The 144,179-nt window shown below is 45.9% G+C and overlaps 1 protein-coding gene and 1 non-coding gene across 2 annotated transcripts; one reads left to right on the top strand and one right to left on the bottom strand.

Moving 5' to 3' along the window:
- Window positions 1-43,377: 43,377 nt before the first annotated feature.
- On the bottom strand, window positions 43,378-137,052 carry LOC135378794 (uncharacterized). The gene is made up of 19 exons (XM_064611887.1): window positions 136,980-137,052; window positions 135,882-135,923; window positions 128,507-128,548; window positions 123,348-123,389; window positions 121,223-121,264; window positions 116,909-116,962; window positions 109,422-109,434; window positions 106,042-106,127; window positions 105,776-105,874; window positions 87,413-87,564; window positions 82,434-82,496; window positions 76,662-76,813; window positions 76,309-76,349; window positions 73,742-73,856; window positions 70,686-70,754; window positions 63,141-63,264; window positions 55,036-55,140; window positions 53,232-53,270; window positions 43,378-43,753 (listed from the first exon to the last, which is right to left on the bottom strand). The coding sequence occupies exons 1-19, from the start codon at window positions 137,005-137,007 to the stop codon at window positions 43,634-43,636; spliced, it is 1,428 nt and encodes a 475-aa protein (XP_064467957.1). The 5' UTR covers window positions 137,008-137,052; the 3' UTR covers window positions 43,378-43,633.
- On the top strand, window positions 112,547-112,619 carry Trnat-ggu (transfer RNA threonine (anticodon GGU)). The gene has a single exon. It is a non-coding gene; the product is annotated as a tRNA-Thr (tRNA).
- Window positions 137,053-144,179: the final 7,127 nt, after the last annotated feature.

Genomic DNA, 144,179 nt, shown 5'->3' with positions numbered 1-144,179 from the left:
TGGTGGACGCTCAGTGTCAGCCACACCCTTTAGTCTGTACATTTTGCACTGCAGTGTTAGTTCACTGCGCAATCCTTTTCTGCGTTCAGAAACGACTTTCATGTCCGCAAGTGCACAACAATGGGTGATGGTTTCCGAGCGCCTTGAAGCTACTGAACAGGTGCATTAGTGACAGACAGACGTAACTAAAGCCCAAAATACTGACATGTAACTAAAGCACTTGTAGAGGGGCGCATCCTGCATACTCTACCAAAAAAAGACGCCGTAAGCCGCTTTCTCCTTTCTTGTTTCCACCGGAGGCTCAGCGACTGCTCTATGGTGTCTTCCTGTAATGCGGCATGCTCCTCCTCTGAGAGCTCAAGCAATTTTTTGTAGTCGATGCATGCCGTCGCGAAGGACGTTGGCTCCATGTCTGGTCTTTGCGCTTGTTCCCCATAGTCAGCAATTCGGCGCTCGGGCTTCTTACGCAGGGCTGGAAGGCTGGCCTTCTTCGCTTTGGTGTTGAGACGGCGCTTGGCCCTTGCCTCTTCACGTGCTCACGTGCACTACAACGTTTTTGAAGGCTCAAAGTGTACTTCCCTGGCTTTGTTTGACACATCTCCTTGTGCACACGATGATGCAAACCTTCACGTGAGTTCACTGTTACGGCTGCGGCAAATGCGCGTGTTTGGTAAGACCGCCTCTGACAGAAGTTGATCCGCTTTCCCCCAACAAACTTCGCGATAACGGAATTGAAGTGCTCGGCGGCGTTATTGTCAACATTCATCAAGCTGCGAGCATTGCCTGCAACACGACTTAGTGTGATCTCAGTGACTTAGTGACTCAGTGACTAAGTGACTTAGTGACTCAGTGTGATCTCAGTGATCTCCAGTGTGATCTCAGTGCGCAACCCTGTTCTGCACTCATGAATTATTAGCGAGTTTTAGTATACCGTTGGTAACGTCGCCGGTAAGTTACCGTGCCCACCGGAACCAATGACAGCGTGCGTGATACAGAATCTTAGCTGTTGATAGAGTGCGGTAGACGCGGTAACCTACGGGGCTCCCGGTAGCGGTATACTAAAACTCGCTATTTCCATATCTCAAACAGCCAGAAGCTTTCGTGCCTGTCCGCAATGGTTTTGCTTCAAGTGTTTCCTTTATACGATGGCTGACTGGTGCTCTGAATTTTTTCTTGCATTCCTGTTTTTAATACACAATTTCCAATGAAGTGAGGCTGAACGCGATCGTCCCGGCGTTATATGGGGGAATGACATGCCACGTTCATGCCCTCCCCCGCCCCTCCCCCCGAGAAAATAAACATCGATGAATGAACAGCTCATGTATAGTATAGTCCGTTCACGTATTTGCGGCAGGGCTAAGCTGCGTGTGCTCGTGCTCCTGCGTCACAGTCAACGTCGGCTTCGTCGTCCACCTGCACGTGCAGCGGTATAGCATTTCCAGCGCTCAAATTGTTGTGCCTTGTGACGATACCCTCCATGAGAGATCGCAGCACTGCGCTGCCCATTCTGAAGCGGCGTACTCCACGGATGACCATACCTGACAAAAACTCGTGTGCCGAGTCAACGGCTTAACATAGATGAAATCTTTTTGTTGGTATTGGTTCTTGATATGTTTTTCTAGTGCGTGATCGAGCCAGATTTTCGATTTTGGGCGGCTCTATTTTGTAAGCGAGCGGAATCTCGAAATATAGCTTTTCCCAAGCCTTTCGACGACGATATAAAAATTTCTGAGTCTAAAACGCAAAATCTGCTTCGATCAGGCACTAGATCTAAGCATCCTCTTCCATTTAAAAGCAGTTGCACGGAGATCAACCGAATTTTCGCGGCGCTACGGGAGTTGAAAAATGTATGGGGATTCCCATAGAGCGTGGGTGGTGATGCACCGCCTTAACCTTTTGGATATCGCTGGTCTGTCTGGACTGAAGACGTCAAGATATTACAAGTTGATCCGTCTGCTTATTCGTCAGGGCTGTTGGCCACACGCACATGACGTTTTCATCAATCCAAGATGCAGGTGTTGCATCGCAAGTGACGCGTATCCTGATCCAGACAGAACGCAACTGAATTCACGAGCTCTATCGAACAAAATACACGTGCCTCTTCGTTGGCATCTTCGTCTTCTACGGTACACCACACACTCCCCTTCTTAGGAAGATGCTTATGGGACGTATCGTTCAGGAGGGCGTCTGTTGCACTGCGAACAGCGTGGGGGTGGACGGGACGGGTCCGAGCCGTGCTGGTCATAACTAATATGTACATCCGTTACGGCTGACGCAGGTAGCTGCTGTGAGGCGGTGGCTAAAAGCCGTGTTGCATTCCACGTCCTGCCACCTGCGGTCTTGAAACTAGCCAGCCCAGTCTGTCGTTGGATCTCCGTTGGCGGCTTTTGGATAGTTCCCCGGGAGCTTAATCCAAAGTCAAAAATAAAGTTGTTGTTGTTTAATCCTGACAAAGTCTCCGGAAAGAAAAGGGGGGGGGGCCTTTGACCTTCTTGTTGCTGTCGAATCGCGCCTTAGACTTTAGTTGATAAGCGATGACACGTTTTCTCAAGTTGGCCATTTCCTGTACGATGTCGCCATCCAATGTGGGAAATCCAACTACATCCAGTTCGGCAGGAGAAAGCTGAGTGGCTGAATGAGGCGTGCTACGGTAAACACTGAGAAATTGTGCGAGGTCTCGATGAACGTTGCCATGCGAAACGATGATGGCTTGAATGTAATCCTTCAGAACTCGGTTGAATCGCTCAACCTGTCCGTAAGCCTGGGGATGGTAGATAGACGAACGGCGATGTTCAATACCCCTCGACTGCAAAAACATTTTGAAAGCGCGGGCCTCAAATTGTGGCCCATGGTCAGAAACGAACACCTCAGGGTATCCCTCTCTAGCGAATAGGCCCGTAAGGAAGTCGATGATGGAGTCCGAAGTAACTGTCGACGTGAGGCGGTCTTCCGGCCACTTACTGTAGTAGTCCACCACAGAAACGATATTCGACAGGAAGCGTGTTGAAAGGGCCAATGATGTCGATCCTGATCTGGTCCATCGGGAAACTTAACCGGTTAAAGAGGAGCAGGATGCGTGATTGCTGTCTTGTCAGTGCTTTGGCAGACAATACATGACCGTACATGACGTTCTACGTTCTTGTCCGAGCCAACCGGAATTCCTGGCTTGGTACGGACCATGCCAGGGTGAGACTCGTGACTCAGTTCTATTACGTGCTTCCGTAAGGATGTTGGCGGTACAATCTTGTCTCCTCTCATGAGTAATCCTTGCACAGAGGGTAGCTCATCGTGGACCAGTGCGTACGGCGCCATGTCTTTATCCTCCTTCACATTGGTTGGCCAAGACGTGTCGACAAAACTGAGGACCCTCGTCAGAGTGAGGTCTTCTCGCGTGCTAACTTGCAGCTGAGAAATAGTTAGGGGACCCAGCTGTTGCTGTATGAGGCCATACTAGTTCGCCTTCATCTTCTTCAGACGAACTGCTCTTCTGTGACCTTCTAGAGGTAGCCGTGAAAGGGTGTCGGCGTTGCTGCGTTTCTCGGCGTTAGCAACCTCGTAGCAGCGGCCTCTCGCAGCGTGTAGGGTAATATTCAAAGCCTGTAAGATGTCCATGCCAATGATGGCCGTACCAGCTTTTGTTACGTAGAAGGAGCACGGAGCAGAACGACTGCCGAACGTAACGGGGGCGTCGAACACGCCCTTAATCGGAATGGCAGTCCGGGTGTAACTGAACAGTGTGGTGTCCGCTGGTCGCAGTGGGTACCCCAACAAATGCTGCTCGTAGAGCTGAGACGGTAAAAGGGAAACAGAAGAACCGGTATCTGCAAGGAGTCGCAGAGGTACACCATGCACTTGGATTTCGCAGAACACGGATTTCTCCGTAGGAGCGACGATCAGGACTGAACTGTCCACGCAGTGGACACGCTAGGTATCCGTAGGGGATCCTTGGCACACAGATGCAAAGTGTCCTTTCTTGCAATATTTCCTGCACACCTTGTTCCGAGCCGGAGAAGAAGGACTATTTGCCAAGTGCCTTGACGAACCACAGCGGAAGCACTTGCTTCCAACGCTTAAATTTGCTCTCTTCTGTTGCCTCATGGCGGCGACTTCGCCGGAGTTTGAAGCACCACTGTTCAGCATAGCAGGCTCTCGTAGCGCCTGCTCCACTGGCTTGGCGATAAGCAATGCAGAATTTAACGTAAGCTCCGGTTCTACTTGAAGGCAGTCTCGAATTTCCTTTCTTGACGTTTTCTCGACTAGCTGATCGCAAAAATTAATTACTTCTGTCGTTTATAGTGATTTCTATATTTCAATTAAAATAATGATTAAAAACAAACAAATCATTCAAATTTCCACATGAAAGAGTACTTCCATCCGTTGTCCGTCACGCATAACCCATTTCCAAATGGGACTGCCGTCCCGAATGGGGGAACGGTGTGTCGCCACGCCATCTATCGGTTTGTCCATCGAGGAACTTGTCTTTTGGGTGTGGTCTCCCCTGATTCATAGTGGGCGTTGCGAAGGAGCAGTGCTTCAGATCCTTGTTTGTGTTGCTGTGTAGTAAAGACGTGTTGGAAGTGCGCCTTGTGTTCTGTTTAACTGCAGCTGTGTCTTTTGTTTTTTCGGCGCGTTGTAGTGGCATCATGTACCAACACGTCCATATTTCTACGTTGTCCAAGTTCATTTCTAGTGCACAGGGCTTCCTTTTTCTCCAGGATCCCGGAGCACTCATTGCGCAAGCGGCCTTAGCAAGGTGTCAAGCAAGGACTATGTCGTTTTGTGTTCGCCACAAAGTAGTGTCATTGAACGTTCGCGCCCTGTTTGGGGGTCTGGTTCCGGCTACGGTCATGTTGTGAGAATCTGCAATATTGTAACATCGGAGTTGTACTGGCAAGCGAGATTTTTTGACAGATGCTTGGGTGTACTGGCTAATGAAAAGGCGGGACCGAGCGGTGGTCAGGGGCTGCTGAGGGAGTTCAAGGTGTCCCGGCACGTATTGACGGAGGCTATGTGGGATGTTCAGCTCGGACCGCTTAGGATGCGAGTTCCTCGAGTCGAAGGAAAATGTCCTGGAAACGTTCGTTCGTTTGGTGCCATCAAGATTCCCGACGTAGTGCAAGGTATACTTTGTAAAGGGCCGAAGTTCGCTGTCCAACCAAAACAGAATCCACCACAAGCGCTGGCGATGGCTTGCCGGATGGCTAACAGAGCATTGGATTCTGAACAGCCCAGGCTTATCTCTGAAGGGGTGGATGTGATTGCCAGGAGAGTAGATGCGAAAGAGAAGGTCGAGCTGAAAAAGGTGACAGATTTCCTGGAAGAGAGTGACGCTACCGCAGTGGTGTCGGACAAGGAAGGAGGGTTTGCCGTACTGCCCCGCAGCCTGTTCGAAGAGAAGGCGAATGCAGCGGTGGGCGGAGTGTTCCATCCCCATGCTGAGGTGGTGTTGTCAAAAGTGACGGAGAAGGCAGTGAGGGCATGCAAAGAGGTAGAGCTGAAGGGGCTTGCAGCGGGTATTGCGAAAGCCCGGAAGGACTGTCTTGACCTCATGTTCACTATCAAGACCCACAAGCCAGAGATTCCATTGCGTGTTATAGTATCTGAGCGGGGGTCTTGGCAGAAGTTGTTGAGCCTGTTCCTTCAGCGACACTTGAAATTGCTCAGCGTGGTGGACCCCGTTTTGGTGAGAAGCTCTACGGAGGTGGTAGACTGCCTGGGTGAGCTTCATGATCGACGAGTAAAGGGGTTTTCATTGGACATCAGGGACCTGAGGGAGTTCAAGGTGTCCCGGCACGTATTGACGGAGGCTATGTGGGATGTTCAGCTCGGACCGCTTAGGATGCGAGTTCCTCGAGTCGAAGGAAAATGTCCTGGAAACGTTCGTTCGTTTGGTGCCATCAAGATTCCCGACGTAGTGCAAGGTATACTTTGTAAAGGGCCGAAGTTCGCTGTCCAACCAAAACAGAATCCACCACAAGCGCTGGCGATGGCTTGCCGGATGGCTAACAGAGCATTGGATTCTGAACAGCCCAGGCTTATCTCTGAAGGGGTGGATGTGATTGCCAGGAGAGTAGATGCGAAAGAGAAGGTCGAGCTGAAAAAGGTGACAGATTTTCTGGAAGAGAGTGACGCTACCGCAGTGGTGTCGGACAAGGAAGGAGGGTTTGCCGTACTGCCCCGCAGCCTGTTCGAAGAGAAGGCGAATGCAGCGGTGGGCGGAGTGTTCCATCCCCATGCTGAGGTGGTGGTGTCAAAAGTGAGGGAGAAGGCAGTGAGGGCATGCAAAGAGGTAGAGCTGAAGGGGCTTGCAGCGGGTATTGCGAAAGCCCGGAAGGACTGTCTTGACCTCATGTTCACTATCAAGACCCACAAGCCAGAGATTCCATTGCGTGTTATAGTATCTGAGCGGGGGTCTTGGCAGAAGTTGTTGAGCCTGTTCCTTCAGCGACACTTGAAATTGCTCAGCGTGGTGGACCCCGTTTTGGTGAGAAGCTCTACGGAGGTGGTAGACTGCCTGGGTGAGCTTCATGATCGACGAGTAAAGGGGTTTTCATTGGACATCAGGGACCTTTATTATTCGTTGCCTCATGATGAACTGTTGGGGGCAGTTTCGGCCTCTATTGAGCAGTATTGAGTGGTGAGGTTTCAAAATGTAATGGGGGTTCCTGTGTCAAGTGTTTTGGAGCTATTAATTGTGCACCTTGAGTCGACTTATGTGAAGTGGGACGGGGTCTCTTACATGGCGAAGAAAGGTGTGTGTATTGGGTCATGCATTGCGCCCCTCCTGAGTGATATTGTTCTGAGTGCGGTTGATTGTAGGATGGCTGTGTGCTTGGCCGGTTCTAGCGTACTGAGAGTGTTTCGGTATGTCGACGATTTCTTTGTGGTACTTCCTTTTTTATGTGAGAACGTAGAAAGAGACGTTGTAGACATGGTTTCCCGGGTGAAGGATTGTTTTGGTGGTTTTGAAATCACTCATGAAGTTCCGGACAATCAGAAGGTCAGGTTTCTGGATCTAAGCATAGAGTTTCATCCGGACCGCGCATGTTGGAATTATAGTCCTCGCAGTAAAAAGGCGCTGTTGGCGTACGATTCAGCGCATTCAAAGATTGTAAAACGGGGGATCGCCAAGTTGTGCTTGCTTAGCTCTTTGAATAAGTCATGTGTGCATTGTGTTGATAGTAGTTTCAGGAACCAGGTGTTTCGGTTAAGGTATGCAGGGTTCCCCTGCGGTGTTCTCTCATCGGTTGCAGGTACGATTTTTAGTGGCTTGAGCGGGAAGAGAGTAGCGGTAGAACGAGCGGGAACACGTCCCGTGGGAATTCCGTATATTCATACTGTGTCACACAGGCTTAAGAAGGTGTTTTCGAGGACAAGTGTCAATGTACTATTTTCGGCCCCGAAAAGGTTACGGAAAGTGGCGGGGCTTCAGCCTCGTTCTAAGGGTAGCACCTCGAAGTGTGAAGTCAGGCATAGGCGGCAGTTCATAACGTGTCTATCTGGTGTTGTTTATAAGGTTCCATCATCGTGCGGTAGGTACAATGTAGGGCAAACCAGTTGGTGTGTCAATCATAGGTTGAGGGAACACTGTAATAATGTTAATAATAAGAGGGAGGGATGGCTGGCCCAACATTGTAACACGTGTGGATGCCAGGCGGGTTTTTCGGAGACGAAATGTATTGGGAGACACAATGACACATTAACCAGGGAGATAATGGAGGCTGCTGAGATAAGCAGAATGGGGGAACGGTGTGTTGCCACGCCGTCTATCGGTTTGTCAATCAAGGAACCTGCCTTTTGGGGGTGGTCTCGCCTGATTCATAGTGGACGTTGCGAAGGAGCAGTCCGTCGGATCCTTGTTTGTGTTTCTGTGTAGTAAAGACGTGTGGGAGGTGCGCCTTGTGTTCTGTTTAACTTCAAGTATGTCTTTTGCTTTCTCAGCGTGTTGTAGTGGCAGCTAGAAGACAACGGAGTGGTTGTTACGGATAAACATTTGCATGTACCTCTCGCCGCTGTCATATTCGATACACCTTCAATGCGTTTTGTTAAATATACAAAGGGACATGCTGGCTTTGACAGCTGTGACAGATGCACCCAGCGGGGAGAATATGCTGAAGGACGGTTATTCTTTCGTTCCGTTGAACAGCTTATTCTGAGAACGGACACTTCCTTCAGGCATCATCATGGAAGATCACCATTTTGTAGCCTAAAAATTGATATGCTTTGCGGGTTTCCAATGGACTATATGCATTGCGTTTGCTTGGGAGTGGTTCGACGGCTCCTCTCAAATTGGACGAAGAAAACTTCCAACTTCCAACAAGAATTGGGATTCGACAGAAGCAGGCTATCGACGAGTTCCTTGTTAACTGCACATTGCTTTCAGAGTTTAAGCGACAGCCACGAAGCACTGAAGGAATCAGCTTCTGGAAAGCTACCGAATTTCGTTCATTCGTTCTGTATACTGGACCAGCTGCCTTAAGAAGGCCTTGCCCATGAGGCAGTATCATCATTTCCTGTTACTCCACGTGGCAGCAACAATCCTTGTGTCTCCAGAAATGTATGTCACCTGAAACAAATGTGCCTCACAGCTACTTAAGCGTTTCGTTCAAGAATACGGGGACATTTAAGGCATTAACAACACTGTGTACAACGTCCACTCCCTGTACCATTCTGTCTGAAGAATGTAAGAACCACGGCCCACTGGATCGTTTCCCTGCTTTCCCGTATGAAAATTACTTAGGCAACCTAAAGTCCCTCATTCGAGCCCCTTCCAGTCCACTGGCTCAAATCAGCCGGAGGTTGCCTGAGCGTTCTGCTGCAAGCCTAAATGATTCGTGGAAAAATTATGGGCTATCATCCGTGCAAGCTGCTTCTGACATCAACTCTTCGTGTCTGATGTCAGACAACTGTATCGCGGCGGTATCCGAGATAAATTACAGTGCAGCTGTTGGGTACCTGTATGGAGATCTGCACGACAAGTACAAATACCCATTGCCATCGTCACAGTTGAAAATTTATAAATCCAGTGGGTCACCGTCACGGATCACAAGGGCATGGCCACGAGAAGCGCTAGCGGCCAAGTGTGTGAAATTGCAGTATGGAACAAGCGTCATTCTCCTTCCCTTACGGCATTATGAAATGTACGTAATCAGCAGTTTGCTGGGCACAATCATTTAGTTTCTATTGTTCATTTAGTTATTTTGTGTGTTGCTTAGTATTTTGGTTGCAAGTGGTTAGTTTACTTTCCACAGACGTACTTCTGTCGCGTGACATCTGTCCGAGAACAAGGTTGTTTACATCCGTACCTGGAAGGGATTGCCACTGTATGTGATTATATTTGCTACGTAGGTTTGCCGACTCACCACGATGACGCGTGCATTTTGAATAATGAGAAAGCTAAGGAACACGCGCGGAGAACATTGTTTCTCTTTGTCCTCACTCCTGGGATATAGAGCGTGTCTGAGGGCCACGTCGATCATACACAGACACACACACACACACACAAACACACACACACGAAAGAGAGAGAGAATGGGAGTCACGTGGAGTAGTTCTCCCTTCCTCTTCTCTGTCCTCTCGCTCTCTCAGCTACTTGTCTTCGTCGTGACGCTTTTGAATGTGAAATATGTGCACAAGGTTATTTTTCTTTCTCCAGCCTTACCAGAGAGAATCATGTGGTCTCTGACGGAATGCCACCGATCCCCTCGTTGGCTACTGTGGCAGCATGTCAAACTTTCCAGGCAAGATTTTTTTGTGTTTTTTTATATAAATATTTCAGATAATCGTCACTTTTTGGAGGTAGGGTGCTAAACAATGAAGTTGCAAGGATTAAGCACCTCAAAAAGCTTTACTAACAAGCTTTCACGCAGCGTCTGCGTCGGTACTTAATGAGGTATCATTCCTGAACAGAGTAAAGCAACAGATTATATTATATTCGATAGGCTATGAATAACAAATTAAATGGCATAAAGCTCAATCTTATCTATTTTGTCGATCGTTCGGAAAGTGGCAGTGAAGATGGTGCTTTTGGCGCTGCTAGGTAACGCGCTTCTAGGTGTTTTATTTTATTTTTCTTCTCATGTGCCTCTTGTAACGTGCTTGCAGTTGACAAATAACTGGTGCACGCGGGAACACATACAGAGCACACGATCAAGAGTCTCGTTACCATAAGTAGGACTACGACTTCCTTCCCTGTCTGGCGGTTACATAACATGCTTCCTTTGGTGATTGGTTCTGTCTTCGCGTGCATGAGGCTCGCACACCTATGCAGAAATGTTGAATTTTCACAACTAGTGCAATGCGGTGTTTCATTAAGTAGATACGTAGTGATATATGGGTGCATCTCCTTCTTCTTCTGTTTTTTCTTGGCAAGGTCTAGCGATAGTTGAACAAAAAAGAAAATCTCAGGGACACAGTTAACGGGTTTTGTGAATACAGTTTGTCTGTAAGGGTTCAAAACCATTAAAGGAACCAGGGAAGGATAACGGAAGTATTTTGGTTTTCCGTTTCCATTTTCGATACTGCTATATTTTCGTTTCCGTTATCCGTTTCTGATACCGGCCTTTCAATTTCGTTTCTGTTACGTTTCCGTTACTGTTTCCGGTAATGGAAGGGTTGTTACAGAGCTGCGGCATGACAGCCTGTCCGGCTGTATCAGCGCCTTGTTTTGCCCAAGTGCTGCTTCGGTGTCACGCGTACACAGTACGCAACTCATTCTACGTCGTTGGGATGCGAACGTCTTGCAAGGTAAAAAAAAGATAAAAGTACGCACATGTCTTCAGTCACTCGGAGTCCAGCAACTCAAGACGGGGGTAACCTTCATCCAATGTCACATTCTTAAGTGGACACTATCAGTAGTAAATAATACTGCCATGGACACGGTAAAATTAAAAAAAGAAAAATACAAAATAAGTAACAAAATCGTAGTGCCTCCTCCTGGTGCTATGGTGGAATATGGTGTTGAAGTCGTGAGTTGTGAGGGCTAGGACGAGGTAAGCGACGGAGGCACCCTCGAGATCCAGTATTGCGCGCTCTCGTGTAGTATTTCGTGCATTACAGGGAATGGAGTCATCAAAACGAAAAAAAAAAAATGAAAAGTCACTCAAATGTCATTGCACAACAGGAATAGCCATTACCCGAATTCAATACCGCACGATAAATTCGTTTCCGTTTCTGTTTCCGGTAGTGGAGGACTGTGGTATCCGTTTCCGTTTCCGTTATCATTACCATCTCCAATTTCGGTAATATACCGTTTCTGTTTCCGTTACCATTACCGTTACCCTTCCCCGAAAGGAACTGTAAAGTGAAATTTGCCCCTCCCCCCCTGTTTCTGTATGCGACCTGGTAGTGTTTGCCTGTGTGATGCCTCACACAGAACCTAAGCACTCAAAGCGCGTTAATTATTACACAGCATAAATTACACAAATTAAATCGGACTGTAGGTTGCGCCCCGCAACAGCTAAAAAATGATGATGGGGTCTCCCGTCACGTGATACCTAAGTACTACACAATTAACTTATGACCGCCTACTAATCTCCAATAAACACTACTTTTAGAATCACAAGAATTACCGGGACAATTCTTCAAAATATCGAAGAAACAGTACCCCAAAATACTGTCAGCGCGGTCAGCGCCCTCTGTTTGCTCTACTTCCAACCATATCGCACGGCCTTGCAAGGTTTGTGTACGCAAAAATGTTCATTTCCTGCCGAAATGGAACAGAGCTTCACCTGACAGCGATGCCAGGTATCTACTGTAATGTTCGGGGATACGCCAAGTGTGCTCTTTCGACAAGGGACGTTGTGTACCACAAGATTCCAACGGGAAATGCGCGGAATCGAAAGTTGTTGCAAGCACTTGGTCAAGACATTCGAGAGCCACGCCGTATTTGCTCAACCCATTTCTCTGACGAGTCGTACGAAATGGTAGCAGCGGACGGTCGAAAACTTCTCAAACGGACCACAGCCCGGACACAAGTGTTTCTCCTTGTGACGTCTGACGATGCGAACACCAGTGCACACGAGGTATGTACTTATCAATACACAGGAATAGTAGATATATGTGGTTGACTGCAAATTCAAATCGATTTTTGTGATGCCTACGCTGCGTAATGTACCAAACGCAATATTCCCCTCCCCTGGGTAGCCCCGAGCTCTGGCAGGAGAATATAAGTGTCAAATAAATTATGTGCTATAGATACTGTATTCTTCATGTATATCAGCGACACAGGCTTCCATCCTGACTGACAAGAATGTGCACAAACGCATGATTTGCCGTCAACGCATCTCAACATTTATCCAGTGATCAATTCAACACCTATTGTCCATACACCCTCATGCTCACAGGTGGGTCAGTAGTATAGCAGTTATGAAAGTTAGTTCAAAGCAACGGACCCCCAGGCCCTTAGCAACGGCCAGGCTCGTCTGGGACGCATATCGTGTGCGGAGGGTTGTCAGCGTGCTTACCGGTGGGCGGCGCGTGGCCGGAGGGCTGCGTGCGCGCTTACCATCGTCGATTTTTCGGCCTGGGCCAACTTATTTCGTCATTTTTCCATCTGTGCCCACTTCAATCGCAAATTTTCTCCTGCTGCAACAGGTGTGTAGTAGGCGGTTTACATGCATAGACATGCAAAGGATAGCCATACACAAAAGTGCAAGTGAAAATATATTTATTAAAGTCATTTGTGTCGGGAATTATGTTATACCCCTGTCAGACGGGCGCACGTACCGCCTTAACCCCGGTTATGGCCGTAAGTGCATACTGTCATTAACTCCTTGCCAGACGGTCAGCAATACACTGTTAGAAGAAAAGGTATAGAAGAGGTATAACGAAGGTATAAACCGGGACTAAACTATCATATTTATACCTCATCACCAACGTGTATACCCCATTTAAACCATGTTGGAGGTATAAATCGCGGAGGCTATACCTTCAACGCCAGTTGAGGGTATAATAAGGTATTTATCTCTTGCGTTTATACCTTCAGTATCTTGTATCCTTTAGATATGAACCTGTGGTACCACAGTAATTTGTGGTGGAGACAGTACATCATCTCAGCTAAACAGTAATTTAATTATCAATACAATTTAGTCACAATACAGTTGCATCGTAATTTATAGGGGGAACGGTTTATAGCTGCGTGCTATTTGTTTCTGAAATGACCAAATCTACGCGTCCTCACTCATATAGTTGCTTGCCTGGCGAAGGTGCCCCATACTTTGCGAAGCCACGATGTACTATACCAGTATCTGTTCGCCACCAAATCCTCCCACGTTGCTTCTTGCGTTGCGAGTAATCTGCACGAGCTATCGTCTACGTTTTACACCTGCACTTTGTGAATATAAGTTTGTGGGTACGTTTGTGTGCGTACGTGTCCAGGCATTTTCTTTCTCTCTTTCCTTATTGAGATAGTTGTTGTCATCAAAGCACTTGTCGCTCAATATTATTTTGTTCTAATTTTGTTACGAGCTGGATCAGGGAAGTGCCACCCTTATACAGGGTGTCCCACCGAAAAAGAACCAGGGGCTAAAACAAGAACGGAGTGCTAGACACAAATGGAACCAACTGTACGTGTTTGGCAGTTGTGTGGTCTATCCAAAAATATTTTTTCATCGCCCCTTGTTAATTAATTAGCGGTACTTAATTTTCAAACTTTTTAATTATAAAAGCTACGAAGTTGTTCCAATGAGAACATCTGATCTCTTCGGTCACCTGATACCAAAGCCGTTTTCAGCACAAAAATCCGTTCGATAGATCGTCCGCAAAAAAATCGTGAAGGAACACCATTTTTTTCTTGGTTTTGTTCATTGCGCATTCTCGAACACGCGTATTTCCTTCATCCCCAATGTGAGAGAGTGAAAGAGCACAGTGCCGCCTCATGCGTTGAAGTTGAGTTTTAACTTGCGGAAACAAAACAAAAACAAGTGTATCGGGTGACTCTATCGCAAGTGCCCTTATCTTGGGTTGCATTTTCTGTTTTCTTTTAATCTTTTTCCATTACGCAAGAGACGATAGTGGGCTCCTTCATCGTCTCGTTTTGGGGGTGAAGAAAAAACGCGTCTCTAGAGATGCGCAATGAACAAAATAAAGAAAAAAAAAGGTGTTCCTTCACGAATTTTTGTGAACGATCTATCGAAGGGATTTTTGTTCTGAAAACGGCTTTGGTATCAGGCGACCGAAGAGATCAGATGTTCTCATTGAAACAACTTCGTAGCTTTTATAATTGAAAATTAATTATCGCTAATTAATTAACAAGGAGCGATGAAAAAAATAATTTTGGATAGACCACACAACTGCCAAACACGTACAGTTGGTTCCATTTGTGTCCAGCACTCCGTTTTTTTAGCCCGTGGTCCATTTTCGGTGGGACACCCTGTATACGCTGAAAAAAATATAATATTCAAATTTTTCAAGATTACACCTCGGGTTCGAAAACCGAATTCCCACACGAATACCCACACGGGGATATATGTTTATACCATGAGGTGAAACAATATACCTTGAGGGAGGTGCAAAGTTACTATACCTCGGAGGAGGTATAGCGTATATACCTCGAATGGTACGCGCCCTGGGAAAAGCCGCTTATACCCTAAAAAGTATATTTCTTTCTATCAGTGTACGGCCTCTGCGACAGTACTGAGATGGCAGGTGTTTCATGTACTCTCAGTGTGAAAAACATGTGACTTCACTACATTACATTCAACGTTCGCAGATGTGTTTATCGATGTGGACATCATTCGCAAAATGCCTTCACGGATACCGTCTGGCAGCTTCCCAGAGTTGAAGGCCCTATCGATTTCTTAATGCCGTAACCCTAAAGGCCGTATATGTGCCCGTCTGACAGAGGTATTATTACTCTGTGTGAAGGAGAACCCAGCCAAAGAAACCTGAAGCAGGAGAAACATAATACGATACACGTAACAAAGGTTATACTTGTTACAGGTATGATGCAATAGCATTGAAGGGGTATCACACATCATACACAATATTTTTTATTAATGGTAATCATGCAAGTTTTCGTTTAAGCAAAACTGAAATGGGAGGGCCGAAGTGTTGGGCGTGCCTTTATCGTTGTACGTTTTCACCCTGGGACGACTTCTTTGGCGATTTTTCCGCCTGGACCGACTTCTCTCGCCATTTTTTTTCCGCGCACGGTGGGTGGTGCGCGGGTGAGTGCTTACCAGCTGACTGAAGGGCTGGGCGCGCTCTTATCGTTGTGAATTTTTCATCCTGTGCCGACTTCTTTGGCGATTTTCCGTCTGGGCCGACTTCATTCACTTTCATCGACTACATTCAGTTTTTTTTTCGATACAACAGCCGCGTGGTTTACATGTAAGTAGGGACATGCGCACCGGCAACCCTACCAAGCGACGATGTTATCACACCTGGGCCGACTGCACTCACTTTTTTTTTCAGGTGGCGCGTGAGCGGTTTACATGCAAGTATGGACACGCGGGTAACGGTCTGTCCGAGTGTCTACCAGCGGGCCGGAGGGCTGCGCGTGCCCTTATCGTTCTGTATTTTTCACCTGGGCAGACTTCGTTCGTAATTTTTTCAGGTGGCGCGTGAGTGGTTTACATGCAAGTAGGGACATGCACACTCTCGTCCCATACCAGCGATGATACCGTCACACATGAGCCGACTTCTTTGGCAATTTTTCGGCCTGGGCTGACTTCTTTCATATATATATATATTTTTTTTTCTGTACAACAGCGGTGCGGTAGGCGGTTTACACGCAAGTAGGGGCATGCACACTGACAACACCTGGGCCGAATTCATTCACATTTTTCCTCACTGGGCGGACTACATTCGTATTTTTTTCCGCTACAATAGGTGCGCGGTGGGCGGTTGACATGCAAGTATACTGATGCAATGGATAGCCATACACAAAAGTACAAGATGAAATATATTTATTAAAGCCAAATAGTGGCAGGAATTATGTTGTGACTCTGCGTGAAGGAGAAAAACTAAAAAAAAACAGCAGAAGGAACGCAATACACATAATAAAGAATATGGGAAGCGAAGTTGAATATTCCAACACGACACAATTGATCAATTTCTTATGACGTGAATAGCACACACGCAAGGAAATAACGGGGAGCACAATCAACAGCTAATAGAGACCCAAACCAATGCATCATCCAAATAGGAGATACGCACAGGAAAATAATTGAAAAACAATCTATCAAAACGAGAAACACGACGAGTACAGAGAAATACTCTAAACGGCGAATCTGCGAACGTGTAAACATACTCATGCAGGAAAATAATATCGAAACAAACTATCAAACAAGAAACGTTACAAAATTAATAAATTGAAATAGAAATAATCTATCTCTTGAACTATCATAAAATCATTCTTGCGACCTAATCTAGTCGAACAATATGCAATTTTCATCCCACTCAGGCACTATAAACATTACCTTTACGGAGATATCCAACACGCAGTAAAACCAAGCCAGCTATATTTGCTACTTGAGTCCGGTGTGGGAACTATCTGTCTCCCTCTATACAGCACAAGGCGGAGAAACCGCACATCCTTTGTCAATCTATGGGGTGGGGACTCTCTCTCTCTCTCTCTTTCAGGTTCTTTCATCTAAAGGGGAATATTCTTAGGACTGGTGCACAGACGCGAAATTTTTTATGAGTCGACTATCGCAAATAGATGTTAGTATTATTCAATTCTTAAGATTGAAGAACACAATAAGAATACTATGAAAACGAACAGAAGCAAGCAAAAACGTCTACGAACAAACATCATTATCACTGCGAACTCCTTTTAGACAAACATTATCTAAGCAAGCGAGAAATATCCATGGCGGAAACAATACTCAGTCAAAACGAGAAACGTTGCATTTAATGTATTTCAGATCAGACACAACTATCATGCATACATTATTCTCAACTCACAAAATATCAATCTCGTGAACATCTGAAGCAAAGAGAGAAAGTCAAGTTTATTCAGTGATAGAATGAATACTACTCAAAACAGAGAAAAAAATTTAATTACATCATTTTTATGAGAACTTTGCAACAGTAATTTCTACACACAGAAGCCACAAACAAACGACTCATCTGAAATGCAAATTAATCTAAAAACTTTCTATAGCGGAAATCAACGCACACAGCTCAAAAATACATTTACATCTAGTAGAATATTTCTTATTAATATCAATCGAGTGATCATCTGAAACAAAGTCAAAACAATAATTAATTTAGGCGAACATTTTCCTTACCACGCAGCGCAAATACATCACAGAAACACGTCTTTTTCATTCAGGATCCACTAGTGGATTCGAAGTGAGAGAGGGAAGCCGCTAGCCATATAGTTCCCTTACACTTTCGTTAAGGTTACGCACGCAGGGAGTATTGGAATTCTACAATGGTCTTGATAACCAATGCATAGTTGAAAACCATAAACTCGCTCCTGCAAGTCAAGTTAGGGAGGACTCTATAGCATAGTCTTGTACGTAGAATCATTGAAAGCACACGTTTTTTCTTACTCATCACATCTTTTTGCATAACTTTCACAGCGGGATATTAATTGCATTCTAAGTCTGAAAACATAATACATTTTTTAATAAATAAAATGAGTACCGATACGGTTTAATTAAGTGTGGAGGGACACTAGAAATCAGAACAATGAAGTTTCAACGAAGAGATGGATGGATTTTGTACTCCTTAATATAGGTCATGGGAGGACATGATAAAAAGCTGCTTCGAAAAAGAAGAGCAACGAAATGATTCTATTATCAGAGCATTTCAATACGTCTTATATATGGTCGTATTCAGAGATATGGTACAAATTGCGGAATTGAAGGTGCAAGAACTTGTATGCCGAATCTACAATCGTTATAAAAATATTTACACCTCAACAACGAGATTGATTGATGGTGGAGTTTTTGAGGTTTGCTAACAAAGAGTTGAAATACAATAGACCAGATGTATTTGTAATCGTTGCAATGGGCATTGCATTAATCAAGAAAGCAATCACAACAAATTATCATATACAAGCAGTCTATATCGCGCGATTCATTACGGATTTGTTGAAATTACACCTAACGGTTGAAATGGAAAATACATAAAAAATCTTATCACGTGATATGTTTCACTAGAGCGTCTACACATTTATTCTCTTCTACCAGGTCTTACAATGATGTCGAATGAACAGAACTTCAATATTGTCGTGCAAGGTCCGATGTATCATCACTTATTGAAAATCAACAAACATATCAATGGCGGTGGACCACCGGACGATTTTCATCTAAAACTCTCTTGTACGCCATTTAAGAATATTCTTACAAAGAAAGGAAACATCAATAAGAGACTGTTGCAAGTTCATCGCAACAAAGTGAAAGTTGCTGAAGGAATACAAACATGGCGACAACGTATCGCCTATGTTAATCAACGCTTGATTCAAGCGCCCAATAATCAGAATAAACTATTTGATGTCTTCGGAATTCATCAATCAAGACAACAAACGAAAGATTCAGAGTTTGGAATAGAACTGTAATTTATCGAAATAAAGAAGTGTATAACTGAAACAATAAGTGTAATGTTCATCATCAATGTAATGGATTCTACACATCGCAACCAAAACAGCTTATTAGTATATGACTAGATTGAAGATTGATAAGGAGACGTTTATTCCAGACTACGTACAATGATCCTCGAATGAAATCAGCGCTGGAAATCAAAGAGATTTTACACGACCACACTCTATACAACCCCGACATCCGAAGGATAGCATTGTAGAAGAAAAATCGCTTATTCAAATTTAGAGGCATGTTGCATCAATCTTATCAAGCTTATTTTTCATTTAAATTGCACAGTGTATATACTTCTCAAACAATTGAACAGTTCACAATATTAGTTGAAAGGAACCTATTATGAAATGACGCGATGCAAGTGATGGAAAAGCATGACGTGCAGGCGGAGTCTAATTCTAATCATTGAAACACACGGCACACAATTGCAATCAGATTTTGGGAGAATCGAATGACACAACTGTGACATCAGTAATGTTTAGCCACTATACAATGAGCACTATGCATAAACACAATGGAAGTTATGTAAATATAATAAGTAAATATTCCTTTTGCAAACTTAATCAAAGCAACACACATAAACATATATCCAATTCAGAAAATGTACCTGATGTTTTCATTAACCATACCGAAAAACTCTCGGTCTATTCATAATGTCATAACACATGAGGCATTACAACTGGAAAAAGCATAGTTTAATTTTAGAAGTTTTCAGCTCATAATGAGACAAAACGCAAACTCCAAACCAAATATTATTTTCTTGTTCAAATATTCAAAGTCAAAACTGTACACTCTTTCTTACACGATTTTTTTAAAGATATTAATTAAAAAGCTCTCTATATAGTGGCACATTGTATACAATATATTTGTTTGAGCATTAATTGCTAAAATTTCTCAGATCACATTCCGGAGCAGTGGACACTATCACACATCAGGAAGTGTTTAAACCAGCGGCATGGCCGAGTGGGTTAAGGCGCCTCGCTCATTGGTGCTGTGCTGACTGGGAGGTGGCAGGTTCAAATCCTACCACAGACTGTGCTGTCTGAGGTTTTCCCTGGGTTTTCCGAAGACTTTCCAGACGAATGTCGGCACAGATCCTCCTGAAGTCGGCCCCGGACGCATACTGACCCCCCTGTCCCCCACTCCTTCCTGCTATCCTCACTCCAGCTTTCCACGTCTGTACGCCGCTCATAGCCACAGTTGCTTCGCGGCGCTCACACGAAAGTAAAAAAAAAGTAAGTGTTTAAGAAAGTTTGAACGGGTACCGCAATTTACGAACTGAGTTGTCGAAAGTGTAATTTCGCAATACGCAAGCTTTAGCTAGCTGACATTGACACGCGAAGGTTTTAAGAACTCTTTCACGATGACAGAGAATTTAATCGAATGGATTGATATTTTTTATTATTATTATAGCTTTATTAGCTTGTCCATAAACAGCGCAATGGCCTTCTAATATGGTACAATGGTTAGTACAAAACAGTGGAACATGAATTAGTGAAATATTGTACAATCAAAAACGTCAATGTCACAAATTTCATTATTATAAAGACGCTGCACACGGGTCAGAGGACTTAGTGAGCTAAATCTCGACACGACACCTGCGGGAAGTTCTCATTTGTGCATGAAAACTAATTGATTCGATCAAACACTGGCTATCGAAAATGGCATGAACGCATTTGCACAAAAATATAATGTCTCGAATTTTGCGTCTCGCAACCAACGTTTCTAAATTGCAATGACTCAGTATTCTGTTATACTCTAAAAATATCGTCTTCCGAGGTATCTATCAAAGTAAATTCTGATATATCGGCGTTGCACATTTTCTATGGTCGATGCCAAAACATTTCCAATACAATTCCATACAAGAGAGCAGTACTCTAGCTTTGGCAAGACTAAATAACGATATAATCTGATGAGACAATGAGAATCGCTGAATCCACGCGAGACCCTTGAAATGAATCCCAGCACAGAGTAAGATGTGCTAATACGAGGGCGTTCAAGTCAAACCGGGACTTTCTGTCTCCTGAGTGTACAAATGGCTCGCGCTACTTCTTTTTCGTCATTTTCACACGCGACAGGCCTCCGCGTTCACCACGTGGTTGTCCAAAGTTTGTGCAAAAGAGAAGACACGTGCTGGACAAGATGGCCGACAACGAGATGGGCGCGCACATCGAACAGCGAATTGTCATGAAGCTTCTCGTGAATGAAGGCGTAAAGTCATCTGAAACTCACAGAAGACTTCATGCTCAGTATGGCCACAATACACTTAGCCGCAGCAAAGCGTTTGAGTGGTGCAAACGGTTACGCGGTGGCCGTACATCAGTGGAGGACGATCCCGGCCGGGGCGGCTCAGAGCCCACTGTCAGAGTTCCTGAGAATATCCAACTTGTGGAGCGCCTAACCCTCAAGGACCGACGGATAACATGTATCGAACTGGCTCAAAAGACGGACCTTTCTGTGGTAACGTTGAACACTATCATTCATGAATACTTCCAGTTTCGGAAAGCCGGGCCATCACCAAAGGAGTCCTCCTCCTACAGGACAATGCACGCCCGCATACCGCGCATCTCACGACACGCACCTTACAGGAACTTGGCTGGGAGTTGCTGCCACATTCCCCTTACAGTCCAGACCTCGGCCCCAGCGATTTCCATCTCTTCGGGCCACTGAAGGCGTTCGTTGGAGGCCGCCACTTCAGCTGCGACGACGAGGTCACGAATGCGGTCCGATCATTGCTGCTACGCGTCGGTAAGGATTTCTACGCTGCTGGCATCCAAGCCCTCGTGAAACGCTGGGACAAGTGCATTAGTGCAGCTGGAGATTACGTTGAAAAATAAAACTAATTTCTCGCCTGTAAGTTCATTTTAATTTTGCGAAAAATAAAAAGTCCCTGTTTGACTTGAACGCCCCTCGTAATATAGTTCATGTTCTACAAATTTCAACTTACTGTCTACGAAAACACCCAGGTCGCGAGTTACAAGTGATCTCTTCAAATGGGTATCCCCCAGCATATACGAGATATCAACGGAAGAACGTTTCCTGGTAAAAGACATTGCACATGTTTTCGATGCGTTTAAAATTACTCCGTTTTGTCCACACTATAATTTTACCTTGTTAATTCTATAGATAGCAAGCAACATTTTATGCACGGCGCCTTGCAGACAGTGTGAGCAGTCGTGCAAAATATCGACGCAAAAACCTAGATGCAGCAAGGAATTACATAAATATGGTTCACACTCAGTTTTCTTGTGTTACGAAGTTGCAAGAGGTAGTAAGCAACTAAGTTATAGCATACGGAATGATATCTGAAGAACTTTCATACTCACTAAACTTTTGCAGTGATGCGCGCGTCCAAGTTTGACTCTCAACCGCTTTTTCAGCAGACGACAGCACCTAGTTTCTGATTGGTTGATTTGAACCAGAAATCAACAGAACAGTTGAAAGGAATGCTGTTTCGAGGCATACTTACAATGTAATTGTTTATGTAACCAAAATTATATGTCCCGTTTACACTATATTTCAACTTCCTTTCTGGTACTAAGTGCGTTCGCAGCAGGTCTGTAGCCAAGAGTGACTTGACCGCGTGGCGGATCGCACAACGAGAGCGCAACGGAAGACGTCTTCAGGCGACTTCAGGTGACTGCTGACGTCTTCAGATGGCTCCAAATGTCTTCGGGTGGCTTCAGGTGACCTCAGACGTCTTCAGGCGACTTGAGGAGGCACCTGACCTTTTTGGGTGGCTTCATTAGCTTTAGGTGACTTCACATTTTCAGAGGACTTCAAGTAACTTCAGGTGGACACAGACTTTCTCAGATCACTACACGAAGCCCCAGACGTTTTCAGGCAGCTTCAAGTGACTCCAGACACGTTCGTGCGACTCCAGCTGTGACTTCAAGTAACTTTAGGTGACCCGTGACATCTTCAGGTGACTTTAGGAGACTTTAGGCGACTTCAGGTGACAGCAGATGCCTTCAGGTGATTTCAAGTGACTCCAGGTGACTTGAGATGTTTTCAGTTGACTTCAAATGGCTCCAGATGTCTTCAGGTAACTTCAGATGACTGCCGACGTCTTCAGATGACTCCAGGTGTCTTGAAGTGACCGCGAGTGACTTCAGAAGACTTCAGACGTCTTTCGAACACTTGTGATGGCTCCGCACGTCCTCGATGACTTCAACAGGCTTCAGACGTCTTCGGGTGACTTTAGGTGACACTGGATGTCTTCAGGTAACTTCAGGTGACTACTGTCGTGTCTTGATGACTCCAGGTGTCTTCGGGTGACTTCATGTGATTTCAGATGACTTCAGACATCTTCAGGCGACTTCAGTTGGCTCCTGATGTCTTCAGGTGACTTCAAGAGACTTCAGAAGTCTTCATGTGGCTGCAGGTGACTCCAGACGTCTTCAGGTGACCTCAGGTGACTGCTGACGTCTTAAGATGGCTCCAAGTGTCTTCAAGTGGCTTCAGGTGACCTCAGACATCTTCTGTCGACTGGAGCTGGCACCAGATCTCTTCAGGCGACTTTATTACATTTAGGTGATGCTTCACATTTTCAGGTGACTTCAAGTGACTTCAGGTGGACAGTCTTCCTCAAGTGACTGCAGGTAGCTCCAGACGTTTTCAGACAGTTTCAGGTTACTCCAGGCACGTTTGGGCGACTCCAGCTGTGACTTCAAGTAACTTTAGGTGAACCCTAACATCTTCAGGTGGCTTTAGGGGACTTCAGGTAACAGCATATACTTGGAGGTAATTTCAAATTACTTCAGGTGACCTGATACGTTTTTAGTCGACTTCAAATGGCTCCAGACGTCTTTTAGTGACTTCAGATGTCTACCGACGTCTTCAAATTATTCCACGCGTGTTGAAGTCACCGCGAGTCACTTCAGGTGATCTCAGACGTCTTTGAAACACTCGTGATGGCTTGAGACGTCGTCAGATGACTTCAACAGGTTTCAGACATATTCGGGTGACTTTCAGCGACTTCCGGTGACAGCAGATGCCTTCAGATGATTTCAAATGACTTCAGGTGACCTGAGACGTTTTCAGTCGACTTCGAATGGCTCAAGACGCCTTCAAGTGCCTTCAGATGACTGCCGACGTCTTCAGATGACTCCAGGTGTCTTGAAGTGACCCCGAGTGACTTCAGGGGAGCTCAGACGTCTTTCGAACACGTGTGGTGGCTACAGACGTCCTCAGATGACTGCAACAGGCTTCAGACATCTTCGGGTGACTTCAGGTGACACTGGATGTCTTGAGGTAACTTCAGGTGACTACCGTCGTCTCAAGCTTTCTATAGATGCCTTAGGGTAACTTCAAGTGATTTCAGATGACGTCAGACGTACTTCAGGCGACTTCAGTTGCCTCCAGTTGTCTTCAGGTGGCTTCAGGAGACTTCAGACGTCTTCATGTGGCTGCAGGTGACTCCAGACGTCCCCAGATGACTCCAGATGTCTTCTGGTGACTTCAAGTGATTTCAGATGACTTCAGGCGACTTCAGTTGGATCCAGATATCTTCAGGTGACTTCAAGAGACTTCAGACGTCTTTATGTGGCTGCGGGTGACTCCAGACGTCTTCAGGTGACTTCAGGTGACGCCTGACGTGTTCAGATGGCTCCAAGTGCCTTCGGGTTGCTTCAGGCGACTGGAGCTGGCACCTGAGCTCTTCAGCCCACAGAACCATTAACCGCCCATCAACATCCAGCGAACATCGGGTTGTGGATGCTGGGTACGTCTCACGAACGTACACATTTGCTCCCGGCTACGTTTTAACTACGCCCGTACTACCGTGCTAATCAAGTGAAAATTATGCGAAATGGGCGTCGTAGGACCGCCGATGCGGATCTTCGAGGAACCTGTGGAGGATCTGCATTTGTGCCCCATAAGTATCGCGCGCCTATGGAAATATCATAATTTTAATCTTGAGATAAACACAATAACGCAAGTGTGTAGCCAAAATACTCTTTTTCTATGTGGACTTTATTTACATGTGCATTGGTACGTGCCTGCCAGCACATAAGCAGTACAAATAATGAAAGAACTCGACAAGGTGCCATATCCAGATCATTCCCGTTCATGCAGATCGTGATCACAATGTCGCCACGTTATGTAAACATGAAAAAAAATCCACATTACTCGCCGTATGATTAGTTGGCATTGACGACAATGTATCATCACGCTCCTTCACGCCTTTTGAATGGCTACCAGTCACTTTATATTGTTCCTTTCTGTGTCTACCGACCTCTGGAATTCACTGGCCCAGTTCTGCCGCCGAGGCACACTGTTAAAAAAGACAGACATAATACAGGCATATTCAGTCTCTGCCTATGGCACATACGCAGCGTTTGGCCATACTTCCCGTTTGCCTAGCATTCTGATCTGTTACGTGTAAGACAGTAAATAATTCCAGGACTGCTCATAGAGAATCATCCCACACTCTCTGGGAGACGCTGAGACGGATACAGCAATGAATGGCCGATGCGGAACAGTATAGCAGTTTATGCCTGAAAGAACACAGTGAGTGGACCACAAAATTAAAGTACCACACATGTGTTAATATGCCTATATTACAAGCTCAGCTAGAATCGACTGCATTTTTTACCACTAGCCAGGGAGCTAAAGCGACTTGAAGAACAAAGGAGTCTAAAACACTCTAACAAACAAAGGCACCACGGCCGTTTAGCCCCATGGCCCCCGACGGAGAATTCGTTGCCTACAAGGCATTTGCACCTAACTCTTCACAAAATTCAAGCTATAGTGGTGCTGTTCGCGTTGAAAATTACCGTATTATTCCAAGCCATTGTAGACGCCACCATGTTTCTCCAGCCTCTCGAGCGGAGTTTGAAATCATCCGCACAACGGAAAATAGCATCACGTGACTCTCTCTTCTGCGCATTGCGAAAAAACACGCCTTCTGCGCAGATTTCCCCTTTGGCGGCGACGCAGTCAGACGACAGAGCGGGAGAGAAGAACGAGGCGGTGGCTGAAGAACGAAAAGGGGTGCTCAAGCGGCATTTTGTGGACACAGTGCGGATGGGGTGCGCACGGTGTCCACAGGCTGATATATGTGGGACGTCTGGACGTCGTTTTCAAGTAACTTTAGGTGACCCCTGACATCTTCAGGTGGCTTTAGGCGACTTTGTAGCGGCGCTTCCAGCCGCCGGACGAAGAAGCCGACGAGACAGCAGCGCCAACTGGCGCGAACTTAACATTCTGGCTCGCAGCTTCTCATCCTCACGGACGTTCAGTCCAGTCCAGCCTTTGGACAACAAACTGCTGTCCCCAAACTTAGAATCCACTCTCATTCCTACACTGGTGACCCGTCCAATGGACAGCAGCAGCCATGCAGCCAGCAGTAGCAAATGACAACAACGGGGCTCCTAGTCAACCGGCTGCCCCGCCTCCTCCCGCAGCCGTAAGCTCCGTCGCCGTTCGCCTTCCGTCGTTCTGGCACAGGAACGCATCGTTATGGTTCTTCCAAGCGGAGACCCAGTTTCAGCTGTCTCGCATTTCTCAGCAGCTTACCATGTATCGTCACATCGTCGCTGCCCTTACTCCACAGATTGCGATGGAAGTGGCAGACGGTCTTTACGCCCCACCGCCTCGCGATCAGTACTCCCATCTCAAGATCGGCATCCTGAATCGCACCACGCTAACTGAGCGGAAACGGCTGCAATAGCTGCTTAACACCGAAGAGCTACGCGACTGCCGCCCATCCCAGCTGTTACGTTCCATGGAAGCTTTGCTCGGGGACCGCGCCCCCACTTTCGACGCACAGCTTCTTCGCGAGCTCTTCATGAAGGGCCTTCCATCTCAGGTCCAAATGATTCTGGCTGCCGCGCCAGGCCTGCCGCTTGCCAACCTCGCAGAACAGACTGAAAAAATATGGAAGTCGTTGGCCTCGGTGTCGCTACAGTCACGCAGCCATCCCCAGATCTTTCGGCCCCCCGACGTCAAGGCCCCGCCTGTGCAGCGCAAGACGATGTCCACGCACGTCTGGACACTCTCCCTGCCGACGTCTCCCACCTGCTGGCACACCGACCGCTAACCCTTGCCTTGCTTGCAAGATTTCACCGTCGACTTGCACGGCGCTACCTACAGGTGACTCCAGACGTCTTCAGGTGACTTCAAGTGACTGCTGACGTCTTCAGATGGCTCAAAATGCCTTCGGGTGGCTTCAGATGACCTCAGACGTCTTCATGCGACAGGAGGTGGCACCTGACCTCTTCAGGTGACTTCATTACCTTTAGGTGACTATTCAATACAAACCAACCTTCATTGATGCGATGATGCTGACGACCAATAGAATCGTCTAAATAATAAATTAATACAGAACAAAAAGCATCAACTGCGGCGAGTATGGAGTACCATTGAGTTACCATAAGCGAGGAAGTAGAACATCTCAATGAAAAACCAAACGGTAATCAGTGTGGTTCATATATGTACGCGGTGCATTATTGAACTATTCCATACAAACAAACCTTCATTCATGCGATGATACTGACGACCAATAGAATCGTCTAAATAATGAATTAATACAGAACAAAAAGCGTCGACTACGGCGAGTATGGGTACGATTGAATTACCATGAGCGAGGAAGAACATCTCAATGAAAAACCAAACGATAATCAGTGTGGTTCATGTATGTACGAAGTGCATTATTGAACCATTCAATACAAACCAACCTTCATTCGAGCGATGATGCTGACGACCAATATAATCGTCTAAATAATGAAACGATACAGAACAAAAAGCGCCGACCGCGGCAAGTATGTAGTACCATTGACTTACCATAAGCGAGGAAGTACAACATCTCAATGAAAAACCAAACGGTCTTCAGTGTGGTTCATATATGCATGCGGTGCATTATTGAACCATTCAATGTTATCCAATCTTCATTCGTGCGATGATGCTGACGACCAATAGAATCGTCTAAATAATGAATTAATACAGAACAAAAAGCGTCGACTGCGGCGAGTATGGGGTCCCATTTAGTTACCATAGGCGAGGAGGAACAACATCTCAATGAAAAACCAGGCGGTTTTCAGTGTGGTCCATATATGCATGCGGTGCATTGTTGAACCATCCAATGCGAACCAATCTTCATTCGTGCGGTGATGCTGACGACCAACAGAATCGTCTAAATAATAAATTAATACAGAACAAAAAGCTTCGACTGCGGCGAGTATACAGTACCACTGAGTTACCATAAGCGACGAAGTAGAACATTTCAATGAAAAATCAAACGGTAATCAGTGTGGTTCATATATATATACGCGGTGAATTGTTGAACCATTCAATGCAAACCAATCTTCATTTGTGCGATGATGCTGACGACCAAGAGAATCGTCTAAATAATGAATTAATACAGAACAAAAAGCGTCGACTGCAGCGAGTATGGAGTACCATTGAGTTACCATAAGCGAGGAAGAACATCTCAATGAAAAACCAAACGGTAATCAGTGTAGTTCATGTATGTACGCGGTGCATTATTGAACCATTCAATACAAACCAATCTTCATTCGTGTGATGATGCTGACGACCAATAGAATTGCCTAAATAATGAAATGATACAGAACAAAAAGCGCCGACTGCGGCGAGTATGTAGTACAATAGACTTACCATAAACGAGAAAGTAGAACATCTCAATGAAAAACCAAACGATCTTCGGTGTGGTTCATATATGCGTGCGGTGCATTATTGAACTATCCAATGTAAACCAATCTTCATTCGTGCGGTGATGCTGACGACCAACAGAATCGTATAAATAATAAAGTAATACAGAACAAAAAGCTTCGACTGCGGCGAGTATACAGTACCACTGAGTTACCATAAGCGAGGAAGAAGAACATCTCAATGAAAAACCAAGCGGTCTTCAATGTGGTTCATATATGCATGCGGTGCATTATTGAACCATCCAATGCAAACCAATCTTCATTCGTGCGATGATGCTGACGACCAACAGAATCGTCTAAATAATGAATTAATACAGAACAAAAGCGGCGACTGCGGCGGGTATGTAGTACTATTGACTTACCATAAACGAGAAAGTAGAGCTTCTCAATGAAAAACCAAGCGGTCTTCAATGTGGTTCATATATGTACGCGGTGCATTATTGAACCATCCAATGCAAACCAATGTTCATTCGTGCGATGAGTATGCCGACCAAGAGAATCGTCTAAATAATGCATTACTACAGAACAAAAGGCGTCGACTGCGGCGAGTATGGAGTACCATTGAGTTACCATATGCGAGGAAGTAGAACATCTCAATGAAAAACCAAGCGGTCTTCAATGTGGTCCATATATGCATGCGGCGCATTGTCGAACCATCCAATGCAAAACAATCTTCATTCGTGCGATGATGCTGACGACCAGCAGAATCGTCTAAATAACGAATTAATACAGAAGAAAAAGCTTCGACTGTGGCGGGTATGCGGAACCATTGAGTTACCATAAGCGAGGGAGAAGAACATCTCAATGAAAAACGAAACAGTAATCAGTGTGGTTCATATATGTACGCGGTGCATTATTGAACTATTCAATACAAACCAACCTTCATTCATGTGATGATGCTGACGACCAAAAGAATCGTCTAAATAATGAATTAATACAAAACAAAAAGCGTCGACTGCAGCGAGTATGGAGTACCATTGAGTTACGATAAGCGAGGAAGTAGAACATCTCAATGAAAAACCAGACGGTCTTCTGTATTGTTCATATATACATGTGGTGCATTATTGAACCATCCAATGTAATGCAATCTTCATTCGTGCGATGATGCCGACGACCAATAGAATCGCCTAAATAATGAAATGCTACAGAACAAAAAGTGCCGACTGCGCCGAGTACGTAGTACCATAGACTTACCATAAACGAGAAAGTAGAACATCTCAATAAAAAAACAGGCGGTCTTCAATGTGGTCCATATATGCATGCGGTGCATTGTTGAACCATCCAATGCAAACCAATCTTCATTCGTGCGGTGATGCTGACGACCAACAGAATCGTCTAAATAATGAATTAATACAGAGCAAAAAGCTTCGACTGCGGCGAGTATGCGGTACCATTGACTTACCATTAGCGAGGAAGTAGAACATATCAATGAAAAACCAAACGGTTATCAGTGTGGTTCAGATCTGTACGCGGTGCATTATTGAACCATTGAATACAAACCAACCTTCATTCGAGCGATGATGCTGACGACCAATAGAATCGTCTAAATAATGAAACGATACAGAACAAAAAGCGGCGACCGCGGCGAGTATGTAGTACCATTGACTTACCATAAGCGAAGAAGTAGAACATCTCAATGAAAAACCAAACGGTCTTCAGTGTGGTTCAGATATGCATGCGGTGTATTATTGAACCATCCAATGTCATCCAATCTTCATTTATGCGATGATGCTGACGACCAGCAGAATCGTCTAAATAATGAATTAATACAGAACCAAAAGCTTCGACTGCGGCGAGTATGCAGTACCATTGAGTTACCATAAGCGAGCAAGAACATCTCAATGAAAAATGAAGGGGTAATCAGTGTGGTTCATGTATGTACGCGGTGCATTATTGAACTATCCAATCCAAACCCACCTTCATTCATGCGATGATGCTGACGAGAAATAGAATCGTCTAAATTATGAATTAATACAGAACAAAAAGCGTCGACTGCGGCGAGTATGGAGTACCATTGAGTTACCATATGCGAGGAAGTAGAACATCTCAATGAAAAACCAAACGGTCTTCAGTGTGGTCCATATGTGCATGCGGCACATTGTTGAACCATCCAATGTCATCCAATCTTCATTCGTGCGATGATGCTGACGACCAGCAGAATCGTCTAAATAATGAATTAATAAAGAACCAAAAGCTTCGACTGCGGCGAGTACGTAGTACCATAGACTTACCATAAACGAGAAAATAGAACATCTCAATGAAAAACCAGGTGGTCTTCAATGTGGTCCATATATGCATGCGGTGCATTGTTGAACCATCCAATGCAAACCAATCTTCATTCGTGCGATGATGCTGACGACCAACAGAATCGTCTAAATAATGGATTAATACAGAACAAAAAGCTTCGACTGCGGCGAGCATGCAGTACCATTGACTTAGCATAAACGAGGAAGTAGAACATCTCAATGAAACAGCAAACGGTAATCAGTGTGGTTCATATATGCATGCGGTGCATTATTGAACTATCCAATGTAAACCAATCTTCGTTGGTGCGATGATGCTGACGACCAACAGAATCGTCTAAATAACAAATTGATACAGAAGAAAAAGCGCATACTGCGGCCAGTATGTAGTACAATTGAGTTACCATAATCGAGGAAGTACAACATATCAATGAAAAACCCAACGGTCTTCAGTGTGGTTCATATATCCACGCGGTGCATTATTGAACCATTCAATGCAAACCAATCTTCATTTGTGCGATGATGCTGACGACCAATAGAATGGCCTAAATAATGAAATGATACAGAACAAAAAGCGCCGACTGCGGCGAGTATGTAGTACCATAGACTTACCATAAACGAGAAAGTAGAACATCTCAATGAAAAACCAAACGGTCTTCGGTGTGGTTCATATATGCATGCGGTGCATTATTGAATCATCCAATGTAAACCAATGTTCATTCGTGCGATGAGTCTGCCGACCAAGAGAATCGTCTAAATAAAGAATTAATACAGAAAAAAGCGGCGACTGCGGCGATTATGCAGTACCATGGACTTACCATAAACGAGAAAGTAAAACATCTCAATGAAAAACCAAGCGGTCTTCAATGTTGTCCATATATGCATGCGGCGCATTGTCGAACCATCCAATGCAAAACAATCTTCATTCGTGCGATGATGCTGACGACCAGCAGAATCGTCTAAATAACGAATTAATACAGAAGAAAAAGCTTCGACTGTGGCGAGTATGCAGAACCATTGAGTTACCATAAGCGAGGAAGAAGAACATCTCAATGAAAAACGAAACGGTAATCAGTGTGGTTCATATATGTACGCGGTGCATTATTGAACTATCCAATACAAACCCACCTTCATTCATGCGATGATGCTGACAAGAAATAGAATCGTCTAAATTATGAATTAATACAGAACAAAAAGCGTCGACTGCGGCGAGTATGGAGTACCATTGAGTTACCATAAGCAAGGAAGAAGAACATCTCAATGAAAAACGAAACGGTAATCAGTGTGGTTCATATATGTACGCCGTGCAATACCGAACTATCCAATAGAAACCCACCTTCATTCATGCGATGATGCTGACAAGAAATAGAATCGTCTAAATGATGAATTAATACAGAACAAAAAGCGTCGACTGCGGCGAGTATGGAGTACCATTGAGTTACCATAAACAAGGAAGTAGAACATCTCAATGAAAAACCAAATGGTAATCAGTGTGCTTCATGCGGTGCATTACTGAACTATTCAATACAAACCAACCTTCATTCATGCGATGATGCTGACGACCAAAAGAATCGTCTAAATAATGAATTAATACAAAACAAAAAGCGTCGACTGCAGCGAGTATGGAGTACCATTGAGTTACAATAAGCGAGGAAGTAGAACATCTCAATGAAAAACCAAACGGTCTTCTGTATTGTTCATATATACATGTGGTGCATTATTGAACCATCCAATGTAATGCAATCTTCATTCGTGCGATGATGCCGACGACCAATAGAATCGCCTAAATAATGAAATGCTACAGAACAAAAAGTGCCGACTGCGCCGAGTACGTAGTACCATAGATTTACCATAAACGAGGAAGTAGAACATCGCAATGAAACAGCAAACGGTAATCAGTGTGGTTCATATATGCATGCGGTGCATTATTGAACTATCCAATGTAAACCAATCTTCGTTGGTGCGATGATGCTGACGACCAATAGAATCGCCTAAATAATGAAATGCTACAGAACAAAAAGCGCCGACTGCGGCGAGTATGCCGTACCACAGACTTACCATAAACGAGAAAGTAGAACATCTCAATGAAAAAGCAAACGGTAATCAGTGTGGTTCATATACAGTCAAACCTCGCTTTACGAACACCCCTCGTTTCTCAGAAAATCGTTCGTAAATCGAGGTATTCGTAAATCGAGGTCCGAGGAGTGCAGTACACAAATACCTCACAAAAACACGGGAAATTGATTTGAATAAGTTTTATTTTTGAAAATACTGCGTAATTGTGCTTTGCACCATACCTTCTGCAGGGTCTATCCTGTTTAGAAGAGATGACAGAAGTATGACACTTGACTCATTTACCCGGTCCTCAAAGTACCGTATGGCGCGCGGATGAGACTGTTTCCAACGGCAAATATTACGTTTGTCACCGACTGTCAGGACTGAACGCCTTCTCTTGGAACGGCAAGATGTTTCCATCTCGGAGACCTGGTCCAAACTCACAACCGTTCGGCTGTAAACGCCCGAATTATTCTTTCAGGAAATGATTACTCATGTTTGTGGAACGTAGCGACGTTGGGACATTGTATGTTTGACCTTGGCAGCATGTACTGAGGAACTTTCATTGTCCTTCGGTCCATTGGCCTGTCCTCTGTACGTTCATAACTCCCGTTCGTATATCGAGGTAGGAATGGCTTGGCTGCTTTGGGTCCGTTCCCTCATAATCCGTTCATAGTTCGGATATCGAGGGTTCGTAAAACGAGGTCAAAATACACGGAAAAAGTTTGGTTCCCTGTGGAGCCGTTCGTAAGTTGAGGGAATTCGTATATCGAGGGTTCATAAAACGAGGTCCGACTGTATGCATGCGGTGCATTATTGAACTATCCAATGTAAACCAATCTTCATTCGTGCGATGATGCTGACGACCAACAGCATCGACTAAATAATGAATTAATACAGAACAAAAAGCTTCGACTGCGGCGAGTATGCAGTACCATTGAGTTACCATTAGCGAGGAAGTAGAACATATCAATGAAAACCCAAACGGTTGTCAGTGTGGTTCAGATCTGTACGCGGTGCATTATTGAACCATTCAATACAAACCAACCTTCATTCGAGCGATGATGCTGACGACCAATAGAATCGTATAAATAATGAAACGATACAGAACAAAAAGCGGCGACCGCGGCGAGTATGTAGTACCATTGACTTACCATAAGCGAGGAAGTAGAACATCTCAATGAAAAACCAAACGGTCTTCAGTGTGGTTCATATATGCATGCGGTGTATTATTGAACCATCCAATGTCATCCAATCTTCATTTATGCGATGATGCTGACGACCAGCAGAATCGTCTAAATAATGAATTAATACAGAACCAAAAGCTTCGACTGCGGCGAGTATGCAGTACCATTGAGTTACCATAAGCGAGGAAGAACATCTCAATGAAAAATGAAGCGGTAATCAGTGTGGTTCATGTATGTACGCGGTGCATTATTGAACTATCCAATACAAACCAACCTTCATTCATGCGATGATGCTGACGAGAAATAGAATCGCCTAAATAATGAAATGCTACAGAACAAAAAGTGCCGACTGTGCCGAGTACGTAGTACCATAGACTTACCATAAACGAGAAAATAGAACATCTCAATGAAAAACCAGGTGGTCTTCAGTGTGGTACATATATGCATGCGGTGCATTGTTGAACCATCCAATGCAAACCAATGTTCATTCGTGCGATGATGCTGACGACCAACAGAATCATCTAAATAATGAATTAATACAGAACAAAAAGCTTCGACTGCGGCGAGCATGCAGTACCATTGACTTAGCATAAACGAGGAAGTAGAACATCTCAATGAAACAGCAAACGGTAATCAGTGTGGTTCATATATGCATGCGGTGCATTATTGAACTATCCAATGTAAACCAATCTTCGTTGGTGCGATGATGCTGACGACCAATAGAATCGCCTAAATAATGAAATGCTACAGAACAAAAAGCGCCGAGTGCGGCGAGTATGCCGTACCACAGACTTACCATAAACGAGAAAGTAGAACATCTCATTGAAAAACCACACGGTCTTCAGTGTGGTTCATATATGCATGCGGTGCATTATTGAACTATCCAATGTATACCAATCTTCATTCGTGCGATGATGCTGACGACCAACAGAATCGTCTAAATAACAAATTGATACAGAAGAAAAAGCGCATACTGCGGCCAGTATGCAGTACAATTGAGTTACCATAAACGAGGAAGTACAACATATCAATGAAAAACCCAACGGTCTTCAGTGTGGTTCATATATCCACGCGGTGCATTAATGAACCATCCAATACAAACCAAAAGAAGTGACAGGGCGCTGACAAGCTGGTGCATGATGAGAGAGGCGGAACCCGAGACGGGGAAGGAGAGAGACGACTTCGAGAATTCTTGTTGTGTCGTCTCTCTCCTTCCCCGTCTCGGGTTCCGCCTCTCTCATAATACAAACCAATCTTCGTTCATCCCTTATAATGTATTTTTCCTTTCTGCAGACTTCTAGTGGACTTCTTGTTTCCTGTCTTGTCAGTGTGTTGACTTTGACTTCTTGTTGATCAAGTCAACAGGAATTGCTATTGACATCATTTTGACAATCTCTTGAACTACCTTATGTGTACCTCTGTGGACAAGGTATATAGACGTCGTTGTTGACAGTTTGTGGACTTTCTATGCGCCTATGTAGCAAGTACTTATTTCAACCGTTTTTCTTTTCTACATAGATTCGGACAGTAATGTCCATAGAGGTCGACCTCAAGGGAGTACCGAGCATCGCATAGGCAAGGGGTGGGGGTATATGTATATAGAGGCATACTTGTGGCTCTATTCATTGGGAGACAAGCTGTATGGGTAATATCAGGAATTTCTGGGTGTGTTGCAAAAAACCATGTGGGGTGTACACCATTCCTGGGATGTGGAGAGGTCCGTGCTATCGACTCTCTAAACAAAGCGGTATTTGGATCTGAACTTATAATTTAATGTAGTAGCTCGAACGCCACTTTGCCACCTTTTAGCTATATATTAAAACACTAAATACATTTTCGATTGGGTTTGAGAAGACGGTTCCTCGTATTATTTATACTTCAGTTCAGTACACAATATATTTCCAACTTATACGACCACATGAGGATCAGGCGCATGCGACAGGTTTGCTGCACATTTTGATTCTACGCCTCCGTGCCTCGCCCTCGCCTCATCACGAAGGAGTCATCGCCATTAGCATCACCGGAATGTCGTGGGAACGGTTGCAGCATGTTTCAACTGTCTCAGGCTCTCAGCGTTCGCTCATCAATTACAGAACAAAGGAGGATATGACTTTACGTCGTAAGAGGTGTGTGATAGAAGTGTGTCATCAAGCTTCACTTATATTCGTACGACGACTGTTATGCTGTAGATTTTTGTTGTTCGTTTCGAGCAGCGGCTGCGGTCTTGCGTCTGGTCAGGTAAGTGTACAAGTATGAGTTCGTGGCCGGTGTTGGTTCTGCTAATTTCATTCTCGTTTTTGCAGGCCATGGAAAAACAAAGGAGGTTATGATCTTGCGTCGTAAGGGGTTAGCTGTGTGATATAAGTGTGTGATTAAGCTTCACTTGTACTCATACCATGACTGTTGTGCTGTAGGGTTTTGTATGTTTCAAGCGTCGGCTGCAGTTCTGCGTCCTGTCAGGTAAGTGTACAATTATCAGTTCGTGGCCGTGTTGATTGTGAACCAAATTTGTTGTTGCTATGACCATTTTACTCGGTTTTACTCACTTGCGTTTGAACATTACTAATTTGCGATTGAACGCCCTATTCAGACACACTTCTCTCCAGCGCTTCAGAGACGTCGCTTTCGCCGAAATTCAGTGAATTTCGAGGTCCACCGATATCGTGGGTCACCAGAAGAACTCAGGCCGCAACCGGTCATTGACTGTCTATTGTGCGACGCGACACTGTGTGGCATAAAGCATGCGTACGTGTGGAATACTTCGCTACTGTGTGCGCGGGATGTTTTGTATGATTGTGTCGACACTGGATACCACTTGCAAGGTATGCATTTTTTGAATAAAATAGGTACATATATACCTATATAGTTTTGCAGTACTCCATTTCGTATATTTTACGCGTGTTGCGATTGAGTGAACAATACAACGGAGAAATTCAACTTCGCTCAAGGCACAGAAATTCCACAAAAAGTCTTCACATCATGCGGGGATGGTGCTAATCGGGCTTCAGTAAGTCATGTATCTTCCTCGATTAAGAAGAATATACCGAGTGCCTCACGTAACGGACGCAAAGCCTTTTAAAAAAGAACGAAGGTAGTTTCGTGGGTGACGCCGCGAGTCATTGACAGCCGAGTCACAACAAAGTCAACCAAGAAATTGAGATCACATCACAAGACTTACACATGAAGGTCACACGAAATTTGTGTAAAGTATATGGAGAGTCTACAGAAAGACCTGTTACCTTCCTGTGAATAATTGTCAACAAGACAAGTTCCATAAGTCAACATAAAATCAAAATGTGAGGTAAACACAAGGCTAATAGAAAGTCTACGGAATGTCTGTGCTCTCTGTTGACGAATTTCTGTAGAACGGAAACAAAAGGTCAACAGCCATTTTTGTAAGGGATGTGATGATACTGACGGCCATAATATCGTCTAAATAATGAATCAATACACAAGAAAAAGCGCCGACTGCGGCCAGTATGTAGTACCATTGAGTTATCACAAACGAGGAAGTAGAATATATCAATGAAAAACCAAACGGTCTTCATTGTGGTTGATATATGCACGCAGTGCATTAATGAACCATCCAAACCAATCTACATTCATGCGATGATGCAGACGACCAACGGTATCGTCTAAATAACGAATTAATACAGAAGACAAGATGGCGTATGTGTAGGCAGGCTGGTGGAAGAACTCAATTATATAAAAAGCCTGAGTCCGGGCACACAGAGGGACGACACGAAGACACGACTCAAAAACTCTCGTTTCTTGTTCTAGCAGCCTATGAGCCTTCTTGCTCTATGAGCCTTCACGTGAATACATAACCTGCGGCGATACATTCAGTTGTGGGAAATGATATCATCGAACCATCGTAGCTCGTGCTCTTTCTGCAGGGGAATATATAGCCCCCTCAGGGTTCCTGGGGGTGCTGCCCCCGTAGCCACACCCAACTTTGCAAATGAAGAATGAACTACTATAAAACAGCTAATGCTCAACTTAATAATTAGGGCCCGGCATTTTAGGCATTTGCCTAAAAATACTTGACTTCTCAGGGTTGCTTGCCTTTTTCTCGACTGAATAGAATTGTAGCCCCTTCCTTTTGAACATTTTTATATGCAATAACAGCGGCGAGTTCGGCTTTAAGGCTCGTGCTGCATTTTCTGCGTGTTTGCACCTTTTGTCCTTTCTTTTGTTTGTTTGATTTTCTTCAGTATTTTGGTTTTCTAGATGTGATTCATGTATATTTCATTGAAGTACTTGGCCTCTCTTGGAGTTTCCATAGCTTTGAGGGCAGAATACTAACAATCGTATTCACTATCGCATGGTTCTAGGCCGCCTCGGCATTCGTGATAAGTAGACAAAGCCTTATGGTGCCGTAACCTTTTTTCCTGGGTGGAGCATTCTGAAGCATCAACAAAGTCAAAGAGTGTATTAGATTGACAGGCCTGTTTTTATATTGTCTTCCCTATTTTGCTGTTTTTGAGGGCCTAATTGCCTGCCTATTTCCATCGTTTTTAGTGCCTAAATTTTCAGGTCCTACTAATAATACGACAACCCCGATAAGGAGCGAAGGAAGAACAATAAACCCTATCGTCGACGTTACAAAGTACTCATTCCTGTAACTTATTCTATTTCCCGCATTACTGGTCAAAACAATACTTGCTTACTGGATACTGCGTACTTCAAACGTTCACGTAAAATGTGAATAGGTGGCCAACCCTATGCTTATATCATCAGAGATCCCTGTGAGGTCTACCCAGGATGCACACCAGCCCGCCGTCTACCATTCCTTCCCGAAGTCCTCTCTCCATCCGTCCACTTTTGCCCGCCGCTAGTGGCCAGAAGGTCGTCCAAAGCAGCCAAAAGCTACAAGATCGTCCCAATGACAACATGTTGTCCCTTCGGTCACCTGATGCCGTTACCGTTCTCCGAACAAAAACCCGTTCGATTGACCCCCCCACAAAAAAATCGTGAAATAACACGATTTCTTCCTTATTTTGTTTATTGCGCATCTTCGGAGACGCTTCTTTCCTTCACTCACAATCTGAGAGGGTGAAGGAGCACAGTGCCGCCTGATACGTCGAATATGAGCTCGAAGTTGCGAAAAAAAAATAAATGTATCGAGCGACGCTATCCGAACAGCCCTTATCTTGGGTTGCATTTTCTTTTTTCTTTTATTCTTTTTCCAGGACGCGAGATGCACTAGTGTGCTCTTACAGCCTATCATATTAGGGGTGAAGGAAAGACGCGTCTCCGAAGATGCGCAATGAACAATATCATCCTAGGTCGGGCTAGGAGCTTGCTAGGTGATGTATCTAATTTTTAAGAGTGTACCCCACTAGTTCACAGCATTCGCGGCGTATTCGTTATCATCTATGATAAGAGCACGTAATCTCACCTACGGAACGACAGAACCGCCAGTGCTGTTTACCATCGCTTTGAGAACGAATACAAAAGCGTCTCTTGTGGCTGTTCCTAATCTTCTGTCGCCCCCGTGCGTGAGCCAGGCGGATGAACACGAAATTGACAGCCGGATAGCCGATACAAAGAGCGCATTCGTGCGCTGCTACGCGCAAGAAATATGTAAACCGAAACCAATTAATTACTCGGAAAAATCACTAAGTGTCGATGCGTTTTTCTTCTTGAAATACTTTTCGCTGAAGGTCCCTATGCGTGCAACAGAAGCTCCGCAAGTGTGCGAAATAAAAGGCTACAAATTGGCATGTTTATTTAATTAGTGAGCGTATGCAAATTGGCCGCTCACTACTCAGTTCACGGCCGATGTCCCGAGGATTTTTACGAAAGAGACATTTCTTCGATGGCGCCGCCTGTTCACGAATTATTCGGCCGGGGGATTTTCGTGAAACACCCTGCATATGTATACACGTGTCCTCTCTGTCTCTCTGTCTGTCTCTGTCGTGCCGTGTCAGTTTCTCTGCGTGCAGCCATAGAAGCCATCTTAATCTGTTTTTTTTTGCATTTCAAACACGTCTAGTGTCATTTACTTGTTTCTTTAATGCCATTTTTCCCCTCATTATAATTCACTGGCTTGCACTGTGGCATTGAGGAGTGCTCAGTCACCTTCCCAGGTGTATATCGCTCGCTGAGCGACCCCTGGTTTGCCAAATCTGAACGATGCGCAGCTACCCAGAGCTGACGAGTCGCAAACACGGCGAAACACGTGTCCTCTGGTGCTGCCGCATCGTTCCATGAGTATCTGTTTCTCTGCGTGCAGCCATAGAAACCATCTTAACCTGTAATTTTGAATTTCAATGTGCGATACCAGTAAAAAATAGCTTCGACATTTAGTGATTTTTTCGAATAATTAACTGGTTTCGGTTACAAATTTCTTGCGTGGAGCAGCGCAGGAATGCGTTCTTTCGCAAAACCATCCTTCGCTGAAATTCGGGTTCATCCGCTTGCATTGGTGGCGGAAAAGCCGCAAGATAAGGAACAGCCGCGAGCGAGGGTTTGATATGGCTTCTTGTTTTCTACTAAACTCATAAGCAGCATTGCGGTCTTGTCATTGGATGGGCCATATACAGTGCGCCCTGATCGCCTTAATTCACGAGAAACTTCTGGACAATTCGCTGTTCGATGTGTGTGTTCACCTCGTTGGCGGCCATCTTGTCCAGCACGTGTCTTCTGATCTGCAGAAACTTTGGCGTGTGAAAATGAAAATGAAAGAAGTAGCGCGAGTCATTTATACACTCAGGAGACAGAGAGTGCCGATTTGACTTGAACACCCCTCGTATTTCTTTACTGGTTTGGCACTGTCTCAGGGTGACTCCTGCTACGGCTCAGGTACCAAGACCCGGAGAAGTAAAACAAAAAGTCAGGATGTTTATTCAATGAACGAGCAACATGTAACAATAACATGTAAATGAAAAACTGAGGGGCCAGTTTGTGGCCGGCGCATCATGGATGGTAAAAGAAAAAACGTTTCCCGATAGGTGGCGCAGGTTTCAAATTAGTCAGCCGGATGATTTTTCGTGTATATACATATACACCAGCAAGAAACCCAGAGTACGCATTGATTGAGAGTCAATACGCCAAGGAATTCCTCGCTTACGTATTGCTTGGTTGCGTCATCGAATTCATCTGACAGCTCATGCTTCATTTTGAGTGGGAGGCTAGCAATACTATCTAATTCAGAAAAGGTCGCATAACAAGAAATAGATACGAGTAGTACCTGTTTCCTCTCCTGAACAACTTGCGAGAGAATTTCTCGGGGTTAGTTCGCCTGGCAAGTTTTTTTTCTGAATCGTTTGTGTTTCTCTGCACTTGCTTTTGAAACTGCCTCGCTCGTTGTCACAACGTCGCCACAACACAACTGTCGTCACAACACAAACACTTCATCTACGGGGCAAGTTATTCAAGTTTCTATGACGTACTCTTTACAGTCCTCACGCTGTCGCAACTCCCCGTCAGTACGCTGAAAACCTTCCTATTCGTTTCCGATATCTGAGAATGACACGTCAGTAACCGCGATTAAATAAGAAACACGGGAAGAAGTAAAACAAAAGGAAAAAAAAAACAGGGACAATGGACAAAGCAAAGAGGCCACGTAACGCACACACGTAACACAACTCTGCTGAACCGCGTTGAACAGACTCTGCGATCAGTGTTGCTGGACTGTCCAGCAAAAAACGTAACTTCGAAAGCTTTGCAGCGAACATACCGTATAAATACCCTGATCAAATTCCTTTACTTCAGTCTTGTGCTTTCTTCATGGCTCTGAACACGATCCGCAGTTCATAAAGAAGGGCAGGCACAATAACGTAACTCACAAAGCTCTCGCATTGAGTGCGCGGCTATAGAACGATGACAAAGTAACTTGTGCGCCGTACCATTTATAACGGTTGCTTTGCAAACGACAACAAACAAAGGAATAAAAATGTGGAACTGGTTTCGAAGTTACAACCTCCCTATAAAGGGTACAAGGCGTTTCTTTAGGAATCAATCCAAGTCTAATCGTCGTAACATATAAATGTTACGACGATTAGACTTGGATTGATTCCTAAAGAAACGCCTAGATCTAGTGCCCCTACAATGTCAACTAATCAGGTGTTTTTAACGTCAAAAGAGACATATCGCACGCGTAACCTGTACGCTGTGTAACCCCTCCACTGTGCTGTCGTTTATCGGAGGGTGAGTGCATTTGTGTTGTGGCCAGTGCCAACCTAACACTAAGACTGTCCCATCTTTTTTCTTGCTCGTGCCCACGCCCTCTCGTCTTCCTCGTTAGCACCTTACATATTACATCAGAGATATGATTTTCTTCCTCGTTGCTTTATTCAGTGAATCTGGGCTACGAGTTGTCTTCGAACTCATGAGGTGGAGACTATAGCTTGTTGGCACTATTTGAGAATCACACCTGTGATAGGAAGCACGCGCTGCAAACTGTGCTTTTCGAGGGTAATGGCGACGAGCACCACGCATTCCATGTTGCCGAGATTAAGTAGCATATTGTCATGTCAAAATCGGCGTTTAATCTGGTTTTCTCCAAATTATTTTCACTCAAATAATCGATATGGATTTTTTTTATCTTGATCGAAAGTGTCTGTACTAACGGGGCACCACTGCTTTGTTAGATGTCACTGCCTCTTGTTTCGGCGGAAGAATTGTGCATTTCTCAACCGATCTTACCCAGTCAGAAGCAACAAGCGTGGAGGAGTGCTTTACACGTTCCCTTCCCTTTCGTCACTCCTTCGTGCGTTGGGTGCCAAAAGAAGTGTCGCATGGTAAGCAAACAACGCTTTCCCGCCAGCCGGTTGAGACTGCCTTGCCATAACCTACTTGGTCTGGCATCAACGCTCAGGAACACTCTTCAAACTTTCATTAATTCCTTCTCCGCTTGATATCGCATCTTTATTCCAGGAGAACTGGATGATATACAGCAAATACTACGCTACGTTTCCACAACTAAGAGTAAAAGGTTGTTTCCAACATCATTGATTTAAATATTTATAATCCTGTTCGTTGTGCGGCTGGCCCTGAATGTCCAGATGAGATGTTCTTCCCTCTAATGCTGCACAATGTGATGACTTAGGCCCTGCACGCAAACATTCGCCTTGGCTTCTGTGGCCTAAGCTGATCTACCTTACATTGCCTAAGCGAACCTAACGATGCAGTTATATACAACTGAGAAGTGATATTGCGTGGTGCTAACTATGCGGCATCCCACTATACTCCATTTATTATGCTTAATGTGCTCATGTTATATGTGTTCTGTCATTCGCAATAACATTAAGGAAGTAATCCCTTGTCACACAGGCTTCGTGACTTTGTGAGATGCTTTTTCTTGACGAAGTCGCCTTCTTCATTCTTTTCTCCAAATACCGGAAATCCACATGGCGTTCTACTCTTCTCCAGCTTTCACTGGAAGCCATAACACCCTTTGTACTTTGACGACACACTTGAGCACGTCCCTGGTATGGACACTACTGCCACCAGGAGCAATCAATCACAAATGTGTATTTGTGCGAGAATGGGTCGATTATCACGGCATTTTCGTTCTTTCTGTCTGGCTTTGTTGCTATGACTAGCTGTCCTGAAAGTTGCCAGACCAAAAATCATGAATACTGAACACTTGGCTAACCATATTCCAAAGCATTCAAAGAACCTGCATTTAGAAAAAAGGCTTTGAAAACACTCATAGAGAGAGCCGTAGGAGACCGTATAACAATGAGCCTTGTTCTCAATTGTGTCCCACTTTACACTGTATCACATGTAGCACAATTCCAACAATTATCAGGCATAAGTGGAGATGTAGTATCAATATGTTAAGGAGTCACTCATTCAATCACACGTCTGAGTCACAATTATGACGCAATGCCGTGAAGGCTGAGTCTGTTATCGAGTCACTTGGCTGCACCAAAGCAATATAGAGGACACCTCAGTGTAGCAATTGTAGCCCACGTCACGTCGCCTCAAGGATATTTTTCACAAGCGTGGTCTTCGTCGTAGTAAGTGTCTGGTTGATGCCAGTTGCTACGGGACAGTGCTTTTATCTCGCCGTATTTCTTTCCACATGTCCCAGCGAAGCACAGCTATGGGAATAAGAGAAAAAAGACACATCATATCCAGAACTTAGAACTGCTCTGTCCGGGTCTAGATCAAGATCCAAAACAGGATCATTCGCGATGACTCTGCAACCTCTGGACATATTTTAGTGTTAGCTGAGACGTGAGAGTGAAATCGTTGATACGCGCACGTGAATTGTGCCTTTTTCTTCGTGGCGCAAATAAATTTCAGTATTACAAAAATAGAACCGGGCATGAAGAAATATGAGGTGGCCGCAACATCTGGCAGTAACAAGGTCAGCGCATCGCAGAGCAGTCTCTGAACACAATATGCAGCTGCACCGTATATGTACTCTGAAGGTGAAACATGTTATACGTCTTTGTTTCATACCACGTTACGATAATGGTGACTTTCCTCAAGGCAAACTTACGGGGATATAACGTACATGCCTTGGGATTTGGGCTAGAAGAATACATGGGTGCAACACACACAGTAGCCACTCTCAACTAATAGATTTCATTTTCATCATGACTTCCACTTCCATTTGTTAACAAGTGGGAGCATCTGCGTATACGCAAAAAGGAGATTCCGCTGGTGAGCAAAAGCACACCACTTTGCCGCATGGCTTTAACAACGACAGAAAACACCCAGTGACTCCATGATCGTGCAATATTTGCACAGCAGCGCCGGCGCATCGCTATGGCGTCACACAGTGAAGTGAGTCTACATTAACACATAATCCTAGGAAATGCTGGAAATTGATGTCTGAGGTACGATCAGAGTAGAAACTAACATACGCAGCCTCAAGTGCCTAAGAACATTGAACGATGAAGAAGGAAGCAATTGAAAAGGTTATCCAGCTGTAGGACTCGAGTCCACATCTTCTGGATTGCCTGTCCAGAGCTCTATCAACTGAGCTAAGTGAACACGCCACCCCGTGACTTTCCAGGTTGCGTCATCTGAAGCGGTAAACCACATCCAATGAGTCATTCATTCCACTTTAACTCTTACATGATTTCTCACTCACACACACATTCATACGACTCCTCCTTCATTCATTCTTCTTAGGCACTTGCGTCTTTGAGTGTTTGTCCTTTCTTCTCTATTCTTACCTCAGAACATCAACAGCTTGCGCTGTCCCGTTGTATGAATGTGCGTGTGAACGAGAAAACATGTAAGGGTTAAAGTGGGATGAGTTACTGGGTGGATGTGGTTTACCCCTTCAGGTGACGCATCCTTGCAATGCCTGTTAGCTTAGCTTGGTAGAGGTCTGGACCGGGAATCCAGAGATGATGGTCCTACAGCTGGGGTCCTATTCCCGTCAAGAGCAATCGTCCTCGATTACTACGCGTCCGCGTGGGCACCGCCTCACGCTCCGCACACGTTGCTAGGGGTGACTACGTAAACGTCCGCGTTTCGTTTCTTCACCGCTGCTACTGGCCGATAGATGGTTACTGACAGGAAAGTGCTAATACCCCAGTGACCAATGTGCTCACGGCGCGCTACTTCTCTGGTTCTCCCATTCGTCTCCTGAGATTTGTTCATGTGTTAAATTGCTTAACTGTGTACTTTCTGTCTGGAATTAACTTTACAAACCAACAAGAACAATAGAATGTGTCCTTGAATTGGTTACAGGAAGCAGTCTGTGACAGGAGCCGGTGGCTCGACCAATAGGAATGGTTTGGGATTGTTTTCCGTTTCTTCTCAATGTCCAAGGCATCAGCCGCATGAGCTCATTAACATTAGAAACGTCATTTTGACGTCGCTTGACACGTGTTAGACAACTTTGCGCGGTTAAAACCGATTGAACGCGTAAAGCATGATTAATCCTGACACATCGAAATAATGGACACGATGGTAGCAGGGTTCACAACGACGAAGAAATTTGGTAGTTCTTGTTTGTTTTCAGGTTTTGCAGGCGTATATCTGTATAATCTGTTTTTAGTTAAATTTATGATACTGATGGGTATTTCATAGTCGAGAACACAAGCGCCACCTAGTAAACATTTAGTATAATCCGTTGCGTGCCATTATGTCAACAATCTTATGCTCTTGCAGAACTATCACATAATCCCAGCAAAAGCACATCGCAGACGCGTGTTTAAAAATGCATGGTTCCGGTTCCGGATCTGTCACAGCACGGCGTTCTCATCAGGCGGTTCGTGGACGGTTCCAAGCTACGGTAACCTAATTAGATAGTTTAGGCCTTTAACATTGGTAGACACCACGTGACATTAATTTCTGTTACGCACGCCTTCTTCACTTGACAAGCAATGTCAGGAGAATTAAAGTGTACAAATATTCAAGTTCCTGAGGAATTAGCACAACTGATCACTGGCGGACGCATTGTTGATCCGATTCCTTTATCAGGGTGCCTGCCAGGATATCCCTGAAAGCACGATCTTTACGACTTTTCAATGAGACTTTTGTGGAGTCGATGGAATCTTTGAAGATCGTACTTCCTGGGGATTCTGGAAGCTGCCCTGATAAAATAATCAGGTCAACAATGCGTCGGTCAGCCATCCATTGTGTTAATTCGTCAGGAACCTGAATATTTACAGTAACGAAATTAAAGTAGACCAAAGCCAGGAGACATGTTCACAACGAATATATTACACTGCGTTACATAACAAAATGAAAAAATACAAAAGAATAACCGGCAGCGTGCCACTCATGACAAATATTTGTAAACCCAACAAAGCAAATGTGTAACGACGACGTGCTTCATGGTTTACCAGACTATACTGGTTTCTCGCATTTGGTAGGACTGTATGTGTGTTTGTACACGGTTCTACGTGTAACGTGAGATACAATTTGTTATAAAAAATACTTGTCTGAACATTATGAGATCAGCACTTTTTATCTTGGGCGAGATTTTGCTATAATTTGTGAGCACTTTCATGAAATCTAATTCGTGAAAATCTTTAATTTTTGCAGTTGCACTGGAAGATTTGACAAGTCAGGTTCACTTTCTTTTTTTTTCTTTTTTGAGAGAAGCAGAAAGCGTATGCAGGAGTTACCCGAATAGGGCACAAAATACATTCACTACTTCAATGCTAATAGCCGGAGAAAAAATGCGAAAGCCGTCCTATCGAAGAGCGCAAATTGTCAGTCAAGCTCAGACGTCAAGATAATCCAAGTTGCGTCGGACGGAAAACGGTCACCGAACTTAACTGTTTCCTTCTCTCTCTTTTTTCAGATAACTTTGCATAGGAAAAGCGTTGCTGTTATCAGAACAAGTTTGGAATAGGAAAAGTGATAGAGCAGGTACAGCTCCCGTCAACCTTAATAATAACGCTGGAAAAAACTATGGTATTGTTCCCGAGCGCGATTACAGCAACCCACGGGGCCATGAGGACATCTTAATTGAGCAAAATTATTCTGTTAATTTATCGCGATCCTTTTGTTCACTTAACATTACCACATTGCCCCAAGATGGCTGCTATCGCCCTGGGAAATGAGATCGATTTTTTCACTGAAATTATTATGGTTGACGGAGCTGTACATGGCCTCCTTGCGTCGTGTCTTTGGCTGACATCAGCGCGGCCGCGAAATTACGTGATACGCAGATGCTAGAAATTGTTTTGGCCGAACATTTGGAGGATCAGGTGTCGCTCATCTTATCGACGAACGCTGTATTTATAATGACAGAGCATATCGTGTAGCAGTGTTTAAAGTGGGCGCGGTTCTACGATATTGTGCGTAGAGGCAATTCATAGACCATACAGTTGCTTTGTGCTCCGTTCAAGAACCTTATTACGTGATCAAAATCATCAAATCTCTCCTAAAGAAGCACATAAATGTAGGCTTCTTTAGTCTTATTCAGATATCGATGTTTCTGTAAGGTCATTAAGTGCACCTATGATATCGTCTCACACATTTATGTGCTGCACGCCTTCCGCTTTTTTGAGGCACCCTGTCGACTCTTCACCTGGCTCCAAGACTCATTACGGATCGAACTGTCGCTGTCTGTCCATCCAAGGCCGAAGCCCTAAGCATCATGTTGATCAGCGTGTACCTCAAGGAAAGATTCTGAGTCCGACACTCTTTATTGGGGTATTGAGGAGTCTGCACTGGATATTCCGCGCAAACTAGCATTCTCTGTCTATGCAGATAACGTTGCCGTTTGGACAGTAGGCAGGTCACGACTAGCCATTCAGCGCCGCTCGCAGCTGGCTTTAAATAATGCCCATATGTACTTCACGCAACTTGGGATGGACCTTTCGCCCTTTCATACGCAAACTATGACAAATTTTCCTCTTTCGATTGGTGCCAAGAAGCTTGAGCCTGTATGTTTCCATCGTTTCACTGGTGTGGTCATGAACTCGGACCTGCGCTAGCCTCGCCTCGTTAGGCATGACTCCCTGTAGTTCATCGTTTTTCTGGCTCAAGATGGTGCTGTGATCAACGCTCCCTTCTAACACTTCACACTGATTTGATGAGAGCAGTTGTGCTTTACAGACTTCCAATAGCACAGGATTTCTACAACATCATTATATACACTTCGGACCCTGTTTGCTCGAAGCCTTCGTCACTGCCTTGGTGTTCCAAGAATAGCTGAAAGACGGCATGTCCTGGCAGAAGCTGGTGAACTCACGGTTGAGGTTCTACGTGAACGTGCGACAGCATCCCACGTCACCCGCTCCTCATAAAACTTCGACACCGCCCTGAAAGCGACATACGTCCAGGAGCTCAGAGGACACGCCAGTCTTACTGACTTCGTAGCTCAGGACGTAACACCACCGGAAGCCCCCTGGTGTCAGCCAGTGCCAGCGACTTTCATACGTCTTCCGAACCTTCTAGAACGAAGAGATCAGGTTCCCCCTCAAGTCATTCGAGCCCATTTTGATGCTTTTCTAGATGAGAACACTCTACGCCCGCAGTGGCATATACAGGTCGCGGATTTAGAAATGTTGAGTCCGCCACTGCATTCGTCATACCACACGAAGGCGTATAGTGCAAGGGCGACGCCTTTCGCATCAAACCTCATCCACAGCTGCGGTAATTTATGCCATACTTTTCTTTCAGCAGCACATCGTTGATTGACCTGCGGGAATGGCTTGTGTGTGCGTTGCAAGTTGTTGAAAATTCTGGCATCCGAAACTCATCCGCACCGTTGCTGACGGATGTGTGACGAAGCCGGGCACAGGCTGCTTCTCCAGTGGGTTCTAGTGTATTGTGGTGTCGTGGGAAATGAGCAGGCCGACAGCGCCGCAGAAGCATCTCTGTCGCATCAGAAGTGGACGAGTATTGCGCTGGTGAGAGGAGACCGCCGTTCCATACTTCGACGCCTTGTGACTACCCTGGCGTCCCGGCAACGGACGACTGACCCCCCCCCCCCCCATCTTTGTTGCGATGATCGGACGCTCGCATGACGCATGTCACTAAACACCTCTCGTCAAGGTGATGCACTAATTCATCGAATGCTACTCGATGTTTACAGCTCAGTGGGGTTGCCGCCTGAGACAACTTGATTCTCTCACACTCTAATAAAAACAGGAGTTTCCATCTAGGGACTAAATGCATTGCCACAAAAATAGTTCCTCTCGGGAGTAAATGGACGGGAGCAAATGAATGTCACAGGGTGGAGACTGCATTTCACGCGCTGTTGTAAGGGTCCCGTAATTCGTGTGCATGCATGAAAATACTTTGAAGCAAGCCGTCAACCGTGATATATCGAGTTATATAAAATCTTGCGTCATACATAGGGTACAATTTGCGAAGAAAGATGCGCTGTTTCTTACTCAGTGTGACTGGGAAATTGCTGTATCCGTTGGTTGAGTCAGACAGCCTTATGGCATCAAATTGCACAAGGGCAGACACTTACGTAGACTGTTGCATTCAGGAGACCATTCGCGATGTTCAGTGTCAATTTGCAGTCCTGGGGAGTAAATGTCGGCACTAAATGTCGGGTTAGGGGACTAAAATGGGGAGTAATTGCAATCTAGGGGAGTAGAAGCTGCAATTACTCCCTGTTTTACTCATTTTTTCTTAGGGTGCAGATGCTGTCACTGGAGTGTTGTAGAAGATCTAGAGCACATTCTTCTTCATTGCCCACGCAGCCAGCCTTCCCGAACCACACTCTTCGGGTCTCCTAACAAGCAGGACTCTCGCCAGCTCTCTCTCTCTCTCTCTCTCAAACTGGTCCCTGGCCGAGTCCAGCAAACAACGCTGTGCTCTCCAAGCTCTTTACACATTTTTGGACACCACAGGACTTGGAACCTTATTCCGAAGGGGCTTGTCATGCCATTTTCCACATCATGCATCATCGCCGGGAATGGGGTAGATTACTGCCCCTGGGGATGAACTCCCGACTCATCATGTGACAATAATGTTATTGTATAACAATGCTGTTTTCAAACGTCTTGCATCGCCCAATGTGTGAATAGTATCTGAATTATCTACAGAAAGGTCAAGAAGTAAAAAGTATATATTGGGTAAAGTAGCTTAGCAACTTCAAGTTCAATTTCATTACCTGTAATTTTGTTAGTAACTTAGTTACATTTCTTGCACTATAACTTATCTGGCAGCGAGTTCTCTTTGCCGAGTAACTTCACCTTTTCTGTTCCATATAGGCTGTTTTGAGCAAATATTTGTCAAGTAGTTATTACATATGCAGGGCAGATCACAGTATACTTTCTATATGACACCCATTCTTAATCAGTGATGATAATGTGATGCTATAAGGCACCCCTTTAGCTGATGTCTATGACGCAATAACGTGTTTTATAAAATGGCATATTGTTTTCACTGTTAAAGATCGCGCATATTAACACTCGCATGGGGAAATGAAGCATCTGCAAGTATGATTTGCTTGCATCTGGAGAAAGCGTTGACAGAAGATACGGACTGCTGATAACGGACCAATGCAAACCATATGGCGGTCCACCGTCGGGAGCCGACCCTGGGCCGACGTTGGGCCGTCGCCCTATGCTGCCTGGAGATTAGTATAAGTTTTCTGTTGGCATTCTCTCTCTCCATTTTATTATCAGGCGACATTTGTTTTGAGCAGTCTTTTTTTTTTGCATCGGGGATTTCCGTCACATTAATTCGAGGTACACCGCTTTCAATGAGGTTAGCTACTATAGTTTCGCTTCCCACGCGACGGACGCTGATGTGTCTTGCAGAAGTAAACGAACATGTTTCTAGAGAGAACGAATTTTGCATCTGTGCGGCTTACAGGGGAATCATTCTAGAAAGCTTATAGGTGCAAAGAAAAATCACCTTAACCAGGAATGAGGCCGCAACTTTTTCATGTCATGTCAGTAAGGAATGCTGATAACATCCTTCAATGGGACAGATGTATTTCTTTTGAGAGGAAAGCACGCCTTAGCAACGAAATGAATATTTGGAAGCGAAAAACCGGCTGAAATAAGTATGTCTATTTGGAAGGTGAGGATGCTGCGGCACGAGTGGGAACAGGACCAACTTCATAGGGGGGTTTTCAACAAAATTTTTGACAATATCGGAGTGTTCGCTGCTGAAGGGAGGAATCAGGTTTTTGCTTCATAGCTGGTGAGACCAGCGAATGCCGCTATGAGAATTCTGTGCAGTTAGAAGTAGCACAAACGAGACAGGGTTTTAAAAGTGACATTTACCAGACTTTTTTTCCTAAAGGAGTACGAAAAGCGCTTCAGTCACGACCATTTCTTCAAAGCAAGCCGTCAACCTGACTGCTCAAGCGCACCACGCGATGTGATTCACTCGACAAATGCATACTTATCACGGAATTCGATTTTGAAAATCGCGAACGCGCGAAACGGTGACAATGCCCGCAACTAGCGGTTATAATCATTTTGACGTCGTCGCAGTGCTACCCGATAACTGGTTTCCTTGTTTGGAGAAGCGTCGTCTGCTACATCGGGAGAGAAATCCGGGAGTGGAAAGGAAAAAAAGTGCGAAAAGTGCGGGCCCCAATTAGAGGGCGGTCAGTCTTGTAACCCTGACGACAGCAGAATCCTCCTCCTCGTTTCGGCCTGCGGATCGAGTCGAGCTGGAACGCGCGCGTCTATGTTCGGGGACGTTTATTTAAAAAAAAATGCGTACAAAGAATTTTATTGTGTTCGTTGTCACGTAAAGTGATGTCCTTTCGTAATACTTTTTCTTTTTTTTTTCTCTCTCTCTTCTCTGTTTTCATGTGTATAGGATTTTGTTCCTGGTGTGACGGGACCGTATGACAGTGCTCGCTCTCACGCTTCAATTGAGCTTTGTATCTTTTACCTGGCATACGTAAATAAAAGAAAGCTTGAATCTTAAATTCACCAGAAACAGAAAATCATCTGCTGGATGGCTTTCTGGGCTCCTTTAAAATGTAACTCTAAAGTAACCAGGTTAGTTTTGGGTTAGAACTTAAGAAAAACGATGCTAAAAACGTAAAGCAAATAAGTTACCTTATGCGGAAACTGTAGCTGTAGTAATTCCATTTCAAAACTAGCAGGCGTAACTAAGTCGGTTAATATTTTTGCGAACGAGCAGTAATTGTAACGCTTTTTTTTTTCACTGCGTTATCCGTGACTCCATTATACGTGATACCACACCCGGTTCGTGTGATTTTTGACGTGTGTTGAATCGGACACATGTAGTAGTAGGAAGGAGCAGTGACTCTAGCACTGCCAAGATGTGTAACTCCCAGACACGTATGTCGGACCAGAACGATTTGTGTAGCTGCAATCAAGCCCTCGACGTGTACAAACACATATTGTCAAACACATATATCTCCCCTCACTTCACTTATCCTCGTATCCCATTTTCTCACTATAGAGGTGGCTCTGCCCATAGACTCTATATTGTGTTTATACGACGACCTACTAGATGATAACGACCATGTCAGAGACACCATTTCCCAGCGCCGCATTTGGAAGCTAGCGGTGGCGCTACTCATTGGCCCGGTTATCGCTTCCCGAGCTTCTACAGTACTTTGTACTTCAGCTTACCTAGTATTTTTGTACAAGCGGTGGATATCCCACGGCAGATGTTTCATTCTAAAGTTGGTTATCATCACCATCCTACGCGTTTTCATAAGAGCTGTTGCTGTCGTCTGCTACTGGAGTCGTACGTCCGCTTCTGTACGCTCAAAATTCAAATTTTCATTGTCCAATCATGATGTAGATCTGGCGGGCCGATGCGTAGCGCCCCTAGCGAATCGTGCGGACGGGCTTCTTCAAGGGGTTGCAGACAATGACGTGGTCGTTGTAATCTAGTAGGCCGTGGTTTATATGTAAGTGATGTTTTGATGTGTATTACATACTACATCTGAATAGTGTCCACACACGTCTCTCTACTTTCTACATGACTTTTGGAGAATTGTTTGCATTGGAATGTAGTGGAATCCCGTATTTGGCAAACACTAGACCTCAATATATATTGGAACCGAAAAAAATCTGAAAGTTCGACCGGACAACTCTGCCTGACTCTGCTTGAAATCACGCTTCTGTCAATCTATCTAGTCACGTGGTAGCCGAGGAAAAAGTCGCGTGTCCCATTTTAAGTAAAAATTGCACTTGCCGTAACGTCGTCGTCGAAGCATGCTTTTCCTGAAGCAACCTGAAATTCAATAACAAACAAAAAGTCAATCATCCGGGATCTATGAGGTTCTCGTATACGCGGTTCAGTAGAGTAGGACATGCTGTAGAATTACACTGAGAGCACTGAAGAACCACCGAGCACCGAAGAAAATAGCACCGAGGGAAGGTATCTTTCTGTGTTCCTAGTTTCATCGTCATCATTTCATCATTTTCGTCGTCCTAATCGTCATATTCGTACGACACGTATTAGGTCTCTGGCCTTTTCAGGCAATGATGTAGGAATACCCAGAAGCAACTAGAAAAAAAGAAAGAAAGAGGGAGGACAACACACGAACTGTATCTCTACTCTCACATCTCAGCCTACCCTGCCTCAGTGTCTTGTAATTTCTGCGTGACTTCTGGTGGATGTGTTCGGATCTACTCCTTCTCTGCGACTGCTACTCATCCTCTTCGACGGGGGATTACAATCAGGTTGTGTTCTGGTCACACTCACCGCCAACGCCCACTCTGTCCGACATGCCACCCATCTATCTATCCCCTGTTTTCTCCCCATCAGGTATTACAGGCGGTCTTCTACATTGATTATCCGGCTCACCTGAATGATATACGAGGGTTGATCAAAAAGTTCCCGTACTGATTTTCTAGCTGACCGACAGAGGGCAGCACGAGGGTGCGGTGGCCCCATCTGGGAGATGTGGCCCATACCAATCAGCGTGTCATACGATGTCACCCGATCTACTCTGGGACCAGAGTTATTAGCAATTTCCTACTAACAGGCAGGACCCCGTCATGCGATTTCGTCATGAACATCAAACATGTGCAGAGAACAAACGTCTAGTTTTGTGTCAAACTTGAGAAATCTGCAACGGAGACGTTTGAGATGATTCGGCAGGACTATGGCCATGAATCAGTTAGCCGGACAGCGTGTTTTGAGTGGCACGCACGTTTTAGAAGTGGCAGGACTTCGCTGGACGATGAGGAAGACCATCCACGAGCAGCACTGCGGAATTTACAGCATTTCCTTCGTTTTCTTCGATATTCGCGGTATTGTGCACAAAGAATTCGTCATTGCTGGCCACACTGTGAACCCTGAATTACTGCACTGCAAAATGTTGAGTCTCCCGTGCGAGCACGTTAGGCGAAAACGTCTAGAACTGGGGTGTGAACAAAATTTTGTGCTCCACCACGACAATGCTGCCTCACACTCGTCATTGAAAACGCGGGAGCTGCTTGCACGTAACGGCATGATCTTCGCTCCCCATCCCCCGTATTCGCGAGACTCGGCCCCCTGCGACTTCTTCCTTTCCATAATCTGAAAGCGCGGCTGAAAGGCCGCCGATTTGACGACGTCCAGATGATCCAGGTGGGATCAAAGAAGGTGCTTCAGCAGCTGGAAGAACATGACGTCCACGAAGCGTTCGAACAATAGTGGCGGCGCTGGAAGCGATGTGTAGGTACCCAAGGCGACTACGTTGAAGGCGAGAGGGCAGAAATTCGAATACATGATCTGGTTTCATTTTTATAAGGCTAGTCCGGGAACGTTTTTATCAACTCTCGTATTGAAGACTGGCTCTATATATACGCTACTACGCTACTTTCTGCCGATCACATAAATTCTGTGTTCCGCGTATGGTGCAAAGACGTCGCATCACGAATGACGGTACCGGGGCAGAAGTAGTAAGCACACTCTGACCATGCTACGATGAAGCAATCCGCGCATGTTACGCTCAATTGCGCTCTTTCAGCGCTTTCACGTTAATCCGGCCTCTGTGCAGTGTACTTACAGTCTGCGTCGGCAAGCATGGAGCAAGGAACCAGAGCTGAAGATTCCAAGGTACGCCACACCCGGTCAAGCAAGTTAAGTTCGTTTCAACCACTTTTCTTTGTATCTAGAACGGTAACAGACAACACATGTATTCCACAGTCATCATGTCATCGGGAACCTGAAAAATGACCCAGTAAGTATTTATTTCGGAACTAACATACTTTGATGCATTTTAGAGGGACAGCACACGGTCCTTGTGTTTAAGCCGGGCCATAATGCTCTCTTTCCAGTTTGATGTCACGCCAGCGTGAAACGAACTACGGTTATGTGCTGTGCATGAACCTGAGAAGTAACAGCAGTGTCGATGAGCCTGTGGCTTCTTTCTAGGATTTGTGCACACGATCTGAACAGAAACTAGTCCTTCGGCACATTTCCCACTGAAGTCCTTCTAAGACACACGGAAATTCCACTCCCACAGACACCTTGCTGATGTTCGCTCACAGCCACTTTTGCAACTCGCACGCAAAAAAAAAAAAAGAAAAGAAAGGAGGGCCCATAAGCTACCGCTACGATACACAGGGTGCTTCACCCAACGCGATCTAATTTGCTATGTACTCGTGTGTAACTTTTGCGACCATTGATGAAGGCTTTGGACGATTTTTTAATTGCGAGGATTTTTTTTTTCGATTGAACTTCGAAAATTGCCAAGCGAACCTCACTTTTTTTAACGGAAATATTAGGTCCTCCACGGATAACCAGACAGACAGACAATGTGGGAAGGGCTGAAAGAAGCCTGCGGCCCGGAGGGGACAGAAAATGCGCTGGTGCGAGGACAGGAACACATCCCGAAGATAGTCCTTCCACGGAACACCTCCCTGTTGAGATGTGTCCCAAATGAGCCAGGTAACGCAATTGTAAATTAATATACCTCTTGGGTATATGGGGGTGGATACTAGGTATGTATAGCTATATATTTGGGTAAAGCGACAATCCAGTAAAAATAAAGTCATGTTCCTGGGGCGACTGCCACCCCTAGTTTGCTGAAAGCGATGCCTAAAGACACAGCTTAGGCAGCACGAATGCAGGGGGTAATAAATATCCCAATTGTCCCCCTGGAGACGAAAGGTAGACGCTGGCGCTGGGTACGTATTTTATACATTATTATACATTACACCAGTAAACCATTAATATCACCCAGGACATCCCTACATGGTCGCTAACGTCCTGAATATCCTGATTATTATTACGATACTCATAGGACGTCCCAGAACGACATTCGCGTTTCGGTTTTACTCAATAAATACCTAATATCCCAGGTATGTCTGCAAGATATCCCACTTTCGATGTTTGGAAGGAAGATCTCAGAGATCATTGGGTTGAACGTCAGAGGAATGTCCCCTGGACGTGGTTTGAAGATATATGGACAAATTTGTGACATCTTGTTGTAACAGCAACTTTTGTGTGGGTGCTGAGATCAAGAAAAACTAAGCATGGGGGAACGAGAAAAATCGTTATATATTTTATCGTCCGCGTGAGGTCGCGCTGCGTGCTGCCGTCCTCTCAAACATTTGTGTGTGCACAACTACTCGTCACATAACAGAGGAATTCGATCACTTTTACAGTTCCAATCAGCAGGTAATCACATTATAGACAATAGCTTGAATCTAAAACATGGTATTTGACAAGAAAGAATGCTAGAAACGCTATTCGGTATACCTTGACACTTCAGATAGACGGGTTATTTGCAAAGTCGCATCCCCTAACAGTCAGAAATGCTTCACGCCCCAATACACTTAACGAACGTGGTATCGACATCTTTTATTTCAGTATGTGCTTCATCCATTTGCTCTGGTCTTCCTTCAAGTCCGCGTATGTGTCGGACGGGAAGGGTGAGAGCACGTTGGCCAACGCGGTCTGCTTTGATTGACCGTGTTGCGGTCGTGGGCAGTATTGCTTGCAGTACTGTTGCTGGAAATATTTGTTGGATATCGAAGTGGTTTCTGCCTCGATTAGTCTACTGCCCAATTAGGGGGTGGGGTATGGCACTTATGTCCGTTCCGTACAGAGCTCATCAAGCGTTGGCACGTGCTCAGGGATTTAACCACATCCTGGGAATATCTAAAAATCCTGTGGTAATGTATATGCAACATTCCTTGAATGTGGAGAACCGTGGGACAAATTAAGTCTCCTGGACGTACATGTGACGTCTACAGGCTCTCTGAAATAAACCCTAGGATATCAAAAGATCTTTTTCACGATTTTGCACGGACATCGCCGGGATATTTGTGGTTTACTCGGTTAGGGTGCAAGCTCAGTGCACAAACATGTCCTCAAATTTCTTGAAATGCACTGAGCTTCGTGCTCTCAAGAATTTTCTGCAATGCTAAATTAATTTTGCTGGCAGTGGATCTAAACCTGGTGACACAAGATGTGAAGTGAATACATGTTGACCTTTAGCAGCCATTGGAGAGGAGTGAACTTGTGCGCTTTATGTATCCGCATTCCTCACATTCTAGGGCACTTCAGCAATTTCCTGTGACCCTTTGGTTGGCATGCAAGCGGTAATATATTATCCACCTTATGTTCTACTCATTAGGCTGTCAATTTAATGTTGTGTTTAGTTTACAAAGGTATTCTATTGCACGAGCTCAGCAGAATATATGTAAGCCTCCATTTGCGTCATTTTGCAATATGCAGGCTGACTTTCTTCTCCACACGTTAGAGGAGATTTCTAGTTTTGTGATGGGAGGTGCACCCTCTGTGGAGGAAGTTCAACAGGTAAAAGAAGTTTGGCTTGAGTGTCACCACAGAGTGTGAAAGTGAGACCTGTTGCGAACCAGATGCAGTGACTTAAGCTAAATCAGTGTGCAGTTGCATTCGCATTGGTTCACACTGCACACCCCTCCAAGAAAGCCATCAAATGTAGATTGAAGTATTACTGGCAAGGTTTAATGCTTATTTGAGTTCTCTTTTGTATTGACCGAGCTGAGGTTTGAAATTGTACACTGGCTGTACAAGTTAACAGTTAACAGTACAAGCCTGATGTTTTGCTGATATACTCAGATTATATGAACTAAGTGCTAGATCATGCCATGCTCCTGTTGCAGGAATCCCCCATGCAATCACCAGAATACATGGAGGAAAAAGAACAGGTATAATGCCAGACAACATTTTGCTTTAATTGGTGAAATTTTACATAAATTTTTGATGAAAATGTAGCATATTTCTGGGCTCCTGTGGGACCCACTCGTCAGCATGGGCACTGAGGACGCCGAGGAACCACGAGAGGTGCATATTACTACTGCACTGACAAAGAAAAGCAGTGATGAGCCCTCCTTAACATCACCTGTGACATGTTGCTAATTGTGCGCATCATCTTTTCCCTTTGCCATGATGACTAAGGAATATATGCTCTTTCATGTGACATGACATAAGTGCCCTTGGAAACCAGAGAATATAATAACCCTTATGCTCCCACATTTGAAGTTTACTGTTGACTGCTGTTGTAATGGTCTCTCAAGTGGAGTTCTCATGCTGCATGTTCCTTTCTGCAAAGGTACCGGATGCAAATTTCATGCAATTACAATTACAATTTATTTGGGTGAATGGTGACTCTAGGGTACAAGTGGATCTGCATCTCAGGAAGACTCCTCACCTGGTTCTGGAAACCATGCAAGTCAGGTATTAATGGTGAATTCTACGTTCACAGTCCCTTGCTGTCAGTGCACTTTGTGAGCATGTTTGCATAACAGGGTGAAACATTATTCCAATGCAAACACTTGTAACACAACTAATGATATTGTAAATTTGTAAGTGTTTTTCCCTGTTTAGGTTGAAGGGGATAGACTTACTCCCTCCCTGGACCTTATGCAAGTGCACAAATGTTATGCAAGCAATATTGTGCAAGCTCAGCCTCATGAGTAGGTGCTGCAGACACACAGCTGCTAGCATTACACAGTCATTCCTCGTTCAGCAAAAGCTTAGGACCTTTGTCTTTTAGTGATTTGTTTCATAAGCAGGATGTGCCATTTTAGGTTACAGAGCAGGTGCATATAGCTGCATCTGCATTTAAATCTGTCCATACTAATTATTTTCTGACATTGCAGAATGTGCATGCATTTTTACCAAACTGATACGAATAACATGTGTACGAAACACTTATGGCTGATGATTCAGTGGTGATTTTACTAACATCTACTAACTCTGTTCTGCACAATGTACTAACACAAACACATAAACAAATGAATTTCTTCTGAAATGAAGCATGTGTGACTATTTCCCTGCTTGCGATGACAACCGACATTATGCACCATAGAGAAGACGAACATGTTTTTTTAGCAAGATACTTATATTTACATGTGTCTTCTGTTGAACACTTCAAATACATAACTTAGCTATTAAACCATGTTGTTCTAAATAGGAATCGTGACAGCAACTTACAACAGGGGTAAGTTTGCAATGGAATAGAAACTTATCTAGTATAATTGTTGTTTAAAGTATTATAGACAGCGTACTGCAGGCTAAATGTGAACCACAGTTTCTTTATATAACTATAAGCCCATAACAACAGCCTAAGGGCACATACAACCTATCCTGCACCTCCTGAACCTGTAGTAATATGTGCAGTAATTTTATCTGAGGTGTTTCTAGTTCTTGGGGAAAAAATATTACTCTGAAAGGGTTAGGACTGCATCAATATTTGTCATAACTTGCAAGAGGTCTGAACATTGAAAAGAAACGGCCAATTTATTCCTGTGACGACATCGAGTTCAACAATGTAGTTTGTGCAAGCCCTGTAAACGGAGGCATGAATTTGTGATTCCGTAATTCGTAAATTTGAGGGCTCTGGGGACAAGAAACCAGTGTCAGTATGTGATCTGGCTGAATTAAATGATGACAAAAAAGCAGTACTACAAGCAGGCATACAGACCACATACTGGTATGTATACGTATTCCTGAGGCACGGCACATAATTTCACAGACAAGGATATAACATTTACAAACAACGAAATTTTCTCCCACTCATGTAGATATTTCAAGTTGACCTGACAGTTCTATTAAAATGTTAGGGAATAATAAAGAAGGGTTTAGTAGACATCATATATACATGCAGCATACACCTGTGTCAGTTTGCGGGTCCTATGCACAGATGGCAAAGTGGGCTGTAGGCCAAAACCTTCCAATTCTCACAAGAATATACGATACAAGGATATACGTCAGAAAATGGAAAAATGTATATCACAAAAATGTATGTTGTATATGGATCTGTTTGAGACAAAATCTACAACAGATACTCCGGAGAAAGCCTTCCTAAGAGAACGTGTCAAGTGCTATACGTCCTCACATACCAAAAGCAACAAAAAGGGAATTCAACAGGCAAATCGACGTTTAAAGAAAAGAAATGCCAGGCCGAAAGATGTGATTAAGGATTTAACAAGGCAGAAGATCCTGCTCGAGGAGAACGTTGCAGTCTCGGAGAGCCTTGGTGTTACAAATCAAGAACTACTGAAACGACAGGATGCAAAACGCACAGGAAGTGCCCTCCCCACACAGTACTCACCTCAGCTGCGAGCATTTGCATTGAGATGACATTTTTATTCACCTCGGACCTACAACTATGTGCGAAGTGTATTCGACACTTGCCTGCCACATCCAAAAACATTGAATAAATGGTAATAATCTCAAAAGAGGCTCTGAATGCACTGAAACTGAAAGCAACAGAGAATAGGAAATCAGGCTTTGCAACTCGCGCGCTGGCCTTCGTGGACGTGCGATCTGTCGCTGCGCTGTCGCCGCGCTAGTTGAGGCTTGAGTGTCGTTAGGAGCGGACACTCCGTCGCCATGGGGGAAAGGTGAGTGATTTGCCGTAGCGTTTTTTCCCGATGTTTGCACATCTTTCTATCACGCTGGTGTTAAGCCTTTTCTCGCACATTTAGCATTTGTCGTAGCGGTTAGACCTTATTCCCTGTGTTTTGTGCACACATGTTTAGATGTGTTAAGCTGTCACTTCCACGCCGTTGAGTTTAGTAGCGTCCTACACCTTTTCTCTGTGATGTTGCATCTTTAGCGGTGTGTGCCTAGCATTTTGTGGAAGTCATCTTGTGTTAGCTGTTGTACGGTTACTCCTAATCGTTCCCCTTAAGCATTTTCTCCACGCTGTCGCAAGTTTAGCATTTGCTGTTAGGCCTTTTTCCGGGTGTTTCGTACGCACTCTCGGATGTTTAGACTTGTTTAGCAGTGTTGTAATTTTACTAGCCCCTAGTGTTTTGTTCTTCTCTGTCTTTCTTGCATAGAGCTATGACGTGACGCCATCTGGTGTGATGCCTATGTGGCCACCTGTCGTCGATCTCTGCAACTACAGGCCGCCAACAAGCAACATGGCGGTCGCTGGCCACTCGGCCATTCCGGAGCGGTTTCTTCGACATGGCGTCGTTGATTTTCGAATAAAATGTTTCTCTCCACTTCTTTTTTTTTTTATGAGCACAAGATCCCGAAATACGCACGGCGGTGTGGACATGAGTTAGATGCTCCCCAATTAGTGTAGTGACTCCCTGGATGGTCCCAATTACTTTGGGGGGTTCTAATTAGTTCTGACTGCTAATTTATTCGTGTCCAAATTCCCAGTGTGTTACCGGTCAGATAATCATGGTCAGTGCTTACTACAGACATCAATGTCGCTTCTTTGACGATCACTCCCGCGTTGCAGCAGAGGACAAAGGTGGAATAGTTAGGTGTGTAGCGCGCGCTGCGATTACTTTTGTGCTTCATGAATAGTTCGAGCGGATCATGTGGAGATCAGGCTTTAATATTGCAATTGCAACATGTTCGCTCAATTAAATAATTAACAAATTTGATTAAAATGTTTCGTTTCATTAGTAATTTAATAAGGACATGCTTTCCTAGTAGCTGCCCCGTTGAGTAATCGAATGAGAAAAAAGCGTCCAAAGGCAACTCCTGTTTTTATGAAAACTTGTTGCAGCTAAAAAGAAGCACCCCGTATTGTGCTGCGTGGGTCGAGTCCACTGTTCCTCCTTACAAACAAAACGGGACAAAACGACTAATTATTCAACACTATCATTCCCCCATCTTTCATTCGAAATTTCGAAATTTAGACAGTGGGATTCTGCACACCTGGGATTTAAAGCATATCGATATCTCACAGCATTCTTAGCGCTGAGATATCGTGGCAAATCCTATTGGAGCTCGCCTGTCACTATGTACGCGGTCAGCCCTGTTTATATTGGTGTGTAGCAAGATCTTCAGAACGTGCGCTTCCTGAGAAAGCCACAATACCGCTATTGGCACCCACAGACACACACAACATCGTCTCAGCTGTTGATGCGGCCTGCGGGCGATGAGAAGTTAGTGCGCGCGATCCGAACTCTTCAAGCGCCCTGACATGTGGAGCGGCCATGGCTAGGCTGCCAGCTTTTCTCTGAGGCGCGTGACGCCAACATCACAGCCAACGTGCTTCCCGAAAGGACTAATTTGCATCGCGCGCCTTTTCTTGTTCCTTAGCTTCATCTCCTGCAGAGGGATAGATGGGTTTCGGCGATGCGATGTATGGGACAGGATGCTGAAGAAATTGAAACCCTTATCAGCTGTCGTTGTAAAACGACACTGTTTTAGCAGATATTTGCTTAATTTTAAAGGCGCGTGCAGGCTTTGTGGGTATGCAACTTGGTGATCTTATGCAGGGTGATCGTAGTGACTAAATTATGTACTTTATCGGAAGCATGAGGCAGGAAGCACTTTGCAAGCACAGGCAGTTCCAGGTTGCTTAGAATGGCTGATAGTTCAAACCGGTATACTGCCGGTTTGATTTGTGAGTGATGTACTCAGCGTGTCAATATTATGTTAATGCATTAGTAATCAATTATTAAGCATTATTGTGGCGCTAGTTCCTGTTTTTCTCTTCCGTTTTGTAATGCATGGACCAGCTTCTCTGCAAACGCAAGCAACGTACTAACGACGCATGGCCATAGACAAGTAACAGAAAACAGTGTTAGCAATTGGAAGAAGCGAACAAATGATGCATTACATCGCAGCAAAAGGAACTCCAACTTTTCTATTTTAAACTATATATAAATATCATACGGATAGGCTTTTTCATGTTATACTTACTGCGTCATAAGGAGTAAGTATGTCTTTACACAGGTTTTTCAAGTCGTAGCCAACCACTCCCGAAAATCTGGGCGCAATCATCGTGTCGTTGCTCATGTGGCACCGCTTTGCCTTCAAGTCATCCCTGTAAACAAATAACAAAGCTCTGGAAATTCGGCAGCTGCGCTCTAGGATAAAAGATGCGCAAAGAGTTTCAAGTATATATGGACTTCACTTGATGCACGTGGGACGCATTTCTGTGTATGCCTCCATTCAGTGGTGTAAGGCAATACGGCGCAAGGCATTAAGAGATAATGTGTAAGTAACGTGTAAGGCAGAGGCGTTAACGTTGGCAGTCGGCGCTGTGATTGGTACGCAGCGCATTATCCGAGAACATTCGTTGTCCTGTGTGTCTATCGCGTTTATTCAGCAGTGTTCCATCCACCTCGGCGTTGCACCCCAGCATTATTTTTCATTATTCCAGAATGCAAAATCGACCTCACTCCCTTCGACACCTCGGCACCGTCCGCTCCCCCGCAGCGCGCTGCTCATCTGCTGTCGTTGAAGTAATGGCTCTACCCCTACAATTAGTCGTCAACCGATGTCTGGTCACAAGACCACGCGTAGACAGTACAGTGTCTACCCAAAGAACACACGCGATACGTTCGGAAAGGATCTTCAGGTCCTCGTCCTTCAGGGCTTGCCCCTAGGACATCTTCAGGGTGATGAATCTCGGATCACCGTGAACAATTGTGGAGATATTCTGTGCAACTAATTGCGTCACTTCAGGGAGGCTATTGAAGGATGTGACACGAGTAACGGACGTCACCGTTTTTCACCGTCAGCTGGTAAGGGCTGACCCAACCGAGATCGCACGGTCGGCGAGCGCAGAACACGCACGTCATGTGACCACCGAAGAGCGTAACCCAAGCGTTTCAGACTCATAGTGTACCGGACATATCATATACCATATGTCGTATAACCGTCATTTTTCCTTCGCTTCTTGTTGTAGGCAAATGGCACGCATCTTTATGTAACATCCACGAAATATTTCCAGTCCACAAACGCGGCCCCGACGTTGAACGATTACAGTTCAAAAGCGATAAGTCCCAGAGTATGGGACACGAAAGGACGAGAACACGAAGCGCTGGTGTTCCTCTTCAAAGTTCAATTGAAAAAAATAAATTTCCCGCAATCAGAAAGGGTCTAAAACCTCCCTCAACAGTGGCAAAAGTTTCAAGAAGGTAAATGCCGGAAGCCCGACATACCACCGGCGAGTACGTCGCCAGTTAGCAGTTTTTATCACCGTAGGTGAAACACCCTGTATAACGTGTCAAAGGCATCAAAAGTGTTAAAAAGCACATTTCAAAAATGACAAAAACTAAGTTCAATGATTCGAAAAGGGAAGAAAAAATGCAAAATAATTGGGGATGCTGACGCAAAGAAGATACACAACTACGAGGGGGACCGACGGGCGGCTTTCAGTTCAAATTCAAACGGAGAGAGGGCAAGGGTGGCAGTTACTACATTGAAGACGACGTGCATCAAGTTCGTTTTGCCCTTGGTTGCCGTAGCGATGATCGTGTATCTCCTGTGCAATATTTGCGTGTGTTCTGGTGCGCTTTCTAACGCAATGCGATGAAAATGATTCCTGTGAAACGCTGTGGATATCCCGGATGAGTTTTGACCCTAAGGAGACGTACAGGCTGTACGGGAAGAACCGGACCACGAAATGCCAAACGGACTACACTTTGTGTTTGTTCTCACGTTGGCAGGTATCTGTGCTGACCGTGATGGTTTAATTAATATTAATTTGATGTTTCATTTTAGAAAGTAAGAGGAGCTTGAGATACAGGAAACGAAAAAGATTCCGATGGTGGTAAAGATTCGTATGGTGAAGAGGAAGGGGGCACATGTCGCGACCTGCATGAAGAACAATTGTGTCATGTTCTCTGAGAAAATCCAACATGTGAGGTTGTCAACAAAACGCCATACTCCCTGTGGTACGTGCGCATATGGAGTGAGTGTAAACAGTTTAGACTCTCGCTGCTCACTGCCTTCGCTGCTGACATGAACAAGCATATCTTAGTATTCAATTCCATTTCTCAGAACTTACATCACGAATACACCTTCTCTTAACATGCACTTAAAATGAGTTGATAGTCGGGGCCTTTAACTTCAGAAAACAACACATACTCATCAGCGAAGATGCAAAAAGGAAACATCAGTACCAGTGGTACGAAGTGGTAATATCACTGATATACAGGGTGTCCACGCTAAGTGTGAACAGATTTTTTTAAAAATATATATAACACTTTTTCCAAGATGAAATCAATTGGAATATACTAGGGTTCGTGGTTTTCGGCATTTTCCGAAAAATGCCGGAAAACACCCCCCGAATGATTTTTTTCAGATTCGGAATATTCCGAAAAAATCCGAACTTCTCGTATCCTGACAGCTGCCATTCCTGGAACGGCAAAGAGAAATCCCCTTGGAATCTCCCTTTGTCGACTATTTCTCAAGCGTTGCATTATCTTCGGACTGTGCTCTTGTTTCGGTTTGCGTTTGTGTGTGTCGGTCGGTGTGTGTTTGTGCGGTCGGTGACCGCCTTTTGGCAGCACACGTACTTAGTGACACACCTACCTTTAGTGAATTTACTATTCAGAACCTTTATGGTATGTTGTTGTCGGGTTAAAAAGAGATCACGAGTGTACGGAGCTCCCAAACAGTTTCAAAAGCCGATCGCTCATCCCCTGCCCTAGCCTTCTAGTAAATTTTTGTGTTTTTTCTATTCCTCTATCTACTCCCCTCCAGTTACTACTTGGATTGACCCCTGTTTCCGTTCCTGAGGCACTTCAAGGCACTTCACTGTATGAGGACTTATTCTTATTTGTTCTACGAGATGAATCTCGTATGGATGATATAAAGCGCGAGTTTTTCGAATATGCTGTATGCCCTTCCCCTCAGGTGGATACATCTCCTATTCAGTTTTGGACGACCCGTTCCAGCACATGGCCTTTGTTACCCCATTCTCCAAGGTCGAAAATAAAGTTGTTGTTTGGCCTTTGTTATCGCAGTGCGCCTCAAGCATACTGGCTATTCCTGTTTCTAGCGCTAATGTTGAGCGCGCGTTCTCTAAACTGCGTGTTATTAATCGTAAGGAGCGAGCCGCTTTGACAGATGCGAGCATGATGATGTGCGCTTGCATCTATCACAACAAGAGGTAGTCTCCTTGTTTGCTGGTTTGGCACAGGCAATAAAAGACATTGGTAATGAAGCCATGAATCGATTCACTTCTTTTCGGTTCGTTGTCGCTTCACGCGCAAAATAGGCTTTCCTTCATGCGAAATAAATAGATGCCCGTATTCGGGCATTTATTTTTTGGGCGGAATATAGATGCCGAAAAAATCCATTTATAGTCCCCCATATAAATGCCGATAAACACCCCCCGAATTGGGTTGAAAATAAATGCCGAAAACCACAAACCCTAAATATAGCATGTGCTAAAGGGCACTCCCTAGCAGGGCATTAGCAAAGTTCAAAGGCAATGTCTTAATTAACTTTCATTAATTAACTTTTTAATTATATAAGCCAGGGTGTCGAACCGAACCCGAACCCGAACCAAAAACCGTACCCGAACCGTTATTTTTCCGGAACCGAACCCGAACCGAAATTTTCATGACACTGTTGAACCCGAACCGGAGCAGAACCGTAAAAAATAGCGGTAACTAGTTCGCAACAAAACGGTTCGGACATAAAAGAAGTCAGCATAAGAGTTCCTCTCTATCCCCGAACGAAGACACATTCGTATCATCATCACGCGCCTATATGATGGATTTCAGAAATTTTCACCTAGCAGTGAGAGGACGACGTATAGTAAGTATACTTTCAGCGTCTTTTTAACATGTTGAAGCGCAGTTGTCCTTGTGAGCGCCGCGGCTAGCGCCCCACGCACGCGGTGCGGCATCTACTCTTCAGAGACGAGCTGCCACGCGGACGAAGGAAACAGGAATTGAGTAGGCCAGTTATGTAGCTCTACAGGACGAATATGCGCTCAAATAAGCGCCCAAGATTTCCCTTTACACGTGAGCAGTACAAATTAAACAAGTCAGAAACATGAGAAGTGGAGACGGACCGTACGCAGAACGGTGCCTGTTTTATTGGTCGTGGCTTGAAAAGTAAATGTAGTTCTGCTTATTGGTAGTGCAGTTGTGTCGTGACATATTGCCTTTGTGTTGTGGATTAACTAGTACACTGCTGTGAGCTCGGACAGAGTAAGGCTGGCAGGCTGATTTTCGACATGCTTCAGTACGGTTTCAGATCGATTCACGTTGCGAAGTCAGTGTGCCGGCTACTACTGTCGTCTATATTACGCTGTCCATCTTATTAGGCTTCCCTTAAGTGTATCTTGCTGGCACTGTGCGTGTGAAAAAAGATATTTTGGGAACAGAAAGTAGCAGGACTACACCGCTTCAACAGCGTGGACTCTATTTGCAATAAGTGTTCATCCATTCCTCATTTCTCTCGCTAAAGGGCTACCTCACCGCTAGAGACGTCAATGCAGACAACAGCAGTAAGCTATTAGCCACGCATTTCCTGATAAAAGCAGTTTTATGGAACATATAAAACGGAAGCGTTGAACTGGTTCGCGAACCGGTTCGATTCTTGGTGTGGCCGAACCGGAACCGAACCGGAACGAAATCAAAACAACGCGAACCCGAACCCGAACCGAGCCCGTATTTTTTGCGGTTCGACACCCTGATATAAGCTACAAAGTTGTCCCAATGAGAACATCTGTTTCTTTCGGTCACCTGATATCGTAGCCGTTTTCAGAACAAAAATCCGTTCGATAAAACATCCGCCCGCAAAAAATTCGTGAAGGAACGCCATTTTTTTCTTTATTTTGTTCATTGCGCTTCTTAGAAGACGCGTCTTTCTTTCACCCCCAATGTGAGAGGGAGAAAGAGCACACTATCGCCTCTCGCGTCCTGGAAAGAGATTAAAAGGAAACAGAAAATGGAACCCAAGATAAGGCCAGTTCCGATAGAGTCACCCGATACATTTGTTTTTGTTTTGTTTCCGCAAGTTAACGCTCATCTTCGACGCGTGAGGCGGCACTGTGCTCCTTCCCCCTCTCCCGATGGGGATGAAGGAAATACGCGTCTTCTAAGAAGCGCAATGAACAAAATAAAGAAAAAAAATGGCGTTCCTTCACGATTTTTTTGCGGGCGATCTATCGAACGGATTTTTGTTGTGAAAACGGCTACGATATCAGGTGACCGAAAGGAACAGATGTTCTCATTGGGACAACTTTGTAGCTTTTATAATTAAAAAGTTAATTAATGAAAGTTAATTAAGAGATTGCCTTTGGACTTTGCTAATGCCCTGCTAGGGAGTGCCCTTCAGCATATGCTATATTGCAATTGATTTCATCTTGGAAAAAGTGTTATATATATTTTTAAAAAATCTGTTCACACTTAGCGTGGACACCCTGTATAATAAAAGAAAATTCAAGACTCGAGTACGGATCCCTTTGCGACGGCGGAGTTTACCTGACCAGTATACGAGACCGTGTTTCACCAACTTTTACAAATTTGGTTCGTTCGTGTAAATATGTTTCCAATCGTGAAGAAATTAAGTGGTTCGGAAATACCACTTTCAACTTATGCAATATCCTCGCATGACATCCTCGTTAGCTTTTGACAAGTTGGGGTTTGCTTCTATTCATAACAGGCCAGGTAGACCTATAGATAGATGTTTCTATATGCATCTGCCTCTGGATTTTAGTCAAGAAAAAAAAACATGTCGTGTTGCTTTAAAAGATATTTCATTAACATATATTTCTTGTTAAATCCTTCGAAAACATGTGAGCAAAAACTTTGGCACGAGTAGGCAGCAGAGTAGTAACTGGGCCAGACTTATGTACTACAACAATACGATAACGCTTCCATTGCTTAACCCATGGCTCGGTCATCGAGAGATTTCTACAAAAAACCAGCACAGAAAATTGCAACACGATTCACCGTACGTTGGGTACACCATCAACTCCCGGTGAGTTGCAGTAAGAATATCCCGGACTCAGAAAATAAAACGTTGGCTAAAGGAACTTGCTACAGGTCGTTCACATAATAGAAGGGAACGCAACCATTACGTTGAGTAAAAACAGAACCAAAATCTGAAATCTCTGTGTTCACCACCAACTTTTTGATGGATGGTTTCTCTGGGGAGAGAAATCGCCAAGACATTATCGGACTGCCCAGCAAGAAACGCGATGTCTCATTAAGGAACTTCTACATCTCGATGAAAATTTAGTTTTTTTTAACGAACGACTTAAAGAAGATATTTGCTATTATTTTTGCAGCGGAAGGTGCAGATGCGCAGACAGATTCCGTGTGTAGTACGCCTAAGTGTCGGACATAAGCGACACCGTGTCTTAACACGATCGAAATTATTCCTCGATTTGGTTGTCTATCCTGTACGTATAATGTAGTATGGCGGTGGTACAGGTTGAAACAAATGTTTACGGAACACGCTAACGACGTACTTTTTCTTCTGTGCGACACCCTAGCAGCCGCCATAAGCGGATGAGTTCATTATGTCGAAGGAATAGAAGGGTACGCTGTCAGGCGTCACACAGCGGGAGCTTCCACTTCTGCGGCACATCCAAGCCACACCGGAACTACTACTGTGTGTCGGTGAAAGCGCACCACTCCTTTGCTCCGAAACAGTGAATTCAGCCACTTCCGCCTGCCACTAGGGTGTGGGGGATCAGGTGCCAATAAGTACGTCGCTCGCGTGTTCCGTAAACTTTTGTCCCAACCTGTACTAACTCTGAATCCTAGATGTGTCCTCGAAGCCAAGTTATCGTGATAACAGGTACATCCAGGCTCTTGCTAATCAATATATTTCCAATCTCGACGATTTTGTTCAGAACTCTGCGGGTCTTTATATTTACAGGCTTTAAGAGAGGAATGTCTGCAGTAATTGAGTGGCGTAAATCACTAACGTAGACGGTTCTCGTCTCTGAATCCGCAGATTACCAGATTATTCCGGCGGCTCCAATTCCCTAGGGGATTCAATTCTCGAGCAGAGTATTGCAAGTTTTTAACTCGATCAGTTTTGTCTCACAATAATCCATTTCTCGTATACAAGCATTTAGGCATCATAATTGTTTCTGTATTACTGTTAATCGATATACTAAATGCCCCAGACATGATTCTGTTGAAGATTGGCTTCTTTTAATCCCACGTATATCTCCGGCTATTGGTGAGGAAGCAACGGAATCATGAGGTCCAAGAATGAGTTTGACATCTCCAGAACGGATGAAGAAAGTCAGCATGGCATCGATGCATTCGCACCCAAGGGTTGAAAAGATGTGTGGGCTTGGGGGCATAACAAGAAATATGACGCTGCTACGAATTGTGCAGGTCCCGTGAATTCCAGTTTGTTCGTAGGGCATCTCCAAAGAGAATAGCACAAACGTAGAAAACACCAATCGCATACGTTATGTAAGCGCTCCCCAATTTCAAGAAGGTTAACTGTGTCATCGTAAAAGATGAATCTTACTTATATGTGGGAAGGATCTGGGGCAAGCACTTGTACAGCTCCTCACCGCATCCATCCGGCTTGGCAATCCTGTAAAACGAAAACACGGTCACGGTCTTGGCCACGTGAGCTGATTCGTGAACGCCCCAGAACCTTCCTGCAAAAAAAATTCCTCCAGGCGCAAAATATGTTTACGTTCGTTTAGGGCCCTTTAGCGAAGAATACGACTTTCAGATAGAAGAAACCCACAGCCAAATATTTTGTTACTTTATAGAACGAAGAAAACACACTGGCTTGCATAACAATTACAAAACAAAGAGAGGTGTAAACGTCCCCCAGGGTGTGCGCGGTCACCGTTCCAGAGGTGTGAACGTGCTGATGATGACGCCCGTATATGCGTCGAAACGTTCACACCTATGTTTTGCCATTGTTATGCAAACCAGTGCGTTTTCTCCGTTCTATAAAGTAACATCTCCCCTGGCTTCTTGTCTATGTGCAAATATTTTTGTGCAGATCTTTGGAACTGCCAAAATGTTGTTGTGTTGATGATATTGTGGTGAAGTGTGCAGCTGCTGCACCTTTATTGAACCCGCAATACGCACTCGTGTGGGATTACAGCTCTGCACAAACCTAGCACACATGCACAGCTGTACCCGTCTTCTCTGATAAGCCAGATTACTCGAAAGCAATGAATACAAGCACTTCCACAACAGTATTGCAGAGAGCACCAGCGCACTAGCGTCACTAAATAGGGTACAGAGTATCGCATTCCTTTTCCGCGCCAGAGCCGCCGTTCAGTGTCCGTGATTAGGCGGAGCGTGTCACGTGGGATCTCCTTCCAAGAACATGCCGTCCATGTTGAGCCCCTCCATCCAAAACCGGTTTCCTGGGATGCGAGTTGGCTCGACTGCGCGCAGTTCTCCGGTGGAGAAGAGGGAGATTGGCATCCCATTGCTAGGCGACTCAGCTGCCCCGGACCCAAGATGGCGGGATGACTCGCCGGCGTGACTCACTGTGGCTACTCTGCTCCCGAGTTATTGACTCTATAGCGCACAACCGAGTGAATTAAGGTGTCCCTTTGTTGCTGTTAGCCAAGGTCATTCTGCGGCCTGGGAGGTGGTGGACTCAAATCTTACCACCAAGGTTTCCCTCTGGTTTTCCGAAGAGTTTCCAGACGAATTTAGGCACAGTTCCTCTGGAAGTCAACCCAGCCTGCTGTGCTCTCTTCATCTGCCCACATCTCCATTTCACTCACAACCATAGTTGCTTCGCGGTGCTAACGTGGAATCAAAACGAGTTGTAGAGTGGTGTCATTTTCTCCAGTAAGCCACTGGGGCGCTACCAGGGCATTTTTCGTACGCTGCCTCGATGCCTGCGACGCTCTCAGGGTGGATACACTTTAGACCGAGTCCGTGCCGCCGTTTGACGGCTCCGCGCCATATTGGTTCGAGCACGCCGAACAGTTGTGATAGCAGGAGTGCTGTTTTTAAGTGAACGAAACATTTCGCTTGAAGCTTGTGCGACATGTATGGTATGAGCACAACATGACGGGCTGCTGTGCTCCGCTGTGCACTGGTTCGAACGCTAAAGGACTGCGGCTATTTTGTTTTCAGCGTGACAAGGAACGGAGAAAGAAATCGGAAGCCCAAGTCAAGCGAGACTGCTTGAAGGCGACGGACAACTCGAAGATATGCGAGGTAAGACGTGATAGAGCATTGTTTCCTGTAGTTATTCAAATTCGTTAACTGTTTTCGTGCTCTCCCGCGCTATTTGTTGGGGACAAGCAGCCACAATAAGCACTGCGTCCCAAGTTTTTCATGAGTAGCGAATATCAATGACAGCAAACAGCGAACTTGGATGATTACGGATCATTGATACGGTTCGTCACGGGAGGTCACTCATCACTCGTTACGTCGAGTGATGAGTCTCGTCGAGCACGGGAGAGATACGGCGTAAACTCACTTCTGCCTACTTCTCTGAGTTGAAGTACACAGTATGGGATGACCAGGAGACGAAATTAATTCATTTTCATAAAGCACGTCAATGTATCCATATTAAAAACTGAAATAGATTCGCCCTACGCCGTCCGTACGGTCCACTTCCTCGGGAGACCTGGGCGCATCCGCCACCTTGTAACCGGGGCGCCACCTGTAGGTCATTGGAGTCGCGAATGCATCGATATGAGAAGTTCTTGATCACAATAGATTGGGACTCATACTGAATAATGCCCTACGTAAAAATTGAACTAATGTGCTTCTCAGGTGGAATGTCGCCAATTACCTTTCGCCCTTATGTCTTCAGCAGTCCTCCCACGCTCCCCCAGCCGTGGTGTTTGATCTTGGGGTATGACTTTTTTTCTTCTTATCCCTTTCGTGCTAATCTTAAAATGGTGTACTTTTTAGGAGGATACAATCGCGTGAAAAGTGACGTCACAATCTCGAGAGACTCGGGGGACAATCACGTGAAGAAGCGTCAGAGGAAACGGAGAGGACGTCCCTCACGTTGACGTGTATACTTCAAATACGTCGGCAGTGGTGAAAGACTCGCCGCTTCTTTCACTATCACGATTATATGTTTTGATTCCATGTTGCGCCGTGAAGCAACTGCAGCATGAGCGGCGTGCAGCTGAGGATAGATGGAGAGAGGGCAGCCCTGACGAGCGTCGGACAGGTGGTTTAGTATGCGTCCAGGTGCGACTCGATGGAGAACTGTGCCGGCGTTCGCCTGGGAAGTCTGCAGAAAATCCCTGAAAAAGCCCTCAGACAGCACAGCTGGATTCGAACCCACCACCTCCCAGTCTTCACGACGACTTGGCTATCACCGACGACTGGTACACCTTAGGCCTCTTGGCCATGCTGCTGGTGATAATATTTGCCAATCCAACGTTACGAGCACACGAGTAATGGTAATAAATAATCAAGAACTAAATAACGAATAATAATAGTTTACGTTGAAACTTCCCATCAACAACAGCAGGTCCAATGGAAAGAAAGGAAGAAAGAAAAATAAAATGACGCATTGACGACAGCATAGTCCCTACGCCGCTGAATGTGAGGCTCCCAGCATAATGGACATACCTTCTCATGATGATCTGCCACATACTGGTTATAGCTATATAGGAGAAGGGGGTGTCGAAGAAGAGAACCACCTTGTCTCGTCCCGCACAAACACCAACACTCATGTTGCTGTACCCTAGAACATATTCGTATGATGAAACAAGGCAAATAATTAAAATATCACAATGGTAGCCTGCGTCGACCACAACTGAAGAACGGCAATTGAACAGCAAGCACGAGCAATGGGACCGGGACCCGCCGGCAGAGAGAATCATTGCAGCCCAAAGTTGCGAGCGTTTCAGAAATACACTTCCATATTTCCATATTTAGCACCACTATGTAGCACCACTCTATGGATCTCTATGTAACATTTTTTTTGTATTCTCCGCTCAAACTCAGAAACGAACAGAATCATGATGGCCAGTATTTACTTCAAGTAACGTAGTTGTGCCAGAGGTCAGCAACCCGGAGGGTTAAAACAGCATGAAACACATGTTCAGCCGGCACAAATATCCTAACGTTAGCTGAACCAGAAGGTAGTGTAGCAATAATCATAATCTATAAACCAAAATCTATAAAATGGCCGACAAGTAGGGCCAATGCTAGCCAACGCTGGGAACGGATAGAAAACACACAGTCGCTGTGATAGTACTAGGTCGTCGTTACTGGAGCGGCTGCCGCTCACACAACGCCACGTCGGTCGTGGGCGCCAGGTCAAACGTAGAAGCCTGCCAACCGCCACCAGCGCCAGCAGCCGTGGGGGTGAACCGGGGTCAACGGACATGGACAGCCATTTGTAACGACAGGTTCGCTGTTTCCGAAATGCTTCTCGGCAATAGGCTCAAGCGGACAACATAGCGGCTTTACATGCTCCACATAGCGAAGTCGGTGGGGGTGGGGGAGAAGGCATTATCGACAAGGTGTCGCTGGCTAACCGCGGTCTCACAAACGGCTTCTTCCTGGCCATTTTTTCGTTCTCTTCCTGGTTGTTTTGTTGTCATGCTCATTCACTACGGGCCCGTACATTACCTTTAGGGAGGGTTCGCACGAAGGACCGAGTCCGGGATGAAGCCAAGGCGGATTTAGTAACGTTACACATGCCTGAGTACGCGTTGTTCCTGGCGAGCAGTCACACGAGGGAGGTCAAATCCGCCGTGGATGTGCTCGCGGCAGGCCGCTGGAATACGTGTGTTTGCACTGCACTTCAACAGAAGATTGGACATTCAACTGAAAAGGTAAGTCTTCGGTACTGCAGTAGCTTTAGCTACTTCTGACGACGACCGTGTCTCCAAGCGGCAAAAACGCACGTGCTGGAGGAAACACTAGGACTAGGTCCCCAGAAACCCCCCTCCCCCTCGCTCTTTTATTTTTTCAACTCTTAAGAGGGGATAGTGCGCTCCTTTCACCGTTTCACATTGGGGGTGAAGGAGAGATGCTTCTCCGATGATACGCAGTGAACAAAATAAAGAACACAAAAGAGAAAGAAAAGGATGTTTTTTTTTTTTTTTTTCAGATGATCTATCGAATGGATTTTTGTTCTGAAAACGGCTACGATATCAGGTGACCAAAGGGAACAGATGTTTTCTTTGCGACAACTTCGTAACTTTCATAAACAAAAAGTTAATTAACGATTTTTAGGTAAATAGTCATTCGACGGTTGAACAACAGACGCCAAGGACGTCCGCCAGCACAGAGATGACAGAATTGAAAACAGGATGGCTATAACCTCCCGTCCAGACGACTTCTACGGATGCTTCGTGGATGTTCTAGTGTGTCGGGATGCATCAACCGCGCACCGCGCAGCGGGACGCGATCTGCAAGATGGCTTGCCTAGCTGATTGCGTTGTCAATAGGTACCGCACAAGTAACCTCCGAGTAGACGCCTCTCGAAGTCCGCAAATTTCGCTCGCTGCAGAAATCTTTGAAATGAGATTCTAAAAAATAAATAAAAAGGTCTCAAAGTTTCAGGCTTTCAGTAAAGCACATGTCTTCTGCAGTTTTACCATTCACTTTAGTGTCCCTTCAATAATGAATGGCTCCAGTTCCCAGAATCTCGCCTTTCCCTTACACACCTGGTCGCAACATTGATGAATTTTCAGGTAATTAATAATCGCACACTCTCTCTCCCACAGAGCGTGCGAATGGCCGAATAACTTACCCGCTTTCATAGCTCTTTGACGATTTTTTTGCAACATAACAGGAAAATTGCCCAAAAATTCCCACAGCCAAAAATCATAAGTTTACACGATGTCGAGCTTCCGGAAAGGAGTGGGACGTACGCCTCACAGGGTAACCTTATGTGCGACGTAGGTCGGACCCTTTTCAGCCACCCGAGCAAATTATCTACCGACAACGTTTCAGCCACATGGCTTCTTTACTACCCAAGCAGCACAATGTACCGAAAGTCGAGTGCAATGGGGGTGGACGGGTAGGTGGAAGGCCTTGAACAAACTCGTGAAACAAAAGAACATTGATAAGACACATATCGTCCACCCCCATTGCACTCGGCTTTCAGTACATTGTGCTGCTTGGGTAGCACCACGTTCGGGATTTCACGATAAGCCTGTGTTTATTCGCTGCACACTCACCTTTCCAAAGCGTTTTGACTCTGTCGAATGTCACACCCTTGCTGAAAAGAAAGTTTCGATGAAAGGATTATGATACCAGGCCTCTGCAAATTAGAATACTTTTGCAGTTCAAAAGACGTGATAGAATGAGCACAGCGATTACGCGCCTGCAGCACATGAGCTCAGCATTTTACCTGAACGACAGTTTTGCCCTAAACCGATGCAGACACCCTCCACGGTTAGAGAGACTGTTTTTGATTATAGTAAACTTTATTGCATTTGAAATACTTCATGCAATCATTTTCTTTTTTGTTGCAATGCGCTCTTGCGGTCAAGCTGAGGCGTTTACCTCGAGTGCTATTGCCTCGACTCACCTCAAGAATGCGAACACAATGTCAGATTCATTGCCCCCGGGAAACTCTTTAAATGCTGTCGCAAGTGAACCCAGGGTCTTCGCTCCGTCTATGGCTGGGATGTTATTTATCGGTGTTTCGATAAGGTAGGTGGTGTGCTGTTTGTCAGTCATCTGGAAATACAAACGGTTCTCAGACTACGAATGTGTCCTGAGCTGAGGATATTTCAGTACTTTGCATGAAAATATATAGCATCCATGACGCCACGGTGGTGCTCCTCCATAGTTAGGGTTAAGCGTTTTCGGTTTTAATCGAAAAACACCGAAAAGACATAGGGCGGGTAAATTTTCTCACTCGGTTTTAATCGAAAAACACGGAATTCAGAGGGACATCCCAGGAACGATGACAGAAATAAATTGCTGCACATGCGCAGAAAATTGCAGGTCAGGAAACCATACTGAAATACGATGGTGTGAAAAATGTCCGTTTGCTTTTCCGCGAGCCGTCAAACGCCACAGCAGCGAACATTGCCATGTTGAGCGAGTGTCGTGCGCAAATTACATTGCGATTTCTATGCGCCGATAACCGTCGGGTAAGCCATGCACACGCCAGGTACAACATCGAAAAACACAAGATTGTGTTAAAATCAATAAACACCGAAAAACATACGCCAAATTCAACCAAAAATAAAAACAAAAAACGCGGAACTCTATCCATAACTTTACCCACTAAAGGTGTGTTGTAGCCCAACAGAATTGCAATATCCACAGTGTCCAACCAATTTGTGCCTTTCATTGAACACAAAAGCGCTAAACCACAGGCGACGCACCCACACAACACACACCAGTAACGCGATATAAATGGAATGTTTTACTACAACTTATGCGTCCCACCAAATTCCTGCAGCCCTGAATCTGTTTTGACGACACCACCTTGCACTCAGTAAACGCCCTCTCTACATGGGTGCCGGAAGGTGGGGGCAGCCGCCTCCTTGACCAAACGTTTCTGTGCCGTCTTTTGGTGTCCCCTGCACTGGGGTTTTATCGCCTACGACTTCTCTGGGTTATGTAGCAGGGTCATTCCACGGGGAATGGTCCAAGGTTGTCAATCGACCATCACCAATATTTTTTTTAAAAAATAGGGTATGTGGGGGACACTGTCAGAATAATCGTACCGAATGTCCCAACTCGAAATATTGATTCCATGCGTTTTTAGAGCACCAGAGCAGAGTTTGCGCCAGGCGAGAAAACCGTACCAGAGGTTTTCGTCCTCTTTTCGCGCGTGCTTGCTTCTATATACGAACCAATGTGGTTTTTATGTCATCCGAGGATTATGCAGCATAAGTTAAGCAGGGCATGCGAAATAACTCTCTCCCTCGCCCTCTAAAGTCGGGCACAAATGTCGCCGTTTGTGCAACCTTTGTGATTTTATTCCGCGTTCCCTGCTTACCTTGTTGGAAAAGTAGGTACGGCTCCCTTTTTAGTAGCACCATGGGGAACGCTAACAAAAATATGCGCATGTCTGGGATATACACTTGTTCTGTGAGAACCGTTGGAAAGTGACACACATCAAGACTTTGCATTTTACAGAAGAAGATTTCGGAATGTGGCAGACCACTTAAAAATCGCCGACCTACGTCATTCGATAGCACAATGCTTCGGCTACACCATATCAAAAATCTGGAGAAGTACTTTTTGACAAACGCGAGAAATGAATTTTTTTCTCGGCCATGGTTTGCTTGACATTGGGCGCGGAGAAGCACCCGTCCAGACGCGTGAGACCCTTTAACAGGTTCGTCTTATATGCTTGGTACTACTGTCTTCCTGAGTTTTTCGGCAGTTCGTCTTTTATTTACACTTGTGACGTGTATACTTCCGCGTCACACTAAAAGAGGAAAAAAATAAAACCACAAGGTGTCGTGCCCAAAACACGCCCTGTCGAAAATGAACGCCCAGCACCGCTATTGTTGTTCTTAGGCCCCTTGCATACCGGGAAAGCTTTCCTCTCAGAAGAAAACGACGTTCGCTTCGCCGCGATTCTGCCCTCAGAAATTGGTTCGAAGTGGTGAAACTTCCTTGTCCGAGGCAATGCAATGCAGCGGCTGTGTCTTTCGGCAGGGATGGTCCTTTCTGCTGCAACTTGGTCCTTTGATACCCACAGGCAATTTATGCTCAGCGCGTCCTTTGCCCACATATACAGGTCCCTTGGTGTTAGGATCTGCCCCTCCTGCGGCCGCTGGAGACTGGCTTTGGCAGCGAGCCTTTTAACAGTTCCTCCTACTCCGTCGCACGGCCCCTTGCCGTGTGACGTTGTGTAGAAGTTCCAGCAATGTAATGTTCCAGTAATGTTCCAGTAATGCACTTTTGTGACCTCAGGGTGCATACGAAGGAATGAGTCTAAGAAGGCGCTTTGAAATGCGTGCACTGCGACATTTGTATGTTGGAGGCAGTCGGAAACTATCACGTAGGATTCCACGTTTACTAGCACCATGGAGAACGCTAACAAAAGAGAGTGCTCTCCTCAGTCGTTCTACTGGGATGAGTCGCAGGCAACAGTGCACCCTATAGTTGTGTACACTCGACAGCCCCAGTGTCCTAACTTAAACGTGGAATCCTACGTGATAGTTTCCGACTGCCTCCAACATACAAATGTCGCAGTGCACGGATTTCAAAGAGCCTTCTTAGGCTCATTCCTTCGTATGCACCCTGAGGTCACAAACGTGCATTACTTCACAGATGGTTGTGCTGCGCAATACAAAAATAAGAAAAGCTTTCTTGACATGTGCTACCACAAATAGCACTTTGGTGTTAGCGCTTGCTGGAACTTCTACGCAACATCACACGGCAAGGGGCCGTGCGACGGAGTAGGAGGAACTGTTAAAAGGCTCTCTGCCAAAGCCAGTCTCCAGCGGCCGCAGGAGTGGCAGATCCTAACACCAATGGACTTGTATATGTGAGCAAAGGACGCGCTGAGCATAAATTGCCTGTGGGTATCAAAGGACGAAGTTGCAGCAGCAAGGAAGTTTAACCACTTCGAACCAATTTCTGAGGGCAGAATCGCGGCGAAGCGAACGTCGTTTTCTTCTGAGAGGAAAGCTTTCTCGGTATGCAAGGAGCCTAAGAACAACAATAGCGCTGCTGAGCGTTAATTTTCAACAGGGCGTGTTTTGGGCACGACACCGTGTGGTTTTACTTTTTTCCTCTTTTAGTGTGACGCGGAAGTATACACGTCGCAAGTGTAAATAAAAGACGAACCGCCGAAAAACCCAGGAAGACAGTAGTACCAAGCATATAAGACGAACCTGTTAAAGGGTCTCTGCTTAACGACGCGTCATACCAGAATGTGCCTGGAATGGTGCTTCTCCGCACCCAATGCCACGCAAACCATGGCCGAGAAAAAAAATCGTTTCTTGCGTTTGTCAAAAAGCAATTCTCCAGATTTTTGGTATGTTGTAGCTGAAGCGTTGTGCTATCGAATGACGTAGGTCGTCGATTTTTAAGTGGTCTGCCACATTCCGAAATCTTCTACTGAAAAATGCAAAGTTTTGATGTGTGTCACTTTCCAACGGTTCTCACAGAACAAGTGTATATCCCAGATATGCGAAAATTTTTGTTTACGTTCCCCATGTGCTAGTAAACAGGGAGCCGTACCTACTTTTAAAACAAGGTAAGCAGGGAACGCGGAATAAAATCACAAAGGTTGCACAAACGGCGACATTTGGGCCCGACTTTAGAGGGCGAGGGAGAGAGTATTTCGCATGGCCTGCTTAACTTATGCTGCATAATCCTCGGATGACATAAAAACCACATTTGTTCGTATATAGAAGCAAGCACGCGCGAAAAGAGGACGAAAACCTGTGGTATGGTTTTCTAGCATGGCGCAAACTCTGAGGTGCTCTAAAACGCATGGAATCAATATTTCGAGTTGGGACATTCGGTACGATTAATCTGACAGTGTCCCCCTCACACCCTATTTTTTTTAAAAAATATTGGTGATGGTCGATTGATAACCTTGGACCATTCCCCGTGGAATGACCCAGCAGTCAAATTGCATTTGTACAAGAGCAGAAGAGAAGAAAAAATATTTGCTCTATTGTGCCTCTGCTGGAGGGGCATTCGTTTTTCACAATTTTCATCGAGGTCACCACTACCGACTGCTATTGAGTATGTAGAGACTGATCAACGACTGATATATAGAGATTGGGCTGCAAAAGTCGTCAGAGAGTTTGAAGGCAAATACACGTGTGTGATTTGGATCGTGCAGAGACAAACTGAATGAGACTAATCGAGGTCTATATAGGAGCATGTTGCTTTCTTCAAAAAACATCTGCCCTTTTTGTGGAAACAGTCATTCCACAATCCCTTCTGATAAATGTTGATGCCATTCCATTCCTCCGATCACTACCATGCATCTTTCTTTAACGTCTTTCATGTTAAAGAACCCTCAGGTGGGCAAAGACAATCCACAGACCGACCACTGTGACATCGCTCATGATCACAGTTGTCTCGCGACGTACATCCACGAATTACTATTGCCATGTGTCATTCCTATTCCTTTCTTAAACCGTTCCCACCATTATATTCCTATTTGCGATGCAGACTGGGTGATTCCGGGATAATTTCACTACAGCAATGGCTGTCCTGCAACTCGTTTATTTTCTTCTTTTTTTTTCAATTGGAACATACAGACGCAGGACTCAGCGACTGTTGCGTGAAGCAGAGAATATGAGTTTTTTCGCCTTAAAACTGACATCATCAGGAAGATCTGGACGTGACGAGTACTATACGAGAAGTCACGCCATGGGCATACTCTTGTCAGTCTTATAGACCAGTTTCCGCGGGTGACGTCACAAGGCCGGTGTGGGCAAAACAAATTAACAGAGAGTCCGAGAAAATGAGAATAATGTGACAGTTTGCCAGAAATTACACCTGAATCAATCAGCAATTACACGCGGCAATCGGGAGTCGCGTTCGTGTGGTTGCCCACACAACAATGGCGTATTTGTTTGTAAACGGAAAGAGGCATATTCCAACTATTCATGTAGAAAAGGTAGAAAATCGTGGCGACGAATCGTTGGTACGATTTTTTAACTTATGCAGCAATGATGACCAATTGCAAACGAAATCATAGGTTAGGTTGGGTTGGGTTAGGGCTCGCCCCCCCTGCCGTGAAGGACTCCGACCCCTCAGCCTCTCTATGAACTCATACACTTCCGAAGTACTACATTCCTTAAAGGACCACCGAGGTGACATTAAACATAGCCCGAAACCTGGTCTCATCTTTCATGCTATCCATCGAGAGTCACCACGCAAAATATTTCCGCTCTGGCAGGGATGGGCAAAAGCAGCCGCGAACGGCCGAACCGTCCTCGCCTGACGTGGGAAAATCCCCGAGAATTTTTTTTAATTTCTTTTCTTTTCTTTTCTTTTTCTTTCTATTTCTTCTTCTCAGCTCACGCCCCGCCTATACATGCTTGAGCTGTGCCGCTGTATGTCACGGATCACGTGCCGGGATCATCTTACGTCATGACGTGGTCTCGTACTGCGATGCGCTCTCTTTACGAGGAGAGAATTTTGAAGGGTTGGCGAACGGGAGGCCCCCCGCACTCTCAAGAGGTCGTTGGCGCTTATCGCTCTTTCACAGGAGCTCGATTCATTCTCAACACGCCGAGGAGCTCTCAACATGAGCTCAACACGCCCAAGCGAGAAGAAAAAACAAAACAAAAGCAAAAAAGAGCGAAGTCATCTCTGCGCTCGTTTAACACGTTTCGAAGTTCAGCACATGAGATCATACCACGTAGGTGTCGTACACTTTCATCTTCAGCTCGATGTTGACACTTGCAAAGGCTGCATTCATCTGTAACATAAGAAGAGAGATACAGTCTGCTCGTTAATACGGATATTATGCCGTGCGTTAGTCAGACTTGTCAAAAATGTGATGGGTTGAAGATATCGTGTATAAACTGCAACAACTTTGTGATGTGTGCGAATTCCATTGAACGAGCGGATTTTGCCCCGCATTATGTGGGATTTAAGCAGCGTCATATTTGGCAGTGGTACAGGTTTGGACAAAAGTTTACGGAACACGCGAGCGGCGTATATTTTCGTCGGTACGACACCCTAGCGGCTGGCGGAAGCGGGTGAGTTCACTGCTTCGGAGGGGTGCAAGCGTGCGATGCCAGAGACACAGCGGTAGTTCCGGTATTGCCTGGTTGTTTGGGAAATGGAAGCTACCGCTGTGTGTCGCTAACAGCGTACCCTTCCACCCCTCCGAAACAGTGAACTCACCCGCTTCCTGTAGCTGCTAGGGTGTCGCACCGAAGAAAAAGTACGCCGCTCGCGTGTTCCGTAAACTTTTGTCCCAACCTGTACTAGTAGCGCCGCTACCGTAATTATTAGTTTTTTTCAGTAGTGTGGTTGCGATCTCGGTTAGTTTTAAATCTGTAGGAAAAAAAAAACATTCCTGCTGCGAACTCGTTGCTGTGAAATTTAGGTGACATTCTTTGGTTGAGAGTTCAGTGCCGGGTCCCCGTCTTTCCCTGCATTCAGGGTTTTATCGTTTTAACTATTTCTGCTGTAGTGAGTGCATTGGGAGAGTGCATAGTCAAGCCAATTCGGACATTTAGCCACGCTTCCACACCGGAGGGAAATAAAGTTTGAATTGAACTAAATTGAATTTGGGCAACGGTGGGCCCTTCCTCAGCTGCCAGTACCATTATACTTTTCAAAAAATAAAAACAAAAAAGTGGGCACAAATAAAACGCTCCCGTTCCTTAGCTTCACGACGAGACTGGGAGGTGAATCGGGTTAAAATCTCGGCAACGTCTGTGCTTCTCTGGGTAGTTAGCCGTTCTCTCTTCCTGGTGCTTTAACGAAGATGCCGACGTACCTGCGATTGACTAGAGTAGCTTGATGGGCTTGTTGGTACATAACTCGGAGAACAAGGAGCAGTCGAAACAGGGACAAGACACAAGAAGGCATACAAACAGAGACTCCACTATCAACAAGTTTATACTGTACAGCACAGCATAATTATAACCAATGGTAGGATGGGGAAGAGTGCATAAACGGGACACACGTGGGTCTGATAAATACGTAAGTGAGCCCTCAATATCGCTAACAAGGGAAGAGTTCGTTTTCCTGGAATGCAAACTGAAAGGTGGAAGTGAGTAGTTAGATCCGGTTGTCCCTCGTGTTTTTATGGCCCCACGTGTGTCCCGTTTATGCACCTCCCCCCTCTCTACCATTGGTTATAAATGTGCTGTGCTGTACAGTAAAAGCTTGTTGATAGTGGAGCCTCTGTTTGTATGTCTTCTGTGCCTTGTCCCTGTTTCGACTGCTCCTTGTTCTCCGAGGCACCTGCGATTCCCCGTGAAGTCGGCTGAACACCATACGATCCCGCCGGAGCAACGTGGCGCCATACACGGCATGGAGGCTTCTCGGCAATGACACGCCTCCAGACACCGGTGTGGCGGAATATTTTTGCCATTCCTTTTATTTACTTCACGTTCAGGCAGACATGCCCCGTGACGCTCCAGGATTCAATATACTCTCATAGGCTGAGATCCATCGCATTCCGCGTTGTTATGTATAGGTTTATCTTTTCTTTTAGCTTATATTTGCGAAACACGAACGGTATCTGATACGGATTATTCAAGTCCAGTACGAGCACGAGGATGACGAAACAAATGTAGGGGACAGGACGGGAGTGGAAGTTGGCAGTAGTGGTTCAATGGGAAGTGGCAATGACTGACTGTGGCGCCGAATGCTCAGCATCCTATGGCCGCACTATGGGTGATGTTGGTGTTTTTGGCTACGGTGGGCGCTACAGGAGCAATGACAGATATATCGTGTCTTCAAACCATGTTCTTTGTTCCTTTCTTCTCATCTCACGGGTTGCTTGAGCCCCGCTGGCCTACATCACCAGTCACATGACACGTCGCGACGTTCAGTCATTCTCCGATACGCTCTTTCCAAGAGTGGATGATTTTTTTTACGCGTGCGGAACAGAGGCCTGGCATGCACGCTGTGGTTCACTTGTGTCCGACGTTCTTTCGCAGGATATCCTTTTATTCGTCCAGAACGTTGCAGCCAAAAATACAAAAGATTTAAGGGGTCACCTCGATGCATCTTTATAATGGGTCTGTGCAGCGCTATTTTTGTGGGGCAGGTAAGCAACAAACGTCGCTTTGCATGCAACACGAACATAAAAATATATCAAAAGCGCGAAAACAATCTGCGTACTTTGCTCCATGCCATTTTTGCTCTTTGCCATTTATACTAGCTCACCATACATGTGCTGTAGGTGCGACCCCTCTGGGTTCCCGCGGGTATAGAAATGAGAGATTTCTATAAAGGGTGGTGTCAAATTCGTTAATGTGGTTAACAAAACAAATGAGGGAGCTTTGTGAAGGGGCTCTGTCTGGAACGCGTTGCTGAGTCGGCCGTTAGTAAGACGTCATGAACAATGAGCGAGACGTAGTGCCAGCAAGTAGGCGCCAGGATTCAGTTCTCTCAGCCTCTAGCCCGGTGAAGACGTAATGCTGCCGTTCTCCTCGCTAATGATGGCGGTGGTGCGGATACTGACCTCGTACGGATTTTGTGACGAATAGACTTACGATGAGGAGTGCTCTCGACTGAGTTGTGTGTGCGGGAATACTCTGATGCTCGTGAGTGTCTTTTGAACTTTGTTCACTTACATTTTCTTTAGGCTTAGTCTGCTTTAGGCTTAGGCTTAGATATTTAGTATTCCTTTTTCTTTATCTGGCCAATTTATGAAGGGAAATAGCTTGGTGATTCATAAACTTCGGTTTTCGTTCCTAAACTTCGAGCAACACAGTCGTTAGCAATCTCGCATAGAAATGCTTCAAGTTGGCGTAGCAACAGGAGACAACGAACTCAAGGAGAGAATGTTGAGGAGGTTAGAAACGCAGGTCCGTCTGCACATGCGCGCTTCACTCTCGCTGCGAATGGCTTCTGGACATCATGTGGTTCGGCGGCCCTCCAGTTTCCCTGGACCATTGAGGCTGTAGGAGCTTCCGGCGACTGGCCTGGCTCACAAACGGTGAGGACATATAGCGCTGCGCTCCTCGTGAGCGTTGCTATTGTGCACAGTGGGCTGATTTATTGCGTGCCCAGTCGTTGTTGTTTTCTTTTAATTCCGTGTTAGCGCCTGAAGCAACTGTGGCTATGAGCGACTTACAAATGCGGACAGATGGAGGGAGGACAGCGGGAAGGAGTGGGGAGAGGGGGATTACTATGCGTTCTGGGCCGACTTCAGGGGGAACTGTGCCGACATTCCTCTCGAAAGATCTCGGAAAACCCGGGGAAACCCTCAGGCAGCACAGCGGGAGAGAGGTTTCAAACCCGTGCGTGGAAAGAGACTACTATGTTACGGGACCTGATAGTCCTTCTTGGTGGTGTTAGATATTGATGGTATGTCTTGTTAGCAAGTTTTGTTCTTTCTTTCACAACTGTTTGCGCTCCTCTGACTCTGTTTTTGTTTTCTCCTTGCTGTTGTTCAGAGCCATTCTTTTCCTAACCTGCCCAGACGTGCCATGATGACGTCACACCTGGCGACCCACGATATATGGAACTGGTGGTCACTGATGGACAGTGACCTGGTGTGACTCTCGACAACCCTTCATAACACTGGACATCGGTGCAGATCCTGCTCCTTTCTTCAGCATTTTTAATTACTTTAAAGTCACTCTATCGCCACAACTTTTTATTTTCCTCTATGACGGATGAGCTCAAAATTCCTCTGGGTACTGGTCAGGCTGATTAGATAACCCCAATGACTTCCAAAGTTAAATTAGTCCAACGTGCGGTCATACCAACGGCCATTTTGTTATGATCTTCTGGTCAATATATGGTGCTCTGGCGTACCTCCCAGACTCGATGTGACATTGCTAGTGTTCTAACCACTGAATTACATGTGCTGGTATCCTCATAACGCGCGTTAGATGCATCACTTCGCCCGTGATTCGCCAGCTGTAGCGCGAGCGTACAAAAAGGCTTCAGAGCGCGCGAAATTTAAATATAACGGCGCCGCTTGCTGCGACAAAGGTTAACTTGGAGGCCTACGTGCGGCAATACAGTGTTTAACTCTCCGTTATGGCTACCGCCACCGTTCCCTGAACCCTATATTTCCAGCAGAAGCTATTTCTGATCTGATCTGCACCCGTCAGGAACAAATGATAGGCGCGGCTTGGATGCGTACCACACCCCGTATGTACATATGTATGTACATTGGGCGATCGCGTTTACGGAAATAACTCATAGCCGACGTAGGGAAAGTGTATACGTGCATCTGAAATGCCGACTTCATATCAATTGCACCACGAAGCCTTGCCAACACCACAAAACGAGGTAAGGTCTATGGCAAACCACGGGAGTGGCGACACAAATGCTTCTTTGGCTGCCACGTCTCCGTTCCAAACGACCAAATACTGTTGTGTACATCCTTGTACTGTACTATTGTGCTGTACATCCTTTAAAAAACGGTGACCTTGTCGAAAGACGAAATGCGGATGAACCAAGTAGAAGAAGCGAAACTAGCTGGTGAATTCGTCAAACACGACGAAGTGTACTGGAGAAAGTTTTGCTTTAGCGAAATTTCGATTTGCTTTTTCAAAAAAGAAAAAAAAAAGACATTCTGTAACTTTGACATCAATGTCTACCCCGAATATTTCGTCGTCACCTAGTGCACAATACGAGAAACGTTCTTTTTTCCACACATTTCCAGCGTAAGCCACCCTATTTCACATTTACCACATTCAGGTGGCTCTGTGCGTATATCATGAACTGTTCCTTTGATATCCTGTCGTATTCGCGGTCGCCGACGAACAGGACTGTGATGGGTCGCCTTTCAGCTATTTTAGTCAGTTCTTCATCGGTCAGGGGAGGTTTCGTAGTCGTCGTGGCTGCAATAGAAGTTAAGAGTATCCGTGCTATTATTTATTTATTTATTCATTCATTCGTACTCCAGACCCAGTTGTGGGTCCTAGCAGCTTATGCTCGCTCTAGTCGCGATTTTTTTCATTGCGATAGCGTTATTGCTTTAGCCCCTCAGGTATTTGTAGTCCGCGCCGGAAACTGAGCTCAGACAATAGACACCAAAGCATTGGTGCAGAACAATTTATGGCCGCTGTAAGGGAAAAAGGCTTCAGGAGTAAGCGTAATTTTCGACTATTTGCGTTGCGATACTGTGTGTTTGTTGGGTCTGTGGTTATCCGGGGAGGACTTCATATTCCTGTAAAAAAAAGTCAGGTTCGCTTGGCAATTTTCAAAGTTCAATTGAACAAAATAAATTTCCCTGAATTAAAGATTGTCAAAAGTCTTCCTAAATGGTGGCAAGAGTTTCTAGAAGGTAATATCCGAAAGTCCCACAATCCTCCGGCGAGTACGTTGCCCGTTATAATTTTTTTTTATCACCTTAGGTGAAACACCCTGTATAGCGTTATGGTTAACATTTATTATGTTGATTGCAGCAGCATACAGAAATGCACAGAACAAATTACATAGATACATGGAACTAAATAAAAAGGAAATGGAACATTTAGGTTGATAAGAGCAAACAATGACGACGCAAGTGTTCAGTGCTGGACAAAAGTTTATCCAAGAGGCGTATTCCTTCCCCACAGTGACACGCTAGCAGCAAATGGGACCGTGCGGACCAACGGACGTGGCCTAGGTAACCCAGTCACCCGTACGGAACCATTATGGAACTGCGTACGGTACCATTTACTTCTAACATGTCATTCCGAGAGAGAGGAATGCGCCGGAGTATGTTCCGTAAAGTTTCGGACATGGTCTACGTAACACAGTCACCGTGTTCTGTTGCCTGCCTGCCTCGCCAATGTAGCACGTATCACAGGATTGGCATTGTAGTTTGTAGACTACTCTGTAGCAGCATTGTCATGATCATCCCCCGCGCACCAATGATCAAGGAGCGCGGTTAATAAAACACGACTGCACGGCCAGCTCGGGCGGTTGTTCGGCTGGCCGGTCTTCCCGCACGTCTGTGTACTGTCTTGTGCCTCTGGCACTACATTGGTGACCAGAACAATTTCTCGAACAACCCCAACCCTCTCCGACGATGTCTCAAGGCGACAACGCGACGCAATCATCACCACACGTAACCGCTGTCGCCGTCAAACTACCTCCACTCTGGGTCCGTAATCCAGCCATTTGCCCAAGCCGAAGCGCAGTTTCATCTGTCCGGCATCACTTCCCAGACCACCCGGTTCTACAACGTCATCTTGGCTCTGTCTCCAACCGCCGCCGAAGAGGTGCACGATCTCATCACATCCCCAACACCCGAGAACCCGTATGACCGACTTAAGGCAGCTTTGCTCAAACGCACTTCCTCATCGGACCGCGAGGGTCTCAGGCAGTTGTTATCGGCAGAAGAGCTCGGCGATAGACGTCCAACGCAGCTTTTACGTCAGATGAAGCAGCTTTTGGGAGACAACGTTTCCGCAGCCGGTGACCGATTCCTGCACCAACTTTTCATGCAACGCCTGCCAACTAACGTCCACATGGTTCTGGCCACCGCGTCGAACCTACCCCTGGACGAGCTTGCTTCCCCTGCTGACGCGGTCGTGGAAGTCGCCTCAGCACACCAAGTCAGCGTTCTTGAGCGACCTACGGCTTTACAGAACGCCACTCCTCCGCCACAGGCCGACCATCGTTCCCCCCTTTCTCCACCCGACATTCAGGTGATGGCGCAGCAGATCAGCCACCTCACATAGCTTGTCGCGTCACTTGTCACCCGCCCACGATCCCCAAGTCCGCGCCGCCCTCGACACCGCCGAGGCCCCCCGTCGGAACGCCGATCGCGCTCTCGGTCGGACAGTTCAGGTGGCCTCTGCTGGTACCACCGTCGCTTTGGTGCGAACGCCAATCATTGCCTGCTTCCTTGTACCTGGACGGGTAACCCGCCGGCCTCCCACTAATGGCGGCAAGTGGACCCGGCCTTGACGACAGCCGCCTCTTTCACATCGTCGACCGTGCCAATGGAACTCGGTTCCTCGTCGACACAGGTGCTGAGGTCAGCGTCATTCCTGCCAGCAGCCGTTTTTCCCGATCTCGACAACCCTGCTTCCCCCTCAAGGCCGCTAACGCTTCTACTATCCCCGTCTACGGACAGAAATCTCCCACCCTAAACATCGGGCTGCGAAGAGATTTCCGGTGGCTTTTCCTCGTAGCAGACGTCACTCAAGCCATTCTTGGAGCTGACTTCTTCAATCATTTTAAGCTGCTCGTCGATGTCAACGGGAAGCGCGTGATAGACCATACCACTTCCTTATCTGTTCACGGCCTCACACTGCCTATTCTCCATCGCGCGTCTCGTCCTGCTCTGCTCCAGACTTGCCCTTCGCCTCCATATTGTAGTGTTAGCTCCGCTACTAGGGGGGGAAAGGACGACGACGTTGACGAGGTGTAGGAGCTCGTGGGGATGAATAAAGCATTAACGTTCTAAACTGCAACGTGGCTGGATGTCCTTTACTTCACGCTACATGGTGACAGCGGTGGGATACGTTTGAAGACAATGTCCCTGGAATCAAGCTTTATGTCATCATCGTCTATCTCATCGATCGCCGGACTTCGGCAACCAGCCCAGTTCAACTTCATCGACGTCACGGACTGGCCTGCCTGGAGGGACGAGTTTGAAGACTACCTCTATGCGTCCGGAACTCAAGATAAACCAGGAGAAGTTAAGGTCAGGACATTGCTTTACTGCATGGGAAGAAAAGCGCGTGAAATCTTACGAACCTTCAACCTATCTGAGGAAGAGACAAAAGATTACGGGATTGTGCTTGAAAAGTTCAATGCACATTTTACTCATTCACGAAACACTGTTTACGAGACTGCAAACTTCAGCCGACGGCAGCAGAATCTCGGCGAAACCGTAGACGCGTACCTCGTAGAGCTGCACAAGTTGGCAGAAAAATGTGACTTTGGCCTAACGAAAGAGCGGATGATACGAGACAGGTTCGTTGTTGGCCTAATAGATACTAAGCTGTCACAGTCGCTTCAAATGGACTCGTCTTTAACCCTTCAATCGGCCCTAACGAAGGCCCGCCTAAAAGAAGCGGTTGTGAAGCAGCAAAGCGAATTGGGGAAAAAAGACCTGGTTGCCGACACCGTGGGTTGTGACTGCAGATGTTCAAAGCCAGCCCTTACTGAAGAATTCGCAACAGATCTTGTTAGCCGTCAGGAGAAGAGAGATCGCCGCGGCGTTGACTCACGCCATTCATGCGCCCACTGCGGATATCGGCACCCACAAAGGCCCTGTCCCGCACGCAACAAAGAATGTTTAAAATGCTGCAGAGTCGGTCATTTTGCAAAAATGTGCCATACTAGCCTCCCACAGTGGGAAAAACCAGGACCCAGAGACTATCGCAGGAATTTTGTATCCGAGGTCACACTGCCCGAGAATGATTTCTTCCTCGGTACGGTAGCAATGCAGACTCCAGCTCCCGTAACCAGAGAAGTAGAAGTCAGAGTCAATGATGTTCCTCTGCTAGCAAAGATTGATTCTGGCGCTGACGTCACTGTTGTCGGGTCTGGATTCCCAGGGTTGCCAGAGCTTCTTGAACCGCCAGACACACTGAAAGGACCAAGTGGAACTACGCTCGACGTTCTTGGGAAGTTCAGAGCAGTAATCCAATGGAAAAAGAAGACTACGTCCCAAATGGTATATGTCGTGCACGGTCTAAGAAAGCCCCTCTTGGGGTTGCCAGCATTACTTGACTTAGAGATCATACGTTTTTTGAACGAAGTGGAAGCCGGAGAAGATCACTGGTCTACTCGCAAGTTTCCCGAGCTGTTCCGAAGTCTAGGCAAAATTCCCGGGGAATACGTCATTCGATTACAAGAAAACTGTACGCCGTTTGCCATAGCCACGCCACGTCGCGTTCCTTTCGCCATGCGCACTTCGGTTAAGACAGAGCTCGACAATATGGAGAAACAAGGTGTTATACGGAAAATACACACTCCGACAGATTGGTGTGCACCAATCGTTCTTGTGAAGAAGCCATCGGGGAAAATCAGGATCTGTGTTGATTTGACGAAGCTCAACGAATGCGTTAAGCGAAGGAATACCCGGCTCTTACCAAACCGCCGGACTGGACCAAGCCTGTGCAGCATCACGTTCTCCACTACGCCACGACCCGTGGCCCACCAGTCCATTTCCGCCCGCGTCGCCTTGCACCCGAAAAGTTCCCAGTAGCGAAGGCCGAGTTTGATCACATGCTGGAGCTCGGCATAATTCGACCATCATCCAGCACGTGGGCCTCGCCATTACATATGGTGCCGTAAAAGACCGGCGACTGGCGCCCGTGCGGCGACTACCGTGCCCTGAACCGAGAGACGCTTCCAGACCGATACCCCATCTCCCATATTCTAGACTTCGCTGCACAGCTGGAAGGCGCCAATACATTTTCCAAGATCGACCTAGTTCGTGCCTATCACCAGGTTCCCATGGCTGAAGAGGACATCCCTAAAACAGCCATTACCACCCCTTTTGGCCTGTTTGAATTTCTCAGGATGCCCTTCGGATTGACGAATGCCGCCCAGACCTTTCAGAGGTTCGTCGACAACATCATCCGCGGGCTTCCTTTTGTTTATGCCTATGGTGATATCCTCGTCGCAAGCCGCTCTCCTGCAGAACATGACCTGCATCTACGCGCGCTTTTCTCCCGCCTACAAGACAGCGGCGTTATCATTAACGCGGCCAAGAGCGAATTCGGCGTTTCGGATCTCGATTTTCTTGGCCACCACGTCGACTCCCAAGGAATCAGGCCGCTACCAACCAGAGTCGCCGCCATTAGAGATTTTCCTTTGCCCACTTCAGTGACCAAGCTGCTCCAGTTCTTGGGCTTCATAAATTTCTACCGGCGCTTTATCCCATCCCGTGCCTCCAAGCTCCGCCCTCTCGCGGCCCTGCTCACTACCAAGCGCGGCAGATCTACTTCTCGTTTACTGTGGACACAAGAAACTACCGATGCATTTGAGACCATCAAGCAGGAAATTGCATCCGTGTCGCTTCTGTTCCACCCACGCCACGACGCCCCAACCTCACTCACAGTGGACGCGTCCAGCGTAGCCGTTGGCGCCGTTCTTCAACAACACGTGTCCGGGGCCTGGCGACCGCTAGCCTTCTTCTCCCGTAAACTTAAGCCCCAGGAGACGCGGTACAGCACGTTTGGCAGAGAGCTCCTCGCCGTGTACCTGTCAATCAAGCACTTTCGTCACTCCTTGGAAGGCCGCACCTTTACGGTATTCACGGACCACAAACCCCTCGTCTACGCGTTCTCCTCCGCCAGCACCACATATAGTCCCCGGGAACTTCGACACCTTGCATTCGTGGCAGAATTCAGCACCGACAACCAGCACATCAGTGGTGCCGACAATTTCGTAGTTGACGCCCTCAGTCGTGTCAGCACGATCGGCATACGGACCTTCCCACCGTCTCTCGACGATGTGGCGCAAGCCCAACTCACCGACGATGAGCTGGCACAGTACCGCACCAACCCCAGATCCGGTTTAACAATTGACGACGTCGCCTTGCCTGGCTCGGTCCGGCCTGTCGCCTGCGATACATCTCGGCCACGGCCTTTCGTTCCCGCATCACTCCGACGTCAACTCTTCCAAGCCTACCACGACCTTTCCCATCCCGGCATACGCGCCTCGCAAAGCCTGCTTACCCAACGATATGTCTGGCCCAACATGCGCAAGCAAATCAAGCGCTGGGTGCAGACCTACTTTTCTTGTCAGCGTTGCAAGATACAGAGACACACCCACCGACCCCCATCCCAGTTCCTTCCCCCCGACGACCGCTTCGCGCATATCCATGTGGACCTCGTGGGACCACTCCCAATCTGCGACGGTCACCGCTACATGCTCACTATCGTTGACCGCTTCACCCGTTTGCCCGAAGCAACCCCGGTCCCCGACGCCACCGCGGCCACCGTCGCTTCGGTTCTCCTAACAACATGGGTGTCGCGGTACGGCGTTCCTTCAATCATCACGACGGACCGCGGCGCCCAATTTGAGTCCGCCCTCTTCACCAGCCTCACCAACATACTGGGCGCCAGACGGATTCGTACTACCGCGTACCACCCGGCCTCCAATGGCATGGTGGAGTGACTTCACCGGCAGCTAAAAGACGCCCTCCGGGCGTCGCCTCAAGTCCCGTGTTCTGCCCACCCCGTGTTCACCGAAGTTCTCCCCATTCTTCTTCTCGGGATCCGATCGGCTTTCAAACCCGACTTGGGTTGCTCAACAGCCGAGTTGGTCTATGGCACCTCATTGCGACTCCCCGGCGACCTCATCTCTGCCGCAGCGGACCCTGCAGCCGTACCACCAGCCGGCTATGTATCCCGCCTACGAGACACGATGAATGCTCTTCGTCCCAGCCCCACCCGCACACCACGCCCTCCCACCGGTTTCCAGCACCCGGCCCTCGAAACATGCTCGCATGTTTTCCTTCGGTGCGACGCCGTGAGGAAACCCTTGCAACAACCCTACTCTGGTCCTCACGCCGTACAGCACAGAGCCTCCACCCACTACACCATCCTGGTCAGCGGCCGAGAACAAACTGTCGCACTGGAACGTCTCAAGCCAGCTTTCCTCGAGGCCCCTCAAGAAACATCCAACGCTTGCTCCATCGGTGTTTCTCCGGACCTGGACCTTGGCAATCCCACTAGCCCTCCACATCGACCCCCCCCCCCCCTCCAGTCCTCCTGCCCGCCGCAACAACCGCAAGTGGACCCTCGCCCCTGAGTTTCCTGGGCACCACACCTCCACATCGCTCATTACCTTCCGGCCACTCGCTAGGGGGGGAGCCCTGTAGCAGCACTGTCATCATCATCCCACGCGCACCAATGATCAAGGCGCGCGGTTAATGAAACACGACTGCAGCTCGGGCGGTTGTTCGGCTGGCCGGTCTTCCCTCACGTCTGTGTACTGTCTTGTGCCTCTAGCACTAGCCTCTAGCCTCTAACTCCAGACTGGTATTGTGCGGAGACGGAGTCCTTTGGTTTCGATATGAAACTTGCGAGTTTAACATGCGGTTGGGACATCGTCCTGATATCCAATGGGACGAAAGCGTCACGGATAGCTTCAGAAACGCCTTTACCATAGGGGATTACCACGCGTGTCTTGCGGGGGCGTTTCCCGTCCTGCGGCCCAGATGCTTGCATGCGTTTGCGAGCGTCCTCAATAAACCTGTGTGGGTAGCCACGTTTGTCCAAGTAACCGGCGATCGTCGCGCCCTCAGCAGACTCGTTGCAGGATGGTGACTGTCGACATCGGTGAATAACGTTCGTACCACACTCCGTTTGTGCTCCGTGGGGTGGTGTGGGACAAAACCAAGGAGGCTGCCGGTATCACAAGGCTTTCCGTAGACACGCGTTTGAATGCCTCCCGAGCTACATCGGCGGCACACGCATCTAGAGAGGCAAAATTTCCGGAAATTTTGAATAGATGAAAAAAAAACGCTTCTTTCGGGTTTTCTTCCGAAAAAGTCAAAAAATGGAAACAAACGTGGTTACTGCTGAGTCGAAGCATTGCCGGCCAAACCAAAGCATGCAATGAGCTAGCAGCTTTAGTAGTGTTCATCCTCTAGGCATCAATCCAGAGCAGAGCATCCATGAGACTGCTGTCTACTCAGCGCCAGGTAATTAGAACCAATCTACTTCGACCAGAACTCCGACATTATGTGAACGCGATGGCGATCGCTTGGAGCGAACAGAGGAGCTCTAAGTTGGTGGTTGTTGGCGGAATAGAGGCACCTAAGGCACAGTTGGCGGGTTGGAACGCGTCTAAAGCACGAAAATTTAAATTTTTAAATTTTGTCGCCTGGAAATTTTGCGCTATTTTCCCGGAGACGAGGAAGAACCGAAAAAGCTGTTTTTTTTTTCCAAAAAAATTTCCGGTTTCATTCCGGGGCTTCGCATCTCTACACACATCCAACAAAGGAAGCTTGTCATTTTTGTTCCACTTCGTAAGTGAAATTGATCAATTGCTCAATGCTGTTTAGAACCGAGTGGAACTCGTCAACGTGGTCACGTGCTCGATACTGTTAACGGAGGTAATGATACGGCGGGAAAGCTGTTCCACTCCAACGATGTACGAGGAGAAATGGGTCGTAAAATGACGTTGTTGGTGATGAGGGAATGGTAACTTTCTGCGGGTGGGAGCTGAGACACATGGAGGATTAACCATTCCCTAAGATAATTTGTTATGACAAAGAATACCCCAAATCCAACAGAGACGAGTTATTCGACGACTAGAAAGCTTAGGCAGATTGAGATTATGTTCACAGCAGTGACACTGGCGGGGCGGACCGAATTGCCTAATATGAATCGGGATGTCCTGTTCTGTACTGGTTCTTTTGTGCCCAAGATTGTACACTGACCAGTATCCCACACGCAGGCTGCGTATTCATATATTTGGAACGACTAGCCTTTTTCAGCATCAACTAGTGATTTGAGGGACCAACTGCGGGCTCGCGGATGCTTTACTTTCACACGGCGCAACTACGTCATCAGATGGCTGTGCCTGCTACCAAGGTGTTCATGGTGCGACCAAGAAAGTTTTTCTGCAAACTAAATCCCACAGGGCGTTATCCTCTCTGGCATTACACACCGGGATGGGCGTATTTAAATATGTTGCAATTAAAGTACTATTTAAAATATAAATCAATTTATTTATATTTTCTGTTTAAATGCAGACTTGCAATATGTATTTATAATTATATTTAAGTATCAGTTCTCGAATATTTATTCTTGTAAATGACAATAGAAATAGCCGCCCACATCACATAGTCGAACTTACTGACCCTCATCAATTTCACAGCGCTGTATCTAATCATTTCTCTGTTTCTGTTTAGCCGTGTATTTACAATTGAAGTTGTATTGTACCTACCGGCCTCTATGTGCCACCCCCCATGTAATGTCCTGTGAGAGCCTTTGGGGTTTGTGAATAAACAAATAAATAACTAAATACTTTATAGATACTCCCAAATACAGTATATACTTACTCGTACCTTAAAGTCGCCTCGCCTTTGACTTTTCGGAGAGAAATACGAGTTTGGGGTGCAGTTATGCCGTGTTTGCGCTAGCATGCGCATGCGACAAACCATTTTAGATGGCAAGTTTTTAACTGGTGTTGCAGACAACGGTCGCGACTACCCGATTTCCTTGTTGTACGAAGCACGTTCGTCAAATTTAATACAATCATTTGTTCATCGGCAACTGTGGAGATGTTGTTCTCCTTAACGAATCTGATTGTACGGCCGAACAGAAGATGCCTAAATATTCAGTCTTCGAGGAACATCTCATATTAAAATCGTCATAATAATCTAACAAATAAATGCCATTGTTCGTTGCTGATTTCTTGTTTGGCCATCTTTATTTCTGTAATTCTCGATGCCATTTTCCTAAAAGTATTTATGGTAGCAGTTACGGTATTTAAATGCTGTATTTATATTTTGTATATAAATACTCATGTTCCAAAGTGTGTATGAATAGTATTAAATACCCTTTGAAGAAAGAATTTTGTATTTATATTTAAATACTAAAAATGTATATATGCCCATCCCTGATACACACCCCTAATTGCGGTTGTGCTCCTCGATTTCGGCCATATCTGCAAAGCATTACGCGCATTTTAAAATTATATCGGCATTTGCTTACAAGCTCAACGATAGGTATCGCACTAGTGCTCATGCATCAGCTGGGATACAGCTGTTTTTTTTTTTTTTTTTTTGTAATGTTGAACATTTCACATACACAAATATTTAGCGAAGTTTCAGAATATCTGTATATTGTTTGCTATTTGCAGCGTCTAGCTAGTTTATCCATTCCTGCCTATTCTCAACGCTGTGTAGTGATGGGGGAAAGCGGTTCACTTTTGGTGAACAGGTTGATTCAGTACAGTTCAGCTTAGTAATTCGTTCAAGAGTGTCGTTCAGCGAAGTTCGTTCAAAGAGCCTAAAAATTAAACGTCGGGGACTGAAACGCCATAGAATACGACACACTTGCAAGTTTTATCCTCACGATCCGTTGTAATGTGGCATTTTACTGTACGTATTTTGTATTTGATATAAATACCGAAACAAAAAGATTCGAATCCGTCATCAGATCAGTGCTCGGGGCTCGAACGTAAAACTACGCCCTCCACAGCGTGAATCGTACCGCCGATGGCTGCGCGTATCGATGCCTCTAATAATGCTATGATCACTATTCTGCTTCACAAAACGTTCATGGTAACTGACCTCAGGGTCTAACAAGCAACTGCACTTTCGTGGTTAGACTCAGCCGTACTTGCTCTAAAAACAATTTTGTGATTTTGGGGCTTGTTGGGATTATAGGAGTATAGCGATCAGAAAGCACTGGTACCCTTCACGTCGAATATCTCGAAGACGGTGAAAAACGCCGACGGGTTTAGTATTTCGTGTTCCGTTCACAAATCATGCGAGCATAAAATGAATGAATGTTTTTGGCAGACGAATTAAAATATTGGAACAGGCTGGATATGTCGATTCGGTCATATACGATGTTGTAGGTAGTGTTGTAAGACAAGGGAAATCTGGAGCACATGTGTATCCTCGGAGGGAAGAACAAAAAAAAAGAATACGGGTCATTGATCATGTACACACTGCCTCACACAGGTTAAAAAATCAGTCAAGTCAACAAAGATAATAGAAAGAGGTGTCACATTAACATGACCATCACTTCGTGGACTGTCACACTGGATGTTCGTATCGTGTCTCGTTAAAGTGCGGGAAGGTGTATATAGGTGAGACTTCCCGTTATGTCAGTACAAGAAAAGAACATCATTTCAACGTATCTAACGAGTATAGTACCTTGGGGGAACATTTGGCCATGTGCATTGGTTGGAAAGCGTTATTTACTCATGCGAAAATTATTTTTAACAGCAGCAAATGAGGTTGTTGGTTGTACAGCGAGGCGGTAGCGATAAGAAATGCGGGTCCATGTTGTATCAGCAGCCGTTCTCTGTTCTTTTCCGATAAGGTGATGAACTTTCAGGTGACCTAAGTGCTTCCTGGCAGTTCTGGAATGTTGGACAGCAGAAGGAAGGGAGGTTCTTTTTGTGTGTGCGTGCGTTATAAGCGACGATGCTTCGCAAATAAGCCTTTGGTTGGCAGCGAGTGCTGTGCTGTATTGGGGTTTTAATAGTTTTCAGAACGGGTCACCGACGCACCCGGATTTTAACTTTATTTCAACATACCTGCCGGCATGCCTCTTTTCTTTTTTTTCTTCGTCCGACTCTTTTTGTGATGTCTTCTAGCGAAGCTCATGCATACTACTGTTCAATGCACTGCATGTACTACATGCATGTGTAAAGGCGTCGCCGCAGTTAACCTTAACGCGCGATCGCGCGGCCCGCAGAGGCGTCATCGCCGCCAAGCATCGACACTGGGTTCGAGACAATGGGCAATTCCGCACAAGCGCCTCCTCTCGACGGTGACTCCGGGTTCTCGTATGTGTCACCACTGCACTCGCCTACTACTCTGCACTAACGCTCGTTCCCGACGCGCGCGTCGGCTGCGACTGAGTGAAGGGAATGCGCGCCTGTCCCGTGCAGAGCATTTAAATAAAAAACTGAAAATGAGGTTGCGCCACAGCTTATGTCAAGGTCATAGCTCACTCGTGACACTTTGTTCCTTTTATCGCGGCAAGCCAGAGTGCATGTGATAAACGCGTTCGCAACCGTTCGTGGGCGTTTCGCCCATTGGCAGAGTGTGCTCAGATGGTGAGAGCATACCCCGCCATTGCCGAACCACCATCCAGAGGCGGCACCTTTGTGCAATGATCCACTTGTCTCGAACACATCGTACACGGTTAGCTACTTGGTGACGCTGGCGGCCGCACGAGCCACGCAATCGCGGGTTACGCAAGTGCGGCGACGGCTTACAACTGTTCATGCACTGATATCGCAATGCTGGGGAATCACCATATATTACATTTTGCACGGGTGGCTGAGTTCGGGAACTCTAGAAGGAGATAGCAATTGTACGACGCCGAACTGATACGAACCCCTTGATGGAAATTATTGGAGGGAAACATGGTCATAGCAACATATTGCAACAACAACTTTATTGCCAGGTGATGAATGGGGAGTTTCATCGTCAGGGGTGATGCTCTACCCCGTTGCTGATGGTGATGCAGGGAATGAAGTAATGAGCCCCTTCACAATAAGAATCGAAGTCCTATGGTATCCCGAAAGGTGAAGAGAGCTTTGAAGGCAGAGCGTCAGCGGGCTGGATGTAGACCTGTGCGCCGATGCCACTTTGACCGGCGGCGGCGTAGAGCCGGTTATGCCACCGGCGGCGGCGGCGTCAGCGGCGCGAGGGCGTAAACGCGTAAGCCGTCCACAAGCGTACGCAAGCGCTGGTGGCTTGCGAGGTGTATATTGTCTAAACTATAGTCGAAACCACATCCTAAAAAGGTTCGACTTTTTATTTGAGAAGAAAAAGGTCTAACCATAACAAATTTGTCCCAAAAAATAGATCTACTGCGATCACATTTTGACTAGTACAAGCCGTGAAAGCCCGTAATCTGTGCACAGTAACATGGTTGCACACGCGTTGTACCCTCAGAGGGCAATTTTACAGAGGGCATAGTTGTCATGCAGAAAAATCAACCCGGCCAGTGGGGGGAGGAGGGGCAACGGCCCCCTTGCCCCCCCCCCCCCCCCCTTCGCGTAGCCCTTGGGGATCAACCTAACACTATATCGAATGGTTGAAAACAACTACAAGAATAATGCCAGTATGTAAGAGGCACAAAGCTCGAGCGTTTTGTACACATCTCCTTTTACCAATGTTTTGCATTCGTTCAGCATCGGTGATAAGATTTTCATGTACAAACATACTCACTTATCGAAGGGCTTATCTCCATCCTTCACTTTTGGGTTTTTCAGGCACTCGTCGAAAAAGAAATCCGAGCCAATTTTCCGCTTCTTGTCACCGTCTTGCAAAACTAAGGTGCCAAAGTAACGCCACACCGCGCTCGTTCTAAGTGCACTTGAGTTCTCAACCACAGAGAACGACGACACGCGCTTCAAAAACGGAGATCCGGTCTCTGATGCCATGACAGTTCAATACTCGCGAGGCGAAGGCCGGCAGAACTGCGCTAAACCACTTTGAGGTTCCCGCTCCGCAGCGGAACCGATCGGAACACTGCACGCGCGCGGGATATCGGCGCACCGGGGTGGCGGTAGCGGCGGCGTCAGCGCGCGGAGAAATGGCGGCGGCACGGGGCGGCGGCGCACAGGTCTAGCTGGATGTAGCCAGGGACCAATCAATTTTGTGAGAGAGGGGGCGAGAGTCCAGCTCGTTAAGGGATCCGGAGAGTACGGTTCGAGAAGGTTAGTAGTGTGGGCAATGGAGAAGATTGTGCTCTAGACCCTCTACAGCACAGCAGTGACTGCATATGGTTCGTGAAGATTCCTTGAAAATGTTGGCTCGTGTGACCGCTGCCTTACCATGCCTACTACACTCTGAGGAAAAAAGGAAGTAACTAGTGAGCAACGGATGCATCTTTGCCTTTAGCTGCAGAGAGACTAGTTATAAATGTATGAAGGTAAGTGTATGAACATGTGAAATGCGCAGTTGGGCTTTTTAGTGTAGGCATAGACGATGCAATGTACGTGTTTTCTTGGCATTCCGTGAGCATCTTATGAGAGTCTTCTGTTGTTCTGTCACTGCCCTCACCTAATTTTGCATATGCACATTGACCCTAAATTGCAAAGACGGGTTTGTACAATCAATGAATGCGTTATGCAGAATTTGCCCGTTTTGTAAATATATATACTAGACTGGAATATGCAAGGTACATGCATTACGTTAATTGTGTATGTGTGTCTCGAGGTCTTTTGCCATTTCCTCCTCCTTCTTTTAGCATATCTTTCTGTGGATAACCTTGCTAAAAGTTAGCTGTCCTGTTTCTCTTTCTCAGCTGTACCTGTGCACGTGAAACATTTGCATACAGACATACATACTGTGTTTGCAATGCCTTTCGTACACAAGTGCAACCTTACATTACCTTACATTCAGTCTCTTCTTGTTCCCAATGTGCACTGGAGACCGTGGTTGTGCTTTCAAAAACAAATGGATTCCTTTCCACTGGGTGTTTGGTATGATCCACTGTACGATTCCTGCTGTAGACTAGGCAGGGAAAGATAATCGTCACACCCTGAGCACAGAGAAGCAGCGCCAGAGAAATCCAAACTAGAAACGAATATACAGCGAAAACTATGAAGGTACAGGAACACACTTCATGGCAATATTCAGGAGGTACAACATGTCCATGGGGTACAAGGGCAATTTCCCCAAATATATTTATCTCATGTCCAACAGGATATCCCTCGGAGAAAACGGTAAACACGGGAAACTCCCATGGATATCCCATGGGAATGCAGGGATGTCCCGTGGCAGTCCAGCACTGGCAAAATGGCGTAGATCCAGGCTTGCTCGTGGATGAACACCATAACGTAAAAGCCTGAGTGTGGTTTTAAGTCTGGTGATCGTGCGTCCATCTGCGTGCGCAGACTAAGCTTTTACATTATAAAGTCCAACAGATATCCCAGTGAGATATCGTGAGGATATCCCAGGGACACCACAGTGTTTTTTCGGGGAAATCAACAATCATCATACAAGCGAAACGGCGCTGCGTCACATCGTCAGAGGGGTTCCTTGAGACTTGAAGTGCCAAGCAGGCCGAGCGCTGTGTGCTCTGCTTAGCAACTGAGAACATGAATGTAGAAGACAGTGCTTCATATCCGGCATATGCGAGAGCTATAGCAAAGGGATGAAACTCGCGAGTTCCCTTGCGGACTAAAGTGAGGCGCTGCGAGGTTTTCGCGTCATGAAACGTCAAAATTTCTACGTCGAGTTCTCTTCCGACACTAGCCCATTAGCCCTTGCGGCCCGGGATGCGAACGCTCATTGGTCGGTTTGAAATTATAAACTTTCCGTTGCGCGGGTAAGCAGATGGCGCCGTGTCGGCGGTGCCAGAGCAGCTCGCCGTAAAGTTTCGAAATGGGGTGGGTGCAGCAGGGACGCACGCCCCGGTACCGCTTTCGATGGATTTTAGTGTCCGTCGATATCGACTCTGAAAAACTCGGAGCCTCTTGGATACTTCTGCAGTCAATTCAGTGATAGATAAGTGGAAGGCAGGTCTGCTTCCTTGCTTGGTGCGGCAACTATTCAAGAAGGACCAATACTGTGTTTTTCCGCTACCCACTCGATGACAGGTACGTAAGTGAGTTCCTATTCCATTCTGCCGCTTAGCGTAGCATAGCACCGCACCTGTGGCATATACACGGCACTTCGACCGGTAGAATTTTTGGTTTTCACAATTCTGATTCCTTTTCTGGTCTTTCTTGCTCAGGTATCAACTAGGTACTGCTCAACTCATATCTGCTTCAGAAAAGCATGGATGCAGTAGAATGGATCCGCCACTTTGAGTGGTTGGAACACCATCTTTCCATACCAGCTGGACAAGTTCCTTTGTGACGAACATGTGACATCTTGACGGAACCTTGACATGTGACACTACACAAGCAGCAAAAGGATATGGACATGTTTTCTGTCATGCTGGATCTGTAAATGTGTGTGCCTGTGCAGCCAATCTACTGTGAAATCTTCCACGTGAGACATCAGCTCACAGTGAACGCGAAGTTGATTCGGCATTACTCGAACTTCAGAAAAAATGTTCATGTCAAGTTCGTGTTTGGCGGAGATACAGCAGATTGCATATGTGTGATTTGGAAATATCTATCCCGAATTATAAACCACCTTGGTGTAACAGAAACAGCCAACTCTTCCGCGTTTTATTTATTTCACTCGATGCGAACGAAAATCCACAACCACCCAGAACCGCCAAAGAGGGGGAGAGGGAGAGAACAGATGAGAAAGGGAAAGCATCCCCAGCGTCACAGGTCTCCCAGGGAGACAAAATAAAACAAAGCAAAAAGCTACTCTGCCTAGGCCCAATGATTGGCCTGACGTCAGAGGTCACGTGAGATTTTCCCAACAATAGAAATATACTACACGTTCATCCCCCTGGCTATAGTCACAAAACTATACATGGTGTTTATTTTTGTCCTTTGCACAGATGTTGCTTTTGCATTTGAGTTATACGGCCAGACGGACATCCTTTCAAGGGAAGTATGCAACTACAAGATCACTCGTTACCGAAAAACCTTTGATTAACTCTCTAATTAGTGTATTTCAAGCAAAAGCGAGATAGCAGAGCGGGATACAATCCTTGTTCATCGCCATTCCTCGTTTAACAAAACCTGAAATATGCACGTGCATTGAAAATTGCATTGCCGAATTTCGATACGCAAATCTCGCGTTCCCCAGTTAATTAATTAATTTCAGGTAGTTAGTCATCTTGTAGTTACATACTGTCTTCCAGAGGATGTCCGCCTGGCTGTTGAACTCAACTGCAAGAACGATATCTGTGCTGCTCTCATAGCTTTTTAATCAAAATTCTATAAAAGATCAGTACAAACACCCTTTACACGCGCGCGCGGATAATGTAGCCCGTACATTGAGATTGGGAATACGAGAAGTTTGCCTTTTCTTTACGTGAATATTCGACGCGTCTGCCTTAAAAGCTTGTAAAGTTGCTCTAGGTAGCGTGTCTCTAATAATAATAATTATTGGGTGTTTACGTCGCGAGAGAACTGAGATCATGAGCGACGCCACAGTGGTCGGTCTGTGGATTGCTTTTGTCCACCTGAGGGTTCTTTAACGTGCGATGAAAGCTCATCACACGGCACCCCGTATTTAACGTCCCTCGTGGAAGACGGCGTGTCTAACCAACTTGTACCCTGCCACCAAGTTGCTGGGGTTCTCGACCGGGTTCGAACCCGCGGTCTCGGGATCAGAAGGCGAACACGCTACCGACTGAGCCACCGAGGCCGGTAGCGTGTCTCTGATGAGTGTTTCGATAACCCGATGAGTATACAAGCGCTTGATATTGTGTTTATCCATGCTTCAGCCTTGCCGAGTGTTTTAACGCTCTCAAATTCATGCCATGCCATGCCTGTCTTAGCCAATCTCAGGCGCCTGTACGTTTGTCGGTGGGCATGCTCTGCATTACGGGACAAAATCGCTAAAAGCAGGACGATCCCAAAACCAAAAGAAACCCACAGCACAGAGCCAACACCACCTAGTTACAGAAAGAGTGCGCTCTGGTCGACTTGACGTAACAATTAAGAGTCAGCCAACCAGGATCGTGTTTTCAACGGCCGTAGCCAATCACGAAGGTGCTTTCAGCGGGCGTGGCCATGGAGAAGAACCACTGTCGTCTGCGAGTTATGATTGAACGTCCCCGCGTGGAACTTGGAAATAAAGCGCAAAACGGTCTCACACTTTATCAACAGTGGTTTTCTGGAAAGAGTCTTTCATTTTTTGTCTAAATATTTAGGCGTGCAGGTTCCAGGTGAGCTGCAATCGTTTGCGGGTTCTTGAATTCGCAGAACGGTGAATGGCAGTAGCAGACGAATTCTGACTATATATGTCCAAGAGTGATATTAAACGGTAGGAACAACTTATTTATTTACACATGGTAAACAAGACTTTCGTGCACGAGTCTGCACTTCTGAAGAAGTGCAGACTCGTGCACGAAAGTCTTGTTTACCATGTGTAAATAAATAAGTTGTTCCTACCGTTTAATATCACTCTTTGATTTTCTCACCACCGGCAACTTGACATCGCCTATTTTTTCTGCCTTCGTATATATGTCCACGTAGCGAAGGAGGGAGAGGGGACAGTGCGCAGGCTTTCTTTGTCTACGTGGTGTTGACAGAGCTCCCATTGCGCTTTGACATCGCAATGAATCTGTACGAACAAGCCCATGACCGTCGCGATCTGTATGAGTTAACTTGTGCCGAAGTATCGTCAGAGGACAGCATGATAGAAGTGAGTAAGACGGGGGATTGAAATTCGTCCTGATCCGACGACGAAAGAAAAGAGGGGAGTGTGGTGAATCTCCGACACAATAATGAATGTTCAGATTTAAAGGTTCCTGCTCGATGCCAGTATCCTCTCCATCTATTTATATCTTTGAATCCAGGTTTGCTTACTTGTGCTGGTCGACGTGGTGGTTGGTGGCGCCGCCGTGGTTTTAGCTGGGACATGTTTTCGCGTGCTGCCTGATATTGGGTTCACCGTGGAGACATCACCTGTAAGAGGCAGGAAGAAAAAAATCGTTAGGACACTTCCAGCAATTGAAACTTAATAAACTGTTTTCGGGTGGTTACGGTTTACGGGGGCACGTAAGAGCGCAAGAGTCGTTTGCATATGTATATCACATGCACACAGTAGTTGACCAGGATAGTAATGATCCTACCTTGTCTGAGGACCATCATCGATCTCGCGACGATGACAGTGAACATGATTGCCAAAAAAACTGTTCCGTATACGACCACTCGGTTCCTGGAAGTAGACAAAACAAGAACAGCCAGCTTTCGAGATGTCGGATTTGGTATCTGCAGGGCAGCATGAGCTTCAGCGAGAGCTTTCAACCTCATTAAACCCACTTCAACCCTACCAGGAAGCTTCAGAGCTTCGCTTAAACGACTTTGTCGAAACGCTTCTCTGGCAATAGACAAACAACGACAAACACAGCAAAAGAAACAGAAGCAACAAGAAAACGGATAGATGGACTAAGAGTTTCCGGTACGTGGATAATTATTTGGTGATAGCTGAGAGGTGTAATAAAGTGAACAGAGAAGTGACAATCTTTGTATTGAAAGACACAGTTCCAGTGCTGGAATTCACAACTGAATATTTACTTGAAAGAAAACTACAATTTCTTGACTTACTTCTTATCGTCAAAGAAGACAATAATTGTTGGCGTTACCTACAAACGTCAACAAAGGGGAAAGGGAGTTCCTGTTGCAATGAGTCTAAGCACCTTCCTTGTGGCGTGTCAGTAAAGTTGTTGAAAGTGAGCGCTCGCTGTTGCGTGTGTCTGGTGTTCATCCTGTTTTTAGCGCTTTTACGTCATGAAAGTCTGTCACCAACAAGCCCAAAGGGATGTTTGAATGTACCAAGTGCGGTCTTAGCACTCGCGTGCAATGGCTGTCATGCGTGCCACGCCTGATTCCAGCTGAACATCCTGTGCCACTGCATCAATCACTGTGCGGTGACTCGCTCTCCAACATTCTCGCTCTCCAATGTGTCTATTGCGTTTGCGGCGTGGCGCAAGGCCAACAGACAGAAGGAATGACCTGCTAGACGGAAGGGCAGGATGAGAATGATGGTTTAGTGAAGCGCGCGGTGAAGCTACGGGCTTGAGGACAGTCATGCGAAGGGACACTACATACGGGACGTACAAGTCCTCGCGACCTTGCATCCCGGCTCATTTGAAATAAACACTTCTTCGTCAGCAGCATTTGCTGTGTCCTCTCTTCGTACGGTGCACAGTTCGTACCTGTTTACGCTACATGCTCATCTGATTCCCAAGTAATAATACTTATTCGTAAGCAACTTAGTGGCTCCTGAAGTGCACATTCAAATGTGAGTTGTACCACTATTTAGTAGCCTTATCAGAGTTGATGTTAATGGCGCAAACACAGTAGATTCACCTGCGTAAAAGGAGCTGAGCATCAGGCGCTGTTCTGTTGACCGGTGTTCTTGAAAATTGGGTTGATGTCGTGAACACGTCAACCCAATCGAAGGTGAAAGAATCGGATTGGTGAGAAATGTGGCTATGAAACGTTGAACATGTCCTTTAACCTATAATCTTCAATGAGGTCGTCCTACGAAGTTCTTTAGGGTTATCCGTTCTAAGGGTACTTCAGAGTACTCAATATTTACCAAATGAGAAAAAACGCTGTGTTCCATCCGTATGGGTTACCATATGCATCATCTGTATACCATGGTTATCTATATGGATTAGATCGTGGGTCAGTTTGAGTGCACTGACCTTTTCTGAATCATTTCGCTACTCCTGATAGCTTCTGTTATCAAATTCATCATCTAGACGCCGCAGCCTTTGTTGTGAAAAGGTGCCACCTAAAGAGCTGCGCAGTTGAGGAATGAGTCAGAGCTGCTCCGTATTGCAACGCCGTGCATACCTGTCTGATTATTACACGCATCTAAAGACCATTGAACGTACAAAAAAGAAAAAAAGTATGCGTGGGCTTCTGCATCCATCCTCACATTTTTCATTTGGACATGCAATTTTGCGATATCCTCCCCTCCGGAATGAGTACCTCCTCTTCAAGAGCTAGAGCGACTGTACCGGGCACCATGGTACGTTGCCCAATGGCAGTTTTATGGTACAAACGCGCACTTTGTCGCCCCCGCTTACTACTTCCATAGTACTTCTTCTACTTCCATGCTATTTTCCAACGCTGTCCAGTTTGACTGTGCCTCTTCACCTATCGAATTACAAACATTTCCTAGTTCTTGAGCGGACCCGGACGTTCCGCCAGCAGATTTGCTTGCGTTGTGGAAGGAACGGAACGTCCAACTTGTTACGCTGACCAAGTCTCAACTCGAACATGGAGAGCGCAGGCCTACACTTTTATCTCTTTATCCGTTTTGGTGTCCCATGGGCGTTTGGCGAGGTTTGCGAATCGTTCACCCGATCGGTCCGTGCCACCAAATGGTCTGTCCTGCAGGGTTCTTACCGCCATCCCGAAAACTTCCTTTTGGTGTTGCATGTTGAACTTATTCCATTTAATTGATCGCAAACTGCGTATAGAAGGTTTTCGAACCCGCTATAAAGCACTTAGTGTCCGGCCATAAGTAGCACTACAATTCAAGCCCCACTCAACTAACCTAACATTCTAGACCCCATTACTGCTCCCATGAGTTCGAACAGGGGGAAGATTCAATTGCTTGAGGTGTGCTACTGGCGACTTTGAGAAAATAATTCTGGGTGCTAGTAATCCTTCTTGGTGCAGTACTCTAAAATAAGCCACGTCGACGTAGCACATTGGGACAGCATCGCAGAAGATGTGAACTTGCGGTATGTTGTAACCGCGTGCAGTAAGACATCAATTCACAGACAATTTCAACATTATCTGTGTGTGTGCGACGTGTAAGAAATAACAGAACCCTGCTCGTCGGCCTTTGAGTTCAAACCCATTGTTGTTCCTATTTAATGCGAGCATTGGAGTGGCTCACGGGTCCTCTGATTGCCGGTTTAATTTACGGCCTTCCGGCATAGTACTGTCCGCTGACCGGAACTGTGCCGCACTCCAGCGTAGGCGTAGACCATATCCACCCTGAGACCTCGACACACCTTATCGTGCAGCTGGTCAGCTGGAACAGCTGGGTGATGGAGGCCACTGATGCTAATAGTTGTCGCCATCAAGTGCCTGTACATCAGTATTGCTCCAGACCCTCACGTCAATGTAGATTGAGTAAATGCCTCCATGATAAAGGTGAGAGGGCGCCGTATGGCTTCGTCAGCAGATTACGGTGGCCCTTTAACGACGTTCCTCGAACTTGTCGATCTACCTCAAAATATTCGGCGTGTTGTTCAATAAAATGAGAGTTTCGCGATATTTCTCTTACCTGCACCGTTGCCTTCAATGTGTCTGAATTTGATGCTAGTTAAGTGAACCAAAATATTTATTATTAACTAGTAACTAGTTAGCGCCGCGAAGCAACTGTGGCTATGAGCGGCGTACAGACGTAGACAGATGGAGAGATAACCAAAATATGAACGGCGCGGAACGCCACCTGAGAGATACGAAGGTATTCAGTACTTACTTCATTAGTGTCGCTGAAAGCGAGGGTTGACCTTATTAAATGGACAAGTAATAACAATGAACGGAATAAACGTTAGATATGTTCATCGATCTGTTAGTTTATCTTAAGAAATACCCGGCCTGTGTCTTTTGCCACCAGGTCGGGCAATATCGTACAGTGGTAGATCGTTGAGTACTGAACAAAAGTTTACGGAACATGCTCCGGCGTATACCTTCCTGAGATTGACACGCAAGCAGCGAATGGTGCCGTAGCAACTTACCAACAGGTGAGTGGGTTACCTAGGCACAGTATTTGCGGTTCCATTCTCTGCTAGCGCGTCCCTCTGAGGAACGAAGGCGCCGAAACGTGTTCCGTAAAGTTTTGTCCAGCACTGCACATTGCCGATTACTAGGCATCAGAGGTGGCAAAGCATTACTATTACTGATTACTGTTCCGTAACTAATGCGTTAGTTACTCATTGGCTTTTTGTGGTTAGAATTGTATTACTAATGCAATTACTTTCATCGAGTAATGTCATTATTCTGGCATTACATTATCCCAGAAGTGTCCAATGAGGCCCTGTATTAAACGTGTCAGCAACCTGAATATTCGTGAAGTGGGGGCAAGTGAACATGTGCATATATGCATACAGATTTATTGCTGCTCAGAGATAGTTGGTGCTCAGTACCAGACAAAAACAGCCAATCACTTAGTTACTTATCAGTTGTTACAAATGCAGAGGCTATTTTGTGTGTGTGAGTTCACTGTGTTCTTTGACCGAGAAGCGTTAAACGATAGTGATGATTGGGGTTGTAATAGGTCAGAAAAGTGTTAGAGGAGAAAAAGGGTTATGACACCACCTGGACACGTTTTCGCCTATTGGAGAATACCCCCCCCCCCCCCCTTTGCTTCGCTATTCTCCTCGTCATTGTTAAGGACAAGGTTGGAAAAACCAGGGGTTTTCCATGCGTCGACAGGACACAAGTTTTAACAATTCGGCTTAGAGAGCGCCGGAACTTCAGTCATAGTATTGAATAATGCCATGATGCATTAGCAGGCCAAAATATAGTGCATTCCCAGGCAAAAATCTGGAGTGGAGTGGTTCATTGGACAGGTACCACTTTGAATGTGGGACCATTTACTGACTGGGGCCAGTTCAAAGGGCCAGTTTCACGATAGTCCCACTTGAAGTGGAACCACTGGAATTAATCCAGTGGTCCCCTCTGCTTAGTGGTCCGGGGTCCGGCCACATAGCAGCTGGGGCCATTGAATGCATGACCGAAAATGAGGCGTAGAAATGCACATATTGCGCAAGTAAACACTGTTTATTCCGCTAAAAGCATACACTGAGCAGTAAAAAATAATCAATACATCGTTATTTGAATGTATAGCTTGGGCCGGAATTTTATAGAACATGTCACAGGCGTATTTCTCCATCGCAGCGGCCTCCTGCTACCTGAGAGGAAGAGATCGAATAAGAAACGGGTGACCGGGCAACTGCTGTTTGCTTCTAGGGCGTCGCTCCAATGAAGAAATGCGACACCCCGGTGTTCCGTAAGCGTATCCTGTTCTTATCCTTGTCCCGTCTTATCCTGTTTCCCTTCAACTTCCTCCTAAGTTCCTAAAATGAACCATCTAATTAATAGTAATCAAAACTTCACGGCCATCACTCATACCTGCGAACATCAGAACAGGCACTACGTGCACTCCGATGGGCGTTTCACCGTCCGTTTGTTCCCTGTACGGCATGTACGTCTTCTTAGCGTGAAAACTCTTCCCGGAAATCGACAATGTGTTTTCACAGGAACGATTGTCATCGCATTGCCTTTGAAAGCGCCCTAAAACACACGCAAATACTGAGATACACGATCCCTGCCACGGCAACCGAAGACAAGACCAACTTGCAGCGACGGGTCCAAGTTACAACAGGCACCCTAGCCCTCTCGGCTCTCGTGTTTCGTCATTTAAATTTGTAGCCGCCGTGGCGTCTTCAGCCGCCGGAACTTCTCATATATGCAGTGGTTCTTGGAAAATGGCGGTCACCCATACCATGTGATCTCCAGAAGCACTCAGGAGTGGCGATCGCGGGAAAAATCTTGGCTGGACTGCGCATGCGCAGACCGACTTCCATTCCTAACCACATCCCCCTTCTCTCTTGGCGTTTGTCGTCTGCTCTGCGGCTCTGCTCTCGCTCCCCCCCCCCCCCCCCCCACAGCTTCTCCAGCCTTCCTTCCGCGCTTGCTAAGTAACGTACGTGTTGCGCCAAAGTAGAGGAGCAAAAAGCCATGGCAGTTATCAGGAAGTGTATTTATCTTCATGAATTGTTTCGAAAAAGTCACAGTATAAATGCGTACACCTTAGGTGTTGCAACACTGAAAAGCGGTTCAAAGTCAGGTGTCTCGTTATCGTAGATTACAAGGAAAGCACTAAAAAAGGGAATAAGAAAACTTTATTGATCAAGCATAACTCTGGACGAAAATTACAGTACTATTTAAGAATATGGAATCCATGCTGATTTACTGTTTCAGCAAAAAAGCACACGTGTCTCAAACGCTTGTAGATTAATATTCGTACACAGTGATTGAATAGCTTGGACGTCAGGGACAACTAGTATACTCAACCCACATAAATTGATAAGCGGCATATCCGAAATGTCTAGGTTACGGCACAGCACCGCACTATGAAACGCCTCTAACGTTCCAGAGTGAGTAAATGTTGTAATGCACTTCACACGATAAACCTGCATTGCTTTGTAGCTGGCTTTGTAGAGTGGCTGGTATGTTGTCCCTTCAGATGACGCACCCCGGAAGTCGCTGGAGAGGCGTGTTAGCTTAGCTCAATTGGTAGAGCCCTGGACCGGTAATCCAGAAGATGTGGGTTCGATCCCTACAGCTGGCTAACCTTTTCAGTGACTTTCATCTTTCATCGTTGATTTCTTAGGCAATTTGGGGCTTTGTTTGTATCTGTCCCTTCTATGTTGTTCCAGCCTCAGAACATCAGTTTCTCTCTTGTTCAACAGGTGCCGCTTGCGTCGATTTCCGTCGTATAAATGTGTGTATGAGTGAGCAAAAAATCTAAGAGTGAGAGTGAGTGGCTGGTATGTCGTCCCTTCAGATGACGCACCCCGAAAGTCGCTGGAGAGGCGTGTCAGCTTAGCTCAATTGGTAGAGCCCTGGACCGGTAATCCAGAAGATGTGGGTTCGATCCCTACAGCTGGCTGACCTTTTCAGTGACTTTCATCTTTCATCGTTGATTTTTTAGGCAATTTGAGATTTTGTTTGTATCTGTCCCTTCTATGTTGTTCCAGCCTCAGAACATCCGTTTCTCTCTCTGCATTACTTCCTTCAACAAAACCTATCCAAACTTGTCTTACCGTGCACCTGCGGGACATCGGAAGGAGGAGTGCTTTTGGAAGTGCAGGCATTCCCTGCCATGTTCGTATTTCCAGTGTTAAGATGTTCAACTCAAAAGGTGATTGAAAAACGATCGAAACTATCCGCTAGAGTCCGAGAGATCACGTTCGTTTCACTTTTCGTTTCGTCCTTCTCCTCTGTTGGCCGTTCGGCTCATCGCTCCTCAATCAAGTGACTTTCGCCCAATCAGCGCGATGTAAGACTGACATCGTTCTCGTCGACCAATGAGCATCCCAATATTTACACATACAGGGTGTACCAGCTTACTAAATATATATAGATCGCTTTTTCCGAGATGAAATCCATCGCAATATAGCATATGCTGAAGGGCACTCCTTAAAGGAGTACAGACGGCCTTCCAAAAAATTTTCAGATTAAGACATCTGATGAAAGTGTGTGTGTCATTACACCGAATAGCGCGAAATGTTTTGATGTGTGCAATTTGGTTCCCAGAAAAAAACTCACATAAACATAGCTCCGCGCGTTCACCCTTAACTCGCCACTCTAGCTATAACGAGTATGAGGAGGTATAACGCCACGTCACCGATGACGGTGTAAGCAGAACTCGTTCTGGTTCGCCGGTCAGTGGGGGTCAGCGCCTTGTCCCTTTGCCGCCGTAAACCTGTTTTGCCAGTTCTCCCGGAGAATTGGGGATAGAAGGAGCGGCCGAAGCATTACCGAGCAAGGAGAAAGGCTTTATCAGAACCCCGAACAGCCGAGTAGCAGACGACAGCGGAGTAGCAGACAACATTTCTCTAGGCAAATCAGCGAGCGCTCTCCTTATAGCGTCAGCGCGAGGTTCCAGGCAGATCACAGACTGGTACTGCTCTACACCACCGTTGCGCACGGTCGCTTTTTGCGGCGTATTTTAAATACAATTTCTGCGATAATTGTGACTCTGTGGTGTAAATTACTTCGCATGGTGCATCTTACTGGCCTACTTAACAGTTTCATAGGAAGAAAACTGGATGTTAAAAATGACTTCTGTGCTACTTTAAGAGGGATTAGCAAACTCCTAAGGCAATGTCTTAATTGACTTTCAATAATTCACTTTTTAATTATAAAAGCTACGAAGTTGTCCCAATGAGAACATTTGGTGCATCCAGTCACCCGGAAACGTTTTCAGAACAAAAATTCATTCGATAGATCGTCCGCAAGAAATCCTGAAGGAACACAATTTTTCTTTATTTTGTTCATTGCGCATCTTCTTAGACGCGTCTTTCCTTCATCCCCAATGTGAGAGGGTGAAGGAGCACTGTGCCGCCTCATGCGTCGAAGATGAGCTCTAACTTGCGGAAACAAAACAAAACCAAACGTATGTGGTGACACAATCGGAACTGCCCTTATCTTGGGTTGCATTTTCTGTTTTCTTATAATCTTTCTCCAGGACGCAAGAGGCGATAGTGTGCTCTTTCAAACTCTCACATTGGGGGTGAAGGAAAGACGTGCCTCCGAAGATGCGCAATGAAAAAAAAAGGAAAAATGGTGTTCCTTCACAAACTTTTTGCCGACGATCTATAGAACGGATTTTTGTTGTGAAAACGGTTCCGGTATCAGGTGACCGAAGGGACCACATGTTCTCATTTGAAAACTTCGTAACTTTTATAATTCGAAGGTTAATTATTGAAAATTAAGACATTGTCTTAGGAGTTTGCTAATTGCCCTCCTAACCAGTGCACTTCAGCACATGCTCTATTGCAATTGATTACATATATATATATATATATATATATATATATATATATAAATGAGCGAATGCCCCATGGCTGCACGTGAGGCATATGTTTACAATTCAAGCGTGCCACAATCCCAGCTGTGGACGGCCGTTTCGAGCTTTTTGGCTCTCATCGGCACAGCGTACGGATGTGACACGCTCTTGGGTCGGCAAAGACACTGTGTCTTTGCAAGACATCAATGTTCCAGGGTGTTAGCAACACCTCTGGAGGCCGCAGTGCAAAGCCAGAAAGTACAGATACAAATATAAAAATGAGCGAATGCTCCATTGCATGCTCTTGGTATACTTGGTGAATGGGGTTCGGACGACCGCGAATATATCTAGCTGAAATGAAAATTGAAATACAGACTACGAAGGTACGGGAAGTAAGAAAAAAGGGATAATTTATTTACATTTAAGATACTTGGAATGCTAAAAGGGTTGTCAAGACAACCCTTTTAGCATTCCAAGTATATTCCATATATATATATATCCTCCAGCCTCGTCAGCTTTTCTTCCGCGCTTGCTGTAGCGTAACGTGCGTGTTGTCCCAAAGCAGAGGAACAAAAAGCGATGGCGGAAGATGAAGCAAGTTTATTTGTCCTCGCGAAGTGTTTTTAAAAAAGTTACAGTACGTATCCTTTCACTTCTTGTAACAGGTTTCACTGGAGCTTGAGGTGCTTCGACACCGAAGAGCAGTTCAAAAGTCAATCGCAGTTCGTACACCCAGTATACCGGTGTACAGTATTGGAAAACAGCTGCGCCAGGTGTGTTTTCCGGCTTGTGTGCGTCCTAAAATAAAATAAAAACAATGTATTAATGATGCGTAATTCTCAACGAAAATCACTGTTACTAATAGGCAATTCGATGTTAATTTCCTATTCGAACGCCAAAGCACACGTGTTACAAACGTTCGTAGAATGAACAGTTGCGACGTGCATCAGGGGCATCTAGCATAACCACACATATAATTTGATTTGCGGCATATCCGAACCGCACAAGTTACGGCCAACGCACTGCAGTACGAAACTCTTCTAACGTACAGGGTGACTCGTAAATGCTGTGCGTAATACACTTCACACGGTAAACCTGCATTACTTCCTTCGGTAACAAACAGTAACCAAACTTGTGTTACCGTTCAGCTGCGGGACATTGGAAGCAGTGCAGACTTCCTCACGAATGACTTCTGCGTGCTTTGGAGGTGCAGGGATTCCCTATCACGTTCGTCTTTCCGCTCTTGTGATGACCAGCTGGATGTGCCGTTTTCACATTAGCTGTTCGCCACAATCTATATCTGAAGCATTCCTAACCTTCGAAAGTACCCGCTAGCGTCTGCGAGCACAACGGTTGTAGTCAGAGAGAACACGCGTGAATGGACATGCCTCCTCCGTCGCTTTTTTTATTTTCCGTTCGACCGGCCATCCGGATTCTCGCCCCTCAATCAAATGACTCTCGCCCAATCAGCGCGAAGGAAGACTGGCGCCAGTTTTCGGAGACCAATGGGCATCCAAATATTTACACATATATTACTCAGCGAATTAGAGATATTTAGAGCAACTGGGCCAGTGGCGACAATGTTCTCGGAGTGGTGCGTTTCGCTTTAGTGCAGGCGACTGCCTCCATGGTTAATGTTAACGCATCTGCATTGCATCAGCCTGTGCAATAAGCTTTTCTTCGTTTTTTTCGTTTTCTTCTAATTACTTAGCTTATTTTTTGTCGTTGTTGAGATGTATTGTTTGACATTTGCCATTTTGTTGGCACTTCAGTATATGGATGGATTTAGAATATGTGCATGAATTGAAGTTACAGCGTATGCTCTATCGCAGACGCGCACGTGGATAAAAAAGAATAGGAGATCATGCATGTGCTAAAATAGATCAGAGTTATAGATCAAACAAAACCAGAGTGGTATATGGCAAGAGTGGACAAAATGAAATCTCAAAGGGGAAGACGGGAAGCGGCTTAGCCTGAAATTTCAAGCTTGTTAATTGACCGTTCTGGGAACACAATGGTGCCTGTAAGGTTCAAGCTGGAACTTCTGAAACCATATCTGAGACCAGACCCGTGATGTCGCCAAATAGGAACCAACCACCCCACTTGAGAATCCTGTTGGGACCATCCAATGTTCAACTGGAACCAGTCCAAATTCAACCTTAACCGTTCTGGGACTAGCCCAGATTTTCGCTTGGGTTACCACTGCTCATTCCTCGCTCCCAAATTGCCATATATTAGCACTACTCGTTACTCAAATGTAATGGATTACTCTGTAGTGAATTACGCCCCACCTCTGCAGTATAGGCATGCCCTTGGGTGAAATGGTATTTCCTAGTCTCGTTGACTGAGGAAGCAACGATTACCACACACACACGGTTACCACTTACGTGGCTCAGGAGCAATCACTGGAGCAACAACTTCAGCAGGAGGGCCAGCATCATCTGCGATAAGAAATGCAAGTAAATTACTAACAGCCTTTGGTGAACAGGATGATTGACTGGGTGTTTGAAGGTGTTGGGATCTACGTGACCTGTTCTAGGGCCATACCCAACTTGTGTCATGGTATGTGGTACAGCAACGCGTGCAGCACTCTAAGACTTGTTGCGCTTTTGCGACGCTTGTGTGATTCGCTGTAAGCATTTAAGTTGTGCAATCCCAGCAGAAACATATATCGGGTGTTCCAGCTAAATGCGATCAGATTTTTTCAATATATATATATATATATATATAGTTGAAATAAATGGGAGACAGAAGACAAAAGTAGGGGAAGTAACAAAAAAAGGGTTTATTAAAACTTAAAAATCATGAAAGTTAGGGAGAATGTCTACGTTACGGCGGAAGCTCCGCCTTCTTCGGGACAAATGAGCTAACCTTTAGCTCTTTTGTATATATATATATATATAGTTGAAATAAATGGGAGACAGAAGACGAAAGTAGGGGAAGTAACAAAAAAGGGGTTTATTAAAACTTAAAAATCATGAAAGTTAGGGAGAATGTCTACGTTACGGCGGAAGCTCCGCCTTCTTCGGGACAAAAGAGCTAAATGTGGCCACGAGGCTGATAAGGGGCTTGAGAATGACGTGATCGGTTGGGGGAAATTCCCGCCACCTGGCGGTTGTCAATTGGGGAAATTCCAGAGCGTTTCTGTGTCAGGTACAGGTGTGGGGTCATCGTCCTTGTGGGTCAGTGGGGACCTTGATCTGGCTGAAACGAGAAAAGGCAACAGGGTCTTATCTAGGTTGTTAGACTTCTTATTGTTGACAGCATGCCAGGGTCCTCGTTAATGGCCGATCGGAATTTGTAAATTAGGTAAGATTCCCGTTGTTCCCGGGAGCGGTCGGAGGTAAAGTTCGACTGGAGAATAAAAACTGAGGCTTCGTTGATTGAATGTTCTGGTTGTTTGAAATGGCGTGAGACTGGGAGATTAGGTTTCTTGGTAACATCCGATCGGTGATTGTTGAATCTAATTCGGAAAGAAGTTTTTGTCTGACCAAGAAACCTAATCTCCCAGTCTCACGCCATTTCAAACAACCAGAACATTCAATCAACGAAGCCTCAGTTTTTATTCTCCAGTCGAACTTTACCTCCGACCGCTCCCGGGAACAACGGGAATCTTACCTAATTTACAAATTCCGATCGGCCATTAACGAGGACCCTGGCATGCTGTCAACAATAAGAAGTCTAACAACCTAGATAAGACCCTGTTGCCTTTTCTCGTTTCAGCCAGATCAAGGTCCCCACTGACCCACAAGGACGATGACCCCACTCCTGTACCTGACACAGAAACGCTCTGGAATTTCCCCAATTGACAACCGCCAGGTGGCGGGAATTTCCCCCAACCGATCACGTCATTCTCAAGCCCCTTATCAGCCTCGTGGCCACATTTAGCTCTTTTGTCCCGAAGAAGGCGGAGCTTCCGCCGTAACGTAGACATTCTCCCTAACTTTCATGATTTTTAAGTTTTAATAAACCCCTTTTTTGTTACTTCCCCTACTTTCGTCTTCTGTCTCCCATTTATTTCAACTATAATTACGTAGCCGTCCGATCCAACTTTTCAAGATATATATATATATATATATATATATATATATGTAGCGGTGCTTCCAGCCACCGGACGAAGACGACGACGAGACAGCAGCGCCATCCAGCGCGAGCTTAACATCTGGCTTGCAGCTTCTCATCCTCAGGGACGTTCAGTCCAGTCCAGCCTTCGGGCAATAAACTGCTGTCACCCAACTGGGAATCTTCTCTCATTCCAACACTGGTGACACGTCTAACGGACAGCAGCAGCGTCATGCAGCCAGCAGTAGCAAATGACAACCACGGGGCTCCAAGTCAACCGCCTGACCCGCCTCCTACCGCAGCCGTAAGCTCAGTCGCTGTTCGCCTTCCGTCGTTCTGGCACGGGCACCCGTCGATATAGTTCATCCAAGCGGAGGCCCAGTTTCAGCTGGCTGGCATTTCACAGCTGCTTACCATGTATCGTCATATCATCGCTGCCCTTCTTCCCGAGATTGCGATGGAAGTGGCGGACGTTCTTCAGGTCACACCGCCACTCGATCAGTACTCCCATCTCAAGACTGCCATCCTGGATCGCACCACGCTAACTGAGCGAAAACGGCTGCAGCAGCTGCTTAACGCCGAAGAGCTGGGCGACCGCCGCCCATCAAAGCTTCTACGTTCCATCGAAGCTTTGCTCGGGGACCGTGCCCCCAACTTTTGACGCACAGTTTCTTCGCGAGATCTTCATGCAGCGCCTTCCATCTCAGGTCCAAATGATTCTGGCTGCCGCGTCAAGCCTGCCGCTTACCAACCTTGCAAAACAGCCTGAAATTATGGAAGCCGCCGGGCTCGGTGTCGTTACGGTCACGCAGCCATCCCCATACCTTGCGGCCCCCCGACGTCAAGGCCTTGCCCGTGCACCGCAAGACGACGTCCATGCACGTCTGGACACTCTTTCTGCCGACGTCTCCCACCTGAGCGCAAGTATTGACGCCCTTTCCAATGCCCATCCAGACTGTCGATGACAACTTCTCCGTCACCGCCGCTCAGGAAGCCGCAATTCCCAGTCCGCCGACGCTCGCCTTCTCCGGGCTCTGGAGATTCCAAATCCACTCCGTGGTGCTGGTACCACCATCGTTTCGGAGACAGGGCCGAGCGCTGTACCCACCTCTGCGGATGGTGGGTAAACTCCCAATGGGAGCACTGACGGCGACGAGCAGCACCCCGACTACCCCCACAGGTCGCCTTTTCTACGTCACAGATCGTGCCAACAAGTTGCGCCTTCTGGCGGACATAGGCGCAGAAGTCAGTGTCCTCCCTGCTACACCTTCTGACCGGCGTCGCCCGCCCTTATTCCAGCTTACGCCGGCTAACAATACCACCATTCCAGTTTTCCACCAGCAGATCCTCAGCCATCGGCCTACGCAGGAACTTTTCCTGGCTTTTCCTGGTAGCCAGTGTCGGCCAACCCATATTGGGAGCGTTTCGGCCTCACGGGTAATGTCCGGAACAAGCTACTGCTCGACACTAGCACGAACCTTTCCGTACACGTCATGACCCGTAACCGACCTTCCTGTGCAGATACCATGACGCTTTCTGCCTTGACATCGCCGTACGCCTCGATCCTTCGAGTGTTTGCTTCTCTCACCCAGACACCGGATTGAGAGCCACCCATCCCGCACGATATATGGCTAACATCCGATGCCTGTTTTTCAAAATGGCGTTTTTCATTTGATTCCACGAGTGCTCCGACGTCGATCTTGACGAAAGACGCCGAGGGACATGCAAGGATGACTCTTGTAAGGGTTTAGTCCATATGAGAATGAACGCACAGCGCCCTTTGTGCATGGCATGCTGGTGCACCACTAACGAACACCCTATCGTCAAGCATGGGCCTATCAGATTTTCTCTAAGCGTTTTATCGTGAGCCGAGTTGAGATAAATGACTTCGCATAGAAACATCCAAAAATGTTTTACATATCCCCTCTCCATTTGATACAGGGTTGATGTAAAGTTATGTACACATGATATTCCATTTAGCATCCTATGGTGTCGCCACTATGGCGCATATGTAAAGGACGAGTGCCATCGTCATCAATCGATACAAAAGGTATTCCACGAACTCGAGGGACTCCCCGTCTCCGGTGTCTCAGAACCTGGCGTCCCTGAAATGCAACCGAATATTATGACACGGTATGTGACACACCCATATAGCATACGTTCCACAAAGTGCACAACGTAGCCTCGCGTGAGAATTTATTTGTTGTTATAGACAGAATCTGTTGAGGGGGCACGTTTCACAAATCGTAAAAAAATCAGTCACACCAACCAACTAGATCGGCCAATCCAACAAGCCGCTCTTCTCAGGACCTAGAACCAATTTTTAGCCGCTCGAGACACATGTGTCCCCGTTGTAGTGTACAATTTCGATGTCACATTACCGAAGGACGTTTGCTACATCTGTTTTGCCATATTTACGATATGCGGGTCTGAATATCGAAGCGCTTCTGGCTCTTTTCGTCACGTCGTAATTTTGCTATTTTCTCAATTGTAGCGTATAGTTTCCCTTTAAGTTATCGACAGGCAATAGATCGATTGATATTGGAGCTCTTTGCACGATTTTTTTCTTTTTTTCTGTCAGTACCTTTGATATTTCCTCGATGTATTAATTTAAGTGATGCAAAATATATTTCACTTACTCGAGGGATTTCCCGCCTGCGGTGCCTCAGGACCTGGCGACCCTGAAATGCAAATGAAAACAACATTATCAGTCTATTTGGTACTGTGATCATACGAACAAGAGACTGGCCTTTAATCTGCCATAACCGCGGCCCTCTTGTGGTAGGCGAGGTAATTGCAGAGAGCACAGAATGCGCACCTAAGGTGCGCATTCTGTGTCATATCAGCGTGCGCATATCACGTCATATCATCTGTGCGCATATCATACCGGTGACCGTGAATAGTTATGTGACCAAAGGTGCGCATTCAAGGTGCAGAAACCGCAGTGATAGATACCACAGCAATTTCAGCAACACTATTATTATTTCAGTAATGTGAGCGAACTGGGGGGGGGGGGCGGGGGGGAGCAGAAACATCTCGCACTCCCGGTACATCAAACGTAATCCAGTTGAAGTCCTGTATTCTTCTTGATTTCTACATTTAGTCTCGTCTCCTCTCAACGCCTGAAATCTAATCGCGTCTTCTCCCGTAATGAAGTTGTCATCGTGGCGCACGCAGGAAGGAATACGGAGGAGGGAGCACCACGGTTCGTTACCGACTCACCGCTCCGGTCCCGACCAATTTACCTTGAGATGTCGAGGGCGGACAATTCAACTACCAGCGTAGATGGCGTAGATGGCGTAGACCGGCATAAATACGACGTACTAGTGGTGGACAAATGATGTGATGAATTTCGTAACAGTGTCGTTGCAACGTTGTGAACATTTAGGAGAGACAATTACGCTTAAATTAAGCTACACTATGGAGCTCCTCTGCACACGCTGATCGTTCTTAAAAAAAAAAACTCAAAGCATGACTATACAGAAAAATAAACAAGACACAGAGGCTCAAGCAAGCAGAGTGTGTCTATCAGCATGGCTGCATCTATGCCATGTTATGCAGTTTCACCTAATGTGTCACCAAATTATACTTAAAAATCAACTTGTCAACACGATGGGATCGACGGTTCTCTTTCTCAGGTGAGATTTACCATTACTACTGACCATTTTTGCCAAATTTAATTCGCGAGAAATCGGATTTTCCCAATTGAACTCTGAAATTTGCCAAGTCAATCTCACGTGTTTCTCTTTTTCTTTTTACAGAAACAGAAAGCGCATGCAAGAGATACCCCACAAGGGCACAAAATACATTCACTACTACAAAGGTAACAGCCGAAAAAAATGCAAAGCCTTTCTTTCAAAGAGCGCAAAATGGCGGCCAAGCTCAGTTCTACGTCAAGATAATGCAACCTGCGGCGAAAAGAAAACGGTCACTCCTCCCTTTCTTGCTTCCTTCTCTCTCTTCTTTCGCGTTGCAAGCGTGTTGCCGTTTTCAGAAGAGGGTTGGAAACGGAAAAGTGACAGAGCAGCTACATGGCGTCTTCAACCAGTTTCTGTGGGAGATCTGAGCGCGGCCGCCGATTTGCGTGCCGGCAAAACAAGGTTTTCGCAATTATTTCCCCGGCTATTACCGCCTATTTTAGTAGGGAACACATTTTGAGCTACAATGGGCTAAATTCTGCATGTGCTCTGTTTCTCTGGGGGAAAAAAAGAAAGGAAAAGAACACGCCAGGTTAACCTGCCAAATTTCGGCGTTCAATTGGAAAAATTAAATTTCTCGCGAATAAATTTGATAAAAGTGCTCAGAAGTTGACTCCATGATGTTCAGACAAGTAGATATTTAATAGAATTTTATGACACGTTATGTGAAACCCATGCAGCACAATGTAGCCTCGCGAGATAATTTATATTTCGTTATAAGCAGAATATGTTGAGGGGACAAGTTAGACAAATCGTAACGAAATCAAAGAGGTCTAAGAATAGATCAACCACTCCAACAAACCGCACTTCTCAGGACCAATAGAACCGAATCTGTATTTAGTCGCCCGAGACACATATGTGTCCCCGTTGTAGTGCACAATTTTGACGTCACATGTGCCGAAGGACGTTGGCTACAACTATTTTGCACTTCACCATGTTTACAATTTGCGGGCCTGCATATCAGAGGGCGTCTGGCTTTTTTCGTCACATCGTTATTTTGCTATTTGCTCAACTGTAGCTGCCGCTGGTGTATTATTCGAATCGATGTAAATCATCTTCCACGTACTCGAGGGATCTCCCGCCTCCGGTGCCTCAGGATCCGGCGACCCTGAAATGCAAATGAAAACAACATAATCAGGGTCTATTAGGTACTGATACCTATACGAACAAGCGACTGGTGTTCAATATGTCATAACCCAAGACTTCCCGTGGTAGGCGATGTACTTCGCGGAGAGCACATAATGTGCACCATAGAAATCACAGAGAGCGAGAGGGACAGACAGACAGACTGCAAAACACCGAAATGGGGAAAGGGAATGGTTGGCAATCTATGCAACGTGCCGAAACCGCAGTGATACGACAGCAATTTCATCAACACTATTATTCTCGCACTAACGTGATCGCACTGGGAGGGGGGGGGGGGCAGAAACATCTCGCACTCCCGGTACATCAAACGTAATCCAGTTGAAGTCTTGTACTCTCCTTGATTTGTACATTTAGTCTCGTCTCCCACCAACGCCTGAGATCCTGTCACATCTACCGTAAGGAAGTTGTCATCCTGGCACGCGTAGAAAGGAATACGAAGGACGGAGCACCGCAGTTCCTTACCGAGTCACGAAAACGTAGTGGAAATAGGGACATATAGTGGCTCATGAGCATGTCATATAGAATAGGAGCCGACCAATCTGCCTTGAGACAACGCAGCAACTTGGGCGAACAATTCAGCTACGAGCGTAGCTGGCGTAGACTGGCGTAAATACGACGTGCTAGAGGCGGACAAATGACGCCATGAATTTTCGTAACAGTGTCACTGCAACGCTGTGAACTTTTAGGAGGGACAATTACGCTTAAATTAAGCTACGATTAACCTTCACGATTAAGCTCCTCTGCGAGCTACTGCGATCTAAGAGGGAATTGTTTGTCCAAGTTGTTTCTCCTCACCCAAACTTAAGAAATCGCCCAGAATGCAATCGCACACACTCCTTATTTTTCTTTCCCCCGTGTTGTAGCCCAATAGAAAGTGTTAGTAGACAGTATAACGTAGACAGCTGTTGGATCGATGTATCTACTGCACCCGATCAACGAATAAGATTATCAGTCCCGGGCGGTGCCGTGTAGGAATTGGTAAGGACGATCACTTCACGGTGACGTTATCAAGGCTCTTCCTACGCACTACATTCACGTCCCTCAGCAGTCATCACCCGTGTAATGACTGCCCTGCAATAAAGCGAGGACTGCGAACGACGGGATATTTGTACGACGATGTGAGACGATCGTTCGTCGTGTCCCATCGTGGCACGGTGTGCCACGGGCTACCGTATGTCGCGTGACCATTATGACTTGATGAGATGTTCCACCCTCTCCGTACGTTTTGCCTCCAGTAATAAAAAAAGAGAAAGAAAGAAAAAAGTAATTTGATAGGTCGTCACTACAGCGTGTCTCATCTTGCCCCCGAGCAAGCAAAGAGCCAATAAAAGTCGAAGCTATTTTTCTACTGCTCTGGCAAAGTGTCAGTGTGACCATTGCTACGGCACAGGTACCAAAGCCCGGCGAAGTAAAACAAAAAAAGTCAGGATGGTTACTTAATTACCGTGCGCATGCAAATGACAAACTGAGCGGCCACTTCATGGCCGGCGCATCAATTATGCTAACCGAAAACATAAAGTTCCCCGAAAGGTGGCGCAGTTTTCGAATGATTCAGCTAGGGGATTTTCGTGAACACCCTGCATAAAGCGCTAAATTGTATGAAATGTAAATGAGCCGAGGCTGTAGCCACGCACTCCTCGATCGCAAAATGAGCGACGGGCGTGTGCGTGGGAGGGCCACGTGTTTCGTAGGAATGGAACTGATTTGAGTGGACGCAAATGCGACGGCGAGAATGAAAGTTCTCCCGTTCAGATACGCCTGATATCATGTCGTTTGTTCGCTCGAGCAGTGCTTAGTGCAGGTTTCGTCTCATTTGCGACATCGTGCTCCATTTACCATATACTCTTTTCAGGATTTAAGACAAGGTGGCTTTAATCAGCCTTTGCCCGCAGCAGACGCCCGTCCTAACCACTATGCCGCGGGAGCTACTCCAACTGAGTGCATCCATGAAGCAAAAGATGTTTGACGTCTAGCATAGGATACCTATATTTTCCTGACACCTTCCTGACACCTGTCCTGTAGAATGTTACACGTTCTGCACAGACCCGTGCGAATAGTGCTTTGGAAACCGAAGCGAATACAATAGCCGATTTGGATATTCGAATACGAAGCGAATAGCTGAAAAATTTAACGTGTAGCACTGGTCATTGTCCCTAAAGCCTGGTCCGCACCATTGCGTAGCAAAAAGTTCGTCCGCCAGCGTCTCTGTGTGACGGACGCATGGCCTTCCAATTCACATCCGCACTTTCGGGACCCAGCTTTGGGAGAAAGGGCTACGTGAAGTGCTCCGCATGGCATGCTTCCATTTTGAAGATCGCTCTCCGATGCCGCTCTTGACTAACTCACAAACAATACAATCTCCAGTAGGGGCGTCCAATGAAAATGAGCTTCATGTTCGCGTCACACAAGCGGAAAAACAGATTAAAGAGGTAAGATTTAGGCACGCCCACTTGCGTGCATCGCTTTGCTCCGGCCTGCCGCCGTTTCAGGGAAACAATAGGAGAGCTGTCATTGTTGCGTTTCGGGATCCCGCCGCGGGGGCGCCGCACAACGGGGACGGGCGGACGGGGAGGAAGCGCGTATCAGCTAGTTTTCATCACGTGCTGCACGCATTCGGTATTTTATTTTGAGGTTCGGGGAGCCTGCTTATGTCTTTCGGTTAAGACAGAGTACGACAGAACTGAAGTGTGGCAGCAGTGATCCTCGTTGAGGACGATGCAGAATATGCCGAAAAACTGTTTGCTGCCCGTCAACAGAAAGGACAAGTTCAGGCTTATCGTACCACGAACTACCGTAAAACCAGACAGTTTGTTATGCGTGGATCAACGCAATATCACGTGAAGGTGAGCGAAAGGGAACGCGCTGTGCAAGCTAGTGCCAGCCTTACACTAGGTCGTTTGTTCCCAGCACTTCAAAAAGAGAGTCAGGAGGAACAAGCGCAGAGAGTTGGGCTAGTAGGTGAGACAGCATACTGCAAAATTTTGGGACGCGAAAGACAAGGACTGAAGGGAGAACACAAACACAAGCGTCACTCACAACTGAACTGTACTGCAGGAAAAGAATGCATAAATACACAACCGGTATCAGGCGGCACGTGCCCAGTTACGAAACCTTAATTCATGCTGATGGAGGCATGGCTGCCAGTAGATAATAAGATGCGTAAATTCGGTATTTAGGAAGGCAAGTTCTTTAGTGCAATAGATGGTTGGCTAACACAATTGCCTTCCCCCGCCAAAAGTATGCGATGCGCTGCCGAAAGGACCGTAGGCACCTGGAACCTATTGGCTACCTTCTTGATACTGTTGGATAGTCGATGGACATATGGCAAAATGACTGGTCTACCTGGAGGCCTTTGCCGCACCGTATCCTGTTTTCACAGTACCGAAGCCATCAGTCTCTCAGCAATGCTAGTGGTGATATGATCAGGATACCCCGCGTCAACTAACCGTAGGTACTGATCCTCCAAAGCCGCTCTAACTGTGTGGTTACATGAACGCTCTAGTGCTGATCTAATTGCGGCCGTTCCGATAGCCCTTCTTACAACCTTCGAGTGGGATGAATCGTGAGATGATCAGCAGATCCTTACGCAGGGAACGGCGGCCGCAGCAAGTGGTTGTCATTGGTGATGTGCAGGTCCCCCTAAAAGTGCGCAATGTGCTGGAGTTGGGTCCGAAGTTTTGTATCCCGCCTCACGTTTCCAAGCCTGATGCCCTCACGCTAGTAAGGAAGGTTACACAAAGTGCGAAGGAGGAAGACAGGGACAGTTGTGTGAGGGATGGCGTCGAGGCACTTGAGGGGAGCTATTGTGCATTGAGGAGGACGATCGACGTGCATGTGGTCAAGAGGTTTTTTTGTAGGACGCTGGGGTCTCCTTGTTGTTGGCTGATAAAGAAGGGGGATTTGTCATTATGCCTGACGCTGTGTTGAAAGCAAAGAAGTCGGAAGCTTTGGACAAGAACTTTGTCAAGGTGAATCAAACAGCCTTCAAGGGTGCTAAGCGAAGAGCCTTAGAATTGTGCTCCAGCCTTGAGCTCGGAGCATTGACGAAGAATATCAGAAAAACTAAGGAAGGGTTTCTTGGCTTCTAACCAACCATCTATTGCACTATCTGATAAAGAACTTGCCTTCCTAAATACCTAATTTACGCACCTTATTATCTACTGGCAGCTATGCGTCCATCAGCATGAATTAAGGCTTTGTAACTCGGCACGTGTCGCCTGATACCGGTCGTGTATTTATGCATTCTTTTCCTGTGTGGTAATTTCAGTGATATCGCATAGTTGAAGTAGTCGCGTGAACGCTTTCCGTGACCTACTGAATGCCAAAGCATCCACAACCAAGTCCGACATCCCACCCCCACCCCACTGCTTCTATGTCTCCGACCAGCGGACAGGACGACACTGCACCGGGGTCTCACTGTGCGTTAAAGAAATGCTACATAGGCGTTTAACATAAAAATCTCAACTGAACAGTGCACTGTGAATTCCACTGACGTTTATCTTAATTTTTGCCAATAAATCGTGCAGGGGGTAGTGTGCTTGGGCTTTAATGGGCAGTTATAACGGATTGTTTCCATTCCGAACCAAGCAATTGCTCTATAATTCGCGCTTCGTTCCTGATGTAAACTATTGTGGGGAACCACGTCAATCACGACAAACGCGCTCACACCGCACCCCGGGCGTATCGCTATTCTAGCTGCTATACGTGCGCCAGTCAACCGGATCGCAAGCTGCTGTCAAAAACACTGTGTATGGGTAGGTTACCGTCACGTCTCAAGTTTGGGAGGCGCCTGCTATGTATTTGAAGCAGCTCAGAGAAATGTTGGAGCAGTTGAGAGTATTTGGAGCAGCAGAGCAGCGGGAGCAAGAGCACTGATTGCTTGCCACTTTGTGGAATGTGGGATTTTGCTGGATTATATGTAGTGCCCCTTTGGAACTCGCAGCGTAAGACAATTCAAACACCGTCAATTTCGATACAACGAAATGTTCAATGCAGCTAAGGAAATCGCAATCTCCGTGAACTTTGTTATGTCGAGGTTCGAGTGTAGGCGTGATGAATCCGGAGATTAGTGTTACTTACCCGACGTAGCGACGGGCACTGCTGGGGCAGACGGCGTTGGCTCTAAGATTAAAAAAAAAAAAAGAAAAGAATGGTTAGCCTAAAGGAAGGCGAGAAATTTTTCTGGACATCAAAGCTCTGATCACACAGTGGTATAGCTACTTATTTGCCGAGTGTTCTTTCATCCGGCTTTCTAAACGAAACCAAGTCTACTCTAGACAAATCTCAAGCCTCATATCCCTGCACTTGAAGGGTAGTGGCATGTCTGTACACACATATCCCGCCTGGAACATTGATGGGTAGAAATCCAGCGAACCGGTAGCGACGTAGGAAGGGAGTTTCCTCAGGCAAAAGCCGCCGATATTTCGAACAGAGACTGTTCTTCCGGGCACCGTCCTCATCATTGGCATAGTATTTAAAGGGTTAGGTGTGACGTGTTTAAAGACCGGTTACAGAAAAATGGGAGATTCATGAACACGTGGACGAAACGGGACAACAGGCAAGAATTGGCAAACATAGCTAAATATAAGGAGGTTAGTGGTTACGTGGGGAAAATTCCAGAACGAGCAAAGTTTTTTTTTTTTTTGTAATACAAAGTTGTAGCATGCAATAAAGAAAGCAGAAAGCAGTGGCCGTGCAGAACATAACATATGATAATGGAGATAGAAGGGAAATGCATATTTTATTTGTGAAGTGTTTCTAGGGTGCCTTGTTATTTGTTGATACCGGACGGGTGAAGAGCGTTGAACTTGTATATGAGATAAGACTCCCTATCACGTCTGTCACGTGTGGATCTAAACCTGGTTTCTAGAATATATAGTTTAATGTTGTCGCCGGAACACGACCCTGCAACCTCCCGCGCTGCAAAACATGCAAGCACGTTCAACAGGCTAACTCCATCAAAAGCACTGTGAGCAATTACACCCACCCCATTAACCACGCATTCATGTGCACAAGCTCCAATGTCATATACTGTATTGAATGCGCCGACTGCTCTATGCAATACATTGGTGAAACCGGCCAACAAATGAACAGCCGCCTTACCGGACACAACCGACACGTCCAACCAACTCCCCAAAGCAGTCGCCGAACACTTCCTTCGTCGTTCAGTCGTTCCTGGTCACAATTTTGACAACATTAAACAATATATTCTAGAAACTGGGTTCAGATCCACACGTGACAGACGTGATAGGGAGTCTTATCTCATATACAAGTTCAACGCTCTTCACCCGTCCGGTATCAACAAATCACAAGCCACCCTAGAAACACTTCACAAATAATGTATGCATTTCCCTTCTACCTCCATTATCATCTGTTATGTTCTGCACGGCCACTGCTTTCTGCTTTCTTTATTGCATGCTACAACTTTGTATTACAAAAATTAAAAAAAAACTTTGCTCCTTCTGGAATTTTCCCCGCGTAACCACTAACTTTCTTATCTTTCGCTATGTTTGCCAATTCTTGGCTGTTGTCCCGTTTCGTCGACGGGTTCGTGAACCTCCCATTTTTCTGTAACCGGTCTGGAGCTTAGATCGTTCACAAAATCCCCTACACCCTCTAACAAAGCGGCCATTCAGTCCGGCCGTAGAAGCCCGTACGGACACTTTCTTCCCTCCGGGCTGAACAATTCGCATGAACCTTTAAACACGTCACACCTAACCCTTTAAATACCATGCCGATGATGAGGACGGTGCCCAGAAGAAGAACAGTCTCTGTTCGAAATATCGGCGGCTTCTGTCTTGCGGCAACTCCCTTCCTCCCCCTGGAACATGTTTTGGTATTCCGGTGCTGATTTCTGCGCTCGATGGAACCGGCTTGATTGACATCCACAATGTATCATTCATGAAGGAAATTGCCCTATAATAATACCAGTCTACTTGGGGCCGTGTAGTAGTTACATCGATACCGGTTTTCCATCGTGTTTCTTGCATGCTGCCCTACGTGCTCCTAACAGCACGTGCTGGCTATTGCGGCCCAGATGTGAATATAACTTAGCTTGCTATTCGTATGCGTAGAACTATCACGCGAGAAAATCCCCGTACTTGCCACTCTCTACCCTGTAGGCTCCACGGGCGACACACATGCCTGAAATCCGCAATTATCTTCGATGTGATCAGGGATCTCAATTACATATTGTCAATTCAGGTCGCTAATGGAGGCGTTAAGCATCTGAGCTCGTCTTCCACGTATCCCTGATACCGGGACAATGGCAAATTTTCTTAAAGGTCAGCTACGCCGATTTCCCGGTGTATTAAAACGGTTGTGATATTCAGAACGAGCACATCCAACTGCCCTCGAAGTGCACCTTCGTTTCTCAATGTTGTCTTCCTATTACGAAAATTAGTTAATCAAAGAAACCAAAACAAGCCATGGGCGCAGCCATTTTTGTGGCGTAAATGGGAAAAACCTGCTCCATCTACGTAGATAGAGAATCGTGCTTCTGATTGGGTGAAAGCTGAGGCTTTCTCCGACTTCCCTGGCGTCTTCTGCCGTTTGCGAGGAAATCCAGTTATGGCCGCCGGCTACGATGAGCGTTTCGTCCGAGGTAATGCCGAAAACTATTGAACGATAGAAACAACAACTGGCGAACTCACCATTTTCGACGTGAAATTGTGATTGTGTGCTCGAGAACTTAACAGTTCAACCGTTCAGCTACCATCCACGTCGACCCGTTTGCTGCTTTTACTACAACTGCAGGAATGGGAGCGATTGAGCAACCATGTGAGACTTGGTTGTCGTTTGAGCATATACCTGCAGAGAACTGATCTTCAAAGAAAGAAGACCGTATTTCTGCCATGCACGTCGTGCGATTGCCAGGCTTGTTACACGGGATACATATATTGTGCAGCAACATAGTGTGACCGCAATGAACGACGTAGGAATGTATCGTGACCATTCGAACTGCGTTCGTTCAACCATTCGTCGGTTATATGAAAGTGGTTATTAGGGTTGCCCCGCACAAAAAGTGTTGAATGTAGTTTTGTACTGTGTTGTTTATCTCGTAGAGCGCATCGCGGCATGTAGATCGAGAGCCCGTATACGTATTTTTTGCATGTTTAATTGAGTGTGCGCATAGTTGTATACCACACAGGCCATATTTCATTCGTAATAGTTTGGCAAATAAACACGTACGGGTCGACCTCATACTGCGTTTGAGTTAGGCATGGTGTCTTCAAATCAGGGTTTATGTATCCTGCTTGCTGGGCCCAATAGATATTATTAACGGTAGTGCAACATTTCCCACTTCTTGAACCATGCTAACATTGCCAGAATAAGGAACATTACACTGTGCTGTGTATTCCACACTCAGTTGTCTTGCGACGTAAACCCCCAATTATTATATTGTGCACTCGACATGTTCAACCAGGCAGCACTTCCCATACCCTAATTTTCTTTTAACATGTGCTTAAAATGGCAAAACTGCCACTCAAGTACCTTTGCCACCAAATTAGTCAGTGACAAAAGGTATATGTACTTTATCACAAATTTAATAACTTTGGTGGAAATGGTTGATGCTGTCCTCTGCCTTGTACTGTGCACTTTGTAGCAAAATACGCAGATTCCAAATGTTTTGTCCACAAATGTCCTGTCAAAGCTGAAAGACCCTTATCAAAATGGGTAAGCCCGGGCTTGCTTGTCCAGAGAAACAAACTGCAGCGCTCAACGAAAATAACTGCATGCTCAGCAACTAAGGCTGGAGATGTATTTGTAGGTAAAAACCACCAAAGGAGAAAAGACCACTGCGGCGTATTAAGGTTGCTTTTAAGGTTGCACTTTTTTTTTTGTTTAGTTATGTTGGTCACCTCCTGCACCAACTTTCAATAAGGTTTAATTGCGTTGCTACCAACCAGGACGTAAGCCTGACCTATGATCTAATAATAATAGTATCTATCTATGACCTATATGGACCCTCTACACTAGTTTGGTCTAGGTTTCACACGTGGCTTCCAGTGAAATTCGAAGCTGCTCTGTAGAGCTGACAGGAGACTTGCAGAGTAGATAATTTTTTTATTTATCTTTTCCAAAGAAGGTGTAAAAAACAATGTGCTGTACCAACTGTATTCAAAGAAATAGAAATATACTTTGTTTTAGCTTTGTACATGTTAGCAGATGACAGGTGACCGATGACACACAATGACGGTGAAGGGTGAGAACAAGAATACTACCCTTGCAGGCACTGTCCTGAAATTCTAAGTCACTATTTGTCAGAAAGCAATGACCACGCACGGCCTAAGGATCATATTGAGCTCCTTCCATAATTATTTGTATTGACAGCACGTTGGCTGCCATCCAGTTCGTGAAGGTGACCTTTATCGTTGAAAGAACGGTTCAACAGTAAGCGAGCTGGTGATAGTGTCTATGATGGCGAGACCTGAAGAGGAAATACAAGGGACATGCACACACTATGTAGAGACATTGTGTACGTCCCTTCCTATCCCTCGTCTCAGTATCTTTCGTTATGGACCTTCATCATATTTCGTTCCGGAAACTTTACATATCTTTATGTAGAATTGTGAAGGTACAGCCAGTGGTGTGTGGTGTGTTGTGATAGTAATGCCACTGTCAATTGAAAATTAATGCTCCAGGTGGATTGTTTCGGTACAATCTTGAACTAAGCATACCAAGGGGTAGGGCATCTGCGTTTTAGGTTTACCTGGAAGTAAGAATGTAAATGTTAGCTGAAGTCATTGAATAATTAACATTATCAACATACTGCTGCAGATCATACCAACAATAGCACACAAGATGCTCGGGTATGTTCTGCAGGAATGTCTCTGTACTCACAATATTAGTACAGTAGATAGAGAAAGGCATAAAACAAGTTTTCGTACACATGATACCAGTTGAATGCAACACAAGCTTATGTTGCATTTCCAACAGCGTTTCCAACACAACAGCGTACAGATTTACCTTACTTAAACCTGAGAGAATGTACTGTTCTACACATTATGCTGTTTGAATGTAATCCTGAAACGTCTCGAAAAACATAATTTATGACCGAAACACATCAACTGGAAGATTTCGATTTGCCTTACTCAAAACTGAGAAAAGGTATGTGCTGTTGCACACATGAAACTGCCCTTGAGAACACCTTACTTGTGACCAAAATGCAACAGCTGAGCCAACATTTTAATTTATACCTTACTCAAAATACACAAGATGTGCTGCCGTGCATACTATACGATGATACTGCATAAATGTACTCTGAAAGCGCTGGAGTAAGAACACAAACACCTCATGCATGGTTGCTCTAAGCTAGCGAGCAACAGCAAGGGTATACGAACACAAGAAGTCGAGCACAAGTGATACAATGCGCTTGATTCATCAGAAAATGAAATGTCTCAGTACCAGGTCTCACTGTTCCGTCAACAAAAACAGATGAACTTTGGAGGGGCGTCTGATTGGCAATGGTGACAGCCTTCAGCTTGAAACCCAGACGGTGATAGTTGAGACATGGAGTGAAAGCTCTTTGGTGGTGCCGGAATGCCTGCGAAATCATTTACCAAATAAGGCAATTCCAAATCTGTACTGAGAATACACCCGCTGGGGCCTAATCTCTAAAGGATGAAGCAGCAACTGACAGATAGCGTATTCTTCTTTTCTATGTGATGGCATTTGTACCGCATGGCTGAATTGTCTAACGTTACGCGTCTTACCTTTATCTGCTGCCTAGTCCTGCCCCTGCAGTCTCCTGCTGCAGATAAGGTTGGCACAGCATCCCGGACGAGACATCTTCGGCTTCGTGTGAAACAAGTTGCGCATGGCTTCCGTTACATTCGTATATGAGCGAAATGAACAGATCAAATCGCTGCTTTTGGAAGGTGGCACCCAGTCGGAGTTGTAACCGATTGTTGCAGTCAATAGCTTTTTGTTTCGCCTTTCGGAAAATTGTGGTTTGAAACGTTGGAACTGCGTGCTGCATGGAATAGTTCTCGCAGACGGGAGCAAAACGCTCACGCATTCTCGGCACGCAGTTCCAATGTTTCAGTTCCAGCAGTTCCAGCTTTTGCTCGGCAAAAGAAACCGGCCGGCTTGGCGGAAGAAACCAAGCCAAATGTCATGCCAAGCCGGAGCACGGGCAGACCACGAATGTGTCGTCGACACAAGGTTTGCGCGCCACAAGACGGAATGTCAGTTAAACTAAAAAATCACTTTTTTCGAAAAACCGCGAGTAGTTTGGGATAACTATTTTGCATACATAATCAGTGCTCCCTTATGAACACATCGTGTGAGTCCATTCCATTCTGTAACACTCGAAAATCGGCGAAGCTGAGCTTTAACAAAGAGCGCCGCGAATGTACATGCACGAAGAAAGGAATCAGACACTAAGAGATCTTGGGCTTGCTCGAATCGGCCTCTACTCACACGTTTTCACTGGAATGCCTCTGCATTCCTATACACTCGCAATGCGCAATTTTTATGGTCGTTTAAGTGAAAGGAGCCATGTGGCTTCCACGTCGGTTCTCTTGCAAAGGTAAGGATAGTTCTGGGAATGTATTTTCTCACCTAAACGGGTTGGGAAACCCAACGCAACCCACTAAATATATGGGATCGTTTCGTACGTTGCAGTCCATCGAGACGACACGCAAAGTCGCACATTCATCACTTGAACGGTTTTTCTACTGTAGGGTTTGTAAAACGGCACTTTTCGAGACACCGTCGACGGTGGCACCGAACAGCGCTGGGAGACATTGGCAGACAAACAGGAAGTGACGTTTTAGGTGTGCGCGCTTGCCCCGAATTTCCCGGGGGTCACCGTGCCGTAGCCGGTCCAGCGGCCGTCTGCAATCTCTCTTTACAATACCTTACGTCGCCGGAACCGAATGCGCTTACTCTCTCCAACGTGAGTCGTCATTCCGAAAACGGTCGAGGAGGTTAAGAGCTGACAGTGATGGAGGAGTTCGCTCATTGCGCGACCTTTAGATTGCTATAGCTTCGTAACGCGGGATCGCAGAAACGTTTTGATGTGCGTTTTGATGTACACAGATCAATATGTACCAGGGGATTTCTTCAAAAGTTTGGAAATGGCTTCAGAATTCCTTGAGGTACAGCCACAACCCATTATTCAAGCTGCAATATGGTTTTATTCCGTTTCGGGATAAAACCATATGCACAATGTGTGCACGGGTAGGTGGAAGGCCTTGAACAGAATAGTGTAACTAACGAACATTGATAAGACACATACAGTCCCCCGTATGGTCCGCCTTGTCTTGCCATTCACGAGTCAGTCTGCGCAGGCTTGGCGCCTTGCTGTTCCTACTCTCTTTTTTAAACGTGTTCCTAGTCCAGCTTTCGTATGACTTCTTGTACTTCCTTTGTCCTGTTTTCTCACAGCTGGTTACTTTGCGCCGGCCCTAGCGAAGGTTATCCACTGTTCATAACAAGTGCTACTTACGCTTTGCATCGCCTGGACCGGACACAGTTTTCATCTTGGGTCCTAAAGAGGAAATTCAAAGAATTACGTGGAGGAGATGGTTGTTGTACTTTTTATGCACGGCCATCAGCTCCGTAGTGCATAAAAGAACGTGGTCTCGGAGAGTGCTTCAGAGGATTACATCAAGTGAAGTTGATAATCGCTTCTTGTGATCATGACCATCGCATTCACACGTATGAATGTTAAGTAAAGCTGGCAAACTTAGACACTATGTTAGCGTGGCGCACATGCACGCACAATAGTTTTTACGCTTATTACTTGCGAACCGTCATGCTTAGTAGAGAAACCTGATTCGACAATCATTGTGTGCGTACACGCTGAAGGCTAACGCTTTCCTGACAAGATTGAGTTAATAGGGCGTAACTCTACGGGTGTGTATTCCGAGACGAAGGCAGATGCTGAGATTCAATTGTTTGCATTGAGCCAACTGTCAATTACGAATCTGCCAAACTGTCGTACCCAGCGAGCATTTCCTAAAACAACAACAACTTTATTGCGAGATAATGAATGGGGAGTTGCAACTGTATCCGCTTAGCTCTTCCTACACTCTAAATATTTTCACACCTTTAAAGGTGTAATAGCGTGCATGGCGCACGCCTTTTTAGGTGTAATTTTGGTAACATCATAATGGAGCACGGTTTCGCACAAATTTTCTTTACTCGAGTGGTGTCTGTCCTCCAAAAATTCAGTCTTGCAACATCTCAACATTGTTCAACAGTATTGTAGACACTTGCGCGTGCTCGATTATCGATAGCGATGCATATATGCATTAGCTCGTACCTACGATATCCAAGACATAATGAAAGCAAGATTTGCACTGACACTTGATCTTTAGTAATGCTTTCCGAATTTTGTAAAATATCATCCTGGAGATGCAATGTTACGCAACCATATTGAATGTGCATAGCGCACACCTTTAAAGGTGTGAAAAAGTTTACAGTGTACAGAATTACAGGATATCAGTAGATTACGTTTCTCATATATGCGTTATGATTTCATAAATGATTACTGCCAAATAATTATGCCACTACTTAAAACAAATAGCTTGAAATACGTTACCTTTATCTTGGGGCGAGGAATTCTGCATGATGAACTCACACAACAAATGAGATTTACAGAACGCAATTCTGAACGCGAGAGACTCTTCTTCTCTTTCTCCTTATACACGTGCGTGATGCCAGAAATTGCCTTGTTCCTGAAAGTGAAGTTGTAGAAATGTATACATTGGACAGAACTGCGATACCTAGAAAATTTTAGAGGGTGAGAATTTGAATGCCTCCGTCATAGTATAGATTCTGCTCTGCCTCAAGGATAACAATGACAGACGGACAGCACATCGGCTGTAGCCCTCGAAGTAACCTAATTTTCCATGTCATGCGCAACACATACCTGTACGCTAGTTGACATCGTTTCCATGTCCTCACAGTTCGCTCTGAAGCCGGTCCAAAACGCACAACCCCTCTCTGTGGCAGTTGTATTGTTGCGCATGGCCCACAACGCCAAGTAGTTACGTCATCACCACCACCACCGACATCGTTTCAGATATGCAAGGTGGTGGTGGTGATGGTGAAAGGGCTTGCCGTGATATGCAGATATGCAAAGGTAAATATATGCCATATTTGCAGCCAAACACATTGTGCCCTTCTCCCCGGGGGCCGCGTGAGTTTGAAAAACAGATACGTTATTCATATTGGCCGACATCGTCTATTCCTCTTGCACAATTTATTTTGTAGATGACAGATACATGTTAGCCATGTATTATGAAATGCTACTCAGCATAATCTATTCGCCTGCAATCGGGGACGTAATACTTCTTTTCGTTTAGACGAGGTGAAAATGTATCCTCCCAGAGTAAGACCGGGATGCGGAAAAAAAAAAAGCGGGATTAACGTATTATGGATTATAAAAATTCAACGTTTGGATGATTGAGACGACGAAATGATTATGAATTGAGCTAGGCAAATCGAGTCATGAGACACGGATTGCACTCGTGAATGTGGGAGACTGTTTTATGAATGAAGGGACTTTACTGAGACCCCAAAGGGAAACCATATGAACGTTAAGTATTCAGATGGAGAAAGAACATTTTCATCTGTTCAGCCTGGCCCCTAACACTTTATCGTGATCTTCAAAGGCTTTCAGAACAACCTCTAAGCAGATCTCCCGCCGCAAAACTACTGAAATGTCGTCGACATAGCCGAAGACAAGTGAGCGCACGTGCCAGGCACCCTAAGTGAAGCAGAAAGCGACGGCAGGACACAAGAATAGGCCTGATCGCCATTGCGCAAAGAGCTGTGGAGAGAGAGACACCCCTGTCAAACACCACACGAGATGTCAACTGTTTCATCAGGCTCCAGCGACAGAAACACGGCTACTTGCACCCAATAACAACCTGGATACGATGCACCCAATCCCCAGAAAGCCATAAGCCCTAAACATTGCAAACAGGTATCTGTGCAGTGCACGATCGAAGGCATTCAACTGGTCAAATGACGCTTTGACAGAAAAAAAATATCACCAAACTGCGTAGGCTGGTCGGCCTGCCGGGATTAGAAGAAGTCTGGGATGGGTTCAACACTTTGTCTAGGAGGTGAGTTGCCGTCAAAAGATGAGTTTTACGAAGGACTTTCGTTACCACATGGCCACAATGTAATGGAAGGCTGTGTCCTGGTCCTCCTTACGCAACGAAATATTAAGTAGGAGAACGACTAAACCCGTCTGCATTGCCCTACAAAGTAACCCACGGAGAAGGCAAACACTAAAGACTGTGACTATGACACGACTGTAGTCGTTGAGATCCCAACAACCCTCCAGAATCACTTATAAAACTCGACAGGAAGACCATCCGCGCGAACAGTTTCCACACGGCAGTGCAGAGTGAGCGGCTAAAAGTTCCTCTTGTGTGAGCGGTCCTGAGAGCCATTCGTCTCTATTTGCTTCACGGGCGGTGGGATATCTCGACTGACTACACGATTATTGGTGATGACTGAGTATAAAGTGCGACACAGTGATAGCGCGTTGAATGTCATGTTCGTCGGCGACAAGAGAAATCTTTTATCTAAGCTCGGGTGTACTCGAGCCTCGATTTCCTGACATTCATCGTCGGCACAGCTAGCAGGAGAGAGGACCATGCTTCGCGGTGTCAAGGCCCAACATTCCGTTTGACGAGAAACTTGCGCCATGCGTGCATCCTTATACATGAAAGCGTCTCGTCCCGTCCTCAACTGACTGGCTGTATCACGGCCCTGTGAGTCAGGGTGCCGCAGCACAGCTAAGGGCTGCAAGAGTGCGTCTCTACACTGCCGGTGTTCACACGCACTCTTATTCTCCAAAACCGCAAGCGGGTAGAGCCCCCTGCTTTAAGAATTGCCAGGCAACTGGGCGAAAATTCGCATAAAAACATTGTTTTCGCAACCAGTTTTGTCATTCAACTTTGACTTCTGGGTCATTTAGTAAGGGAAGCTTGAGACTCCAAAAACAACACCCGACGCGAAAATCAGCAATGTCCGATACGGAGAACAGGACGCCTTGGTAATCCGTAATATCTGCAGCAGGTCAGGCCACGCACCTTGATAATTAAGTGGTTAGTCACGCTCCACAGAGCCTGCCAGCCAGTTCTACCCACACCGTCCTAGCATGAGACCATGAACATCTGTCCTCTGGGACATTGCATGTCATTCCGACGATGCACATTCCGGCCAGGACTCATGTAGGGGAAACAGTTATCGACTCTACTTTTGGTGACCCAAACAACAAACACCATGCTCGGAGTAAGTCGACCGTTCGCCATCCTTTTTTTTTTCAAGTCAGCAACCAACCTCATTTTGTACTTGGGCCAGCTCCCGTGGCATAGTGGTTAGGATGATCCCTTTCCACAACCAGAGTGGGAGGTGGTGGGTTCGAATTCTACCACCGCCTGGGCCGTCTCAGGATTTCCCTTGGTTTTTCGTATACTTTCCAGGCGAATGTCAACACAGTTCCCCCTCAAGTCGGCCCAGGACGCATACTAACCCCCACCGTGTGCCACTCCTTCCTGCTGTCCTCTGTCCATCTGTCCACGTCGGTACTGCGTTCGTACCCACAGTTGCTTCGCGGGGCTAACAAATAATTTAAAAACTTCGCAGGTAGGCAACGTTTGAGTGGATGCCACGAGAGGTCACCTAACACGTGAACGCCCTCCTGTCACGGCGAGAGCTTCACCAATGAAAGCTCTGTGCAAAGCCGCTGAAAATAAAAGAGACCGAAGCTCTCTGGCTGCACACAGAATTTATAACTACTCAAACTTGACCTTACCAGCACTCGAAAGCTGCTTAAAGAAAGTTTACATTACATAGAACACACGGTTGCATTGAACACAAAGGAGTGGCAGGTACCAGCCTTCCAGACACAGCGTTACCAAAACCTAATATCATGGGTCACATAGCGCACGTTACGAGTGTGACTATGCCATTGCTTATGTGAACGGCACCACAGTCAAGTCACACACAAATCAAGTCATACAGAATGGACATGATCCGTGACGACGAAGCCTGAGAGGCCTCTGAGCTCGTCTTGTGTTGTTACGTTACGTCTATGTTGTTGTGGCCAGAGCTCATGATTCGTCGTCATGGACACGTCTTTTCCCTCCTTTGTGCAACAAATCTCGGCTACTGTCGGATAAGCGAATTCTCATACTAACGATGAAGACATGCACGAAGGAGGAACAGTTCCCATGATGGCCACAAAGCGAAGATTTCAAATTAATGGTTTTCCTATTAACGCGTTCCCTCAGTATTTACGCGGGAGCCCGTCAGTGCAGTTTGGCGTTCAAGACGCGGGGCCCCTTATCAAGAAAAAGTGTCAAACACCCATAGATAAACAGAATGACCTCGTGGCAGAGCATTGGTCGCCCTCTTCTTGTCGATAGATGACTTGGTGCTGCTGACGTCACAGTTGTCCTGATATAGAATGTGTAATGAACGGGGGAGCAGCGGCTGAGGAGCTTAGCACGGCGAACAATTCCAACCTATATTTTTAGCACGTGTAATGAAGATACTACCTTCGGGAACACTGACGCAAAATAATACAAAATATTTTCATTGCGAAACGTGAATTTCTGAGAAAATTAGTTTACAAGAACTCGCGCCATGCCTGTGACCTCGTCCATGTATACCCCTCATGAGATGACGCTAGGTCAGGGGGACACTTTTACAGCGACAGCTGTATGAGGTAAGTGTTGCAAAGGCCGAAGTTTTGTCATCACAGCTAACTCGCTATCTGGCATCCAGAAAATAAATTGTGCTTGATGAATCAACAATGTCGTCAAATGGATAACTTGCCTGTTTTTTTCTTCAAGCTCAAGCGACCCTGCGTGCCAAACAGTGACAATGCATTTCGCTGCAAACAAGGGATATATTTACAGTTGCATATGTGAAACGATGTTGGTAGTGGTAGTGGTGATGATAGAACTGCTCGCCGTTGTCAGCCATGTTGAGGTGGGCAACAGTCACCAATGTCACAGGGGGGGCAGGGGATGGTGTGTCCTCGGCCGACTTCACAGCGAACTGTTCCGATATGGATGAGTTGTCAAGTAGCAAGTAGTAATGACTTGACACGAGCTGTGCACAACGCTCAACTGTCCTGAACACGGTTAATTTATTAATTAGAGCTAATTGGGACCACCCACATTAATCAACACCCTCCAGGGAGTCACCACACTAATTGGAGAGCATCTAGCTCGTGTCCAGACCAGCTGAGCGTTGTGTACAACTCGTGTCCATCAAAAAGAAAAAAAATAGATGTAGATAGAGTGGAGAGAAGGAGTTTAGTTGAAGATCAACAACGCCATCTTGAAGAAAGCGGCCCAGAACGGCCACTGACCATCGCTGGGCGACGAAGCACAGAGACCGGTTGCAAAGCATCGCAGCTATGACCACCAGTTCCGGACATCCTGTGACGTCAACTGTGACGTCATCATGATATGTCTGGGCAGGTTAGGACAGCTCTGAACACGCGAGGAGAAAAACACTCATAACACAGAGGCTGGGAAAGCAAGAGTAAATATGCTAACCATCAATAGCTAACAACAACAAAAATTAGTTACACAACAAATGAGCCCACCACAACAGCAATCATAGGTAGCACAGAACGATGTGACTCCTCCATCCGACAGCCAGGCACAGAACTGGATCATAATGCTTTTTTCTCCTCTATAAGTCACAATTCTGCACCTCCCTAGCGGTTGCTTTCTCAACTAATTTCATGACAAAATTATTTAGAATCACGCCAGCGCTACTCTGGTCCCAAGGCAGAAGAAGATAGAAAATGAAAGATGAAAGTCACTGAAAAGGTTAGCCAGCTGTAAGACTCGAACCCACATCTTCTCAGAACATCAGTAATCTCATGTTCAAGATAGAAAATGTCGGAGTTGCCTGCACAACAGCAGCCAGCGCCCAACATGTATGGGAATGAAAATCGCAAACAAAGCGGGAACAAAGTTACCGAAATAATTAGTTACACAACACATGAGTCACGAGGAGCGCAGAACGATACGTCCATTCCGTCCGACAGCCAGGTGCAGAACTGAATCGGAATGCTTTTTACTCCTCTACAAAGTCATGCATCTGTCCCTCTTGCAGTTGATTTCTGAACTAACGGATCGCCCGCCTCACGCGTCCGAATCGCGAGAACGGGCCCGCGTGCGGCTCGCGCGGGCCAAACGCGACCAAAACGCCTCCAAACCGCGAGAACTGGCTCGCGTGGGGCGAGGTTCGGGTGCACTGTTTTATCAGTTAAACAGAAGCAGAGCTGACACTGTAGTACCCTCGCGATAAATCTTTTATTCCAGTGCCAGCAGAATCTATTCGGAAAGGCTTCGGGTCTGTAAGGTCAGCCCAAGGCGTGTTGATGGGTGCGCAGTGCTCTGTTGGGTACCCAAGCTTGCTGTCAGCGATGCTGGAATGATTGTTTTATTTTATTTTATTCTGAGTCATTATCACCTCCCCTATTTAGTGGTGAAGGGTCGTATGCCTATGAACACATGTTAAGTGGCTTGGTTTAAAAATGATGAGAGCTACAGTGTGTAGCAAATGATGTTCACATTTACCCGTTCCACTCTATAGTATTGTTGCAAAATATGCGGGTGCATGGAAATAAAAGCAAAAAGAAGTGAATTCCCTTCTGTACCATAACTGCTCCGCAAAAGCGCGACACCATTTTCTTTTGGATGTATAGCTAACATGCTTTCCTTTCTTTTTTTGGTTCGCGCCGGCCGAGTGACGATATCCTGTTACATCCTGAACGAAGACTGATTGTTTTGTGTTCGCATACATGTCTGTACCGTCTTTTGATGATGGTAGGATAATTATTGACCTGAGGAATAATATGGATTTATGTGGTTGTGAAAATAGACTTTGTGTTTGCGAGTGTGAAAATGTGACTGTGTGTCTGTGTGTGTGTGTGTGTGTGTGCACACACTTTTCTGAACTAGGGACCCCACTTGACAAGTAAGTGCTATGTGTTTGCCTTTTCGTGTGACACGAGTGATACATTTATGTACTATTGCGTGAAATAGTGGTTTAAAAAAATAAGGGCAGTCACGTTTGCATTGCTATCTGTAGGATTGGCCGAGCGTTTTTAATGCAATTGCCTCGCGAACCTGGTGAAGTCTTTGTTTTGGGCAGGCTATTTTATGAGTGTAGACGCCGGTCCTGTTGCGGTGCATTTGATATGCTTTCCTGAAGCAATGTGCTGTGTTCTTGTAGTGTGGTTCACGCCTTTAGCTCCAATTCTATCAGTAGAAATGAATAGGAGTGTTTGTTTGTTTGTTAGTATGTGTCTGTCACGTTCGTAGCGCTGTTCAAGCTTTGTTTTCTTTGCAAAAATTCAGACTTAATGGCATTAAGCTGTCCGAGAAGAAGTGACTTTCGCTGCTCGCTTAAAGGGGCCCTAAACAGGCCACCAAACATTTATGAAATAATGATACCCCATGAAAGAACGCAGATCATAATGCCCATTTCGTTCGGCTCGTGCCAGCTCATTGACCCATATAACTGCTTTCAAAGATGAGTAATAGCAGAGCCTTTCTCCTCCACGCATACGTCACATGGCTAAGTAGCGTTTTGCTGTCCAATCGGGGGGCCGAGCCGCGGACATGGCGTTTCAAATTCCAGCCAATAAACATAATTGGTTATCAGCTGTGAGTCGGAGCGCTGAGTTTGTTTGTGTGAAACGACGTTTTGTGCTCTGTGGTTCCGAAATTCAACGTCATGACACCTTCAA

The sequence above is a fragment of the Ornithodoros turicata genome, chromosome 1 (assembly GCF_037126465.1).
Source record: "Ornithodoros turicata isolate Travis chromosome 1, ASM3712646v1, whole genome shotgun sequence".
In the NCBI taxonomy this organism is placed as follows: domain Eukaryota; kingdom Metazoa; phylum Arthropoda; class Arachnida; order Ixodida; family Argasidae; genus Ornithodoros; species Ornithodoros turicata.
This window is presented reverse-complemented; position numbering and strand designations above follow the sequence as displayed.

What these genes read in the sequence shown, in the direction of transcription:
- LOC135378794 (XM_064611887.1), bottom strand. Translation starts at nt 137,007, where the DNA reads ATGCAGAATTCCTCGCCCCAAGATAAAG. An exon ending in GATGATGGTCCTCAGACAAG is followed by an intron (nt 105,875 to 106,041) that starts GTAGGATCATTA and finishes TGCCTCTTACAG; the next exon opens with GTGATGTCTCCACGGTGAAC. An exon ending in CACAGAGCCACCTGAATGTG is followed by an intron (nt 82,497 to 87,412) that starts GTAAATGTGAAA and finishes CTTATGTTACAG; the next exon opens with ATGAATGCAGCCTTTGCAAG.